Source organism: Strongylocentrotus purpuratus, unplaced genomic scaffold (genome assembly GCF_000002235.5).
Source record: "Strongylocentrotus purpuratus isolate Spur 01 unplaced genomic scaffold, Spur_5.0 spur5_scaffold_4, whole genome shotgun sequence".
Classification (NCBI taxonomy): Eukaryota; Metazoa; Echinodermata; class Echinoidea; order Camarodonta; family Strongylocentrotidae; genus Strongylocentrotus; species Strongylocentrotus purpuratus.
In genome coordinates this window covers 16,975,825-17,114,520 of record NW_022145610.1, presented here as the reverse complement: position 1 = coordinate 17,114,520, position 138,696 = coordinate 16,975,825, and the positions used below count along the sequence as shown (strand labels likewise).

The window sequence follows — 138,696 nt, the reverse complement described above, 5'->3', positions numbered from 1 at the left end:
CATCTTGTTGTACTCTGTGCCCTATTAACTAGTCATGAATGTGGCTTTTACTAGAAACAAATTCTAGTTATTCATCAAATCCTGGACCCCCCCCCCCCTAAAAGAGGTGCTCTTACCCCCCCCCCCCCCCCCCCCCGCTTATTCAACGGCTGGCTGAGTCGTTGGGAAATTTTCGGCGCGATTTTCGATTATAACCCCCCCCCCCTCGAAAAAAATCCTGCGTACGCCCCTGTGTGAATGTATGATGATGAAGAAGGAATGATTTAGTCATCAGGGCCCTTTATATCAATCAACAATTAATCGAAACTGTGTACTAAAGAGATAGGAGTTGTAATTAAATTCAAGTTGCGATTGATTCAAACCAATCCCAACTTTTTATAAAATGGCCAAGATTATTTCAACTTTCATGTGTTTATCTTTTTTCTTCTTCAATGGCAGGAAACCCAGCAAGTTTGAGCTTTATAAGGAGCTAGTGGGCCTCGAGGAACTCTTATCAGACAAGGTATGGATATGTTCTTCTCTTTCCATATTCCTTACTGAAACCGAAAAAAATGAAATATCTTTTTATATACAAGTTTTTAACAAATTCAATGGAATTATAAGATTAAAATATTTGTTTTGTAATTTTCAAATTAGGATCAAGAGACTGATAGTTAAGTGGTGGTGTATTCCAATGATGATTTCGATTCTGCCAAATGAAAGCCACAAGATGGTCTTCATGATACCAACAATCCCGTTTCGCGACTTAACTGAGAAATACCATTATCACTACATGATGTGATCATGTGAATGTATGATGATTAAGGAATGATGTAGTCATACGAGATACAAGATACGAGATATATTATTTGGTCTTTGCAAACAAGATACAAAGAACTTTGGTTTCCACTGGCGTTACAGTAATATTCAAGAAAATACATAATTACGAGAAATAAGTACATCACGTTTATAGAAATAGATGAGATAAGGAATAAATACATACAAAAGGAAATGAAGCGGCAAAAATGGTCATTGGTACTTCAAATCATGAGGGCCCTGTATCATAAAGAGTTGCGATGGATTCATTTCAGCTTTAATTTTGTCTGTGTTTTTTTAATTTTATTGCAGGTAACCATCAAGATTGAGCTTTGGGAGCTCATAGGTCTTGAGGAACTCTAATCAGACAAGGTGTGTACATGTCCTCCTTATTCCAATTCATTATTGAAGCAACATTTTAGTAATACTTTTACGGGAAACGATTTTGTGGTGTAATGTATTCTAGACACATGGTATATGATTAATCATAACTATCATTCTTTGAGATGTATCCAGTAGGTAGTACAACAAAATATGATTTCCAGAGTCTACAACATGCAATAAGTGTATTGAGTAATTGTTATGGAGCTGTTATGAGAACATGATGATTCTAGTTTATCCTCTTGACTCTCTATCTGAAAGCACACCAGTGCATGGATGAGATTCTTCAATCTGATACTTGTAACAACTCCATTAATTTCTGTCTGGAACAAGAAGTTGAGGGGGTGATGTATTAACCTGATCTTTGGAATGTTATAAGGTTTGGAGAAAAACAATGTGTCATGGATACTTAACCATAAGTAATAATAACAGTGCCTTCCTGCCCTTCCGTTTTAATGTGCCTTTTGAAATTCTGATGTACTTTATCACGGTGGAGATGCATTAGACCAAGATATTTTGAGATCTATTAAATCAAGCTGTTTAAAAGAAAAATAACAATCGTAAAGCATGGTTGTAGTTAATGCAGTAAGTCTTATATCATGCTTGCTTGCAGTGGTCACATTGAGAAGAGGGTGGTTTTCTATTCCTGACCAAGGTTTATTAATAGTGAAAATTGATGGTGATTTGATAGTGCGTTTTTGAGAAAATCTGAACACAAAAATCGTACAGAAAGAAAGAAGACAAATTCTAACGAATTCAAAAGGTGATCTGAGGATCAGCTGCAGACCACCTAATTATGTGAACATTGGAAATTGAGTATTTATATTTGTAACTAAAAGAACAAATTTCAGAGAGTGAAGTCTTTCATTTCGTCGTTCTCACCACGAACCGTCCTCTCTAGCAAAATTTGCTATTTTTTCTCCATTTTTCCTCATTTTGTGCATGTACTCATGGTTACCTACATCCTGTAAAAATTTCAGAGTGTGAATACGCTTGGTTACGTAATACCGTAATCATCACAAAGCGTCCGCTCAGCGATTATAGGATTTGTCTGCACCACGAACCGTCCTCTGTTGCGCGCAGTACCAGGGCCTTCCATTCAATTTGTACACTGTCAGGTTGCGCGCAAGTAGAGCGGACGGTTCGTGGTGAAATCGCGTATCGTGATTTTATTTTTCCACGAACTGTCCTCTCTGTTTACAAACATATTGTAGCAAAAATCCTCCAACTCAAGAGAATATAAACACACTGTATACAACTTTAAGACCTAAGCTCTCAAGTAGTCCCATTCATTTTTAATATAATCTATTCTAAAGTCTAACAATTACCGTTTCAAAAAGTCCTATCTTTTAAACGCGTTTTCTTCAAAACTGACTTTCGCTAGGAAATGCGCAGAGAGGACGGGTCGTGATGCGAGCGACAATTTGTGAAGTAATGTTCATTTATTGATTTCATTATGGGCTTGTGGATGTACTGGAAGTCATGAAAGTGGGCTAAAAGATTGAGATTAGAAAGTAGCATGAAAAGTGAGTAAAAGAAAGTGTCTTTTGATTGTATACTTGTCGAGGTTCACAAGGCATCAAGCTTTGGTGATCTTGGAGCCCTGGCCAATCTGTTTAAAATAAGTTTATATTTCTCCATGTATATCTAAAGGTATACTGATTTGATTATGTATTCAGAACTGGAAAATAAAGGAAGTGAAAGAAGAGTGATCAAAATCATCATCACCATATATATATATATATACACTTGCACAACACACTCACCAACTCATACACAAAGATCGTTTGAACAATTTTTCATTTTAAGTTTTACCTTTAGATTTTTTTTTGTTCTTGTTTTTTTTTTAGGCCGCCATCCTTGTCAAGCTTTGTTATGATTGCGGTCTCCTGCACTTTTCCAAAAGAATAGTTCGGATAATACTTTAAATTTATGATAATATGTTATGGAAATAATAAGTTTCGTTATTATATGTACATATATTATGTAAAAAAACATTTTGACATGAAGAAATTATTGTTTGTTTATGTTGTATTATACCTTACATGTATATTATGTTCTTTGTTATTCAGTTATATTTTATTTGGAAAAAATGCAGAAGTAAAATCAAATCAATCAAATCAATCAATCAGAAAACAATTGAATATGAAGAGTGAACAATATTATAAAAAAATAGAAAAGCCGAGACAAGGAACGTGAGAAATAGTAAACAATTAAGAGTGAATGGGAAAGGGTCAAAAATAAGTGAGAAAGAATGACGGGGGAAGAGTCGCCAAAGATATGAAAGTGAGAAAGGAATAGCAAGTGACGATAAAAAAGCATAAGGAAAAGGTGAGAAATTATGCGAAAGGGAATTTCACTGATTGGGAAAAAAAAATCTAAATTTATAAAAAAGAAAATGGGATGAGCACATGACAACCCTTGATGCAAGATTGATCGAATGTATTGAAAGAAACTAAATATGCAGCCAGTTTGACTTGTTAGTGTGTCCATCAACGTTCATCTTCATTCTTGTTCGTTTTCCCTTTCACTGTACCTGTATTAATGTGGTAACATTTTTCTTCTCTCATACTTGGATACTTCTACTCTTCCTTCTCCAGTCTCCACTTCCTATAGTTCTTCATCTCTACTTCCTTTTTTACAAGTATATTGATATTGTATATTTCTCTGATACCAAAATTGTATCTGAATATCTCTTGCTCTCAATTTCTGATTCAATTCTCTCCCCCCCCCCCCCATCTCCCCCTCCCCCCATCTCTCTCTCAAAAGAAAATTAAAAATTAAAAACCAACACGACAGTTCAAGTTGGCTGTTTCTTTATTAAGACATGCGAGCATGTCTGTGTACAAGTAAAATGTTCTTTACATAAAAGATACTAAGTGGAATTTTGATTATTGTGTATTATAACTACTACTACTACTACTAATAATAATAATATGACAAATTTATATAGCGCTTGTGACAAAAGTTTCAAAGCGCTGTACATGTACACACATCAAAATTACTTCAAACAAAAATAAATGTTACTAATTAACATTACTCAAATTACCAAGAAAACAAAATATTTCTAACATAACTTAACGAATTAACATTACTTAAATTACCAAGAAGATCAAACATTACTAACATTACTAACGAAATTAACAAAACATGTAAATTCCTTGGAAATTAAGACATTATATCAGTAAAAGCAATAATTTGAAAAGACATAATGAAGGCATGGTAATATTTATTCGAACTAAGTGCTGCCTAACGTTGGTTCCATTTAGTAAACGTTTCTAGCTCGAGTTGCATTACAATTTATTTTAAAATATACCTGCAAAAAGGATACAAATACATGTACGATGTATTCCGAAGTCAGACTTTGGACCAATTATCTCTTCAATTAGGGGAAAGCATGTACATGACACTACATGTAAATGTAATTTCTCTTCGACTTCTCGACAAAATATGATACCATTTCTGAAACTTATTTATTCAAAAATATTTATAGATGATGACAATGTTGGCCAAAGCTGTTTTTCACATTGGTCACATACAAAATATCAATGAAATGAGGCAACCATAACAGTTTATTACAGGGATATTAAATGGACTTTGGACCAATTATCTCTTCAGTTAGAGGAAAGCATGTACATGACACTACATGTTAATGTATTTTCTCTTCGACTTCTCGACAAAATATTATACCATTTCTCAAACTTATTTGTTTAAAAATATTTATACAGGATGACAATGTTGGTCAAAGCTGTTTTTCATATTGGTCCTGTATATACACGGTAACATACAAAATATCAATGAAATAAGGCAAACATGACAATATATTACTATTAAATAGAATTTGGACCAATTATCTCTTCAGTTAGAGAATAATAATAATTATATTTGCTTATATAGCGCCTAACATTTACTTTATTAGAAGTCTCTAAGCGCTCTACAATAATGCAACATAATTACCTTGGCTTTAGCAGTGCAGCTGTTACGCGCGCTGCATTTCAAGGAATAAATTCCTACCAGATTTTCTCTTCGACTTCTCGACAAAATATTATACCATTTCTCATACTTATTTCTTTAAAAATATTTTTACAGGATGACAACATATTACAGGGATATTAAATAACATTATATGAAATAACCAGCGAATAGAGACATGGATATAAATGTATACATTTACAAAATGAGGTTATCCAACGATTTGAAAAATAGTATTAACAAAATTTAACTTCACCAGAAATGTAATTAATTATTTCACCATTAGAATCAGAATCTCCCCCAGCACACTCGTAGGAAACAAGACACGACATACCATTTCGGTGACGTATTATACTTAGGGCACACAAAAGTAATTTTTTATTTAAATTGGTGGAAATTAAACACAACACATATGCATCCATGGTGTCACTGGTTATTTAGTACATTAATGAAAATGCAATTGTTAAAAAAGGTGTTTAAATGAAAGAAATAGACGTTGATTTCTGCTAAGTACTAGGTAATGAGTTTCATATAACACCTCCTTTAATAGAAGTGGGCCCTGTTTTACCAAACTTGTTATCAATAACAACTGCCACATATCTATGATAAATCTGCTCACAGCCAATCAAATGCAAGTATTTAAGAAGCTTAGTATCACAATGATCGTAACATGTTAATGAACAAAAAAAATTATGAAACAGGGCCCTTGTGTTCGAATTTCTAGATTTACAAACTACGATGACTACATTTCGAATTGATTGTATGCCAGGGTCTCAAACTTGTTTTGCCTCTTGTTGTTTCCTTTCGATCTCACTCTCACTGACATTCTGTCCTTCCATCTTTAGTATTTCCAGTGTCATCTATATAGGCCTACTAGTACTACAGATAAATTGTTGTATTCATGTTGACATTAGTGACTGCATGTTGCTGGACATGTGTTATCTGCAGTTAAAGACAGAAGGGGTGACCTTCGGGGACGTTAGCCATGCATTATCTAAATCTACAGAACAGTATTTGCACGAACGGTGTCATCATCAGTGAATGCTGTGGGCCATGCGTTACCTCCAAAACACTCTTTGCCTGAAAAAAAAAATGAATTAAGAATAAACAAATAAATACCTCCTCCTAGATCAGAAGCAGAACTAGATGGATGTTCGATTGCGCACAGTTAAAAATTATACCCCCGCCATAGAGCGATTTACCAAAACAGAAGCAAAATTAAAATTCAAGTTTGATTGTAATCCATTAACAGGTTCTCAGAATATCTTGATTACAATGCATCGGATATACAATCTGCTAAAATGAGTGCAAAGTTTACTGGCACGATTGTGCGTGCCAGTAAACTTCGCACAGGAGACCATGTGGCCGGCTTTTGTCTCTAAAGAGAGGAACCGACCCTACCCAAATAAGGTGCTAACGAACGAAAGAGAAAGACATTTTCGGTCTAGGATTAAAGTAGATCAAATTCCTTTCTTTTAGATTGAGAACTTGTTCATCTATTGTCTAATTGATATCAAGGCTTCGATCTGACTCGGTTCAGAATCCAAGTCGGAATGTCGGTACAAAACGAACTTGCTAATTATGATATATTGGGATTTTATGTGCCTTTTTTCAGACAAAAATACCTGTATAAAGATTGTTCACGGAATCAGATGAACAGGGTGTAAAAATGGGGTTCGGGAACCTGAAATTATTCTGGATTTTACTGTGTATCCTATGGAGCACCACCATCTACCCCTAACCCCCCCCCCCCCCCCCCACACACACACACACACACACACCCACCATCCTAAAGATGAACCAATTACTGTAATTGCACGATTCTACTCTTTTACTCCACTATCCAAATAAAAGTCGAAAGTTGTCAAAACAACTGAATGAAAAACTCCAAAAGAAAATTTCAGTACCAATGAAAACATCCACCAAAATATTATAGTCTACATTCAAAGACAGTCCAATCAATTAGAAAATATAGTTAGTTACCTCTGTGATATATCTTCTAGCCACTTGAAATCTCTCCAGGTCGAGCAGTAGTTTACCCATTACCAGGAGGTGCATCCCCCAACTGGCACTGTACGGTCCATAGTGATATCTAAATCAAATAACATACAAATTCAGCCATAACACTATGGTTTTGTTAACTGTACAGTGGGTTCTAGGACAATCACCCCCCCCCCCCCCACACCAAGAAAATTACCCCCTTGCACAATTGCCAGTGCATGGCATCCACCCGTATCTTATTCCTTAGTATTCTTGCAAGTGTTTACTCACAAAACGCCAAGCACCATATGTTATCAAGCTATATTAGGGCGAAGATCTGCTGAAATATCACACTTCCGCAGTCTGGTCGGTATTTATAAAAGCTTTATAAAAGGTACCATTTATGGTCTGTTCATTTTTTTGTTTTAACGAAAGAAAAAAGATCATGTATCTGAATAGCACTAATTGTTCTGTGTAATGTGTATAATGAGACTAGTTTCATTACACTCGAGAATAATGAACCTAGTCTTACCTGTAATGCTCTGTGATCAGCTGTCCAATCTCAGCAGCTTTCTCCCATTCTTGTAAGTCCATGTATGCAATAAGTGCTCTATGTCTGACCCTCACCAGGAGATAATGATTGACTGGAATACTGCTAGAGGAGTCCATCGGCTTCAGGTAGGGTCCACAGAGCTGTAACACTTTGGCACAATCTAAATATCACTATTAAGAAAGAATAAACCTATTCAATGAAAACTATTCGAGATGGGGACAAAAAACTTGGAAGAATGTATATATAGAGAAAATGAGAGGACTAACATAGGGTCAGTGAGTTGGGAGTATAGAGGAAAGAGTAGAGGAGAGAGAGAGAGACAGAAACACACAGACAAGGAGAAAAAAGGGAAAAGGAGAGCACTGAAGAGAGAAAAATAGATTACAATGAAAGGTATTTGAGGAATGTAAATTGTGCAAATTAAAAAGCGACTTAATAACTCTATGATAACGACAACTGAAACAAAGTAATGAGAAAACAGTCATTGACTAGATTCCTTCAGGTTTTTCAACGTATTGACATTGACAGGTTATATGGTAATACAGTGTAAATAGTCATTTTCTAGATAAACTTTAAATGGCAAAAAAAAGGATATCTTGTGACTCCATTGCATCCTGTATTTGCTCTGAGGATTTCTTAAGACCTTGGAGCTCTAATTCACCTGAACCATCATCTACTGGACCCGAAGCCTGAAATATACAGAAAACATTTAATCATAATGTAAACAAACATTAGCTTGACAATATAATATTCGATGTGTACTTAATTTCGATATTGGCGTTGAATTTGCTTGTGCCTCTCTTCTCTTTTTTTATTTTTTATTGTTTATCGTTGATTTGGTACTCTCTTTTATTATCCGTATACTATTATTTTTACCAGTCTTCTGAGTGCATCAGTATGACCTTATTGTATAAACCTGACGAAGGAATTTTCAATAAAATAATTTCAATTTCTGATATTTATATATATATATATATATGTGAACAATCTATTTCAAAGTTATTTAATATACATGTAATATCTTGATAGCAATTAATTAGGTAAATGAAAACCCCAGTATAAAGCATGAAACATGTTACCTTATAATTTTACGGATAGACAATGCTATTATGTTATTGAATTTGTGAATTTTCTAATATATTATATAATATGTGTACTTAATTTCCATTTTGGCGTTAATTTGCTCGTTCCTCTCCTTTCTTTATTTTGTTATTGTTTATCCTTGATTTGTTACTCTCTTTATTTGTCCTTATGCTATATTTTTCCAGTCTTCTGAGTGCATCAGGGGGTTGGGCGGAGGGACCTTTACGGGCAGTGATTAAGTTTGCTCTCTTCTTCCCTGGCCGCCATCTTTTGCGCTCAGAAGATTGCTAAAAAATGTGTATTCGTATGACCTGTGTCTTTCTAATTCTGTAATCACCAATGATTATATTGCATTATTGTTATATTTCTTGAAAGTGCCGAATAAATAATAAATATTTTTTTATTTTTTATTATTTCGTCCTGAAATGCATATATTGCAATTTATGTGCAACAATTTATATATGGACTTTCGAAATCACTTATTATCTACTGGTAGTGCATTACTGAGAACAGATCCATGCAGGTATCAACTGTCTTGGCTAATGTATGCATGAGCATAGGGAACTTGAATGTGATATCATTATTTCACTTTTTGTTGTTGATTTGATTTGATTTCTGCATTTTTTCCATATAAAATATAACTGAATAACAAAGAACATATAAATGTAAGGTATAATACAACATAAACAAACAATAATTTCTTCATGTCAAAATGTTTTTTTACATAATATATGTACATAATAATAACGAAACTTAATATTTCCATAACATATAATCATAAATTTAAAGTATTATCCGAACTTTCCTATTGGAAAAGTGCAGGAGACCGCAAATATAAGCAAAGCTTGACAAGGATGGCGGCCTCAAAAAAACAAAAACAAAAAAATCTTAAGGTAAACCTGTGTACATGGTTGTGCTAGTGCTGAAAAAAAAAGTGTTGTAAGAAAACATAAGTAAAGGTAAAAATGGCAACATAATCATAATCACTTGCATGTCTCAAAAGCAAAGTGTTTGTAGCCCATGGGACATTAATACAGCTATTCAAATTAATTATGCGAGTATATCGAGTTATCTCTTTTGGTATTCTCATAACTTTAATAACATGAATTGTGAACATAGAGAATCTAATTTAAAAGAAGAAAAGTATAGAGATTAAACTCAATCTAATGCGCACTTTAAACATGCAATATCATTTATGTTTTTAAATAACCTCATGTAACGTAATATGTAAAACTTTCTTTTAAAAAGAAAAAGAAAAAAAAGTCCTAAACTTAGCCAACGGAAAGGTCTAATTTGCACTCGTGATTAGACTAAACAAATTAAAACAAATTATGGGAGACATTGACAACAGTCAGAGTACGAGCAGCTGTATGTACGAGCCAGAACCTTGTTGGCATATAATTAAAGAACGCACGAAACCGAATCCAATGCACGAAGCCCAGACGAGCGCCCCGCCACAAAACCATCCAACCCACCCGCCACGAATAACTGCATCCCGACAGCCAGAAAGCAAACCGCACACACTTCGTGCCGCCAGGCAGGAAAGGCATTAATGCTTGTCTCACCTAGCAACAAAGAACGTACGCCATTCACCCAACCACCGAAACACAATCACCCATAGCAGGCGAAAGAACAAACCCGTAACGAGGCAGCCAACCAAGATTCGCGTACCAAACCCGAACTAAATCACGAAAAAGGACCATTCAATCAACGACACAAGTCATGTGAAATAGTCCGCACCGTCCAAGAACATTGTGTACGTTATATTTATGCACGACACCCATGAATACCTTAAATTTAGTTATAAATGTATTTATACAAATAAATGAGTGATAATAGAAAGTAAAGCAGTACGTGGATCTTATTGTTGCCCAATTCATTGTTTCACTACTTTGAAAATTGGAAGTTATAATCAGGAAGGTGACAGAAAGGAGTGGAAACTCATGTAATTTACTCAAACGCATTCATGAGTTCTAAAGCGTAACAATGTGATGTGTAACATTCCACTTGGCTTTGAAGTTCCATACTCTGAGCCGCTCTTCCACTGAGGGAAATTTCAGAGGCCAGGCACCAGTTTCACATTTATTACAAAATATTAAATTCCCAGCAAAATTTCAGTGTAAACTATAAACTTGTAAGTTTGTGTTCACTTGTTCTACTCATTACACATTGAACAATCGATGAGAAATCATTGAAAGGGACAGCGAACAGTTGCTGGGATGCCATGTTCTGATGTAGGAATTCTAAATACTGATATTTCATGTGCTCTTTTCGGCGGCTTGGAACATGGGATCAAAGGAAAGAGGCTTGATTCCACTCCTTCTCTTTCACTTCCCTGGTTATAAAGGTACACACTCATTTATGAAACCCAATGTATTATCCCGAGCCATCAATACAGTTCAAGTTCGAAGATTTTAGTTTTAAAAAAACTACCTATACCGCCAACCATACACAACTGGAATGTTATTTGCAGGATCTTTTGCAACATTTGAGAATAGTTAAACAAAGAACGAAACTATAAAGTTTAGACTCACATTGATTTCTTCAACGCATTTCACACACTTGCAGGTGAAGTGATATTCCTCTTCCAGCTTAGCCTGTCTCTCTTTAGCTGGGTTGATGACATCTACATAGCTGATTGTACACTAAACCAATGAAAACAAGATGTTAGGATCTTAAAATATACATGTAATTAAAGCACATGTTATTTTTATAATACATGTACAATCATGTTTTTCAAGGTCATAGATTTGCTCGATTCATTTTCATATGACTAGACTTACCAGCACATTTATGGATGCCGACTATTTTGATCTTCCAAATTTGTGACAAATATCTAAAGAGGAATTACAGCAGTTCTTCATAAAAGTTGAAGTGTCCTTTACTGCAAAATCTAGAACTGATATACATTGTATCTTTGGATTCCCACATATAAACTGAACCATTTGGGTGTGCTGAATAAAATCTTATAAACACTGGTAGACTAATCCTGAAAATGTTATGGTGCAATGAGTTGGTAACAATCCTGACAGAAGCCATATAAAGCAACAGTCAATTACTTTTCTTTATAAATATGTAGGGTATTTTCTCTCTCGTGCATATCCAGAACATTAGTGGGAAAAAAAATGTGGTATTTCAGAATAAAATATGTGGTCTTGCCTCTTCTCCTTCTTTGACATCTTTAATGGTCCTGAGTTGAAGTTTCATTCCATCAAACACCCCTGCACAGTTATAATCACAGGAATGGTTCGCCATGGATGCCCTTAAAACAGGAACAGTTAAAATAGAGACATTATCAATGACACATTTATTAAATAACAATAATAATATTAAGTTTTTATATAGCGCTTATTACAATAACGAAGCGCTTCCAAACTTGGAGATTATTACCCTGGCTTTAGCTGTGCTGCCATTACGGCGCTCTAGCATTTCAAAGAATTAATTACTGCCAGGTACCCATTTACATCACCAGGGTTGAGTGTGGCAAATGTAGATCAATGTCTTGCGAAAGGACATTAGTGCCATGGCGGGTCTCGAACTGCGGACCTTGTGATCGACAGTCCGGCGACCACTCGACCATGGCACCTCTACACAAACAAGAAAATAAATATATGGGAATGGGAGAGAAAAGGTACTAGTATATTATGCTAATATAATCATGCTTAACATACAAGTATAACATACAATCAGTTATTCAAACAACATTTGTATTCCTATAGTTTTAAATTTCAATGAAAAAGCTTGCTGAAAAGTGGAACTTTTATCACATTTGTTTTCCCTTTTGGAAATCTAAAATGAACACATCACTTTTTTCAGATAAATCCTTTAAGGAAGTGCTCCTGATTACTTGTCATACACCAAGAAATAGATCAAAAGAGGCGCAACGGCTCAGTGGTAGAGCAGTGGTATTGTAACCGAGAGGTCACAAGTTCAAAACCAGGTCAATGTGCTTGTGCCTCTTGGTAAGGTATTAAAGGCTTAGTCCGCTCCAAAAATACCTTGCTTTCAATAGATGCAGAAAAACAGTAGAAACAGAGCAACAAAAGTTTGAGGACTGAAAATTGGATCACTAATAAGGAAGTTATGAATTCTTAAAAAAGTATGACAAACTATGGAAAAATGTAAATCACTAGACAAATTGCCGAATTGGTTATGCACTTTGTGACGTCATTGCCTCACTAATTATCAATTACTTGATATATTTTTATCCCATTAATTTCCACTTTTTTTATCCCCAAGAACTGATTTCCCCATGCCTTTGCCCAGGTTATATGAATTGTATCATATTGCATGCATGACATTTCACAATCTTTTACGAATTAAAAAAAAGATACTACTTCGGAATACTGTATATTCATAATTATCAATTTCATATAAATGGTTTATTAAAATTCACATTTTTTACGATTTAACAGAATATTGCATCCACACAGAAACATATTAGGCCTACTATCAATATAATTTGGATGCTGGTGTGAGGAAACAAGATTTTTAGGGGGAAAATTGGAAATTTATATTATCAATATAAAGAAAACAATTTGGGGATATAGTGAGACAATGACGTCACAGACTCATGAGTGAGTTGCCAATGTGTCTTGTGATTTTCAAAGTTTTTCATGTCATTAAAAATTCAAATTTTTTAGTTTCTTATTGGTTATCCGATTTTGCTCAAACTTCTTTTGATTGGTTTGTCTGATTTTTCTGCTTCTATTGAAAGTACATGTAAGTTATTATTGGAGTGGACTTGCCCTTTAATCCTCATTACCAAATATCTTGGAGAGGACTTAAAGCTGTCGGTCCCCTGGTTATTTACTTACAAGCATAAATATTCTTTCTTAGAGTCAGTAAAACAATTATCAATCATAGTAACAGAAATCACCTCAAGTATATCCCAAATGCAATGAATTTCAGATCATTATCATGTATTGAGAATTCATTGCATAGGGTCGCCCCATACATCTTCAACAAGCTGCTTGGCTCAGGTAAGACATCCTCTCCGCAATTCTTCAACAAAAACAACAAGCTCTCAAATTCATCCCTTTTCGTTTTACTCAGCTTCTCATGATGGGATTCCAACTGGTCTACGGTGGTTGGAAAACAATCCTCATCATCCTGAGTGCACGGAGGGGATCGTCTTTGCTTCCGGATGATTTGAGACAGAAGCCGAAGTGAGTATGAATATGGTAAGGGATATATTCTCTTCAGTGTTTTGCAGTCTTGCTTGTGACATCTTGCCCAGTCTCCTTTCTGCACGGGGTACAAACATCAAAATAAGAATGTAAGCCGTACCAAACGACAATCTAATTGAGTCTACCAACAGCCATTAAAGGGACGTGGTAACATTGTTCAGATGAGAGAAAATGGTGCTAAGGTAGTGAATTCAATGCTAGATGTACAATTAAAGATAATCTGAAATGTTTGAGTGTTGCTTGACCGCAATTAAATTTGGAAAAACTGATCTATATCATTATATTTTGAATAAATTTTAGGTGAATGTAAATTGTCACAAACAAATGAATTGGCTTTATATACCATACCAAACATTTAAGTGTTGACAGATTTTTAAGAGCCTGATTTTTGTCTTATTTTCATAGAAAACATTTGGGAAAATATAAAATACAAAAAATACGCATTTTTTTCATCAACCTTCAACAATGTTACCGGTTCACTTTAAAGATACTCAACATCTTAAATACTTTTTAAATCATAATAATGTGTAAAAATCACTTCATTTAACTGTTAGTAGAAGTATAGGCATATCAGGATTGATGGATTATTTCTGATGATTATTTTTGCATAGTTCCTGCAATGACCATTAATTTCAATCAACCATAATGTCGCTACATTGAATTGCCAAGAAGTGTGCATTAAGAATAATCTATAATGTCCACTTTCGTTCCCACACTAACCACTTATCTTTAAAAGACAACATTCTTAAAATTAATGATTCGTATTCTTGGTACCTCGGTTTCTTTATGTTCCAACTAATTAGTTACCTCTCCCGATTTCCTCCATTTCTCAAAAAAGTAACGAAATATTTGCATACCTTACTAGACAGCGAACCACTTCCACACTCCTCGAATGAGAACAGCTTTCGCACACAAAACAATTATTTACACCGGTTCAGTATTTTGGAATAATATAGATCCATCTCTTAAACAAAGTACCGATCTGTACACATTTAAAAAAGACAAGATTTAACTTTTAAACACATATACATGAATCACGGTTTGTTTGACTCTCGACTCGATCTCGTTTTCCATAGACTTAATTCAGGAATCATTCATTTTTGTCTCGCCTGAGTAGCAAAAAGCGAAACATAGGCGCCGCTTTTCCGGTGACGGCGTCAACATTTGAAATGTTAGTATAATTTTGAAAGCATAAGTTCTTATTCAATTAAACTTAAACCAAAGGTTTATCAAGCATCCTCAATCATGTGAGTAGAATTTCAGGTCACAAAATTAAGGTCAAAGGTCATTTCAGGTCAACAGACTTGGACTTTGTTTTAGCTTCATCATCGAAAACTTAACCTCAGGTTAAGTTTTTGAATTTTTAATATTATTTTCGAAGTATGAAAATTCAATGAAAATTTAAAAAAATGGTTATAAAGTATCCCCAATCATGTGTATAGAATATGAGGTCACTAAGTTAAGGTCAAAGGTCATTTCAGGTTGACAAACTTAGACTACGTTGTGGCATCAACATCAAAACTCAACAAAAGGTTACGATTTTAAATATTTATCATAATTTTGACAGTATACATTCATATCTCATGAAACTTAAACATAGGGGTTATCAAGTATCATCAATCATGTAATTAGTCTTTTAGGTGGCAAAGTCAAGGTCAAATGTAATTTAAGGTCTGCAAACTTAGACTTTGTTGTGGTATCAACATCAAGATTTTGACTTTTTAGCATAATTTCAAAAGCGTTTGTTCAAATTCCATGAAACTTGTACGCAAGGGTTATCAAATATCCCAAATCAGATGACGCAAATTCTAGGTCACAAAGTCCAGGTCAAAGGTCAATTTAGGTCAGTAGACTTGGATTATGTTTTCACTACTTAATATGAGAATTAATAAATACATTTTTATTATTTGTTCATATTCCATTAAAGTTATAAATCTTGATACAAATTTTAGTAAATAATTCTTCTGAGGATTCTTAGCCAATATACACTTCAAAATGCTGATTATATTCAGAGGATTTCATTTTTTTTGTGAGGGGGAGGGGGCCTGCTAATGGGCCCCTCTGTCTTACGTCCCAACCTCCATTTTTTATCATATCGAATTGCGTAGTGCAGGCAAGACCGCCGAGAGCGTTTTCCTTGTTCAATATAGGCAATGGGTTTATATAGGAGCGAACCAAAACAAAAGATTTGTTTTTACCTGACATGATTTATTGCAGTAGCTTACACAATGGCAGCTGGAACACTTCTTTAGAGTTGAACTGAAATCAAGATGAATATTGGAGTTGACTTTATTCTAGCGCCTAGAAACTTCGGTGGTAATACGCGCTTTAGCACCGTTGTTATTTTCATTATTATTTTTATCATTATCATTCTTGATATAATCAAAACAGTGTCAAACCTGAACGAATGTCATTAAAATGTAACATAATGCAGTGCTGTACTAGACCCAAACAAATTAATGAAAATACAAGAGGAGGAACTTAATTACTAAAAGTAACAAACTTTAAACAATTCATATTTACCTCTTTTGACTTTTGAGCAAATCGATAAAGTAATGCTTACTTTTATTTCAAAAGTTAGCATAATAAAGATTACTTTAATCATTATAAGATTTCTATATTAGATTTATACTATTATCATGATCACAATTACGATGCAAGAGGAGGAACTTAATTACTAAAAGTAACAAACTTTAAACAATTCATATTTACCTCTTTTGACTTTTGAGCAAATCGATAAAGTAATGCTTACTTTTATTTCAAAAGTTAGCATAATAAAGATTACTTTAATCATTATAAGATTTCTATATTAGATTTATACTATTATCATGATCACAATTACGATGTGTAATGCAATTATAGACATAGCATTTGATAAATTTTTATTAATTCTTATTATCTATCATTCAAGTGAAATTAATATATTCTACACTCAGTGAAATTAACCAAATTGGCCCAAAAAATATATATATCAGAAGAATGCACATGGATTTCAATCTGTAGAGGACCCCTAAATTATGTCATAAAGGCCCTGTCCCGTTTTACTTTCACATTTTAACAAAAATTAAAAATCAATACCATTGTTTGAGGCAAAAATCACAGTTTAGTCCCCTTTTGTCGTCGTACACAGTATATACATATGGCAATTCTTCAAGGATACATTGTCCAGGCGCAAATCCTGAAGTGAAGACCAACTTCCGTCCACAAGTATCTGATTTTACAACACGGACAGATTGCATAGGCACAGCAGAAACCGCCATTATTAGTGTACACTTTAGAAATTGCTTCTCTCAGAGCTCAAAAAGGCACGGGCGACAATCCTGCTGAATATTAACAGTGTATGATAACGTTTCATTCAACTATGCAGTTGTATATGAGTACGTTTTTTGTTATCGAGTGGGAATTCCCACTGACGTTCATAACAAAAAGGAAAATACTATCTGGTACTGGCACTGTTGGTAAGGTCATATTTGCATAATTCACTTGCCATATACTCGGGTTACTCGTGCGTACCTAATTATTATATGTTATTCATTGTGCGATGTGCACATTGAAACTCAACTTGTTGAAATATCAGAAGTACATTGTGAGGAAGTTCATAATGCTGTATTACGCATAATAACTTGCTTCTTTCTTCTCATCCTTTTTTCCTTCCCTCCATCTATTTTTCTTCCATTCTGATCTCTCACACATCCTAACCTTTCTCTTGTAATTACATGCTTCTTTTCTCCTCTCTACCACCTCTCCTTATAGCTTACTCATGTTTCAACCTTTACCTCAACTCTGTTCATTTCTTTCTCCATTCGATTTTTTCTCATTTTTACTACAATAATTTACTCTGTTCTGTTTTCTTCTATCTCCGCTCCTATAATTACCTTTGCTTCTCTTTATTTCTAACTATCTGCTGTTTTCTGGTTTCCCTGTCCATGTAATATACTCTACTACTGGGCTTTGTTTTATCTAAAATATGTGGTATTTTTCTATTTCCTGTTAACTTTGCCATGCATAATTATATATGGATTGTTTTATCTTCAAATCATTCACATTCGTGTCTTATACATGTATGTATTTGTAATTTGTTATCATCCTTTCTGATTCAATGTTAATATTTGCTAAAATGAAACTGGATATTTTGATGGAAACAGCCAGAGAAGGATGTTTATGCCAATTGTACTTTTGTATTGTGTGTGCATGAAAATAAAACTGACATTGAAAGTTGTGATCGAGGAATGTGAATGCATTGTGTTATCGTTTGTTTAGATAACTCCTTCTCTCTGTTAGCTCTGTGTGCACCCAATAGTCTGACAATAGGAACTTTTAGATTTGCACGAATCTTAAAGTCCGTGTTATCGACGGTATCTCCCCCCCCCCCCCCCCAAAAAAAAAAAAAAAAAAAAGGTTCCGGAAAGCTATTTTCATACTTAGGAAGCTTAATTTCATCCTTTATCTCTCGGATATTCGATATACAACACTAGCTTTATGCCTTTACATTATTATCCTTCCTTCTCCTCGGTGTAAAAATGTCAGAGGTAAGAAGTGTCAGAGGAGAAAATGTCAGAGGAAAACTTGTCAGAGGTAAAATTGTCAGAGGTACAAGAGAAATATTCTAAGTTAATATCGTGGAAATAATTGCACTAAAGAGATGGGAGTTTTGATTCATTTCAAGTTTTAATAAGGCGGCCCAGATTATTTTAGTTTTCATATTTTCTGTTTGTTTTTTAATTGCAGGAAACCAAGCAAGTTTGAGGTTTTGGGAGCTCATTGCGGTCTTTAGGAACTCTCGTCATACAAGGTATGGACATGTTTTCCTTTGCCCTTATTCATTACTGAAGCGAGGTGCACAATTAAAACTTTTACTGGAAACAATTTTGAGGTGTAATGTATTAGAGACACATGGCTGATGATTAATCATACATTTATCTGAAATGAAAACAACTCTTTGAGATGTATTTAGTGGGTAGATTTGTTTTCTCTTATCCTCAAGCGAGGTTTTTATTTCCATAATTTCAATACATATTTACATTAATAACTCAAAGATTGAGTGAAATATAACATAGGCTGAAAAATTAAAGTATATTCAACAATTCTTCCAGCTTAGTATTATTTTCTGTGCTAACACATTCATATCATAAAAATAATCTTAGCAACGACTTGAATTAAAAAAAACGAAGTATGTGGGTAGTAAACAGAACCATTAACAATCTTCTTAATGTAACATTTATAAATTGCATATTGCACATAATTTAAAATAATGTTCAGGAGTGAATATTTCCTGTTTCCTGTTACCTACAACTATTATCTTTTGGTCTATTTGTATTTCTTTTTGGAATAGGTTAAATATCAAATTACATAACATTTTCCAAAACAAAGTCACATCCTCGCAATATAACATAAAGTGAAAAGTTGAATCAACTTGTCCACAAGAGTTGCATAAGTTATTATTCACAATCTGCCATTTATATGAGGTTTCTTTTGAGGCAATAAACCTATGAATCATCTTGTGATTAAATTGTTTAACTTTATTATTACGAATTTGCTTTAATTTAAATAAAAATACGTCCTTCCCAACAAAGTCATTATCCAAATCTAAAAAGGAATTCCCAAAGTAAATGACATTTGATTCAATTGACTTTTTACGTATTAAAAAACGATTGTAATCTTTCCCCCTCATAATAAAACCATTCACTTCAAAGATTATTACCTTTTTCTATTTCTATAAGATTCGAAATATCACATTCGAGTTCAAAAATCATTAACATATCTTAATCTATCTAACCCAAATTGCGGAAAATGCTTTTTTAATTTTGTATATTTAAAATCAAATAAGAGCTGCAGTGCTTTCACGTTTGTATTTATTAATGTAGAGTCATTCTAAATACCATTTGTAATCAAATTAAGACTTTTCAATAAACCGGCATCTTGCCATTCTCGATAAAACAATATTGTTTTCTTAAAGGTAATGTTACTTGGTGGGTAGATAGGCTACTTAATAAGTCCATGTACAACAAACTATGATTTTAAGGTTCTACATTTTGTTTGATGATTAATCATAATTTCATCTCTAATAAAAACAACTCAGTCTTTTAGGATATTTTTAGCGGGTAGATACTTAATAAATACAAACAGATATGAATTTCTGGGTCTACATATGTCATAAGTGTATTGAGTGATTGTTATGGAGCTGTTACAAGAACATGATGATTCTAGTTTATCCTCTTGAACTCTCTATCTCAAAGCACATCAGTGCATGGATGAGATGTTTTAATCTGATACTTGTAACAAATCCATTAATTCCTGTTTGGAACATTGTCTCAAGTTGTTTAAGAAGTGGCTCGGTGTAAAAATACCAGAGGTAAAAATGTCAAGCAATTTTTCAAATTTAGTACTCCGCCCTGTATGCCAGAGTTGGTAAAAGAAAAATTAGATCCTGACAGAAACTCAATATTGTAGGATAACAGTCATCCTATTATCCTACAATATTGAGTTTTTGTCAGGATCTAATTTTTTCTTTTACCACATTTCTATCTCATTCTGAGAAATTATTGTACCATAATAGACCGCCGGGTGAACCCTCAAAAGTGCCTTAGTTTTTGTGTTTTGTGACCCATCCTCGGCATCTACTTGAAAATAACCTCTAATGTGTAGAAAAATATACTAAAGATGATGGTGCAACTCGTCAGTAGAAAAAATTGCACACAAATTAATAATGTCCAGATTAATTTGTAATAAATATGACAAACGCCCTCTTGGGTCCATTCTGAGACAGCTGTCTTCATCCCATTCCCATTCCCTCCCTTTCTCTTGTTTCCTTAACCGCTCTCTCTTTCCCACTCCCTCTCCCCTCACTCTTTCCCACCTCTCTATCTCTTTCTATGTCATACCATTCAATATATATTTCAGGGAATGGCACATATGGAAACGTTTGCTTGTATTTGTCTCATAAAAGAAGTATACCACAAACTGACTCCCACACGGTGTTGAGTGCTCAGGGGTCACAGACCACTGGCTTCATCTGGCAGGTAGTTTCATTATGTGAATGGGTAAATTAACTATAACAAAATGAGGGGACACATTACATTGTACAATAGGGACACACATTGTTTTTATTGTGCAGAACATACTCTTTTATTGACTTACTTATTGATTGAAACTATAAAACCAACATGTATTTTGTATTCTAACAATTGGAGTACAAAGAATAATAACAGGTGAATGAAATGCATAAACACCACAAACACCTGGGGAGGAAGCATTCATAAATTTGAATACATATAGTTGATAAACAACTCCGATGAAACTATAAAACCAAAATGAAATTTGCGTTCTGGCAATTGGAGTATAAAGAATAATAGCAGGTGAATGAAATGCTTCAACAACACAAACACCTGGGAAGCTAGGAAGCATCCATACATTTGAATAATTTAGTTGATAAACGACTCCGCATGTGGACGTTTGTTGGAGCAGAAAGCAGTGGATTATTAACAACACGAACCCATTTAACAGAATTTCGGAACGTAAATTAAATTTGGCGCGGTTGGAAAATGCATATTTCTACCCTGCGACTTTAATGGTACGATCCAGTAAATTAAAATAGTAAAATGGCTCTTATTTTAAAATTACTCATTAAATAAAACCCAAAACTTCAGTGATGTCAGAAAAAATATGTTATATCTTACTAATAATTAAAAAAGGTGTATAAACATTGTGAAAGTGTCGCATTTGACGATAAAAGACACCGATTTAGCGAAGATGACGTCATTAGTGCGCTTGCATCAGGGAATTCAAGGTCAAAAGGTCAATTCAGACGCTGATAAGTTATTGGTCGAGCCTTTTTGTTTCCTTTATTCCGACAAAATTATACAATCAATCAAAACAAGTTTAATACCAGAAGAAAGCTAACGATTTGTATTTTCATTAACCGCTTGCCCCAAAGTCGCTTGACCACGGTGAAACGAGTGAGAGCTTGCGAGAGCGGCCAAAGTGTGATTGAAACTCGCTATTTGCTCTTCTCCAACGCAAAAAGAGACGATATTATGCTGGATAAATGTATTTTTCCGACAAAAGTACAGAAAATTTGCATATGGTCTTTTTAAATTATACTTTATGAAATGTTACCCGAGTGACTCCCGGCCGCCCCAATGCTGGAAAGAAACGCACATTTTAGAAAACTTCACTTTTTCATGGAAAAATGCTTATTTGTTCTATGCACGCAAGTCAGATTGAGCGGATGATACAACGTTTCCATATGATCTTTAAATAAATTAAATCACAATTTAAAACAAAGTTTGTTAGGCATGTTTGACCAATTATAATTTGGTTTCACATCAAATATATGACATATTACTATCTCACATTCTCAAAATACATGGTCAATAAAATTGTAAGCCTGCTTGACTACATGGATACTGCTCTTTGGGTTGATGTAGAGAAATGATTCATCATCAGTTATACAACACATTGTCAATTCACATTAAAATATTTTCAATAACAAACATTCTTTCAAGCGATCACATGTATGTATGTTTTTGCAAAAATACACATAAAATATACATTATAGATAAAAAAAAAATTATATATTCATGGATGGCAGGGTCACAGCCTCTGCTATTCTTCTTCAGTTTATCTAAATCATGTTCTTTAACATTTCCAGCAGGTAAATTCATACATTTGTCCAAATACCATTTTATGAAGGGTTTTTTGTGTGTAGAGCATACGGTACTGTAATACATTTTTCATCATGAATAAAAAAGATCACCAGGGCAAGGGCAAGGCTCATTCTCCAACACAAGTGGCGTATTAATTTAAATGTGTCAAATATTGACGGGGACTGTGGGCCTCACCATGCAGAATTTTTCAAACATACAAAAAAAAAAAAAAAACCCACTTTGATTGTGGAAATTTAGGGGGACAGTGGCCCCTCACCCCCCCCCCCCCCCCACCCGGAAAACCCCACCAGTACGCTGTTCTCAGACGATACCGTAATCGATATGTGGACAATAAATACCAACATTAATTATGAAGACCTGATCTGTACTAATGTAGACTAGTAGTATACATGTAGAATCAAGCCTGACCAGTATCCGATTTGACTTGATCAACCACTTTGATCAAGTCAGCTAGGCCTCAATTTCGAGAGCATAGCTTTTTTTTTAGAAAGTAGAAATTACCCGGTAGATATTCTAATCTAGATTCTCTTTTTTCTTGGTTCTAGTTGTAAAGTTTAGGGCCGGGAAATAGTCATATGACATCTAGACAAAGATCCCGGTTTCGACTCCCACCCAGGCGGATGACCGAGGCCTGCGTTGTGCGTTAACATGCCCCTTCCCTTTTGAGACGTAGGTTATGTCAAGTGGAAAACACTCCATCCCTCCGATAGGACATTAAATGGAGGCACGCTAAGAACCCATTGCACTATTGCTATTCGTATAAGACTAAGCGTAGGGGGAAACCTAGACCGAAAACTTCAGTCTCTCTAATCGTCGGTTGTTCCACTGAGACTACGTCTGGCTCCACTAGACCTCCGATTACAGAGACTGAAGTATGGCCTATCGGGACTGTACGGGACTGTACGGAACAAATGGTTCGGTTCGACCGGACCGCGATGAATGAGATATGCAACAAGATTTTCACTCTATACATCCTCATAACTGCTGCAATTATAATAAAAATAAAAAATAACATATATATAACTTATTTGACTTACGATAGCTTGCTCATTTAGATCCTAAATTAATGATTAATCCGAGAAAGTCTCTCCGTCAACATTATCCGTCTTGGTTTTAGTTGATGAATATTCATTTTTTTCTTTTCAAACGTCCAATAGCTACCGTAGCTATGTACGAGTCAGCCATAGAGATATATACTTAAAGTCTTATTAAGTATATATCTCTATGGAGTCAGCCCGGCTTGACCAACGAACTCCCACGAAACGAGTGCTCTGATTGGCCATTTGGCTGTTTTGGTAGGTTGACCCGGAAATATTTTGGCCGCCGGGTCATATAAGCCCTATGTTCGAGTGCATGAACGTACTGTTTCACAGTTCTGAGATACAAATTGGATAATTCATATAAGTATTTCCGTAAATTATACATTTAATATTAAGTTATCAAATTTTGATAACTGTAATTAGGACAAATGACATACCGACCTAATTTACATCTGATTTAGAAATCAGAAAATTAGATCTAAATAAAGAAAATCGGGGAGAAAATGTTTTGAACGAAAAGATGTACATTGTTGGCTCTAGCTACCCCCACGGTACGAGATCTCTGGGTTACCATCTGTATTGGGGAATGTCAACAAATGTCAGTTTTATTAAAGAAATGACCCAAATCAGATGGTTATTTCTGTCTAGGGGAAACCCCGGTGTAATAAGGGCAAGAATCTTCACCTCAGTATTATTTGAAGGAGGCAGATTATCTCGCAGAAGAAGAAGAAGAAGAAGAAGAAGAAGAAGAATAGGATCAGAGTTATTCTGAACATGCTGAAATAATTGATACAATCATTTCTTCGGAATGACATAGATCTAGGCCTACCTCTTTTTTGTTGAACTTGTTGCAGTTCGAACACCTCCCTGGTACACTCCTCTGCGGCCGCCCGAGGCGCCGGGCGAGTACTGCTCTGTCTGCAGCTCGAACGAGTCGAAGTCGAAGTTGACCGCAATCGCAGCAATTTTGTTTTATAGTTCAAACCCAAAACTGACGTCCTTCCAAAGAACTGCACACCACCTTGAATTTTCTGTAACTCTTCCCACTGAAAGATATCACCTTCCTGTGAGTTGAAATTGTATGCATACAGCAAAAACCTGTGTTTTCCTCTGAAACATTCAGTTGTTGACGACAGATTACTACACCTTAAGCTCGAAATAGCGCGCGCCAGTGGTACGTGCACAACACTGCCTGTGATTGGCTAAAAAGCTTGAAGCGTTGTAACTTTTACTTGATACATGCACAGTGATTGGACAACCTCCGTGAAAAAAAAAAGATTTTAGGCATCTTTTTTCCATTTTTTGAGCTTATATGCATTTTTTTCGATTGACGAGTTGTGACTATAATATCAAAATATATTCTTTAATAATATTCACTATTAAGAAAGTAGATGCCGAGCCGAGGTCACGAAACTGACGAATTTTGGGGCTCACCCGGCGGTCTATATTGGGCAATAATAAGATCCACGCACTGCTTTACTTTCTATTATTACTTATATTTGAAATAATGATATCCCTCTCAAGTACCTGATGTTTACGCATACATTAGCCGAGACAGTTGATACCTGCATGGATCTATTCTCAGTAATTCACTAGATTTATAAAAAAAAAGAAAGAAGTAATTTCCAAAGTCCATATATAAAATATAATTTCACATAACTTCCAATATATGCATTTCAGTGCAAAATAAAAACGTTCTCATTGTCAAGCTAATCTGTTTTACATTATTATAATTAAAATAATTTTTTCTGCATTTTTCAGGCATTGGGGCCAGTTGATGGTTTAGATGAAGAGCTCCAACGTCTGAAGAGATCCTTGGAGCAAATACAAGATGCAGAGAAGTCACAAGATATCCTTTTTTGCCATTTAAGTTTATTTAGAAAGTGAATATAGTTATATTACCAGATAACCTGCCAATAAGTCGAAATACCAGGAATGAAGTCAATGACAAGTACTATCCAGTACTATCGAATTGTAGTCCTCTCCCTTATATGTGTGCTCTCATTTCCTCTGTATACATTCTTCCAAGCTTTTTGTCCCCGTCTCGATCAGTTTTCACTGCATTGGTTTATTCTTTCTTAATGGTGATATTTACGTTGGGCTAAATTGTTAGAGCTGTGTAAACCCTACCTAAAGCCGATGGACTCCTCTAGCAGTATTCCAGCCAATCATCATCTTCTGTTGAAGGTCAGATATAAAGCATTTCATGCATACGTGTACTTTGAAGAATGGGAGAAAGCTGCTGAGATTGGAAAGCTGAACATAGAGCATTACAGGTAACACTAGGTTCATTATATACATTATACACATTACAAAGAACAATAGTGCTATTCAGATAGATGATATATATATATTTTTAAATTATGAACAGACCGTAAATTGTACATTAGTTAAAGGGCAAGTCCAATCCAAAATAACTTACTTTCAGTAGAAGCAGAAAAATCAGACAAACCAATCAAAAATCGGATAACTAATAAGAAAGTTATGACTTTTTAATGACACGAAAATCCTTACAAATCACAAGAAAAATTGGCAACTCACTCATGAGTCTGTGACGTCATGTTCTCACTATCCACTAATTAGTTGCTATATATTGATAACATAAATGTCCTATTCCCCCAAAGAATCTTATTTCTTCACACCAGCATCCAAGTTAGATTGATAGTAATATGTTTTTGTGTGGATGCACTAATATAGAGTAATTTTTGTCCAGTTAAATCATGAACAATTAGAAGTTTGATAAACTATTTATATACAAGTCAATAACTATGAATACACAATATTCAGAAAATAGTATCAATTCTTCAAAGTTCATAAAAGATTTTGTCAAATGTCATGCACGCAATATGAAACAAATCATATAACGTGGGCATAGGCATGGGGTAATCAAGTTTTGGGGGATAAAAAGGGAAATTAATGGGATTAAACTATATACTTTCTTATTAGTTATTCGAATTTGTTTGTCTGATTTTTCTGCTTCTATTAAAAGTAAGTTATTTTGGAGTGGACTTGTACTTTAAGCTTTTATAAATACTGATCAGACAGAGTAAGTGTGATATTTACAGCAGATCTTCTCCTTAATATGGCTTGTTAGCACATGGCGTTTGGCCTTTGGGGTAATGTTGCAAGAATCCTAAGGAATAAGATAAGGATGGTGGATGCCATGCAATTGTTATTGTGCAAGGGAGTAATTTTTCGGGGGGGGGGTAATTGTCCTTCAGGGGAGATTGTCAAGGGGATGATTATCCTAGAACCCACCGTACATTTAGCAAAACCTGTTTTATGACTGAATTTGTATGTTATTTGATTTAGATATCACTATGGACCATATAGTCCGGGTCTAGGGCTTTACCTCCTGAGGGTAGGTAAACTACTGCTTAGCCTAAAGAGAATTCCGGAGGCTAGAAAATATCTCACAGAGGTAACTAAGTATACAGTATTTCCTAATTGATTGGATTCTATTTGAATGTAGACTACAATAGTGGCCTTTTTCATTTCATTCAGCCGTTTTGACAACTTTTGACTTTTAGAAGAGTAGAATAGTGCATTTTTTAATGTTTGCTATTATTAAAGTAATTGCTGGAATTGGTTAATCTTTAGGATGGCGGGGGTGGGGAATATGATGGTGCTCTATAGAATACACAGTGAAATCCAGGATAATTTCAGGTTCCCGAACCCCATTTATCCACACTGTTGGTCTAATTCCATGAACAATCTTTATACAGGTAGTTTTGTCTGACTGAAAAAAGGCACATCAAATCACAGTACATGTTAAAAACAAGTTTGTTGCTTGCTGGACATTCTTATTGAGGAATCTAAACTGTGTCAGTTGCCTTGATATGAGTTAGCTAGGATGATAGATGAACAAGCGCTCAATCAATAAGAAAGTATTTCGATCTACTGTAATCCATGCTCTTACAGACACAGAAAGTGACCTTGCTAGCATGTTTGGACCATGTATGATGATGTAGATCAATATTTTCTCTTTCTCTCGTTAAACTGTCCTCCAACTTTTCCTTACTTTTCTGCTTCTGAATTAGATGAAGATTAATTTGTGCCGAAGGTGTCTCTGTTATTTATTTGTTTATTTTTAATTCATTACTTTGTTTTTTCAGGCATTGAGTGTTTTGGAGGTAACGCATGGCCCACATCATTCGCTGATGAAGACAGAGTCAATGCAAGAACTGCTCCTTAGATGTAGGTTTCCCGAAGGTCACCCCATATGGCTGATTAATACAAAAATTTCTCTGTAGCAGTAGTATAGATGTCACTGGAAATAGTAAAGATGGGAGGACAGAGTGACAGTGAGAGTGAGATCGAAAGGAAACAACTAGAAACATAAAAGTTTGAGAAGCTGGTGTGCAATCAATTCTAAATGTAGTATTTGTAGTTTGTACGTCCAATCTAGAAATTTGAACACCAGGGCCCTGTTTCATAATACATAAAACATGTTCCGATCATTGTTATACCAGGGACATGATAGAGAAGGACTGGAATCAAGCCGCTTTCCTTTGACCCCATGCTCCAAGCCACCGAAAAGTTATGCGCTAATATGCAACTGCTGACCAGGTGGTGAGATAAACGAGCGCATGAATTTCAGGATTAAGAATTCCTACATCAGAAAACGGTATCCCAGCAACTGTTTGCTGGCCCTTTCAATGATTTCTCATCCATTGTTGAATGTGTAAAGAGTAGAACAAGCGAACTCAAACTTGTGTAATTTCATCCTTTTTTTTAACTTCAAAAATACAAAAAACACGCATTAGCAAACTTAATGTTATTGAAGATTGTAAATCATGGATCAAACAACGGGACATTAAAACATGCACTAACTAGCGCATTATCCTAAACTATTGAGTCTTTGTCAGGATGTAATTTTTATTTTATCAACTCTGGCACACAAAATATAGGAAGGACGGAGTTCTAAATTTGGAAATGTGTTGATGCACTATTCCCAATACAATCACCATTTAAAGTTTTTTATTTACACTGAAATTTTGCCGGTAATTTAATATTTTGTAATAAATGTAAAACTGGTGCCTAGCTTCCGAAAGTCCCCGCAGTGGAAGGGCGGTTCGGAGCATGGAACTTCAAAGCCAAGTGGAATGTTACACATCCCATTGTTACGCTTTAGAACTCACGAATGCGTTGAATGAATTACAAGAGTTTCGCCGGCTTGATTCCGGTCCTTCTCTATCAAGTCCCGGGTTATACCCTACGGAAATCCTTGCATTTGATTTCGTGTGAGCAGATTTATCATAGATTTGTGGCATTTTTTGTTTAATTGATATCAAGTTTGATGAAACAGGGCCAATGTAGTTCTATTCAAAGAGGTGTTTTATGAAACTTATTACTTAGTAATAATCCAATCTTTATTTAAACACCTTTATTATTAATTGTATTTTCATTAATGTACTAAATAACCAGTGACGCCATGGATATATCATGGAACCTACAACAGATGGACTAATCATGAGAGTCTTAATTTATTTGATCACATCATGAACACCGCCACCTGATAATGTGTATGTTGATGAGGACATTCATTTGACGCGACAATGCTGATTATGTAATCCCGCATCATCACAGACAAAAGAACATTTTACATTTCTTCAGATTCTTCATTCGCTGGGCCAGGGCCAAGAGTGTAGTTTCAGGAAAAGTATCGTGATTTAAGACTAGTAAGAGGAGCAATGAACCCCAAATTAGGAAAATTTGTGTGATATTAGATTGATTATTAAAGAAGTGGACACTGGTGAAAATACATTTGGACTTGCCAAACTTTGAAAAATACCTATACTATACTGTCCTATTATACCTTCTATTTCTTGGAAATGGATAGGATAAGTTTTTTAATGAAGTTTAACATCATTGAATTACAGCCATATTTACAGGTATCTCTTGTAAACTATTTCTAATTCCCTATAGAAAATATCATACACGTCAATATTCATATGTACGCCACATCTGCACATGCATTTCCGTGATTTTAAGCGATTCAGTTTCATTTTGTTGATTCTTCAAGGCACAGTTTTTTGTTTATGGCCGACTGGGGGCGGTCGTGATGAGATCAAAGCTTGGAAGCATGTTTGGAATGTCATTATGATACTTTTGACAGAGTCAGGTGCATGGATGTATTATGGTATCGATCAGTGTCCATTTGTAGTAGGTCCATGGATATATATACATGAGTTGTTTATATATTTTTTTGTTTACCATTTGAATAACAATTACTTTTGTATCGCATAATACGTCCCACTGTTGTTGGAGATGTTTGTGAGTGTTTCGGTGACTAGTAGTTCAGGTGTGTTGACGAGTTATGGGTGTGTCGTGTCTTGTTTCTTACGAGTTTGCTGGGTGAGATGAAGTTTAATTTCTTTTTGCCGTTTTTCAAATCGTTGGTTAATCTCATTTTGCGTTTCTGGGTAAATCTATGCATTGTCTCTAGTCGCTGGTTATTTCATATAATGTACACTAGTATAATATCCCTGTAATATATATGTATGTTTTGCCTCATTTCATTGTTATTGTGTATGTTACCATGTTTATAAAGGACTAATGTGAAAAACAGCTTTGGCAAACATTGTCATCCTGTGTAAATAATTCAATAAATAAGTTTGAGAAGTGGTATAATGGCTACTGTTGCTAGAGCATTTTAAATCGAGGGGGGGGGTGATGCTAGGTCAGAAATATTTGTCGACAAGTCGAAGAGAAAATACATGTACATGTACATGTAGGGTCATGTACAAACTGAAGAGATGATTGGTCCTAATTCTGACGTCATTCGAAGGAAATCGAAATACATTGGACATGTATTTGTACTCAGTTTACAGGTGTATCTTTAAATAAATTGTTATGCGGCTCGAGTTGGAAACCTATGGAAAACAGGAAATTATTATACAGTGCGTCCCAGAAAAAAGGAAACCGAGAAGTATCGATGTTTTATCATAACTTAATCACAACCATAATTAATGAATGATACATATTTGGAGAGCTTAGAGTCTCCTCTTTCAGTTAATGCTACTCACGTGATGCATTCACTCGTGACGCATGAGTGAATAAAAGCAATTTGAAGGAAGGAAACCAAAAAGTAATTTGGCGGGCGGTATCTGAATTTCAAAGAAAAATTCATATTTCTAGAAAGTTCATTTTCTTCTCTTTCATAATGATACCTCAATCAAGAAAAATGAACCAAGAATAACAAAGTTCTTACATTTTCATAAGTTTAACAAAAGAATTCGTTTTCACTGGGTGCGTGCCGTAGCAAAAAGCAGATTTGACAAAAGACTTAACTCCGTTTCGTTGACAATCAGCCATGCATGAAGACTCTCGTCTACGGCTGATTGTCAACGAAACGGAGTTAAGTCTTTTGTTAATTTCGTTTATTGATACGGCAGGCAGCCAGTGAAAACGAATTCGTTTAATAAAATTATGGAAATGCAAGCACTTCTTTAAACAAACAGAACTTTTTCATTCCTCGCTCATTTTTCCTGATTGAGGTGTCATATGAAAATTCAGATACCGCCCGCCAAATGTCTTTTTGGTTTCCTTCCTTCAAATTGCTTTTAATCACTCATGCGTGAAATATGCATTATCTGAGTAGCATCACATGAAAGGGTAGACTCTAAGCTTTCCAAATATGTATCATTCATTAATTATAGTTGTGATTAAGTTTTGATAGAACATCGATACTTCTCGGTTTCGTTTTTTTCAGGGACGCACTGTATAGCACTTAGTTATAATTATACAATAAGCAAGATTCCACTTAATGTCTTTTATGTGAAGAACAATTTACTTGTACACAGAAATGCTGTTTTCTCATGCTTTAATAAAGAAACAGCCAACTTGAACTTTGATATGTTCTTTCTTTTCATGGTACGTTTATAATCCCGGAATGAGAAATAGAAAAAGGAAAAGAAAGAGAGGGGAAGGGAGATAGAAAGAGGGGTGTATTGAAGACAAAAATATGTATTAACAGATCAGAACAAGAGATAATCAGATGCAATTTCGCTATCAGAGAATTACACAATGTCAGACAAGAAAGGAAGTACAGATGGAGAATTATAGTGAGTGGAGACTGGCAAAGGAAGAGTAAAGACTGTCATGTACAGTGAAAGGGAAATGAAAGAAACAGAGTGACGATGAAAGTTGATAGACACACCAGTAATTTAAACCAGGGAGGTGATAGGGAAGGAGTGGAAACTATTGTAATTTACTCATTGAAACGCATGCGTGAGTTCTAAAGCATAACAATGGGATGCGTAACATTCCACTTGGCTTTGAAATTCCATGCTCTGAGCCGCTCTTCAAATGCGGGGAATTTCAGAGGCCACGCACCAGATTCACATTTGTTAAATTACCGGCAAAATTTCAGTGTTAATTATAAACTTTATTAGGGGATTGATTTGGGACAAGTACATCACACAATTTTTCAAATGTAGTACTCCACCCTTCCCATTACTTGTGTACCAGTGTTTGTTAAAGAAAAATTAGATCCTGACAAAAACTCAATATTGTAGGATAATAGTAGGACTGTTATCCTACACTATTGAGTTTTTGTCAGGATCTAATTTTTCTTTTACCAACTCTGGCATACAAATTAATGGAAGGGCGGAGTACTAAATTTGAAAAATTGCTTGACATTTTTACCTCTGACATTTTTACACCGAGCCACTTCTTAAACAAATGGAGACAATGTTCCAGACAGGAATTAATGGATTTGTTACAAGTATCAGATTACAGAATCTCATCCATGCACTGTTGTGCTTTCAGATAGAGAGTTCAAGAGGATAAACTAGAATCATCATGTTCTTGTAACAGCTCCATAACAATCACTCAATACACTTATGACATAATGTAAACCCAGAAAATCATATTTTGTTGTATTTATTAAGTATCTACCCGCTAAAACATCCTAAAAGACTTTTTTTTTTTTTTTTTTATTGAAGATGAAATTATGATTAATCATCAAACATAATGTAGACCCTTAAAATCATAGTTTTTTGTACATGGACTTATTAGGTAGCCTATCTACCCACCAAGTAACATTACCTTTCAGAAAAAAAATATTGTTTTATCGAGAATGGCAAGATGCCCGTTTATTGAAAATTCTTAATTTGATTACAAATGGTATTTGGAATGCTTCTACATTAATAAATACAAAAGTGAAAGCACAACAGCTCTTATTTGATTTTAAATATACAAAATTAAAGAAAGCATTTTCCGCAATTTTGGTTAGACAGATTAAGATATGTTAATGATTTTGAACTCGAATGTGATATTTCGAATTTTATAGTAACAGGAACAGGTAATAATCTTTCACTTTCAAAGTAAATGTTTTTATTATGAAAGTGAAAAATTACTATCGTTTGTTAATACGTAAAAAGTCAATTGAATCAAATTTCATTTACTTTTTGAATTCCTTTTTAGATTTGGATAATGACTTTGTTTGGAAGGACGTATTTTTATTTAAATTAAAGTAAATTCGTAATAATAAAAAAATGCCTTATTACCTCGATAGCTGCACAAATAATAAAAATGCAATCAAAATGTATTAAGCTTGGCAACATTTTATATTTACCTATACTTGCTAAACCTATTGAAAACTCATGGAGCCCTAGCTTTTCATGATTTAGTCACTTAAGTGATCATGTTTTTAAATTAATTTCATGCAGTATATTTATAATGTACCAATCACCAAAACATGTGTTGCTCTAGATGTTAGGGGTTCCATGTGGCTAAAAAGATACTGTATTTAAAATAACTTGTCTATACATCAATGGCCCACTTCTTGTAATGGCCTAAATCAAACTGATTGAACCTTTGCGCAGAACAAAACATACGACCATTCGATACAAGGGTCTGATCACTTTCGTCGATTAGACAATTAGTGGTCGTTAATTTCCCACATTTTTTTTTTCAAGCCCTTTTTTATTCCAATTTTTGAGATTTGTTTTGCTAGGGGGGGGCTGTTCCGTCGCCCAATTAGCATTCTTTAGGACCCACAAGCTCTTTAAGCTCAACCTTGCTTGGTTACCTGCAATAATTGTAATACAAAAACACAGGGGAAAAACATGAACGTTTATATAATCTGGGCCGCCTTATCAAATCTAGAAATTAATCACGACCCCTATATCTCTTTAGTGCACGATTTGTAAACTGTATTCTAAGTTTGTATTGATTTGAATCAATCGAAACTCTTTATAACACAGAGCCATAATGACTGCATCGTTCCATCATCTCCATACACGTCACATCATCACATCATGTAGTGGTAAATTACCACTACATGATGTGCTGAGGTACATGTAGTTCCGAAACGGGTATATGTTGGAATCACAAAGGCCTTCTTGTGGCTTTCATTTGGCAGAATCAGAATCAGCATTAGATACCACACCACATCCCTTTAAAATCAGTCCCCTGATATCTATATTTAATATTTACAAAAAAATATATCTTATTCTCATAATTGCATTACATTTAAACACTTGTTTGCCTCAAAACAATATAGCAAGACTAGTTTTGCTGATTACATGAAATGTGCGTGTTTGTGGTTTACATGAAAATATTGCATCATTCCCCAATTTTGAATGTGCTTGTGGAACAGATTCTAGAATGTATGAAAATTGTGGGCAGATCCACGGTATACAGGACCCCTTGAAGAAATCTAATCCATCAAAATAAATGTTTTAAAAGCAATACATAGACGTATGACCCTGATGATTAATGACCCTCTTTTCGTATTATGAAAAACGACCCATAATCCACAAATAGCAACCCTCTTCTAGTATTCTGAATAGCGACCCTCATTTCGTATTACGAATATAATAATAATATTCTGCTTTTATATAGCGCATAATACATCAACGATGTGTCTATAAGTGCTTTACAGATATATTATCACCCCGGTCATCGGATTCACGCGGGCTTCATACTCGCACACAAGCATGTTCTCCACTCCCTGTGCATGGAGCATTCCGTAGCCAGTCGCCATTTTACAAGTGCACACTTGCTCATCCAACCATACTAACTGTCGCATCCCCATTTAACACCTGGATGGAGTGTGGCAATTAAGTCTTGCCAAATTAAGTTAAAGGACATTAGTGCCACGGCGGGACTCGAACCCCGTACATTGTGATCTGCAGTCGGGTTACTTAATCATATCAACTAGACCACAACACCTCTATGTTAGCGACCCTTGTCTGGTATTTTGAATATATAGGGACCCTTCTGAATAACAAACCCAATTGTGGGTGACATGAGGGAGCCATATAAAGACTGGTGAGGCCGAGAAACAAGCATAGCGTTCGTACCATTGGAGAAATATTAGGATGTGAGAAATCGGAATGGAAGAAAAAGAGATGGAGGGAGAGGTGGTAGAGAGGAGAAACAAGCGTGTACGTACAAGAGAAAGATTAGGATGTGAGAGATCAGAATGGAAGAAAAAGAGATGGAGTAAAGGACAAAAAGGATGAGATGAAAGTAGCAAGGTATATGCGTAATACAGCAGTATGACCTTCCTTACAATGTACTTAAATATTTCACCAAGTTGAGTTCCAATGTGCACATCATATCCCGGCCACAATGAATTACATATATCAGGTACGCATATTAAGTCGAGTATTTTATGGCACAAGCCATAAGTGAATTTTATAAATACATAATTTTGGCCGTACCAAACAGTGCCAGTACCAGGCAGTATCAGTGTTATGTTATCCAAGAAATATTTATGAGTGGGAATTCCCCCCTTAAGAGGGAAATTATACCGTCATTTAACTTGTTATTTCGAGAGGGATTGCTGTGCGTGGGTGAACAGTTCGGTTAAACATAATAGTATTTTCCCTTTTGTTATGAACGTCAGTGGGAATTCCCACTCGATAAAAAAAACGTACTCATAATACTGCATAGCTGAATGAAACATTATCATACACCTCTTATTCAGCAGGATTGTCGCCCGTGGTTGTTTGAGCTGAGAGGAGCAGTTTCATAAGTACACACTTAAAATGGCGGATTCTGCTGTGCCTGTGCAATATGTGCGTGTTGTGAAATCAGCTACTTATGGGCGAAGCTTGGTCGCCACTTCAAAATTTACGAGGGGACAATGTATCCTTGAAGAATTGCCATAATATATACACTGCTCGACTTCAAAAGGGGACTCTTTTGTGATTTTTGCCTCAAAGAATGGTATTGACTTTTAATTTTTTGTTAACATGTGATAGTTTGGCCTTTTACATAATCAAATCCATGCTTTGCTTTCTTTTTAGATCTAGACCTATATATATATATATATATATATACATTATTGCCTTGTTGGTCATAAAGGTGGAATAATTATTTTCACCCCAATTTATGGAATGATTTATTCCTAATAGATCTAAATAATAGTATACATTTTCAGATTTTGTTGAATAATAGTTTGCGAGTGTTTGTTTTGCGAGACTGTTAAAGCATGTATGTGCTTCTATGCTAATCAACTAGTCATAACTGACAGTAATGAGGATTAATGCCTCACAAAAGGGCAGTAATATAGCTAATCGACACGGTTTTTATCCTGTCGCCTCACAGTATCGAGGACATTGCTTTGCCATTAAATCATGACTGTACGCAGCAAGGGCTAGAGTACGGTACCGCCCCCACAAATACAAAAAAACAGAGAAATTAAAATAGATATCAATAATTCATTGCATTTTCCCCGGTCCCCAACAGGAAAAATTCCTCCGTAGGGCCATGCATTATGGTTTAAGGCATGGCCACACAGAGCATAGTAGCACACATACGCACAACAAACACTCACAAATTATTATTCAATACAATCTGAGAATGTATACTTCCTAGATCTATTAGGAATAATTCTTTGTCAAAATCATTCCATAAATTGGGGGAAAATAATTATTCCACCATTATGACCAACCGTGTAGATTTATATACTTGTTGGGCATATTAGGTAAATTCCACTAAGAGTAGAATATGCATTCATTGATTCACTTGAATGATAATATTAATAAGAATAAATTATATTTATTAAATGCTATGTCTATAATCGAATTAAACATCGTAGTTATTAACATGATAATAATAGCTTAGTAAATCTAGATCTAGAAGTCTAAGTAATAATGATTGAAATTAATCATAAAATATGCTAGCTTTTGAAATAAAAGTAAGCATTAATACGACTTCATCAATTTGCACAAAACTCAAAAGGGCCTGGTCAACATGAATTGGTTGAAGTTTTTAACTTTTAATAAAGTTTCTACTCGTTTATTTTCATAATGTATTTTTTAATCTAGTACATTACTGGATATTTGTATACATTTTAATGTCATTCATTTAGGTTTGACACTGTTTTTAATATATTTTAAGAATCAATTCAACTCCAATTTTCATCTTACTTTCAGTTCAACTCTTAAGAAGTGTACCGGATGCAAATATGTATGGTACTGCAATAAATCATGTCAGGTAAAAACAAATCCTTTGTTTTGGTTCCCTCCAACATAAACCCACTGCCTATATTGGAAATGAATGATTTCCTGAATTAATTAAGTCTATAGAAATAAGAAAATGCAAGCAGTCAGTGTCCCAGTAAGTAAAAATAACTATTAAAATTCTTTAAAAAATCCGGCTTAATATTTTCCCTGACATGAAGATATTTGAGTAAAATATCTCCATCTCAGGGAAAATATTAAGAAATTGTTGTTCAGTTTCAAGCATTATGACAAAGTTCATGGAGTTTGGGGCTCTGTTCAATAAATTAAAGTTGGCCATTAGTGACAGAATAGTTTTTGAAATTAGTGGTCATTGCATGAACTATGCAGAAATAATCAACATAAATAATCAGTCAATCCTGATGTACCTAAATTAAACAGTTAAATGAAGTTTGATTTTTTACACATAATCATGATTTAAAAGGTATTAAAGATGTCGAGTGTCTTTAATGGCTGTTGGTAGATCCACATAGATTGTCGAATTGTTTGGTATTGCTTATTTTGATGTTTGTACCCCGTGCAGAAAGGAGACTGGGCAAGATGTCACAAGCAAGACTGCAAAACACTGAAGAAATATCCAGTCTCAGACATTCATCTTCTGTCTCAATTCATCCGAAAGCAAGGCACTCAGGATGATGAGGATTGTTTTCCAACCACCATAGACCAGTTGGAATCCCATCATGAGAAGCTGAGCAATGACATAAGGGAGAAGCTTGAGACCGCGAAGTCTTGCATTGAAGGGGATGCCCGGACTAAGCCAATAAGCAACGCGCGCTTGTTGAAGATGTTTGGGGCGCATATCTGCAACAGTTTCTTCATGTTGAATAATGATATGCATTGCATTGCAGTTGGGATATACTTGAGGTGATTCTTGTTACTATGATTGATCATTGTTTTACCCTACTCTTAGAAAGAATGTATATTCTTGTAAATAAACAACCAGGGAACCGACAGCTTTTAGTCCTCTCCCAGAGACTAAGTAATGAGGATTAATGTCTTACCAAATTGCACAAGCACATTGACTTGGTTTGAAGGTGGGACCTCCTGGTTACGAGACCCATGCTCTACTACTAAACGGTTATGCCTCTTTTGATTAATTTATTGGTGCATGACAAGTAATGAGAAGCCCATGCTGAATGGATTGGTTTTAGGTGTTGAAAGAGTAATCTTGACAAGATTTAGAATCCAAAAGAAAAGAAATGTGAATACCAATTATATTTCCACTTTTCAGCAAGCTCTTTCATTAAAATTAAGAAGTGTAGGAATACAAAATGTTGTTTGACTTACTGATTGTATGTTGTACTTGTATGTTAAGCATGATTCCATTCTCATTACCACATTAAAATTTAGAACTGTAGGCATGTTTCCATAATTTCCATTAGCATATTGTATACTAGTACCTTTTCTCTTCCTAATCCCATATTTTTATTTTCTTGTTTGTGTAAATACATGTGTCATTATTATGTATATTTTGTAACTGTTCCTATTTGTAAGAGCATCTATGGTGAACCATTCCTGTGATCCCAACTGTGTAGTGATGTTTGATGGGATGAAACTTTATCTCAGGACCATTAAAGATGTCAAAGAAGGAGAAGAGGTAAGACCACGTATTTTATTCTTAAATATCACATTTATTTTATTTCTTATGTTCTGGATATGCACGTGAGAGAAAATACCTCAAATATTTTTAAAGAAATGTAATTGACTGTTACGGTAAATGATTTCAATTGTAATGATTTTGAATTTTTGTGGCTGGAGATCCGTCGTCCTCACAAACCTTCTAACTTGGTAGGTTCAATTTATAGACCACCGAATTCGATATCAGACTATTTTAAGAAGCTTGATATGTGCCTTGCAAAAGTATTAACTGAAACAATCAGCTGTGCTATTTTTGGAGTAATAAAAGAGATGCAATTAATACAGAAAAATTACAGTTTTCTATTTGATGTAAGCAATTGGTTAGCCTACCTACTCGTATCACTCAAGATATATGATCAATTATTATTGACTTGGATTTTGTCACTGATCCAGACTTATCATGAGACTGCAGGCGTCTTGAATACTATAGCATTGGTGTCCATTACCTAGTTTATATTGTGAGAGGTTTCAATAAAAATAAAACAAATCCGCTACGGGGAAATTTACTACTTTTCGTTCATTAAAAGTTGTGAATGACTTCTTATTCGATCTACAAGAATTCCATGGACATCATGCATTCATTTCAATGATATTAAGAGAGCATGGGAGACGTGGCTTAGATTATAAGATAAACATATGCCGCTCTGTGAGAAAAGAATACAAAATAATGCGTGTCCTTAGGTTAATGAGGAGCAAGCGCGTAGCCAGGATTTCATTTTAGGGGGGCGGTAGTGAGCACGCGAAGCGTGCGAATTATTTCAAGAGCGCGCGTAGCGCGCTCCCTAGGGGGTGGGTGCAGGGAGGGGAAGTTTCCCCCCTCCCACGCGAAGCGCGGAAGCTTTGAAAGAAGACGATTCGTTGTACCTTTCTCGACTCATAATCCTTGTCTGAATTCAGTCCGTCCCTCCTGTGCATAGCGCGGAAGCTTTGACGTATTATTAGACAAAGAAGACGATTCGTTGTACCTTTCTCCACTCTTAATCCTTATCTGTATTCGAAGCGCGGAAACTTTGAAGTTTCATTAAATTATTAGAGAAAGAAGACGACTCGAAGTACCGTTCTTGACTCTTAATCCTTGTCTGAATTCAGTCCCCCCCCCCCCTCCTGCGCGAAGCGCGGGAGCTTTGACGTATTATTAGACAAAGAAGACAATTCGTTGTACATTTCCGACCCTTGATCCTTATCTGTATTCAGTCTCCCTCTTTCGTAGCGCGGAAGCTTTGACGTTTCATCAAAGTTTTAGAGAAAGAAGACGATTCGTTGTACTGTTCTCGACTCCTTTTCCCTTTTTCTTCCTACGTCCTCTTACTTTTTTTCTTCTCTTTCTCTCCCTTTTTTTTCGGCCGGCGTTTTTTTTTTTTTTTTTTTTTTTTTTTGGGGGGGGGGGGCGACCGCCCCCTCCGCCCCCCTGGCTACGCGCCTGATAAGGAGATTATTGAAACGATGTGGCGTTGAAGAGAGTTGACGACGCATTATAGAAAAGGTACAAAGAACTTAAGAACAAGGAAAATTATTTTCTGAGAAAGGAAAAAGGTGGAGTGCGGCAAATGTAGATCAATGTCTTGCCAAAGGACATTAGTGTCGCGGCGGGACTCGAACCGCGAACTTTAATGATCCACAGTCCGGCGACGTATTCACTCGATCATGACACCTCTACGACCCTGCGGCATAGTAGTAAGAGTGCAACAGAATGGCAGAAAATAGAGTGAAATGGAGTAATGTTGCAATCAATCTCCGAACCTGGAGAAGATACTTAGATAGATAGATAGAAAAGTATTGCTCAAAGTTCTAATGAATATTGTGTTACATGTGCTAAAAAAAAAATAACAAGTGGTATCCCAAAACATTATTAAATAATTTTAGATGACACTGAGATTATAAATACAGAAGGCAAATTTGAGCTACAGCAAGTCACGAGCACATTTGTTTTAAAAGAAATTGAAAACAATAATTATGAGTGGTGATAAAGCAACCGGAGATGACGGAATAAGTTGCCGTCTTTTAAAACTGTCAAAGTGTATCACTGTGGACTCCCTAATGGACAAGTCCACTCGAAAAATAACTTACTTTCAGTAAAAGCAGAAAAATCAGACAAACCAATAAAACAAAATTTTGAGAAAAATCGGATAACTACACTGTCTCTCATAAAGTTGGAATATATTTGTTTTTACCCTAATTTATGAAATTATGTTAAAAATAATTTAAATATAATAGATCTAGATAATAGTATACATTCTCTGATTTTATTGAATAATAATTTGACAATGTGTGTTTTGCGTGACTGCTAAAGCATGTGTATGCTACTATGCTTATCAACTAGGGGACCTACACCCTTAAGTCATAAATGACAGTAATGAGGATTAATGCCCCACAAAAGGGCACTAATATAGCACATCGACACGGTTTTGATCCTGGGGCCTCACCGTTACGAGGCCATTGCTTTGTCACTGAACCATGACTGTACGCAGCGGAGGTTAGGGTAGGGGGCAGTTTCCATAAATAAAAAAACCCAAGAAAATGCAATAAATTTTAAAATAATTTATTTCATTTTACCCCGGTTCCCAACATAAAATAATGCATGGCCGTCCAGAGGATTTTTTTATGTTGGGGACCGGGGTAAAATGCAATAAATTATTGAAAATTTATTGCATTTTCTGTTTTTTTTTTAATGGATGGAATCTGTCCACTACCCTAGCCCCCGCTGCGCACAGTCATGGTTCATAATTATTGATTTTTATATAAATAGTTTATCAAAATTCAAATTTGTCATGATTTAACATTTTGACTCGAAAAAATTACTCTATATTAGTGCATCCACACAAAAACAAATTACTATTTATCTAATTTGGATGCTGATGTGAAGAAGTTAGATTCTTAAGGAGAAAATAGGAAATTTATATCATCAATATAAAGAAATAATCAGTGGATAGTGATGACATGGCTTCACAGACTCATGAGTGAGTTACCAATTTGTCAAGTGATTTTCAAAGTTTTTTATGTCATTAAAAAATCAAAACTTTCTTATTAGTTATCCGATTTTTAGATTGGTTAGTCTGATGTTTCTGCTTCTATTGAAAGTAAGTTATTTTTGGAGTGGACTTGGGCTTTAACATGTCTTATCAATAAGTCAACTACAACAGGACAGGTATCATAAGTCTCGAAAAAAGCAAGGGTGATTCCAATTTATGGAACTGGTGATATGTCCACTCCCGGTAATTACAGACCAATGTCGGTATTTTCCATTGTGAGCAAGATTCTTGAAAAAGCGTGTGCATTTTTAACTATGTGGTTTCTAGACAAAAAAGACTGTGTAATTATAAGCGAGCCAAAAGTTATGTTCCAACAAGATCTCTGAAACTGCTATTAAATGCCATCGCACCTTCTCGTTTTAATTATTGTTCCTCGGTTTGGTCTGAGCGATTTCAAAGACAAACGATTAAATTATACAAAAGGCTGAAAACGAGTTGCACGCAGGCGCGTACGCAGGGGGGGGGGGTTTGGGGGGTTAAAACCCCCCCCCCTTTGGAAATTTTTGTGTGTGTAAACCCCCCTAAAAAAAACCTAAAACCCCCCCCTTTTGGATTTTTTTTTTTTTTTTTTTTTTTTTTTTTTTAATTATTAAAAAAAAAAAAAAAAAAAAAAAAAAAATTATTCCCATGGCCGACCTAAAAAAGGTGACCTTACCCCCCCCCCAACGGAGCAAAATGTCAAATTTCCAATTTCGAGACCAAAAAAAAAAAAAAAAGTGTCCTCTTACCCCCCCCCCCCCGCTTATTCAGCGGTCGGCTGAGTCGTTGCGATTTTTTTGGGACCAAAAAAAAAAAAAATGTGTCCTCTTACCCACCCTCAATCTCCGAACCTGGAGAAGATACTTAGATAGATAGATAGAAAAGTATTGCTCAAAGTTCTAATGAATATTGTGTTACATGTGCTAAAAAAAAAATAACAAGTGGTATCCCAAAACATTATTAAATAATTTTAGATGACACTGAGATTATAAATACAGAAGGCAAATTTGAGCTACAGCAAGTCACGAGCACATTTGTTTTAAAAGAAATTGAAAACAATAATTATGAGTGGTGATAAAGCAACCGGAGATGACGGAATAAGTTGCCGTCTTTTAAAACTGTCAAAGTGTATCACTGTGGACTCCCTAATGGACAAGTCCACTCGAAAAATAACTTACTTTCAGCAAAAGCAGAAAAATCAGACAAACCAATAAAAAAAAATTTTGAGAAAAATCGGATAACTACACTGTCTCTCATAAAGTTGGAATATATTTGTTTTACCCTAATTTATGAAATTATGTTAAAAATAATTTAAATATAATAGATCTAGATAATAGTATACATTCTCTGATTTTATTGAATAATAATTTGACAATGTGTGTTTTGCGTGACTGCTAAAGCATGTGTATGCTACTATGCTTATCAACTAGGGGACCTACACCCTTAAGTCATAAATGACAGTAATGAGGATTAATGCCCCACAAAAGGGCACTAATATAGCACATCGACACGGTTTTAATCCTGGGGCCTCACCGTTACGAGGCCATTGCTTTGTCACTGAACCATGACTGTACGCAGCGGAGGTTAGGGTAGGGGGCAGTTTCCATAAATAAAAAAACCCAAGAAAATGCAATAAATTTTAAAATAATTTATTTCATTTTACCCCGGTTCCCAACATAAAATAATGCATGGCCGTCCGGAGGATTTTTTTATGTTGGGGACCGGGGTAAAATGCAATAAATTATTGAAAATTTATTGCATTTTCTGTTTTTTTTTTAATGGATGGAATCTGTCCACTACCCTAGCCCCCGCTGCGCACAGTCATGGTTCATAATTATTGATTTTTATATAAATAGTTTATCAAAATTCAAATTTGTCATGATTTAACATTTTGACTCGAAAAATTACTCTATATTAGTGCATCCACACAAAAACAAATTACTATTTATCTAATTTGGATGCTGATGTGAAGAAGTTAGATTCTTAAGGAGAAAATAGGAAATTTATATCATCAATATAAAGAAATAATCAGTGGATAGTGAGGACATGGCTTCACAGACTCATGAGTGAGTTACCAATTTGTCAAGTGATTTTCAAAGTTTTTTATGTCATTAAAAAATCAAAACTTTCTTATTAGTTATCCGATTTTTAGATTGGTTAGTCTGATGTTTCTGCTTCTATTGAAAGTAAGTTATTTTTGGAGTGGACTTGGGCTTTAACATGTCTTATCAATAAGTCAACTACAACAGGACAGGTATCATAAGTCTCGAAAAAAGCAAGGGTGATTCCAATTTATGGAACTGGTGATATGTCCACTCCCGGTAATTACAGACCAATGTCGGTATTTTCCATTGTGAGCAAGATTCTTGAAAAAGCGTGTGCATTTTTAACTATGTGGTTTCTAGACAAAAAAGACTGTGTAATTATAAGCGAGCCAAAAGTTATGTTCCAACAAGATCTCTGAAACTGCTATTAAATGCCATCGCACCTTCTCGTTTTAATTATTGTTCCTCGGTTTGGTCTGAGCGATTTCAAAGACAAACGATTAAATTATACAAAAGGCTGAAAACGAGTTGCACGCAGGCGCGTACGCAGGGGGGGGGGGGGGGGGTTTGGGGGGTTAAACCCCCCCCCCCCCCTTTGGAAATTTTTGTGTGTGTAAACCCCCCTAAAAAAAACCTAAAACCCCCCCCTTTTGGATTTTTTTTTTTTTTTTTTTTTTTTTTTTTTTTTAATTATTAAAAAAAAAAAAAAAAAAAAAAAAAAATTATTCCCATGGCCGACCTAAAAAAGGTGACCTTACCCCCCCCCCAACGGAGCAAAATGTCAAATTTCCAAATTTCGAGACCAAAAAAAAAAAAAAAAGTGTCCTCTTACCTCCCCCCCCCCCCCCCCCCCCCCCCCCCCCCCCCCCCCCCCCCCCCCCCCCCCCCCCCCCGCTTATTCAGCGGTCGGCTGAGTCGTTGCGATTTTTTTGGGACCAAAAAAAAAAAAAAATGTGTCCTCTTACCCACCCCCCCCCCCCCCCCCCCCCCCCCCCCCCCCCCCCTCTGGATTGAAGTCATTGACTGTTTCTCCTTTTGTGTTTGTTCCATTTTCGTTATCATAGAGTAATGATGTCGCTGTTTCATTTGCACAATTTACATTCTACGAATAACTTTCATTGTAGTCTATTTTTCTCTTTTGCTCTCATTTTTTTTCTTCTGCTGGTCTGTGTCCGTCTGTCTGTCTCTCTCTCTCTCTCTCTCTCTCTTTCTCTTTTTTTACTCTTTCCTCTATACTCCCAACTCACTGACCCCATGTTAGTCCTCCCATTTTCTCTATTTACTTTGCTAATTTCCAGTAATATCATATTTTGTATTTATCTCCCCTATTATGTGTGCTCTCGTTTTCTCTATATACATTCTTGCAAGCTTTGTGTCCCCATATCAATCGCTTTTCATTGCCTGGGTTTATTCTTTCTTAATGGTGAGATTTACATCTGGACAAAGTGTTACAGCTCTGTGAACCCTACCTGAAGCCGATGGACTCCTCTAGCAGTCTTCCAGCCAATCACCATCTCATGGTGAATGTCAGAGATAAAGCATTTCAAGAATATAAGGACTTACACGAATGGGAGAAAGCTGCTGAGATTGGAAAGCTGAACACAGAGCCTTTCAGGTAAGAGGTTCAACAAATGAGTTTAAGAGATCGTCTTCTTTCTCTAATGATTTAATGAATTGTAAAAGCTTCCGCGCTTCGCGCGGGAGGGGGAAACCTGAATTCAGACGAGGATTAAGAGTCGGGAACTGTACAACGAATCGTCTTCTTTCTCTAATAGCTTCCGCGTTTCGCGGAGGAGGGAGGGGGAAACTCGCCCCTCCCTGCACCCATCCCACCCCCCGTATTACGTCACTGCTGGTCACCATTACGTACACATTTTTTGCTCGCATAATTTCAAATTTGGGCCCCCCCCTAAGAAATCCTGGATCCGCGCCTGACTACCATCATGTCATCATCATCATCATTGTCATCATCTTAATCTTCCTCCTCATCATCATCATCATCATCATCATTATCATGAAGCACAACGTCCGCTAATACGCACCAAGAGGACAGCGGCTACTCAACTTTTCGTACGATAAGAAGAATTCCCGACAAAAAGTAACAGTTTAGGTGGGCCTTGTCGGGAATAGAATGCTCATTTGTGCGCGTGTGCCTGTGTGTGTGTAGGTGTGTGTGTGTGTGTGTGTGCGCGCGCGTGCGTGCGTATGCGTGTGTTTGTGTGTTTTTGTCTGTCTGGCTAATGGATAATTGAAAAAAAACTGGGTGTCTTTGTTCAAAACATTATATTATTCCTCACCTAGCAACTTGGCGCAAGTAAGATCTGGCAGTCTTGTAAAGATTGTCTGATGTTCAGTCATGCATGCAGAGATTCAAATGAAAATGGTACCTTCATGTACTGGGAGGATAACTCTATCAAGACATATCATGAAACTCATGATTAAATATTCATACTTCAAACAATACAACTTTTAAAAAGTGGGACATTTTTTATGACTCACTCTGTATGTGTCCTCTGGTATCCGCACCTCCTGTGTTTAAAACTGCGTTGTACATTACAAGATGCCGCCGTGAGGGACCCGCACAGGCAATATTCATTTTAAATCGCCCCCGGACGGCAGACGCCTGTTGTTGTGCATATAACCCGGGGCTCTTGAGGGGCCGATGAGGGCGCCGTAGGGTACACGTATGGAACCCTTGAGCACCGCAAGGCGCCCGTTAAGATTTTTCATGAGAATTGACCCCAAAATCGTGAGGGGCCCGTCCGTGCACCGTCCGGAGCCCGCATGGGACCCGTAAGGTGCCCTATGGGCCCTTTACGGGCTTTCTACGGCCTAACGAATAGATAAAAACGCCGGGAGAATTGGGAGCAGCCAACTCAGCACCACGGCACCCGTGCGGCTTAAAAAAACGTCCCGGCGCCCGTAGGAACTTTACGGCACACTGGCCGAAAATTCCCAAAATGTCTGTTTCTACTCGCCGTACGGGCCCCGGAGTGTATATGTGAAAGCCCTGCGGTGCTCAAGGGTGCCGTACGTTTACCCTATGGCTCCCTAACGGGCCTCTCAAGAGCCCCGGTGATATGTACAACACCGGGCGTCTGACGTCCGGGGCCATTTGAAATGAATATTGCCCGTGCAGGCCCCCCTCGGCGGCATCGCAAAATGTAAAACGCAGCTTTAAATACAGGAGGTGCGGATGTCAGAGGACACATAGTTCAGTGCACCGCACAGCACCCACCCGGGCACCTTGAGGACCCCGCCTGGGCCCCGGCAGGGCACCTTCTGGGAGCCATGGGTGCACCTGCTCATCGGACGGAGCCTGTAAGCTTACCGGAAGGCCCCCTTCCGGCACCCTTACGGGCGCCTTGCATTTCACTCGACCAATTTTCACCGGGCACCTCCCGGGCACCGCAGAATATGCGACCACACATGCCGTAGAAATGAAAATCGGAAGGTTTCCGTACGGTCTCTAAATCCACGGCAAGCCGCCGGGTAGGGAAAATCGTACAGGGCCCGGTTTATATGTGAACTAGGCATAACGAATAAGATACGGATGCATGGATGCCATGCATTTGTAATTGTGCAATTTTCTGGTGTGATTATTCTCCATGAGGATAAATGTCCAGGGGCTTATTGTACTAGAACCCACCGTACATTTAGCAAAACCATAGTTTTATGATTGAATCTGTACGTTATTTGATTTAGATATCACTATGGAACATACAGTCCCATTTTGGGGATTCACCTCCTGAACATGGGTAGACTACTATTTCGCCTGGAGAGACTTCAAGAGGCTAGAAAGTATCTGACAGAGGTAACCAACGATTATTCTTCCTATAAATTGGCTGGACTGTAATAGTGGATGTTTTTAATTTTGTACTCACTGAAGTTTTATATATTTATTTTCATTCAGCTCTTTTGATAACATTTGACTTTGTAGTCGAGTAGAAGTCTAGAGTAGAATTGTGCATTTACTAACGTTTACTATTAAGTAAGTGCAGGAATTAATTCATCTTTAATGATGGTGTGTGTATGTTGGTGTTGGCCGGATGGACACGGTGAAATCCAGAATCATCTGAGGTACCCCCATTTGACCACCCTGTTTAATAGGGAACAAGTGAACAAGCTTTATTGTAGTTGTTTGGGCTGAAAAAAGGCTAATAAACCCCCAGTAAATCATAAGCAAGTTTGTTGTTTACTAGACATTCTTATTCAGATTCGTGTCAGAAGCCTTGATATAAATTAGCTTGGATAATAGATGAACAATTACATGTAGTTCTCAATCAATAAGGAAGTAATTTGATCTACGTTAATCCGTGCTCTTACATAAAGAAAGAGGAAGTAACCTTGATAAGGAAGATGTATGATGATGTAGATCAATATCTTCTTTTCATCACATCGAACCAATTAATGTATCCCTTTATGTCATCCATTTGTATGAAAAATTGTTTGTCTCTTATAATGTGAAAAACTTGCTGATGATCTCTCTTTCTCTCTCGATCTTTTTAAACTCTCCTTGAACTTTTCCTGACTTTTTCTGCTTCTGATTTAGGGGGAGGTTAATTAAGGCCGGCTCCCAGTATGACGAATAGGGGGATACCGCAAGCTACGTTAAGCTGCGAATTGTAATATTGAATTTCCCGCCAATCATCGTGTGTTGTGAGCACTAATTGTATTTGTTTTGGCCCTCGAAAATTTGAAAAAATAGCAACCCTCCCTCCCCTTGAGCGCCAGGGGAGGTGGCCCATCTCCAAAAAAAGGTAAAATTAACGTGTTTGTACACGTTTTTTCCAAAGGAGAGCGGCCCGCCCCCCCCCCCCCCCCCTCGGCACCCCTGGCTCCACCCCTGCCACAACCCACCGTCAGCCGCCGTTCCCTGCCGCCAGCCAATCCGCTCCCAGCCATCTGACCTCGTTCCTTGTTGCCGGGCTTCGTCGAGATATCGTTGCTCCCCCACCCCAGACACGTCCGATTTTGGTCGCTAGAATCCGTTCCCTGCCGCAGCCATCCGTCCCTTGCCGTCGTGTTGTCGCCAAAGGTCGTTCCGACCCGTCAGCGAATCTTTGTTTTCCCCTTTTGCCGTCGCTTTACCGCCAAAATGTTGTGATTTACACGTCCGTCGCGTTTCGCGGGGTCTTTGCCGCTACTATGTGAGCCGGCCTTTAATTTGATACCAAAGGTGTCTGTTATTTATTTCTTTATTTTGTTAATTCGTTATTTTGTTTTTTTCAGGCAAAGAGTGTTTTGGAGGTAACGCATGGCCCTCAGCATTCACTAATGATGACACCGTCAGTGCAAAAACTGCTCGATCTGTAGATGTAGATAATGCATGGCTAACAACTTTCCCGAATGTCACCCCGTCTGGCTGTAGCTGCAGATAACACATGTCCAGCATCAGTTACTGATGTATGATGAGTTTCAGGGTCTAGGTTATAATATAGAGTCGATAGACTGGTTTGTTATGGTAGACATGTTATTTATTCAACTACGACGGATACCGGATATTCGGATATCGCATATCGTAACATCCCCCTTCCTCTGGAAAGATTGGGAATCAGTGAACAACATACTGCTTTGAAAACAATAGTATATGTAAGTTTCGGTTATTTGCTTCCTAATTAATTTTTTCCAATCAGGTTATATAACATAAAATCTTGTTTTCTTTTCAATACGTTTCTTTTGTATCATAATAACGAACGGGTATAACTGTTTACATAATTCGTTCCACTAATTTCAACTTCACAGTTTATCTGCGAATTAAATTGATCATAGTTTTTATATAACTTGATTCCTTTATAAAAAAATTAAAAAAATCAATTTCCAAACGAAACATGTTTTGGCTAGCATCTGTTTCTAGACTTGTAAGCATAATGCCTATACGTGCATATCAGGCGCGCCGGAAACAGTTTGGGATGGGGGGGGGGCAAAATTTTCAGGGGGCTCACCTTCCAGGGGCAATAACGTAATGAGAAAAATCTGCATCACCACCACTCTTACATGTTACATGCAGGCCCCGCGAAACGTTTTTCAAAGTGGAGTATTAACGATCAGGAAGAGCGTAGCGAGCGTAGCGAGCGAAGCGAGTGGAGCGTTCTGTAAGCCCTGACATGAAGGCTGCCAAATAAGCATTTTTGTTTTCTTCACCCGACTGTACATTTGGGATTTTTTTAATTTTTCAAACAAACGCATAAAAAGGTATGATTTACAAAAAGATTGAGAAAAAATACCGGAAAATCATGTTATTTCAGCAACATTTGTAAATCACTGGTATCTTATCAGAAATATGCCCCCCCCCCCCCCCATCAGTACGCCAGTGTTCAGGGGTTCATGTCTTTTCGCCCCTATAATACAAAAAAAACACGCGCTTTCTCATCCTCTCAAAATATTTCCACGATATGCGCGTATCGCTATTATAAAAACGTCCATTGATATATATATAGGGGCATGCGGAATGTGCGGAATGTATAGAAAATGTAATTCCTGTTAACTTTCCTTTTCTTTGAATGGAATATAATTCATATGTGATTCACTTCAGGTTTTTTTTTAAATTTTGTTATGTTCTTTTTTGTTAAAAAATAGAAACCATCTTTACATCCTTACTTACCTGTTTAAGGGAGGGCGTTTTTTAATAATAAGTGGTGGTAGATTCTCTTGAAAGATAGTGACTTGGGAGTCTTGTTCTGATGGGTCTTCCAAACAACATCTCTGCAGGTGATTTCCTATGACTGTCAACAGGTGTCGCTCTTAGGTGTGACATAGCCAGTTGACTGGCCAGTCTGTGAAAACCTTTTCAACGGATTCTTCACGGTACGAACCATTCTCTCAGCTAGTCCGTTAGTCCAGAATCTGCCCGGACAAAGAAAAGATTACCAGGCGGCATCTCATGTGCGGTCGAAAATTGGTGGTTAAAATGTTATGGTGATTGCAGGCGCGGATCCAGGATTTCTTAAGGGGGGGGGCCAAATTTGAAATCAATTTGAAATTTAGTGTGCTGAAGTTTGAAAATCGTGCCGGCCGATATTTTGCTCAGGGGGGGGGGGGGGGGGGGGGTGGGGGAATAGTGAATGTTGGGGACACTGTGACGATAAATAATCAAGCAGGACACAGAGTTCTAAATCCAGTATGAGACCACGCTGACAAGATACTTCAGCACGTATCAGCACGGTTCAATCTGTAATTGAACAAAACAAATAAAGGAAACATCCAATCAATACTGGAATACATGTACACATGCTTATCAATGACAATATTTGTTACAATAATTATCCATCTTGTCTGGTCTCAATCAATAAATGCATAACTGAATATGAATTAACTTGTTTGTGTCAATTATTTATGTCTCATATCCAAAAACCTCTCCTGAAACAATATCTGATCTTAAATACAATTATTTGATACAAAAGGCTTGCTTGCTTCTATCCTAGCACTGACTTTCAAATATGTAAACAATAACCGGTCAAAGCAATGCTCTCAAAACCCTAATTTCACAACACAAGGCCCAAGTTTAGCTTAGCAAAATACTTATAAACAATGTATTCAAAGCCTAACTTTTATCTCCCTAAATGAGACATTTATTTATTATTCATCACTAATAACCAGCTTGAACATTTATATCAACCTCGTAAGAAATAATATGCTTCAGCTATCATACAGCCTTATTTATCATGGCTCACTTCATAATCTGTCAACTAACAAAAGAGGCGTGACTACTTCCGGTCACTAAACGTGTACAGTGCATGCATGCATTACTTGCACGTATTATGTATACCACTGCTACATTACGTACTTCAATACAAATCTTTCGCAACAAATTTACATCACTAACCATCAACATAATTAATAGAAATTATCACTGATTATCATTCAACAACTCTTTAAAGGAATAGCAATGTAATTGTCTACTTACAACGTTGGGCTCATCAAAAAGAATCAATTTATCATCACAACCTCACGGTCGTCCGACCGTTCCAAACAAGGAAAATCAGTGGCATGCGAAGAAACGCCCTCAATAGTCAAATACATGTCAATTCCCCCAAAAGCCTCGTCTATGACGTCAGCATTTCCCGACTTATCGTTACATGATTTTATCAAACACAGGAGAAAACTTCCTGTCAGTAACAGTGAACATAGGTATTCTGCAGATCACCTAATCATATGAAAATTGGAAAATGACAAAGACAAAATGATCAAAATGAATTTCAAAAAGTGAAGTCTTTCAGTTGTGAATTTATGTTCATTTATTGATTTCATTTTAAGCTTCTGGATGTACTAAAAGTCATGAAAGTGGGGAAGTAGCACAAAGAGAAGGTGAAAGAAGAGTGTCATAAGGAACATTATGAAAAGTGAACAATATAGTAAAAATCTAATCAATTGAGAGGATGAGAAATCTGGTTTTCGGCCACCGCACTCAACGGCCACTGCATTGCTGACTTCGACAGATGAATGTCTGAAAAGCTTTGAACAAGGCAAAGTGGTGTGCTCTGTAATGGTAGATTTGAAGAAAGCCTTCGACACAGTTAGTACTAAAAAATTGCAAAATAAATATGTTTGCTGATAGAACTATTTTATATTATGCTAGTAATGAATTTTCTGAACTGGAAAACAAAGTAAAATAAGATTTAGTAAATGTGAAAAAATGGCTTGATGTCATTAGTTTAAGTTTAAATATAAATAAAACAGAATACATTGTACTAGGAATAAAAAATCGTCTAAAAGTAGCACGTAATACAAATTTGGATATTAACATAGATGGAACCCCTCTAAAAAGAGTAACTACATGCAAGCATTTAGGAGTGATTGTGGATAAAACTTTATCATGGACAAACCATATCAAATCTGTACAAAAGAAATATAGTAGTGGATTGTTAAAGTCAATACGTAATATTGTTGGTAAAGATACATTGAAATTAGTATATAATGCATTGATTTTATCCCACCTCTCCTATTGTGATGTAATATGGGGAAACTGTGGAAAGTGCCTTCAAAATGATCTCCAGAAAATTCAAATTCGGGCAGCTCGAATAATAAATGATACCCCTTGGGATTCATCGGGAAGCTACAACCTTAATAAACCTGGATGGGATACGCTTGAACAGAAAGGGAAAGAAAATATCGCTTTAATGAATTTCAATATACTTAATAAAAAATCCCCTTCTTATTTAATTGATACATTTTCGTAGAGAAAGACCATATAATACGAAAAGTGGCAATCTATGTGTTAAGACAATCCAGCCTAAAACGGATAGTACCAAATGCACATTTGTGTACAGAGGCGTTTGCCTATGGAATTCACTACCACACGAAGTGCAAGCAGCACAAACCAAGTACAGTTTCACAACAGGACTTAAAAGAATAACCAATTATAATCACATACAATATACTATGCTCAAATATGTCTATGAACTTTCGAATGTTTCCTTCTTATTGATCTGTCCATTTTTGTGTTGTTTGAATTTATATTGTTGTGTATGCATCTGCTCGGTTTTTTTTTTGAATTTCCATATGATGTAATATAGTTTCATTTCATTTTATCCAAAAATGATTAAATAATAGAGTTTTATCTACAGTGCTTGTTATTTTAATTCACTTTCAAGTGTTCTTTTACTGACTTTAATTTAAAAATAAATTGTAATCATATCCTTAATTGTAATAATGCAGTAACTTGACCAGCCACATTTGATTAAAAAAAAAAAAAAAAACTCATTTATGGCAGTTTATATGCATTTATAGTAACAATTTGTATTACCTATTTTAATTTGAAGTATATTTACAGTACTCTTGTTTGGACACTCATGATTATTGTTATTGATATAAATATACTTTTTTGGCAGTACTATTCTATCGTTATTTTTTTTTTAGATATTTATCTTGATTATTTCTTGTTTGTTTTAAATATGTCATTTGATGTATCATTGTCATTTTTATGTTAATTCGATGTATTTACATTTTTTCACATGGCCCCAACGGAAGTCAGTCTTGTAACTGTTTGGGCTTTTTTAACCGTGTTTATAAATGAAGATATCAATTCAAATTAAATTCAATTCAATATGAGAAAATGTAGAAAAGTTGAGACAATGTTCCGGTAGATGAGAATCGGTAAAAATTAAAAGAATAAAATAGTGAAAGATGAAGGGTCAAAATAATTGAGAATAAATGAAGAGAGGAACTCATCAAAGTGAAGAAAATAAAAGTGAGAAAGGAATATTGAAAATGAAAAAAGAGCATGAGTAAAATGGTCAAAAGGTGAGAAATTATGCGAAAGAGAATTTCAATAATTGGAAAAAGCTCAATTTATAAAAAGATAATAAGATGAGCACATTACAACCCTTGATGCAAGACTGATTGGTTAAATTGGCATGATTGAATATGTTGTAGGGAACTACATCTGCAGTCAGTTTGACTTGTTAATGTGTCTATCAACTTTCAATTCACTCGTTTCTTCCCTTTTCACTTTTTCTATACATAATTATTATGTGTCTTTAAGTGGTAAGCTTGTCCTTGTACAATAATTTTATCCATCTCTTTCTGATTCTCTAATTTTTTACTCTTCCTTCTCCAGTCTCCGCTTCCTATAATTCTTCATCTCTAATTCCTTTCTTACAAGTATGATTGACATTGTGTATTTGTCTGATACCTAAATTGCATCTGAATATCTCTTGCTCTCAATTTCTGATACAATTGTCCTCTCACCCCCTCTCTCTCCCTAAATACAAATGAAAACACAGCAGTTCAAGTTTGCTGTTTCTTTATTAAAGCATGAGAATACAGCATGTCTGTGTACAAGTCAAATGTTCTTTACATAAAAGACAATAAGTGGAATCTTGATTATTGTGCATTATAACTAAGTGATATTAAACAGAATTTGGACCAATTATCTCTACAGTTAGAGGAAAGCATGTAAATGACACTCATGTAAATGTATTTTCCTCTTCGACTTCTCGACAAAATATACCATTTCTCAAACTTATTTATTTAAAAATATTTATACAGGATGACAATGTTGGCCAAAGCTGTTTTCACATTGGTCCTGTATATACATGGTAACATACAAATATCAATGAAATGAGGCAAACATAGCAATTTATTACAGAGATACTAAATAGACTTTGGACCAATTATCTCTTCAGTTAGAGGAAGCATGTACATGACACTACATGTAAATGTATTTTCTTATCGACTTGTCGACAAAATATTATACCATTTCTCAAACTTATTTATTTAAAAATTATTTATACAGGATGACAATGTTCGCCAAAGCTGTTTTTCACATTGGTCCTGTATATACATGGTAACATCAAATATCAATGAAATGAGGCAAACATAGCAATTTATTACAGAGATATTAAATAGACTTTGGACCAATTATCTCTACAGTTAGAGGAAAGCATGTAGATGACACTATATGTAAATGTATTTCTCTCTTCGACTTCTCGACAAAATATTATACCATTTCTCAAACTTATTTATTTAAAAATATTAATACATGATGACAATGTTGGCCAAAGCTGTTTTTCACATTGGTCACATACAAACAAATCAATTAAATGAGGTAAACATAACAATTTATTACAGGGATATTAAATAGACTTTAGACCAATTATCTCTTTAGTTAGAGTAAAGCATGTACATGACATGTAATTATTTTTTTTTTTTCGACTTCTCTACAAAATATTATACCATTTCTCAAACTTATTTGTTTAGAAATATTTATACAGGATGACAATGTTGGCCAAAGCTTTTATTCACATTGGTCCTGTATATACATGGTAACATACAAAATATCAATGAAATGAGGCAAACATAACAATATATTACATGGATATCAAATAGACTTTGGACCAATTATCTCTACAGTGAGAGGAAAGCATGTACATGACACTACATGTAAATGTATTTTTCTCTTCGACTTCTCGACGAAATATTCTACCATTTCTCAAACTTATTTATTTAAAAATATTTACACAGGATGACAACATATTACAGGGATATTTAATAACATTATATGAAATAACCAGCGAATAGAGACATGGATATAAATTTTTAGATTTACAAAATGAGGTTATCCAACGATTTGAAAAATAGTATTAAAAATAAGATAAACTTCACCGGAAATGTAATTAATTATTTCACCAATAGAATCAGAATCTCATCCAGCACACTCATAGGAAACACAACACACCATTCCGGTGACGTATTATACTAAGGGCACACAAAAGTAAATTTTTATTCAAATGGGTAGAAAAAAAACACAACACATATACATCCATTGCGTCACTGGTTATTTAGTACATTAAAGAACATTAAAGTACATTATTGAAGAAATAGACATTGAATTCTGCAAAGTACTCGGTAATTAGTTCCATTAAACACCTCCTTTAATAGAGGTTGGCCCTGTTTCAGCAAACGTGTTATCAATAACTGCCATATATCTATGATACATCTGCTCACAGTCAATCAAATGCAAGGATATCAGTAGCTTATCACAATGATCGGAACATGTTAATAAACAAAAAGTATTATCAAATAGGCCGCCCTTGTGTTAAAATGTCTAGATTTACAAACTACGATGACTACATTTCGAACTGATTGTATGCCAGCTTCTCAAACCTATGTCTCTTGTTGTTTCCTTTCGACCTTTCTCTCTGTTGCTCTGTCCTTATTTATTTAGTATTTCCAGGAACGAGAACAGTTGTTGTACTTCTAACATCAGTGAATGCTTTGGGCCATGCGTAACATCCAAAACATTCTTTGTCTGAAAAACAAAAGAATTAATTTAAAAAAAGAAAGAAAAAGACACATTTGGCACCAAATTAACCTCCTCCTAAACCAGAAGCAGACAAAGTTAGGAAAAGTTCAGCGAGAGAGAGAGAGAGAGAGAGCATGAACAAGTTAATCAAAAATATAAGAGACAAACAATTTGTCATTCAAATGGATGACATAAAGGGATACGTTTATTGGTTCGATGCGATGAAAAGAAAATACACCTGTATTGATCTACTTCATCATACATGCTCCTAGCATACTAGCAAGGTCACTTCCTCTGTCTTTATGGATAAAAGTAGATCAAATTCATTCCTTATTGATTGATAAATTGTTCATCTTTTGTCCTTGCTAATTTATATCAAGACGAATGACTCGGTTCAGAATCTGAATACGAATGTCCAGTAAGCAACAAACTTGCTTTTGATGTATATACTGGGGGTTATAATACTTTTTTAGCCCAAACAACTACATGTATAGGTATAAAGCTTTTTCACTAATTAAACAGGATGGTCAAAGGGGATTGGGTGAGGTTACGTACCTCAGATGATTCTGGATTTCACTGTGTATCGTACAGTCGCATTTAATTACCATCGACTGCCCCCCCCCCCCCCACCCCAACCCACCATCATTGAAGATGGAATAATGCCCGCACTTATTAACAATAAACTTTAATAAGTGCACAATTCTTCAGTTCTACTCAGATACTAATGTCAAATGTTGTCCAAAGAGCAGAATAAAAAATAAATATATAAAAGTTCAGTAATTTTTTAAAAAACACCCACTATTGTAGTCTTCATTGAAATAACGTCCCATCAATTCATAAAAAAAGAATAGTAAGGTACCTCTGTGAGATATTTTCGAGCTTCTTCAAATCTCCCCAGCTCAAGTAGTAGTCTAGTCATTCTCAGGAAGTAAATCCCTATAGAGGCATGGTATGGTCCTTTGTAGAGATATCTAAATCAAATAACAGTCAAATTCAGGCATAAAAGTACGGTTTTGCTAAATGTACAGTAGGTCCAAGGACAATTAGCCCCTGGACAATTACCCCTCAAGAACAACAACCCCCTTGCACATGCAATTATTAATTTATGCATGGCATCCACCCATATCTTAATCCTTAGTATTCTTGCAAGATTACCCCAAAACGCCAAGCGCCATAGGGGGAAAGATCTGCTGAAATATCACACTACCTCAGTATGATCAGTATTTATAAAGGCTTAATTAATATACCATTAAGGTCTGTTCATTATCTTAAACAAGAAAACAAAATTCATGTATCTGAATCTGAATATCACTTATTGTTCTATAAATGTGATGGTTATTTCACCTGACTGCTGCTTGTAATGCCTAGGTCACATATAAACCGGGCCCCGTACGATTTTCCCTACCCGGCGGCTTGTCGTGGATTTAGATACCGTACGGGAACCTTTCGATTTTAATTTCTACGGCATGTGTGGTCACATATTCTGCGGCGCCCGGGAGGTGCCCGGTGAAAATCGGTCGAGTGAATGCAAGGCGCCCGTAAGGGTGCCGGTAGGGTGCCGGTCAGGTGCCGGCCGGTAAGCTTACGGGCTCCGTCCGATGAGCAGGTGCACCCATGGCCCCCGGAAGGTTCCCATGACGGGGTCCTGAAGGCGCCCAGCCGGGTGCCATGCGGTACACTAAACTATGTGTCCTCTGGCATCCGTACTTCCTGTATTTAAAGCTGCGTTGTACATTTTGAGATGCCGCTGCGAGGGGCCCGCACGGGCAATATTCGTTTGAAATGCCCCCCGGACGGCAGACGCCTGCTGTTGTGCATATCAACCGTAGCTCTTGAGGAGCCCGTGGGGGAGCCGTAGGGTACACGTACGGAACCCTTGAGCACCGCAAGGCGCCCGTAAAGATTTTTCATGAGAATTCATCCCCCCAAATCGTGAGGGGCCCGTCCGGACACCGTCCGGAGCCCGCACGGGACACGTAAGGTGCCCTACGGGCCCTTTACGGGCTTTCTACGTTCCTACGGTCAGACAAAAACGCCAGGATAATTGGGAGCAGCCAACTAAGGCAACCGGCCGGACACCGGCCGAAAATTCCCAAAATATCTGTTTTTACTCGCCGTACGGGCCCCGGAGTGTATATGTGAAAAGCCCCATAAGTAAGCAACCAGACGGCCGACGGCTTTAGGTCCTCTCCGAGGGGGCCTAGTAGTGAGAATTAATGGTTTCGAACGCGGGTCACCGGATTACCACTGCTCTATCGACTGAGCTATCGCGCCTCCTATTCTGTGTTATGTGTATAGTGAGTATAATGAACCTAATCTTACTTGTTAGGCTCTATGTTCAGCTGTCCAGTCTCAACAGCTTTCTGCCATGCGTGTGAGTCGATGCATGCTAGAAATGCCGCCTGTCTGACCTTGTACAGGAGATGATGATTGGCTGGAATATTGCTAGTGGAGTCCATCGGATTCAGGTAGGGTATACACAGCTGATACACTTTTTCCCAATGTAAATATCACCATTAAGAAAGAATAAACCCATACAATGAAAACTGATCGAGATGGGGACAAAAAGCTTGGAAGAATGTATATAGAGAAACTGAGAGGACTAACATGGGGTCAGTGAGTTTGGAGCATAGAGGAAAGGGTAAAGGAGAGAGAGACAGAGAGACAGAGAGACAGATAGACAGACAGAGACAAGTAGAAAAGGAGGGAAAAGGAGAGCAATAGAGAAAAAATAGATTACAATGCAAGGTATTTGTAGAATGTGAATTGTGCAAATAAAAAGGGTCCCAATAACTCTATGATAACGACAAATGAAACAAACTCTAAAGGAGAAAACATTCATTGACTTCATTCCTAGTATTTCAAATTATTGACAGGTATAGTCATTGTATACTACAATAAACTTTAAATGACAACGAAGGATATCTTGTGAATTCTCTGCATCCCTTATTTGCTCCAAGGATTTCTTCAAATCTCGGAACTCTTCACCTAAACCATCATCTGGCCCCAATGCCTAAAATATACAGAAAACATTTAATCAGAATGTAAACAAGATTAGCTTGACATTTATTGCAAGTTATGTGAAACAATTTCTACATGGACTTTGGAAATCACTTATTATCTAGTGCATTACTGAGAATAGATCCATGCAGGTATCGACTGCCTTGGCTAATGCATGCATGCATGAACATAGGTTACTTGAGAGTTATATCATTATTTCATATTTGAGTATAAAAAAGAAAGTAAAGCAGCGCGTAGATCGTATTATTGCCCAATATATTGTTCACTACTTTGAACATTGGAAGTTATTATGGTGCTCAATCATATATGAAACCGCAGACCTTATCTTGAGATCATCAATATAATTAAAGTTCAAAGATATCTAGTACATGTAGTTTAAAAGAAAACTACCTACCGGTATACAACTTGAATTTTATTTTTTAGGATATTTTGCAGCATTTGAGAAGAGTAAAACAAAGAATGAAACTGTAAAGTAAAGACTTACATTGATTTCTTCGATGCATTTCACACACTTACAGGTGAAATGATATCTCTCTTTCAGATCAGCCTGTCTCACTTTAGCTGGGTCCATGACATCTACATAGGTGATTGTACACTGAAACCAAACGAAAACCGGTTGTAAGGATCTTAAATTATAAGCACATGTTATTTTTATAGTGCATGTACAAATAAAGACCAATCATGTTTTCAAGGTCAAAGATTAGCTTGATTCTTTTTTATATGACCAGACTTACCAGCAAATTGATGAATGTTGACCATTGTGATACTTTCCAATTGTGACAAATATCTAAATAATCTAAAGAATACACATCAGTTCTTCATACAAGTTGAAGCGTCCTTCACTGCAAAATATAGAACTGATATACATTGTATCTTAGGATACCCCCATATAAACTGAACCATTTGGGTGTGTTGATTCAAATCTTCTTAACACTGGTATAGACTAATCCTGAAAATTTGTATGGTGAAATGAGTTGTTGATGATCCTGGCAGAATCCATATAAAGCAACATTCAATGATTTAAAGGTGAAATTCAAAGAAAATCACAAATATGTCAACTAATGTATCACTATAATCTGGTAAGCTAACAGATGGCCATCGTACAAGTTTAAAGGTCAGCTACATATTGGGTGATTTATAAAAAAACCAAATACAACCACCTCCATAGCAGCTGGGGTATACGAGAGATTCGCCGGAAAAATAACAATGTTTTAATGACGTCACTAAATGGACCAATACTGCCCAAGCAGACGACATCCCATAAAGAATGAACATAATTGCAAAGCTATTATTTGTCAAATTATAATGAGTTTAGTATATAAATGTAATGGCATGTCAAACCATTCAAAAGGGGATATGACCCGATTCTGATAACTGAAATATTTTGCTTGTAAATACATAGGATAGGGGTTAATTAACAATCAAAGAAATCAGACTTTCAAACTGAAAACCCCTCCGGAATGATATTAAGGACGGCATTTGTTCCCTCTTGAAACGCCGAACATACCGCGGTGTGCAGCTGAATATACAATGGCGTCTGATTTTGTTTACAAGCGACAGATTCCTTTAGTTTTATATCGCTGCATTTGTCATCAAAATAAAACCATGCGAGGGGTTTAGATGAGGCAATAGATTATACATTAAGCCTAACGGTAGTGAAGTAAGAGAAAGAACTCAAGAGAAGATGAAAACACAGACACTGAAAATGTGTGAGATGTCATGGGACATCGTCTGCTTTTGCAAATCATGTCAATACTGTGATCTCACACATCTCAGCAGCGTTTGGAGAGCTATTCAGGTGCTATGCCGGGGCCTTTTTTAAGCGTTTTATAATTTATAATAATCTTTACTTCGAATGTTTCCAAGCATTGAATTTTGATAACTTTGTCGAATGAAAGTTTCAACTTTGCAATAATGAAAATAAAGTTAGTTTTTTTTAAATCAATGAATGTCTACTTTTAGAAAATACATAATCCTTATTTATCTGGTAGTGAAGCTGAAGAATGTGAGGGATTAATTTCAATTAAAAATGCAACAAATGCTCTAAAAGGGATGAATATCAATGAAGCTCCTGGCATAGATGGCCTAACGGTTGAGTTTTTTAAGGAATTCTGGGTTGAAATACAAGATCTTGTTTTAGACAGTTTTAATGAAAGTTATACAAAGGGTAAGCTTAGCTATTTGCAAAGGAAAGGAGTCATTACTCTGCTATTCAAAGGTGGTGATGCGATGGAATTAGGAAATTGTCGGCCCATTACATTACTTAATACCGATTATAAAATACTTGCAACTGTATTGGCAAACAGGCTCCAAAATTTGTTAACACACTTAATCAGTGAAGACCAAGTAGGGTATCTTAAAGGCAGGAGTGGTATTTATAATGCCAGATTAATTCAAGATATGGTAGATTATAGTGCATTTAATACGAATGATGGTGCAATGATATTTGCCGATTTTAAAAAGGCTTTTGATACTATGGAATGGAAATTTGTTGATTCATGTATGAAGAGCTATGGTTTTAATGATAACTACAGGAAGTGGGTCTCGGTGATGTATTGTGATCCTCATCTTAATATCATAATGAACGGTTGATAACAAAAGATATAAAACCATCTAGAGATATAAGACAGGGGTGTCCCCTATCTGCATTATTATTTATCCTTAGCATTGAAGCTCTTGAAAATGAGATTAGACAAAATAACAATAGCATAGGCTTGAGTGTTGGTTGTAATGAGAAAACATTAAAAATATTACAGTTAGCAGATGACATGACATTATAATGTTCGTACAGTTATGTCAAAAGTAGTCTGGAATCCAATTTAATGAAATCAAGACAAAAGCCCTCTGGTTGGGAACCAACAATCCAACAAATACTATTGGAAATATGTTATGGGAAGATGTTTATGTTCAGTCACTTGGTATTTATTTTTGTAAAAATAAAGATATAGGCTTTGAAATGAACTGGTCTGAAGAGAGGATATTAAAAATAAAACAACTGTTAAATCTTTGGAAACGGAGAAATCTCACGCTTAAATGGAAAATAATGATATTAAAATAATTGATAATGTCGAAAATCATTTATACATCACAAGTCTTGTCTTGTCCTAAAAATATAATTAAGGAACTCGATAAGTTTTTTTTATATTTCCTATGGAAAGGGGGACTTGCAAAAGTTAAAAGGTCAAATGTATTAAATAGTATTCAAGAATGTTCAAACAAAGGTTGCATCGTTAAATATAACTTGGTTTTGTAAATATCTAAGCGATGAATTAAATGCAGGTTGCAAATGTATGTTTGACTATTGGTTTAAGCAAATTGGTGGTATAAAGGTTATAATAAATTGTAAATCTAATACAAAAAACGCAAGTTTTCTGGAAAACAAGATGCCTCATTGCTACTATAATTTAATTATGACCTTTTTCTTGTATAAAAGCGGTTACTACCTAAGAAAGGTTCGATCATGTACTTTTGACAGCTATCGTAGAAAAATGATTCGGATGAATAAAAATGTAACGTATAAAAGGAAAATGCTTTTTTTATAGGAATTGGATACATTCTGACATTTTGTTTTTTGGGGTTTTAATGGATGGGAAAGGTTTTCTACTAGTCAATGAGTTAAGTGCAAAAATATTATTTAAGGATGGAAGGTGGTATCGTCAATATGCACGTATTAGAAGAGCGATTCAATCACTTGGGAATATGTTAGTACTTGCAAATATGAATGTAGAACATGGAGAGTATATGAAATTTAGATCAGCAGCGTTTGTATATGATGATATAATATTGATTGAGGATATGATTTCAGTTAGACAGTTGAGAGTTAAAAAAATATATCATGAGTTAATTAAAACAAAAATCGAAGAATCTAGAGCGGAGGAATTTTGACGTAATACTTTGGAAATTGAATATACACCTGTATGGTCAGATGTTTGGTTATTTGAGGTAATAAGTATACAAGACAGCTTACTAATTTATTTCAATTTCAAATTCATGTATAATATTTTAGCAATACCATATAATTTGTTTAAATGGAAAGTTAGTGCCAATGATCAATGTTATTATTGTAATAAAACAGGTGATTGTATGCACATGTTCTTTTTTGTAACGAAGTCAGTATGTTTAAAATGAAGTTGACAGGAATATCAAGAAATATTTCATGTCTAATTTTAATTTCAAACCATGTCATCTATTGTTTGGTATTGATTTTAATTCAAAGAAGGAAAAAGATGTTGATATTATTTTGAATTATTCACTTTTTAATGCTTAGAAAAACTTTGTTGGAAAAGAATTTTTAAAGAAAACAACAAAAAGGAGCCTTCTTCATATTTCGATTTACCTATTAAATAATCGTTTACAAATAGAAGAAAATATTAGAAAACCATGTATATCTCTCCCGAAATGGAGGTAAATGCTAAAAATGTGAATATGTTTATATTATTATGAAAAATTAAAGAAGACCTGAATTGGTTATTTAACACAACAACAAAAAACAGTCAATGACATTTCTTTAAAAATATTCAGGGTATTTCCTCTCATGTGCATATCAAGAACATAGGGAATAAAATAAATGAGGTATTTGAGAATAAAATATGTGGTCTCACCTCTTCTCCTTCTTTGACATCTTTAACGGTCATGATTTGAATTTTTCTCCCATCACTCACCCATGCACAGTTAGGATCACAGGAATGGTTCAACATGGATGCTCTTAAAAACAGGAACAGTTAAAACAGAGACATAATAATGACATATTTATTTACACACACAAAATAAATAATGTATGGGATTGGGAAGAGAAAAGATACTAGTATATTATGCTAATGGAATCATGCTTAACCTACAAGTACAACATACAATCAAAATGATGAAAATTATGATTGTTTAGAATTGGATGACATTACCGATAGTGCTTTAAAGGTATTTGTCCTATTTGTAGGCCAACAAAGAAAATTAGAAAAGGTAAAATTCTAACGGCATGTGAAAGATAATACTAATTTAGAACTTTCCTAAAAAAATGGGGGCTTGAAAATGTCTTTAAGTTGGAAAATAACGACTACGACTTAAGTGCTAACAAGTCAAAAAGAAAGAGTCTAATTTTCAGACCATTGTACCGAATGGTACTGCGCAAAGATTCAATCAGTTTAATTTTGGCCATAACAAATAGTGGGTTATTGATATAGAGAAATGCTCATGTACCCTTTACAGCTCATTTTATGTATGTTATTACCAAAGAAGAAAAAGCCAGTCAGTCACTCAATAGTTTCTGACAGTGAAGTCTAGCAAGTAAACGGGTTTCCTTGCATAATTTGAATATTAGGACACCGTTAACGTTTAAATTTTACAGATAGGACATACATGGCATTTTCATATTTCCTGCAAAGTTCTATAGAATTTGATGTTGGCTGCAGAAGGGTTATAGTATCTTTAACCACTAGACCATAATATTTCTGATAGACTTTAAATGCAAAAACGGCCTTGGCATGGTCGCAATTACAACTTTTAATTGAACATTTTAAAATGATCCCAACATCTGTTTTAAAAACAAAAGTCACTGTTTCTATAGCCCATAGTCTTAGCTATAACATACCTAAATTTGGGAGAACATAGAGCACAAATATGCTAGATAGTGCTCAAAGATTAATGTCATGTAGATCCATGATTTGAACGAAATTCCTAAATACCAAATTCACAGACTACAAAAGGTTCAAAACGCAGCTGCCCGCCTTGTCACTAAATCTAAACGTTCGACCCATACTACTCAAATACTCAAGAACCTTCACTGGCTTCCAATAGAACAGCGTATCAAATATAAAATTCTACTACTCACCTACCGTTCACTAAATGGATCAGTTCCTGAATATATTTCCTCTCTTCTTAATATCTCTTTAAGTTCTCGTGCAGGTCTTCGTTCCTCTAATTCAACAAATTTAACACAATTAAGAACAAAGAGGAGTTGGGGAGACAGAGCTTTTACAGCTGCTGCACCCCGGTTATGGAACTCCCTACCCCATTCAATCAAAATGTCAGCGAATCAAAATGTGTTCCAAAAACAATTGAAAACCTATCTAATGTCTGAATTCCTTATTTAAGACGTAGTGTATTTCACAATCTGATGAAATTAACGTTGTTGAATTATATTTAATTATGTCATATTATTTTCGTTCAATGTACTTACCTTGTTAGGCGCCTTGAGCATCTCTTGGGGTGGATATGTGCGCATTATAAATGTTGTTATTATTATTATTATTATTAACACGCAAATTAAGACAATTCTGTCATGTTACTTTTAATCGCAATTTTCACTATGATGACGTCATCAAAATGGAAAATGACGTGTACTGATCTTGGAGAAGATTGTCCTAGCAACAAGATATCAACATTAAGAAGAAAATAGATCAATATTTACATAGATACAATCAATTTTCCATAAATATGCTGACGTCATAATATGCAAATTCGTATTTTGAGTTCCAAGGTCAATATGATTATGTCATGATTTACTTAATGGCCAAATGAGACATGAAATCATATCTCCGACTCATATTCTATCCAAATATGAGAACGAATTGAGGGTTCTATTGCATCCAAAAGAGCTATAATATATTTTGTATAGGCATGCTTTTGCCCATATATGTTATGTATTACAAGAGCTCGCGCGCACGGACATTTAACTTGAATGGACGCTCATTCCCTTTATAATGGTCATAAAGAGATAAACATGGTATAAAATTGTTCGGAAAAAAAGTGAGAAATATCGTGTAAAAACAAATATAGGATAAATTATTTTGTGTTCGGCTGTGACGAACGAAAACGCGCGCGCATGCCCGGGCGCGCGATTGAAACAAATAAAATTCCAATGCTGATAATGGCGTACGAGCGCGTTTTTTGACCTGGAATTGACCGGACGGATATTAAACTTGATCGTGATAAATATGATTGAGAAAGAACTTTCCGTTATGAAGATATGATCATGAGTTGATTTTCAGAAGAAAAGACAAAATCACAAAATGGCGCCTAGACGTCATCACTCATGGTCAAGGTTGAAAATCTTATTTTGCTTTGTCCATATGTCTATACATAATGTGTGCTAAATTTCAAGGCATTTGATCGAGCCATTTTCAAGTTATCTTGCTAACAAAAAAATGGTTAGAAATAAGAAAAATAATCTAACGAAAATATTAGGTGGTCTGTATTCTATACAGCCCATCTGAAAATTACATTGATAAAGCGCTTAATACAATGTTTCTAAGCGCTTAAAAAAACAAGGTACAACGGAAAATAAACATACATCAATAATAATAAAAAATTACAGATAATTAGAGACTTACTTTAAACAAAACTGCCCTATAGATAGGGATTGGCGGATACTAATTGGTAAACTATTCCACAATTTAGGGACTGCAACAGCAAAAGTACGATCGCCGTAACAAGTATTGGTTCGGGGAAGAGGGGCGTATCGGGAATTAGCATGTTTAGTTGACCGTAATGAACGTCATGGAACAATAGGTTTGAGAAGGTCGTTTAAATATGATGGAGCATACCCATGTTTAATTTTGAATACTAACAAAAGAATCTTAAACTGAAAGCGAGTTAAAATAGGTAGCCAATGAACAGATCTAAGAATAGGAGTTATGTTTGTGTTCGTATTTTCTGGTTTGGGTAATGAGACGGGCTGTCATGTTTTGAATACGTTGCAGTGGAGAAATGGTGGAATATGGTGAGCCAAAGTACAAGCCGTTACAATAATCTAAATGAGAAATAACAAAAGCGTGGATCAATCGTTGTGTAGACTGTCTGTCCAAATATTTTCGAAGTTTACTAATTCTGGAGATACCAAAAGCAGCCGTCCGACAAGTATTCCTGATATGTTGTTTCATGTTCAGTACATTATCAACAGTGACGCCGAGGTTACGAACCACTTTTGAAGATACGATTCCAACGCCAGCAGCATCTGAGCGCGGCAGACTGCAAGAACTTCTAAACTGCGAGGTGATGTGTAGTACCTCCGTCTTGGATTGATTTAAATTAAGTTTAATCAAAGAAAACCAGGACATGACATCGGAGATGAATTCGCTAAGTTTCTGAAAGTTATTCCCAAGAACTGATTTCCCCATGTTTTTACCCAGGTTACATAATTTGTTTGTTATATTGCATCAATGACATTTCACAATCCTTTACGAATTTTGAAAAATTGAGACTAATTTCGGAATACTGTTTAATACAAACAATTACTCTACATTAGTGCATCCACACGAAAACATATTAGGCCTAGTATCAATATAACTTGGATGCTGGTGTGAGGAAATAAGATTTTTAGGGGGAAATCGGAGATTTATATTATCAATATAAAGAAAACAATAGTGGATAGTGAGGCAATGACGTCACAGACTCATGAGTGAGTTACCAATGTGTCTTGTGATTTTCAAAGTTTTCGAGTCATTAAAAATTCATAAACTTTTTATTTTCTTATTAGTTTTCCGATTTTGCTCAAACTTGTTTTGATTGGTTTGTCTGATTTTTCTGCTTCTATTGAAAGTATGTAATTATTGGAGTGGATTTGCCCTTTAATCCCCATTAGTTATTACCGAGTCTCTTGGAGAGGACTTAAAGCTGTCGATCCCCTGGTTGTTTACTTACAAGCATATACATTCTTTCTTAGAGTCAGGTAAAACAATTATCAATCATTATAGTAACATAAATTACCTCAAGTACATCCCAACTGCAATGACATTCAGATCATTATTCATTATTGATAAGGAATTGCAGATAGTCGCCCCAAACATCTTCAACAGGGTGCTTGGCTCGGGTAAGACATCATCTTCGTAATACTTCAACGAAAACAACAATGTCTCAAAGTCCTTCCTTCTTGTATCGCTCAGCTTCTCATGATGGGATTCCAGCTGGTCTACGGTGGTTGGAAAACAATCCTCATCATCCTGAATGCATGGAGGGGATCGTTTTTGCTTGTGGATAATATGAGATAGAAGCTGAACTACGTGTGAATATGGCAAGGGGTGTATTCTCTTCAGTGTTTTGCAGTCTTGCTTGTGACATCTTGCCCAATCTCCTCGCTGCACGGGGTACAAACATCAAAATAAGAATATAAGCCGTACCAAACGACAATCTACGTAAATCTACCAACATCCATTAAAGGGACTTGGTAACATTGTTCAAATGAGAGGAAATGGTGCTTAGTAGTGACTTGAATGCTAAATGTACAAATAAAGATAATCTGAAAGTTTGTGTGTAAACAGACCATTATTAATGATCAAAATTGCGAAGAAGTGATCAATATTTTATAATATAATAACATTTTAGGTGAATGTAAATCGTCACAAAGCAATGAATTGGCTTGATATTCCATTCCAAACATTGAAGTGTTGAAAGATTTTAAAAAGCCTGTTTTATGTCTTATTTTCATGAAAAAACGGTTGGGAAAATTAACTGTTAGAGAGGATGTTGCACAGTGACGCCTTCAAACAAAACCATAAATGTCTTTGTGGTTTGAGAATATTTTGAGTGTTAGTACAGTAGAAGGAATATATATAATAAGTAACATTTCATACAAAAATTTCGCAGTTTGTTCACCAACCTTCAACAATGTTACCGGTTCATTTTAAAGATACTCGACATCTTTAATACATTTTACATCATAATTATGTGTAAAAATTACTTCATTTAACTGTTCATAGAAGTTTAGGCATTTCAGGATTGATTGATTATTTCTGCTTATTATTTTTGCATACTAGTTCCTGCAATGACAACTAATTTCAAACAACCATTCTGTTTCTAATGGCTAACTTTACTAAATATAACATAGCCCCAAACTCCGTAAACTTTATCATAATTAATGCTGAGCAACTTAACAAAAAAAATCTTAATACTTTCCCAGAGATGGACATATTTTACTACAATATATCCTATGATTTTTTTTTGGAGTTATTTCAACTCACTGGGACATTGACTGCTTAGATTCTAATATTTCCATAGACTTAATTCAGGAATCATTCATTTCTGATATGGGTAATGGGTTTATGTGTTGGAGGGAACCAAAACAAACAAAATTGTTTTTACCTGACATGATTTATTGCAGTAGCTTGCATAATGGCAGCTGGAACACTTCTTTAGAGTTGAACTGAAAGTAAGATGAATATTGGAGTTGATTTTATTTTAGCGCTTAGAGACTTCGGTGGTAAGCGCCTTATAAGCACCGTTTTTATTATCATTATTATTATTATTATCATTCTTGAAATATTCAAAACAGTTTCAAACATAAACGAAAGTCAATAGAAGGTAACATAAGGCAGTATTGTACTAGGTCCAAACAAATACCTCAAATGAAAAAACAAGAGTAGAAACTTTACTAAAAGTTAAAAACTTTAAACAATTCATGTTGACTTCTTTTGAGTTTTGTGCAAATTGATAAAGTAATGCTTAGTTTTATTTCAAAAGTTAGCATAATGATGATCAATTCAATCATTATCAGACTTCTATATTAGATCTATATTATTATCATGATAATAATTACGATGTTTAATTCAATCATGGACATAGCATTTAATAAATATTATTTATTCTTAATATCATATTGTCGTTAAAGTAAAATTAATGATATTCTACACTCAGTGGATTTAATCCGTGCTAATTGGCCAAGAAAGAAAAAAAAATATATAAAAAGAAAGCACATGGATTTCGATATTATAAAGAACCCCTAAAATAAGCCTTAAAGACCCTATCCCTTCTTATTATCACGTTAAAACAAAGAATTAAAAATCAACACCATTTTTTGAGGCAAAATTCACAATAGCGTCCCCTTTTGTCGTCTTGCAGTGTATATGCATATGGCAATTCTTCAAGGATACATTGTCCCCTCGCAAATTTTGAAGTGAAGACCAAACCTCGCCCACAAGTAGCTGATTTTACAACACGCACAGATTCCATAGCAGACTCCGCCATTATTAGTGTAAACTTATGAAATTGCTCCTCTCAGCTCAAACAGGCACAGGGCTACACTCGCTTCCAATAAGAGGCGAATGATAACGTTTCATTCAGCTATGCAGTTGTAGGAGTGTGTATTATCTTTTTATCGAGTGGGAATCCCACCGGGGAATCCCCACTGACATTCATAACAGGAAGTATTATGTTTGACCTTTGCACTTGCGTTCCTTAGGCTTAACAGAACCGTTCACCCACGCACATCTCAGCAATCCCATTCGTTATATAAGTTAAATGTTTATGATCCACCCCCTCCCCCTCCTTAGGGGTGGGAATTCCCACTCATAAACATTTCTTGGATAACATAACACTGGTACTGGTACTGTTTGGTACGGTCATATTTGTATAATTCACCTGCCAAATACTGGGCTCACTATAGTGTTTACCTAATGATGCACATTGGAACTCAACTTGGTGAAATATTAGAAGTACATTAAAGAAGGTCATTATGCTGTTTCTTTTCTTTCATTCTGATCCCTTACTCTTTGTTATTCGTGTTTCTCCTCTCCCTTTATAGCTCCCTCATGACAGGAAACATTGGGGGGGGGTCGTTATTCAGAAGGGTCCCTTTTCATAATACCAGAGAAGGGTTGCTGCAATAGATCGTGGTGTTGTGGTCTAGTGGATAAGTCACCCGACTGCATATTACAAGGTACGTGTTTCGAGTCCCGCCATGGCACTAATATCCTTTAATTGACAATCATTAAAGGTCAAGTCCACTCCAAAAAAAAATTACTCTCAATTGTAATAGAAGCAGAATAATCGGACAAACCAATCCAAAAAATGTTTGAACAAAATCGAATATCTAATAAGAAAGTTATGATTTTTTGAAAAAGTCTGTAAAAATATGAAACAGTGAAAATCACAAGACAAATTTGAAATTCACTCATGAGTCTGTGACGCCATGTCTTCACTATCTACTAATTGTTTTCTTTATATTGATAATATAAATTTCCTATTTCCCCCCTAAGAATCTTATTTCTTCACACCAGCATCCAAGTTAGATTAAAGGCACACTGTCCTACTTGTAGCTACTTGCTCCCCCCTATATAGAAAACTTCGACAATCGGTGCCTGTTGGTCCCTCATGATCCTCTTTTTCTTATGTTAAATGAGAGCTGAGTTAATGAGATAGCCACCTGTCACCAGGCGCGCCGGAAGCAGTTTGGGATTGGGGGGGGCAAACATTCCAGGGGGCTCACCTTCCGAGGGCAGTGACGTAATGAGAAAAAACGTTCGGAAGGGGGGGGGGGCAGACGAAAAATCTGCATCACCACCAGTCTTACACGTTACATGCAGGTCCCGCGGAACGTTTTTCAAAGTGAAGTATTAACGATCAGGTAGAGCGTAAATTGGCGTGGGGTCCAGCCTCGGCAGGGTGTCAAGGGGCTGAGCCCCCGGAAGCTCAGGGATTTTAGGTATTTAATTACGGTTAGATGAGCATCCAGGGGCCTCTTTAAGGCCATTGACGTGTTCCAGAGGGGGGGGGGGGGAGCCCCCAGAAGCTCAGAGGTTTTAATATTTAACTACGGTCAGATGAGCAACCAGGGGCCGCCCTAGGGCACTTGGTGGGGTCCAGGGGGCAGGGCCCCCGGAAGCTCAGGGGTTTTAGGTATTGAATAATGGTCAGATGAGCATCCAGGGGCCCGCCTTATAGGGCCCTTGGTGGGGTCCAGGGGGCAGAGCCCCCGGAAGCTCAGGGGTTTTAGGTATTTAATAATGGTCAGATGAGCATCCAGGGGCCCGCCTTATAGGGCCCTTGGTGGGGTCCAGGGGGCAGAGCCCCCGGAAGCTCAGGGGTTTTAGGTATTTAACTACGGTCAGATGAGCAACCAGGGGCCGCCCTAGGGCACTTGGTGGGGTCCAGGGGGCAGGGCCCCCGGAAGCTCAGGGGTTTTAGGTATTGAATAATGGTCAGATGAGCATCCAGGGGCCCGCCTTATAGGGCCCTTGGTGGGGTCCAGGGGGCAGAGCCCCCGGAAGCTCAGGGGTTTTAGGTATTTAATAATGGTCAGATGAGCATCCAGGGGCCCGCCTTATAGGGCCCTTGGTGGGGTCCAGGGGGCAGAGCCCCCGGAAGCTCAGGGGTTTTAGGTATTTAATTACGGTCAGATGAGCATCCAGGGGCCCGCCTTAGAGCCCTTGGTGGGGTCCAGGGGGCAGAGCCCCCGGAAGCTCAGGGGTTTTAGGTATTTAATTACGGTCAGATGAGCATCCAGGGGCCCGCCTTAGGGCCCTTGGTGGGGTCCGGGGGCGGAGCACCCGTAAGCTCTGGGGTTTTAGGCATTTAATTACGGTCAGATGAGCATTTTTTATGCCTTATTTGTGACATTGGCAGGTCACTTATTTTTTCTCTCCGTCTTCTTTCTTTTTCTCTTTAACATACTTTTTCAAAAAGTGAGGGGGGAGGGGCTCGAGCCCAGCCACTTTGCAGACCATGTCATAAAGGCTTCTAAATAAGCGTATTTTTCGCCCGACTGTAATTTGGGAATTTCTTATTTTCCAACAAACGCATAAAAAGGTATGACTTAAAAAAAAATGGAGAAAAAATACCGGAAAATCATGTCATAACAGCAACATGTGTAAATCACTGGTATCGTATAGATATACCCCCCCCCCCCCATCAGTACGCCAGCGTTCAGGGGCTCATGTCTTCTCACCCCTATAACAAAACCAAAAAAACAGACACGTTTTCCCATTCTCGCACAATATGTCCACGATATGCGCGTATCGCTATTATAAACCGTATAGGTAGCATGCGCAATGTTTATAAAAATTTAATTCCTGTGAACTTTCCTTTTCTTTGAATGGAATGGTATATGTGCTTTAATTCAGGTTTTTATTATTGTTATGTTCTTTTGGGTTAAAAATACAAACCATGTTTATTCCTTTACTGCTTTTTTTTTTTTTTTTTTGGAGGGGGGGGGGCGTTTTGGGGGGGCAAAAATGCGTTTTGCCCCCCCACTTTTTTGACTGGGGGGGCAACTGCCCCCCCTGCCCCCCCACTTCCGGCGCCTATGCCTGTCACAGTGACCTGGCTGGCTCGCTGGGTGGTCTAATCCCTTCTAGCTGAAGTAGTATAGCCTGCCTTTAATAATAATATGTTTTTGTGTGGATGCACATAGAGTAAAACAAATTCAATTGAATCATGAAAAATGTGACTTTTGATAAACTATTTGGATAACAATCAATAATTGTGAATATACAATATTCAGAAAAAATATCAATTATTCAAAGTTTTCAACAGATTTTGTGCGTGGTCATGAACGCAGTATGACACAGATCATAATAACCTGGGCAAAGGCATGGGGAAATCAAGTTTCGGGGATAAAAAGAGAATTTAATGGGACTAAACTAAATAATGCAGTTGATAAATAGTGAGGAAAAGACGTCACAAACTGATAACCAAATTGGCAATTTGCGTAGTGATTTCCATTGTTCTATAGTTTTACTTACTTTAAAAGAAAACTTCAAAACTTTCTTATTAATTATTTTGCTCAAACTTTTTTTGATTGGTTTGTCTGATTTTTCTGCTTCTATTGAAAGTAGGTTTTTTTTAGAGTGTACTTGTACTTTAATTGCCACATTCCACCCAGGTGTTTAAATGGGGATGCGAAGGTTGATATGGTTGGATGAGCGCTTGTAAAATAACGCCTGGCTGCGGATTGCTCCACATGGAGTGGAGAATGTGCTTACGTTGTGTGCGAGTAAGCCTGTATGATTCCGATGACCGGGGTGATAATAATGAATCTGTAAAGCGCTTATATAGACACATCGTTGATGTATTAGCTAGCGCTATATGCATGGGTCGTATCGCTATTCATAATACTAAAATAGGGTTACTATTCATATTGTTGATTACGGGTCGCTTTCATAATACGAAAAGAGGGTCATTTTAGTTTTTCATAAGGGTCATACATCTATGTATTGCTTTTTAAACATTTATTTTTATAGATTAGATTTTTAAGACAACTGCTCTTCCAAGGGGCCCTGTATATAACGTTGACCTACCTACAATTTGTTCAAACATCCTAGCATCTGTTCCACAAGCGCATTGAACATTGGGGCATGATGCAATATGTTCATGTTAACCACAAACACATACTTTTCATATTATCAGCAAAAATCATAACTTTCATTTATGTTAAAATAAAATAACTCTTTGAGATGTATTTACTATTTAGTGGGTAGAACTTATAAAGTCCAACAAAATATGATTTCCAGAGTCTACAACATGTTATAAGTGTATTGAGTAGTTGTTATGGAGCTGTTACAAGAACATGATGATTCTAGTTTATCCTCTTGACTCTCTATCTGAAAGCACACCAGTGCATGGATGAGATTCTTCAATCTGATACTTGTAACAACTCCATTAATCCTGTCTGGAACATTGTCTTCAGGTACTTGAGAAGTTGAGGGGTGTATTATCCTAATATTTGGAATGTTATTAGGCTTGCAGAAAGACAATTTGGTTTGGATACTTAATAAGTTTATACCATAAGTAATAGTAATAGTGCCTTATTGCTCTGCAGTTTAATGTGCCTTTTTGGAATTCAGATAAACTTTAAGACTCCTTCATCAAAGTGGTGATGCATTAGACCAAAGATATTTTGAGATGTATTAAATCAAGCTTTTTAAAAGAAAATAATAATCATAAATATGCTTGTAGTAAATGCAGTACATGTAGGTCATTTATCATGCTTGCTTGCAAGCTGTGATTAGAAGATGGGAATGGCCAGCTTCAAGAAAAGGTTTTTTTGTCTCACTGTTTCCAGTATTCTTTGTATCTCATTTCCGGATAATATGAATGAATGTACCATAAAAATAAAAACAAACCATCAGAGTTGAAGTTAGCTGTTTCTTTATTAAAGCAAAAGAATACAAACATATCTTTATGCTGCTCTTCAAAAGACATTAAGCGCTAACTTGATCACTGAGTACCATAACTGAGTGCTGAACAATTTTGATTTCCTGTTTCCCATAAGTCTCCAACTTGAGTGACAGCCCTCATTAACATAAATAAACAGTAAAATGAATATGAAAATTTGTTTTCCTTTCTTTAATAGAAGACCTACCGTAGTACCCTTTATCTCTCAGAGGTTTCTTTCGGTTAGTTACATGTAGATGGAAACATTTACCTTCCCTTTGAATTTGGGGCAAATGTGGTCTGACACCCCCCCCCCCCCCCCCCCATTCAAAATGGTCTAGTGATGCCCCTTTTGAGTAGTACAAGAAGCCTTTACTTTGTACATATCTTAAAGGGATAGTTGAGTTATGTTGCAGAGGGGGCTACACAAAATAATTTTGTGTGCGATAATGAAAAACTGAGTGTCAAATTTGAAAGAACATACACTTCAAATGACAAAATCATCTTTGTTTGATCAAAATTGCTTCAGAGACGGCTGAAATATCCATAAATATAACCATTTCTAATATTTGTGTACCACCACAAGTATTAGATAATTTGAACCAGCTGTTGAAAAAATTTAAATAGCTCCTTATATGTTGTATTCCAGCCGATGCCAATGTTGGCGTATTGTTGGTTTTTTTTGTGTGTGTTGGTTATGATACGCACAACCAGCCGGCCCATGTATTGTTAATATTGATTAAATAATCAATGAACGGTGACCATATTTTTTTAAAAGTAGAACTGAATTGGTATGATCATATTGGCTACATTTCACACAATTTGGGGTCTAAAATTACCTTCATAGCAATTTTAGGTCGTAAAAGGGCACTAGAAATGTCATAAATAAGAATAAGTGCAATAACCATGCACTTTGAAGGCATTTGCGGTCTGAAACCAGAACTCAACTATCCCTTTTACTTTGTACATATCTTATCTTATACAAGAATACAAAAATGTCTCTATGATGCTCTTTAAAAGACATTAAGTGCTAGCTTGATCACTGAGTATCACAACTGAGTGCTGTACAATTTTTATTTCCTGTTTCCAATAAGTTTCCAACTCGAGTCACAACCCTCATTAATTTAAATAACCCTGTAAAATGAATATGAACATTTATTTTATTTTCTTTTGAAGACCTACTTTCGTAGAACCCATCATCTCTCCAAGTTTTCTTTCTGTTGGTTACATGTAGATGGAAACATTTATCCTCCCTTCTAACTTGAGGCAAATGTGGTCTGACACTGCCTCCAACCCCCAATTAAAAAAAAGTCTAGTGATGCCCCTTTAGAGTGGTAGAAGAAGCCTTTACTTTGTACATATCTTATACTTAAGCTGAAGATGAGAGCTTGTATTACATTTTCTAGATGCAAAAACAGCTGAGTGTCCGATTGTCTGTAGCTTGCATCTCAATCCTGCTACGTCTCGTCTTGTTTCCACTCCATTTTATTCTTGATCACTCTGTCCTTCCATTTTCAGTATTTCAAGTGTCATCCACAACTATAGAGAAATTCTCACAAGTTCTATTGTAGGCATTACTGTATGTTGCTGGACATCGTTTATTAGCAGTTGCAGATGGAAGAGGTGCTCGTCGGGACAATTGTTAGCCATAGGTAACCTACAGCTAGAGAGTTCTTGTACTAATGTTAACATCAATGAATGTTTGTGGGCCATGAGTACTACTGTAGGCATTACTGTAGACCTATGTCGCTGGACATCGGTTATTTGCATTTGAAGACAGAAGAGGTGCTCGTCGGGACAATTGTTAGCCATAGGTTACCTACAGCTAGAGAGCAGTTCTTGTACTAATGTTAACATCAATGAATGTTGTGGGCCATGAGTACTACTGTAGGCATTACTGTAGGCCTATGTCGCTGGACATCGGTTATTTGCATTTGAAGACAGAAGGGGTGCCCTTCAGGGAACTTGTTAGCCATAGGTTACCTACAGCTACTGAGAAGTTCTTGCACTAGTGTTAACATCAATGAATGTTTGTGGGCCGTGAGTACTACTGTAGGCATTACTGTAGACCTTTGTTGCTGGACATCGGTTATTTGCATTTGCAGATAGAAGGGGTGCCCTTCAGGGAACTTGTTAGCCATAGGTTACCTACAGCTACTGAGGAGTTCTTTCACTAGTGTTAACATCAATGAATGTTTGTGGGCCATGAGTACTACTGTAGGCATTACTGTAGGCCTATGTCGCTGGACATCGGTTATTTGCATTTGCAGACAGAAGGGGTGACTTCTTGAAATTGTAAGCCATAGGTTACCTACAGCTACAGAGCAATTCTTGCACTAATGTTAACATCAATGAATGTTTGTGGGCCATGAGTACTACTGTAGGCATTACTGTATGTTGCTGGACATCAGCTATTTGCAGTTACAGACGGAAGGATCTTCGGGGAAATTGTTAGCCATAGGTTACCTACAGCTACTGATGAGTTCTTGCACTAATGTTAACATCAGGGAATGTTGTGGGCCATGCGTTACCTCCAAAACACTCTCTGCCTGAGAAACAACAAAAATGAAATAAAAAATAAATGACATAACGCCTTTGGCATCAAACCCTCCTTGGAAATCAGAAGCAGAAAGGTAAGGAAAAGTTCAAGGAGAGAGAGAGAGAGAGAGAGCATCAAGTTGACCACAACAAATATAAGAGACAAACAAATCTTGATACAAATGGATGACATAAAGGGATACATTAATTGGTTCGATGTGATGAAAAGAAGATATTGATCTAAATCATTATACATGCTCCAAACATGCTAGCAAGGTCACTTCCACTGTCTTTATGTAAGAGAATGGATTAAAGTAGATCAAATTCATTCCATATTGATTGAGCACTTGTTCATCTATTGTCCTAGCTAATTTATATCAAGGCCATGCACTGACACTGTTTGGATTCTGAATCACAATGTCCAGTAAACAACAAACTTGGTTATGATGTACTGGGGGTTCATGTGCTTTTTTCAGACAAAACAACTACAGGTATAACGCTAATTCAAGGAATCAGACTAAACAGGGTGTTCAAAATGGGGCAGGGTACCATAATTGATTTTGGATTTCACTTAGTATTGTATAGAGCATTTAATCACCATCATCCATCCTACACACACACACACACACACCATTCTTAAAGATGCCTGTGCTTTACGTAACAGCAAATTTTAATAAAATGCATTCTACTCAAGTTCAAAGTCTAAAAGTCAAAACAGCTGAATAAAAGAAAAGTTCAGTTCAAATGAAAACATCCACTCTTGTAGTCTACATGAAAAAAAAGTCCCATCCATTTGAAAGAATAGTTAGTTATCCCGACAACTTCATTTTGTTGGGCATATCATGAGAAGAGAAGGCACAGAAAACAGAATACTGACAGGAAAATTGAGGGAAAGAGAAGCAGAAGAAGACAGCTAGTCAAATACATGGATAAGTTCATTGGGCTGACTGGTAACAGAAGTAACATCAAATTACAAAAAAACCAGAGATAGAAGTAGATGGCAAGCCTTGATCCCCAATATTTGGAATGGACAAGGCACCTAGCCAGCAAGCAAGCAGCAGGGTTGATGACCTAGCAAGCAAGCAGCAGGGTTGATGGTGAGCACTAAAAAAAAAAAGTTTTTTTTTTTTCCTCAACCACGTCCCCTCGAGTAAAAAAAAGAAAGAAGAGGATTCGGGGGTGGGGGGGGGGGGGGGGGGGGAAATGGCATCTAACAACATTCCCCCCCCCCCTTTTGAACTTAGAAAATTGGGAAAAAATAGGGAAGAATAGAGAAAATAAGGGTGAAAATCCGGAAAATCCGGATAAAATCGGGAAGAAAAAAAAAATCAGGAAGAAAAAGAAATCGGGGAAAAAAAAAATCAAAAAATCAGGAAACCGATTTAAATTGGGTATTTATCAGGCCTGAAGCAGTTAGTTACCTCTGTGAGATATTCTCTAGCATCTTGGAGTCTCTCCAGGTAAAGCAATAGTTTACCCATCTTCAGAAGGTGAATCCCAAGACTGGGATGGTATGGTCCATAGTGATACCTAAATCAAATAACATACAGATACACAGTTATGAGAACAACTGGTTTTGTAAGATTTACACTTTATACCAAGCATTTTTAGCAAGCTTATTGTTCATACATGGCAGTTCAATTGATGAAATGTAATAATAATAATAATAGGCATTTCTATGGGGCCGTCTATCTAGATAATTCTATTCCGAGGCGCATTTATTATTACCCCGGCTTTAGACTAGCAGCCATTTATACAGCGCTCCAGCATTTCAAGGAATTAATTCTTGCCAGGTACCCATTTACAGTACCTCACCTGGGTGGAGTGTGGCAAATGTAGATCAATGTCTTGCCGAAGGACATTAGTGCCGCGATGGGGCTCGAACCGCGGACCTTGTGATCAACAGTCCGGCGACGTATCCACTCGACCACAACACCTCTATAATATGTAAAGGTTCTGCTCTAAGGGGAAGATCTGCATAAAATATCACTCATTTTTTCAGTCTGATTAGTGTTTAGAAAATTTAAACTAAATGCAAGATTGTTCCTGTAAATGATCAGATATTTAGTTTGTTAATTAGTCTGTTCGTGATTTAAAATCTTGTATTTTTAAACAAACTGATTGCTCTGTATGTCAATGACCTATGTGTACTCTCACCTGTAGGGGTCTGTGTTAAGTTGTCCCATCTGAGCAGCTTTCTCCCATGATTGAGTGTCAACGCATATGTCGAATGCTCTATCTCTGAGCTTCACCAGGAGATGATGATCGGCTTGAAGACTGCTAGAGGGGTCCATCGGCTTCAGGTAGGGCTTACACAGCTCTAACACTTTGGTCCAATGTGAAAAGTATATCATTAAGGAAATATAAAAAATTAAGATTGTTTTGAAAAATAGCATGAACGCAAAGAGAAAAGGTGAGAGAACAAAGAAAATGGGGATATGTGATATAGTAATGGAAATTTAAAAGTTACAAGAGAAAATGGACTGACTGGCATAAAGTCAGTGAGTTGGGAATATAGAGGAGTGAGCAAAAACAAGAGAGAGAGAGAGAGAGAGAGAGGCAGGCACACAAAAAACAGATAATAATAATAATAATAATAATAATAATAATAATAATAATAATAATAATAATGTGTCTTGTTTACCCAGGGTAGCCTCATCAGTATTCATACTGTTCTCCCTGAGGGCCCTGCAATCATATTATTACCCCAGTCATCAGATTCAGGCTTACCCGCACACAATGTATGCACATTCTCCACTCCCTGGGGAGCATTTCAGCCAGGCGTCATTTTTACTAGCGCACACTTGCTAATCTAAGCACATTAGCTTTCGCATCAGACGTACTCTGATTGCAAACAAAGGATATCTTGTGACTTCTCTGCATCCTGTATTTGCTCCAAGGATTTCTTCAGGCCTCGGAACTCTTCACCTAAACCATCATCTGGCTCCAATTCCTGAAGTGAGAAAAAAAAGGGTTAAATTGGAATATACCCCAAAATTGCTTGACAATAAAAAAAAATTGATTTTGCAATGAAATGCATAAATTGTAAGTTACATGAAACAACGGTCCATATATGAAGAGCTTGATTCCAAAAGGAGCTAAAACCCCTTTTGAAGAAAATTGAGTTATTGATATCAAAACATTGTTCACTTAAGTACCTGTTTTTCAACAAAATTTATCAACAAAATTTTGGGAGCCATTATTGAAAAATACACTTTCTAATATCAATTTTCCTTAGAAACCTGTAAAAAATCGGGTAAACAATTTCTTTTTTCTCTGAATTTAAATAAATGAATTTAAATAAATGGATTTAGCTCCTTAGTTTTGGAATTATACTCTTCATATATACTCTGTAAATTGCTTAATACCTAGTGCATAGCTCAGTGTTAGAGCAGTGGTCTCATAACTGGGTTCAAAACCAAGTCAACGCGCTAGTGCTCTTTGGTAAGCCATTACTCCTCGTTACCAAGTCCCTCGGAGAGGACTTAAAGCCGTAGGTCCCCTGATTACTCACTTACAAGCGTGTGCTTTCTTAGCAGTCAGGTAAAAAAAAATGAACAAACTACTAAGAAGATCCATGAAGGTATAAACTGCCCAGGCTAATATATGCATGAGCATAGGGTACTTGAGAGTGATTTCATTATTTCAAATTTGAGTAATACATGTAATAGAAAGGGAAGCAGCTAGGGCATGGATCTACTGTATGTACATAATATATTGTTACAATACCTTGAACATTGGAAGTAATAATGGTGCACACTCATTTATGAAACCACAGACCTTATCCCGATCTAGACCAGCAATACAATTCAAGTTCAAAGATATACTGTAGAGTAATTTATAATAAAAATTCCTATACAGCTAGAAGACATTTTTTTTTTTTTTTGTTGGGGGGGGGGAAGGGTCTTCTGCTACCTTTGAGTAAACTTAAACACAGAATGAAACTGTTACGTCAAAACTCACATTAATTTCATCTATGCATTTGACACAATTGCAGGAGAAGTGATATCTCTCTTCCAGCTCCGTCTGTCTCTCTTTAGCTGGGTTGATGACATCCACATAGCTGATTGTACACTAAAAAAATAAATAATTAAAAAACAGGCTGTAAATGTAAAGGATCTTAAATTTGGAGCCAATGTTATTTCTATTATATATGTAAACTGTCATGTTTTTCAAGGTTTTGCCAGATTTGCTAGATTCTTTTTATATGACCAGACTTATCCCAAAATTTTTTTAACACTGACCATTATGATCTTCCAAAATTATGACAAATATCTAAAGAGGATCAGCAAATAAACCACTTCTTCATAAATTTAAGTGTCCTTCATTGCAAAATCTATAACTGATGTATCTTTGGATTCCCAAATATATTGAACCACTTAGGTGTGCTGATTCAAATCTTTATTAAACACTGGTAGACTAATCCTGAAATGTCTATGGTGAAATGAGAAGTCATATCAAGCATATTTAGGGTATTTTCTCTCATGTGCATATCCAGAATATAAGGAACAAATAAATGTGATATTTGAGAATATAAAATGTGGTCTTACTACATCTCCTTCTTTGACATCTCTAACGGTCCTGAGTTGAAGTTTCCTCTCATCAAACACCACTACACAGTTAGGATAACAGGAATGGTTCAACATAGATGCTCTAAAAACAGATAACAGTTATAATAGAGGCATAATAACAACACCTTTTTTCACAAACAAGGAAAATAAAGGAAATTCAAACTATATATCGGACTGGGGGGAGAAAGGTACAATATATCATGATAATGGAATTATACTTGATACACTCCTACAACATACAATCAGTACCGGTAAGTCAAACAACATTTGTATTCCTACAGTTCTAAATTTTAATGAAGAGCTTGCTAAAAAGTAGAACTTTATTAACACTTTTTTTTCTTCTATTGCAATTTTAAAATGGGCACATTATGTCTTTTCTAGATAACTCTTTCAGCACCTAAAACCAATCCTTTCAGCATGCTCCTGATTTATTTGTATACATCCAATAAATAAATCGATGTATAAACAGAAATCACCTCAAGTATATCCCAACTGCAATTCCATTCAGATCATTATCACATATTGAGAAGCTGTTGCAGATAGTTGCTCCAAACATCTTCACCAAGCTGCTCGGCTGAGGTAAAACGTCCTCTTCAATGCACTGCTGCAACACAAACCACAAGCTCTCAAAATGATCCTTTCTAGCATCGCTCAGCTTCTCATGATGGGATTCCAACTGGTCTACGGTGGTTGGAAAGCAATCCTCATCATCCTGAGTGCACGGAGGGGATTGTCTTTGCTTCCGGATGATTTGAGCAAGGAGTTGAGCCAAGTCTGGAGGAACCCTGGGATGTATTCTCTTCAGGGTTTTGCAGTCTTGTTTGTGACATCTTTTCCAGTCCCCTTTCTGCATTGATACAAACATAAGAATAAAAATGTGTGTGTGTAATTAGGTTTTTACAGACGTGTATCAATCAGATATGATTATTTACGTCTGGTGACCGACCTTTAACGTCACCATCTAAAAGACGCGACTCAGTTTCGAACCTACGTCCTCTGCTGAATCAGTATGTAACTTCCATTGTTAGCTGGAATATAGGTGCACGCCACAACGTCCCGTACCAATTACACAATTCTAAATGAGTCTACCCAGTTACAACATCCATTAAAGACACTCGGCATCTTTAACACTTTTAAATCAAAATTATGTGTCAAAATCTCTTTATCTTTTTGTAGTAGTTTAAACTAAAGTGCATCAGGATCTTTCACAGCAATGTCAATTATTTCTGCATACCAATTAACAGTATGACCACTAGTTTCACACAACTATTTTGTCACTTATTGCCAATTATACTTGTTATAAAATAGCCCCAGAACTCCATAAACTCTATTATATTGGTTAACAACTTAACAATGAAAAAACTATTTTCCCGTAGATGAAGATAATTAAGAGTTATTTTAACTCACTGACTGCTTGAATTCTCTTTAATTCATTCAGTTTACGTTGGAGGTAACCAAAAAGAAAGATTAGTTTTACCTGACAAGGTCTACTGCAGTACCTTACATATTTACAACTGGAACATCTCAGAAGAGTTGAACTGAAAGCAAGATTAAAATTAGATTCTTGAAATGTTTAAAACAGCGTCAAACATACATAAAATGTCATTCAAATGTAACATTTGCAGTGCTGTAGTATATTCAAACAAATATTTTAATTAAAATAGGAAAAGGAGTAGGAATTTTAATAAAAATAACAAATTAACAGATTCAAATTGAATATGGCCTCTTTGCGTTTTAGGCAAATTCATCTTTTAAAAAAAAATTAAGAAGTGATGCTTATCTAGTCTATTTAGTTTTATTTCAAAGTTGTCATTAATTATTTATAATAAGACTTCTTCTTCTACTACTAGTATAGTATCACCATGATCATCATTACAATGTTTAATTCAATCACAGACATATGATTACAAATTTTATCCTTTATTTTTATCATCATATTGTCATTCAAGTGAAATGAATGATATTCTTCTCTCACTCAGTCTCATCAGTGGAATACAGATAGCACATGGCATGGATTTCAATATGTAGGACCACTGACACATTTCAACAAAATACAATTAATAACTAAATACCATTGTTTGAGACAAAAATCACAGAAGAGTCCCCTTTTCTTGTTGCATAATACATATGCATATGGTAGTTCTTCAAGGAGACATTTTCCAGCGGCAAATTTTGAAGTGAAGACCAAACTTCGCCCACATGTAGCTGATTTAACAACACGCACAGATTCCATAGCAGACTCCGCCATTATCATTTATGAAACTAAAGAGGGCGTGTCTAAATTACCAAGAAGCCGCGAGATTTGACCAAAATATACAAATTATTTTGTATTATTATTCCAATATTTCGACATTTTCGCTCAAAACCAAAAAGCGAAGATGGAACCTCCCGATCTAAACGTAGAAAATCATGAAAGTGAAACAGAAAAAACGGTGAAACGTCGTCGATTAGGACGTTCGTTCGGTGGCCGCAATTCCAGCTGGGTTCCACCGTTTGCTACTCCACCATCTGGCCAGAAGTCTCGGGGTGGGAGTACTGGAGATGTCGCTACAGGAATTGACCACTCCCCAACAACGGCTTCATTCAGTAAATCCAGCCCAAATAGTAATGGTGAAAAGCTGATGTCTACGCCTTTGAGCAGTACACCAAGGTAAGATAATATATATTTTCATTGGTGCATTTTGTTTAACTTTGTTTGCTCGATCGTTTCTTTCTTTGAGTTTGAGTCATCATGGTCACGTCACGTCACCGATCACGTCACGTCACGTCACGTCACGTCACGTCATTTGACTTTTTTTTTAGTTTGTTTTGTTTTTGCATGTCAAAATAGACTTCTAAGTTTTTATTTTTATTTTTGTTAAATTTCTTGTAGTAACTTGGAGTAGACTAGTATTGCTTGATTTTTAACAGAAGGTCAAACGGCAATAGCTATATATATTAACACACCTCAGTGACCCTTGTTTTTCTTTCTATGATTTCTAAATATGAAATTACTTCAAACCGAGGAAGTTATGATATGTTGCTTTCACTTTCAGATAAAGAAAAAGTTTCTTTGTTTTTTTAATCAGGTCAAGTCATCCGAGGTCATTGGGTTCACTGTCTTCACGTAAAAGGAGTCGAGGAGACTTCAAGTCACCAGTAAGTATGGAGATGAATTCTGTGTGTGTAATTAGATTTTTACATACAGATGTGTATCAATCAGATATAGTCTACAGTATGTTCATTTACATCTGGGAACCGACCTTTAACGTCACCTTCCAAACGACGTGGCTCGGTTTTGAACAGGGATCGCCTGAGCCAGTTTGTAGGCGAGGAAAGAGAGCTGACCAAGTGAACGTGCCACGGCACTAGACCAACTCCCATTTCCCTAAATGCTACATTGTTCAGGAACTTTTCAAAATGACTGCAGTAACTTGTTGTGAATTTGAAAAATCTAGCTGTTCCAAAACCGATTTCTAACCAAAGATCTAGAACCTATTCCCAATACAAGATTCTATTTTCATGACCATTACCCCCCCCCCCCCTGCCCCGCCCCATCCCCGCCCCATTCCCGACCCAGCTTTCCTACACTCAACTACCCAGGAAGAGGACATTTGTTTTTCTTTACTTTCTATTTCGTGTCAAGTCAAGTGAAAAATGAGGGGGATCAGATGTGTAGAAGCGCCCCTTGTTTCTTCTCGCTATTTTTTCACTGAATTTAGCTGTCGAGGATAGTATTAACTTATGTCTCATGTCTTATACACAATATTTTGCAGATGAGAAATCAAGGTGAAAAGAAGCAAGAAGAAACCCCTGAGTCCATCGAGAGAGAGAACGACAAACTGAGAGCAAGACTATCAGAGTTAGACAAAGAAATTTCAGAGCTGAAGGATGAGTAAGTAAAAAAAATGTAGTAATTGTAATACTTTTAAGAGACAGAGTGAGGCTTTCTTCTTCTTCGTTTGTGTTTTGGAAGATTGGTTGGAGAAAGGATGAGCATTTATTTATTTCTGTTTATATAAATTTGAGTGTACCAAGCATATTTTGAACAATTTATTTAAAGCCTTGCACAAATGCTTATCCAAGGTATATGCATTTACCTGAGAGCAAGCAGATGAATGATCTGTTAGCTGTTGAGCTTTCCTTTGAGATTTTTAACTATAGGGCATACTTCTTCTTTCCATTGATTTCATAGAGCAATAAGAACTATGACTGCCAATCCAAAAAATTATATTCAAAACAACTACAAAGCTAATTAAAGCACCATCAGGAAAATGCTACTTTGCTTCATAACATCTGTAAATAGTTATAGCGTAGTATATTATTCTCTTCTGGCTAGTATGGTATTATGCTAATAAAAATTCCTTCACTTATTAAATTGCAGAGGTCTGAGCGAGGATGAGCTCCAGCTTCACATCCAGAAGATGCATGAGTACAATGAACTTAAGGACATGACTCAGATGCTGCTAGGAAGAATAGGTAAGGTGGGTAGTGCATAGCACCCTCATGGTTTGAAAACCGATAAAGGCTATTGATATTAATTGACAATAATAATGATATTCGGTTCTTGTATAGCGATATCACATTATAACGTCTCTATGCACTCTCAGAGAGTTTTGGAAATTATTAACCCGAATTTAGAATGGCTGCCATTACAGAACTCTAGCAATTCAAAGAATTAATTCCTGTCAGGTACCCATTTACCTCAACCGGGTGGAGTGTGGCAAATGTAGATTATTGTGTTGCCAAAACGAATCTACTAAAGGTCGCGTCCTTAACGTGCATCTTCACACCATCTTCCATTCTCCTTTTTACGAAAGGTTGTATAACCTGACCACCTGATGGACGCAATGACCCAATGATTTGAAGTAAGTCGGTTAAATGTATCTTTCTACATGACCTCTTTCCCATTCTCTTCATGTCTAATATATTGTCGACCACTTTACTGTGTCCCCCCCCCCCCCCCCCCCCCCCCCCCCCCCCCCCCCCCCCCCAGGGCGCGACAAACCCGCTTGCCCGACGTCCCGGGGCAACCAAATTGAGCCGTCGGGCAAGTAAATCAAATTATCACTTGCCCGATTCGGGCAAGTGATACTTTTACAGTAATTTCCTAGTGTCCAAGAACTCTACCATTCACCCGTCAACTTCTTACCCGTCGTCAAAATCCAGAAGCAAAAAAGCGATCGTTCCGATTTCGAAAAAACTTCACAGACAGCTAGCCAGCTCAGCTAGCTCAGCGCGCATGCAACAGTGACACTTCAAGCCATGAATGCCGCTCCGCCTCCACGCACGGCCGGCCGTGAGCTAGCTAGAGACAGCTAGCGCGATCGTACCAGCTGCGAGCTTATTCGCGCTCTCTCTCTCTTGCTCTGCAGGCCGCACCGACAGGCCTTTGCTATTCTCTGATTGCCGATTGGTTGAATCACGCCAAATATGACGTCATTATTCTAGAGAAATGAACACGTGCGAATCGGAATGGAATAAACAACAGGGATTTTCTAGTAAGTACAAAAAGTCAAATGTTTGATATTTATTCATAATGACTGTTAATGATTGTGAACATATTATTTAAAACTCGCTGCTCATATAAATCAGATGAATGTTTTTTGTCTCGTTTTCAATTTATTACTGCGGTCTCAAGATCCGACCGAGCGAGTCATTTTGATAATAGTATCGAGACCCCCAGAATATAAGCCGTTGTTGTTTTGTTTTCATGGTTTTAGCGACGTTGTTTAGTCTAGTTTTCGCATACTTATCCGAGATTTATCGTAAAATATCTTCAATATTATTATTTAGTAAGAATTTACAAATTTTGGCATGATATTTATAGCAGTGAATGATGAAATAAAAATGTCCGTACTTTATTTAAAATAGTTGATTACCCATTATTTACATGACGTTTCTTGATGGAAGAGTTGACCCAAATTATTAACAGCTGAAAATTAGCCTACGTTTCCAAATGACAGCGGCTTGCACAGACACACATGTGATGTTGCACCATGGTACATGTGGCTACCATTAATGACATGTTTGTATCATATTTTTTACAACAGGGTCATTATGCTTTTTTACATGACTGAATATTAAAAACTTAAACCTGCTTGAACCATTCTACCTTGCCGAGATTCATGTGAATCTGATTATTTATGGAGAATCAATAAAATGCGTTTTTTAAACCTTCAACCATCCTTTGTTGACCATTTTCTTTGACATATTAGGTTATTATTCAGTACAGTTACACTGTACATGTATGTGCATTAATTTGCTATCTAAAACACTAACTTATCATTACGAGATAATAAATGCTTTAACCTCGAGTCCTTTTTCGCTTTAAAGTTTTGGGCAAGTGGAAATATTGTTTGGGCAAGTAAATTGAAAACCCACTTGCCCGACAGGGCAAGTGGTGAAAAAAATTCTTGTAGCACCCTGCCCCCTCCCCCCACCTTGTAAGTTATGATTCCATTAATTCTGTCTTCCCAACAGCCATGTTTGAGGGAGTAACGACGAGACAACTCCATGAAGAAATGGGACTAGGGGAAGACTGACAAACGCTGAAAACCTGAAAAGGTAAGATTGGAAAGACAGGAGCCACAAGCAAAAATAAAGCTGATAAGAAACATATACAGCCTTTTATTCGGAGATATATATATGTTAAGCTACACCGAGAGTCTGAGATAAACCAATCTATTGCAATAAGCAGTACTGCTGCCCAAGTAACACACGTACATGTTAAAGAGAGAGCTTGTCTTCTTCCTGAAATACAGAATGGAAGTTTATCCTACCCATCTCTGCATGATGATTACTATTTTGAATGAAAACATATTCAAAACTTATCTAAGTAGTATCTAATTTGTGTTTAGTCTTCATTCATGATGCAGGTTTATGAACTGGATGGTACACAAAGAGCAATAATATAAATTTCTTCCATAATTTGGGATTGGTCACTTTTTCAGGCATCGAGTTGGTCTTATTCCCCCTTTCTAAAGAACACAGAAATTTTATTTTCTGGTACAAATAATCTGCACTTTTGCAACAAGTATTTTTTTTATTATTTTTTTTTTTATTAATAATTATGTGAACTGTTTCTTCATTCCTGTATCTCAATTTATATAGACATAAGAGAAGATAGTTACACAATTTTTTTAAGCAGGTAATAGTTAAAATAATATAAAGGACACATGAAGAAGACTTTTTTTCTTGGAAGAAGTATATTTGTGCATGAATACAAATAGCAAGCACTCAGTGCTTTGAGCAGGAAAAACAAGAAGGTATTTACTAAGTATTTACAAATATATATAAAAGTAAAACATAAGAATATACTACAAAATAATCACATAACATTGTCGGCCTTTAGCAACCTAATTCCAAGCATAAAGAGGATCTAATGACTTCATTGTTCCATTACATCTACTGAACACTGCAAACACTGTTCAGTAATCAAGTTCTGCAACAAGAAGGATTTGGATAGTGAAGATCAAAATCCCCTTTTAGCTTGTAGTAAGGTATCAGCCATGTATGAGATTTCAAGGTGATGTAGTGATGACTCCAATGCCACACAGTATGCAGCATATAGATAAAAACAAAAATATATAACATACAAAATAAAACGATAATCATTTGATATGTACAACACACACATCGCTCCTGCGACTATTGCGCCAAATTTCCACATCAAGAACATGAAATTTCCTTGATGACAGAAAATATGAGTGGTTTGAATCAACATTTTATGCCTTTAAAAAAAAACTTTTACAAAATATTTTCAAAGATACTAACGGCTTTCCATAATTGTTAAGTCCAACTTGAACTAAGAGATAAGTTTAACTTGAAATCTTTGTGAAACACTCCCCCCCCCCCCCACCCCCAGGTGAATTTCCTGTACTTAGCAATGCTTTTTATTCAGCCCTAGACTCAACACTATACCTCACTCTCATCCTAACCCTTAACCAAAACCTCATTTTAACCCTAACCATAACACTATTTCTTCAAATTTAAAGCCTAGAGCAAATGTCAGTTCACCCACACATCTTTAGCCTCATTCCGACATGTTGAAGTAAACTGTCATGGTAAATTGTTGTTCACATTTTTTTTTTCCATCTCCACGTTTTTTATTTCCTGGATTAAATGGCTTTTCTTTTCCCTGACCTGTTGTATTTTTAAATATTTTGTTTGTATGTCTGAAGTTATCTTTGTCATGTCCAAATGGAGCCTTAAGAAAAGATTCACAAACCATAAGCATTCATACATTGTAAAATATTGAATACAATATATGATATTTTTGTTAACAGAAAAAAACAAAAGATTAAATATTTCAGAAAAAAAGAACACACTCAAAAATAAAAACCTTTGGATCAACCAAAGACGAAAAGGATACAAATTGTAAGAAGGATAGGTCTGGAGGTCACAGCTTTTCAATACACAGTGCGACCTCAATGCACATTTGATATGTTTTTTTTCTCTCACAGAATTGGTCTCCTTCACCATAAATCATGATAATTCTCCTGGAATAATCTGTTAAAAGTCACGACAACCCACCCATGTTTTATCGGGCATCAGCAATCAACTGTAAATATCTTGTAAATAACTGCAATTGTCTTATGGACCAAATATGTGTACCAAGAGAATTAGTGATGCCAGTGACATCTTGAAATATATACACGCAAATAACAAGCGTGAACACACATTACAAATAATATCTGAAATACCTAATGTTTGATCGCTTATTGCCCATTATGTAGAAAAAATTAACAATAGCATAGTTCTTTTAAAGTAAATGTACAGATGTATTACACAAAATTGCTATTCTAAAGGACTTGTGTAAAGCCTACTTAAATGAAACCAGTAAGTATTTTAATATGCTTATAAATGCAATAACTAGATTGTCTGGAATTTGATATTTACTGGTTACACAAAAATAATTACGAACTTTATATTGAAACATCGAGATACAGCATGAGTGGGCCCTTTTCTGGGCCAACTAACCCTGTCGAAAGACAACATGGTGTAACCGCAAACCTCGCTCAAAAAAATAATTACATCAGGTAGATATAAATGATCTAATTAGTAGTAATGTATTATCACTTAACAATTTATATTGGTAAATTGCATTAAAAAAATTCTAATATAAATAGTTCAAAAAGTTCCCATCAAAGGTTTGCTAAAAGATTGAGATGTTTACGCTGACACAAAGTGACAAGAAGGTCGAAGGTCGAAGGTTTAAAGAGATGATCGATCTACTCCCATTCAGGGTGTATGGTGAAGTGGCGTTGAGTGGGTTTGTGGGGTCGGGTGAAGAGACCGATGGTGTTCGAGACCGGTCCCCGGTGGCGGGAGGCCGGTAGGTGGTGCCACGACTGCATCTCCTCCTTGTGTCGCCGCGTGAACGGAGACAGGAGGCGGAGGCGGCGCCGGTTGGATTCACCGGACCTGAGATCTTTAGGGTCGCTGCTGGCAATGGGTCCTCCAGTTCTGTATAGGATTACATAAAGAGAGTTAAAGCCTGTCTGCACTAGTTTGGCCAGGGGAGATTAAACCTCCCTGCAAGGTCAATGACAGGTGATTACATGTATGTCATAAATCAGCTCTCAATTAACATAAGAAAAAGAGGATCATGGGGGACCAACAGGCACCGATTAGGCATTGTTTGCTATATAGAGGACGCAAGTAGCTCTAAGTAGTAAAGTGGGGCTTTAAGGTATAAATGCATGGTACTGCCTATAGTAGAATATCTACCAACACTTGAAAGTGAAATTTTCTAAACTTTCTAGGAAATTCAATGGTAATTCAATTATTTCAAAACTTTTTTGTATATATATTTGAGAACAAAGTGTTGAAATAGCTACCCATTACATAGAGCAAATTATTTATCGAATCAGGGGAAGGTTTCAATTACAAGTATGCCACCTCCCTTTTTAAGGGGGGAGGTAATAGAGGAGAAGGATTCAGCGTTTAATAAAGGACAAGAAAATTTTTGCTCATTAACTATAATGAAGGCCTGAATAGAATAATACACAAAGCTATATATTCTTCTGACCTATTGAATAAAATTGGATTATTTAACGGATTAGTTTTTAATGCAAAAAAAGACAAGAAACAGAAACTCACGTTTTCAGGGCACCCAGGACGTCCTTGAGTCTTGTTGCATCACAGACGTTGCAGGCTCCGCCTTGCTTGGTTTTTGCTTCTTTAGCTGCCTGGTCACCACCCATTAGCTTCTTGCCAGCAAGAGAGCCAAAAAACTGGAAAGCCAAATCCCGCTCTGAATCGTGAGAGAAAGAGAGAGCCAGAAAATAATAATGCGATGAGAGAGAGGAAAATGTAGAACCTGTAGATCGATTATAGCAGTAGTAGAAGTAGTAGACTTTATTAGATAACTTTTTTAGCACAGGGCTAATCAGCCACAAGGTCCATAGCAGCAATAGAGAGAGAACAATTAAAAAAAATTAACTTTAATGAAAACTTGAGAGCCAACTCTCAACCTGGAACGTCATCCAAGAAATGACAAAATATAACAGATGATGGCAATTTCTTGAGCATCCACAAGTGTGTTTATAGTCGTTGGCAATTGAACTTGTAATGTAGTATACAATAGAATCTAAGAACAAAATATGGGCAACAGTAAGAGATCTAATGGCATAATAAAGAGAGAGAAATCCATACTGAAAGAAGAACATATTATATTGATAAATTTAGGTGTGAGGTACAAATATCTTGTAAATAATATCAAATAGGTACTTTGAATCTCAGAAAAAAATTAAAAATTTAATTCAGTAAAAAAACGAATTTTGATGATTTCATGTATCAGACCAACAAAATTTCTTTATGTTACCATTTTTTCTTCTGAATGCTTTTTCAGAAAGCCAGGGCTAAGATCAAGATCTAAACCTAGATTACCTTCTCTATCCCGAAAATGTTCTGTCATGTAAATACCAGAGTATGTAGGAATATTATATTCACTATCAGTAAGTTAGCACTTATAGGATCTTATGTCATATATAATGCTAAGACAGAACTGCAGTGGACTGATATATCAAGTCCCACACCTACCTTTGTCACTAGCCGACTCTATCCACTTGTTAACCACCTTTGCAGTCTCAGTGTGACTTGGTCCTTTCTGGTAGTTTGCGATGTAATTCTTATCCTCCTGCGTGATCTCACTTCTGATCCTACCGGACATGGTCACGGCATTGTTGGGCACGGGCATCACACCAGCATCACGTGGCCGCTACGAACAAAACAGAATTATTTGTTTTCATTTTATTTGTATCATTCGCCTTTAAAAACATTAAACATACAAACATGATATACAGATGAAAGATTGATTACAAGAAAAATACAAAGGGAAGGAGCAAACAAAATGTTAATGGTAGAAATGTTGTGTAAAGACTCAATTTGCAAGAGTTAGCCAGAGAGCACTGGCTGGAAAACTAAGAAAAGTGCTCTGGTAAAAAAAACAAAAAAAACTAAAAATCGTCACAAAAGAATCTCACTTTTGCTTTGGCAAATCCAAAAGAAGCTTTTGTCACCAAAGAAAAAGTAGCTCATATTAACCGTAGTAGTCCCAATTGATTGCTGACTCTTTGCAATGAAATTTACCATAAAAGCTTCTTTTTTTCCAGGCTCTAGTAATTACAGATCTAGAGTGAACTCTTAAAATCAGAATCAAACCCTGATGAGAGATCTTCCCATAATTAATCCTATATATGCCATTACAAAGATTTGATGATATTGACATGGGGTGAGTCCATTGACCATTAGTGGTCTGCACTTTGTAAATACAAAATTCATGACTTTTATATTCTACTTTTATTCATAGTCAGTGTTTTTTTATTGCAATATTTTCACCAAATTTAACACGTTTCTCAGATAGTGTTGCCACCACTGAGAAGAATAGATATGTATAATATCAATACTTACATCCCTTGTCTGTGTCACATTCAACTTAGCTGATAAGCCTGGCATTGCAGGGAAACGTGTGACTATTGAGACAAAAAGAGAGAGAGAGAGAGAGAAAAAAAGAGAGGCGTTACCCAATGAAACAAAAATTTATGATATCAATGACAAACAGAACCCATCAGCAAGTCCTGATTATGTACCATAGGCTTTACATCAAATATAATGCAAGAAAAGACAAAAATGTGTATCAATCACATGTGACTAAAATTTATGACAAGCAGAAACAATCAGCAAGTTCTGGGGAGTGTTTCATAAAAACTAAGACCGATTTAATAAGTTGGACTTAACTATGATCAGATCAGTTTTTCCCAATTTGTATCATTAATAATGGTCTTCTTTTACTCAACTTTCAGATTTTCTTTTGTTGTACATCTAGCATTAAAGTCACTACCTTAGCACCATTTTCTCTCATAAGAACAATGTTACCAAGTCCCTTTAAGTAAACAATTTTTTCCCCCTTTCTTTCCTCACACCTCCAGATCTTGGTTTCTCTAATAGTGCCTGCTTCTCCCTGGCATACTAAACCCAAATGCTTAGTCACTGAAAAAACTAACAATTTCCTACATGTAAATGCTTTCTTAAAATCATATATTTGTTTCATAAGGCCTAAAAAAAAGATGTTGTTTTGCCCTTTTAGGTGCCAAAATATTGGTCGGCTGGTCAGAATTTTTTTTCTCTCCCTCTTTTGGCTGATATTTCTCAGTTTTGAATGCTTTGATACATTTTGTTTTCTAAAAAACTGTAAAAATAAAACTTTCTCAAAAGCTGACCATAGATTTCAAGATTTTGGGGTTGGTTGCAAAGAGCAATACATCTTTTTCTGTAACGCCTAATCTTCAATGAATCTATTTTCTTTCTTACTTCCAGATGATGGGTTCTTCATTGTCTGTTTCTCTGCGGCGTACTTCTCCCTCATGATCTGCTCGTCGATCTCCTTCTCTCTCCTCTGACGAAGCAGCCCTTGCTTAGGGGTGACGTGGGTGGTCATTGTGGGCGCAGTGATCTTTCGTGTCAGCAACGACGGTGGCATGTGACCAGCAAGTTTGGACACTTTTTTATGGTTTGCGACTGAGGCAGGAATGGAAAAGAAATACTCTATATAATTCTGGTAATACAGTTAGAGAATAAGAATTTTTGATACTTTCCAATAGTTTGTGACTGAGGAAGGAATGGAAAAGAAATACTGTATTTATGTGGAGCAAATTATTGTATTACAAATGGAGACAAAAAGCAACTTTGACACTTTTTGGTGTTCTGAAACTGAGGAAGGAATGGAAAAGACATATTTAACCCTTTACCTACAGAATCAGATTGCCCCTGTGTTAAAGCTAGGGATATGAGGGAATTCAATAGTCAAAGTGTTAAACACTGTATCCATACAGTAGAGCAGTGATTGTAAAACGACTAGAGAAAAAAAAGCTATGTGGGGAGTATTCTGTGGTTAATGACTGATGAAGTAGTGGAAGAGAGGTATTTAAATCTCTATATGGAATGGAGAAGTGGTTGTACATGTAATACAATTGGAGTATTAAAAGAAGCAACTTTGATACTTTTCTGTGGTATTTTGAGCAAAAGAGCAACACTCTGTGACTTGATGATCAGATAATATTCCATATCCCAAACCATGTGGAAAATTCCTGTAATGCAATGATTATGAGAGTAAAGCAGCAATTTGCACATTTTTTTCTGTGGTTAGCAAGTTTAGCAACTAAGAGCTTCAAAGAGTTACTTGAGGACTGGAAATGGAGATCATTAATACAAAGTCATTTCATTTGGAGGACTGCTAACAATACAATGAGAGTCAAGAGAAACTGTTCTAAAGTATGTAATATATTTTGTGTCATCTGTCAAGACTTAATTTAGAGTTCAAGAGAAGTCCGAGTATATTTCAGGAAAATGCTTCTGAGCAACCATTCACTTGAAGTTGATTCATTTTGTATTTGGGAACTAAGTAGTTCAGCTAGCATTGGGTATCTAGTCAAAAGGTACTACACAATGCAAAAAGCATAGGTTTAAACCTCCATAAAGCATACAGTATGTATGTCCTAATGTCAAATGGGGGGGGGGGGGAGGGCAGTATTCAATTCAATACTTATGAGTATTTTACTTAGTGTTTTACTGAGTTAAAGTACTTAGCTAACTTTGGTATTCAGTTGAAGATTTTAGCTAAGTGTTTTACCCTCAATTTAAGACAGCGAGCAGGCTTAAGCCATTGATTTTGGAGGCCTGTATTGGCAGGCATATGGTTTTTATAGACATACCCATCATCATAAGCTGCGCACAATTATATTAGCGCTCATTTATCGCAACCTGTTAATTGTGCATCATTTTGATCTTAGCCAAGGAAAAACTAACTTAATCCAAGTATTGAATTGAATAATGACCCTGGTATTAGAACGTTTACACACCCTCCTCGCTCTTTTTAGTCCTCTGTGGAAGTTTAAACCCTGCTTTAGACCTTGGGATATCAAATGAATTTGGGCCAGAGTGTTCTCATCTTTCTTATGATCACCATGATATTAAAGGGAAAGACCTTAAAGCCTGTCTGTACTAGTTTGGCCAGGGGGATTAAACCTCCCTGCACGGTCACTGACAGGTGGGTATCTCATTGAATCAGCTCTCCATTAACTAAAGAAAAATGGGATCATGGGGGACCAACAGGCACCGATCAGGCATTGTTTGCTATATAGAGGGCGCAAGTAGCTATAAGAAGTGCAGTGGGGTTTAAACTTACATTTACTGTAGCCCGTCTTTTCTGGTGGTGCACCAGCGAATGCAGTGGTGGTCGGATCCTGGTTGTAGAGACGACTAGGAACCTTCCAGTTCATAAACATCTGTAAACAGACAAGAAGAAGAGTTACTGTTTTAATTTCAGATAAATTTCTTCATGTTTTTTCCCAAACAATATTTCTCAGAAATGTATGTACACAATATTAATTTCATAAACATGTGAAACTTTCCAGTTATTACTCATTTGTAGAGGTGAAAGAATGATTACCTTTCAGGCAAATTACCTGAATTTTTTCCCCCTATAATATTTCTTTACAAACATATGTACCGTACATGGAAGTCTGAATCTTCATAAACAACTCTAGTGAGGAAATCTTCCAGTGGTGAGAAAAATATTTAAGGTTACATTCCATGCTAATTTGTGACTGTTGTTTTCCACAGAAACTTGCTTTTAAAACATAGGTAAATCTTATTTTTCATAAACATGTGCAGTGGTGGAAACCTTTCAATTCATTAACATCTGGGGAAGAAAAAATATATACTGTATGGTTTTACATTTTATGTTAATTTTTCCCCCGCATTGCTATCATTGAGATTTGTAACATTGATTAGCAGCAAACCAGTACTATTTTGTTTAGCCTTTACGAGACTGTCGTTGTGGGACTGCTGCTACGACCAGCTGCCAATAACTAAATATTTGTCGATACTTGAAGTGGCTATTGTTCACAATTTAATGATATATACACACATCTTCTTCTTCGCTATAATTTGGGCCACCGTCTGGTGTATTCTCGTACTGATGTAGGTGCTGTGCAGGTGTATGTACAGTGCCTCAATAAAAGGCCTACAAAGAACTATATGCAGCTAAAAAGACTTAAAAACATGTATTTATAATTTATATTAGAAGAATCTATAACATATGTAATAAATATTTCTTTTTGTGTTAAAATGTGTATTCTTGGAGTATATGTGTTCTGTCTTTCTCTCTTTAGGTAACCTGTGTTACCAGATCTGTTGATGTGTTAATACTCAATTATGTTTAAAAATCTTTTAAAAATCTTTTAAAAATCTTTTAAAGATAATAATACACTGTATTAGTTTGGTGACATGATATGAAATGATTTTGTGTGGAAAACTAATTTCAAAACCTTTGCTTTGTAGTATTAGTACATACATATGTAAATCAAAGATGAATGTTAGTTATGAACGAGATCAACAATTGAATTATGTAAATGTATTTTGTTTATATTAATCAACATTTGATTAATAATCTGTTGATTGGCACTTCCGATATTGACTTATTAATATATTACAAGACTCCAATCTTTTACAAATTTGCCCTTGACCATTTCGAGACACTGAAAACAAAATTAGAGTCATACTTAAATAAATGATAATATAGAGTTTTAAATATGTACATATTTAAATCTCATATCTCACTCTCTTTCTCTTTAAGGTCTGTGCCTCTCATAACATACCTTTGAGAGGAGAAATATAGATGTTTAGTGTATACGCTTACATATGTAATATTTGCACGAGAGGGAATGTCCATAACAACGTCTGAAATATACCCTTATCTATACTCACAATGTACCGGTATAAACATACAAAATAGTTGATAACAAAACATATGTCCTATATTCCAAAAATCCAAATAGTTTTACAAACCGTTGCCGTTGTCGCCATGATGACCCCTACTTCATGCCTGGTCCTGAAAGTGTCCAAAAACCTGTCCTAAATCTAGGATTTACTTCAGACCCGGAAAAGATTCTCCATGGTTTAGAATGGGTGAGCACAAATCTGGTTCCAGCACACATTTACAAGGACTCACTACATGCAGCACCCCGTGTGGTATAAAGCGGGACATTGTACCAGCAGCAGTGGTGCGTGTCATATCACTTTGGGTTACTAAGCAACGTCAAGCCGCGAGGCGGTCCGCTTTCTCTACTGTATATCGTCTGCTCAAAGAGCGTGGGGTGGCGAATATTAGCGGCGGACTCTCTATTGACAATGGGAGTGCGTTGTGTGGGACAACACACATTGTCATTCAACGGAATGCCACCAGCAATGAACTACATGTATAGAAAATGAAATGATCTAATACATGTCCACGTTAGAATATTTCTACTTGAGCAGGTCGCTCACAATTATATACACAGTAAACAACGTGAACACTTTACACCTTGGGTACCTGCATGGACCCCGTCTAATAGTGAGTTGATATATTAGTCGCAAGTTTTTAGATTAGTTTTTAGATAAAGGCCTGCAAACTTACGATTGATAAGATGACTTGCGATTGATGTGGATCAATCGCAACTCGTTATAAGACGGGACCCTGGACGATTATATGATTGTCCTCCACCCCCCCCCCCCCCCCCCCTCTACTATGGTTTATCAAACATATCCCCTCATATTAAATATTTTCCTGGATAAAAGCACATCATAATAATAATAATAATAATACAAAACATTTGTATAATGCCTTTTCAGACAGCTGATAAAATGTGCTTACGAAAACATAAACATTACAAATTACAAGAGATGGATATTTAAGCGTCCAGGGACTCGGCCCCATCTCCGTAAGTGACCCGACGGACAGGGGTGTCGATTTGTATCCGTGGTTGGGGGGGGGGGGGGGGGGGTGGGTGATAGGTGCCAAATATTTTCGGCAATGGATTAAAGCAACCAAGAGGTAGAATCGTGTAGCAGGTTGCACCCCTCCCTTCTAAGTTATTTCAAGTCAACCTCAAGAAAGATAGCAATTCAGAGAATATGGGACCCATGTGGGTCCCACATGGACTTGCTACCTGGGTTATTATCCTCTAAAGCGCGTAGCCAGGATTTTATTTTAGAGGGGCGGTATAGTGAGCACGCAAAGCGCACTCTCTAGGAGTGGGGAGTGAGGGGAGTTTTCATTAAATTATGAAAGAAAGAAGACGATTCGTTGTACCATTCTCGACTCTTAATCCTTGTCTGAATTCAGTCCCTCCCCCCCCCCCCCACCCCCCCTCCCGCGCTAAGGGCGGAAGCTTTGAGGTTTCATTAAATTATTATTAGAGAATGAAGAGGATTCGTTGTACCATTCTCGACTCTTAATCCTTGTCTGAATTCAGTTCCACCCCCCCCCCCCCCCCCCTGCCGCGCGAAGCGCGAAGCTTTGACGTTTCATTAAATTATTAGAGAAAGAAGAGGATTCGTTGTACTGTACTCGACTCTTATTCTTGTTTGAATCAAGTTCTCCCCCCCCCCCCCCCCCCTCCTCCGCGCGTAGCGCGGAAGCTCTTACGTTTCATTAAATTATTAAAGAAAGAAGACGATTCGTTGTACAATTCTCGACTCTTAATCCTTGTCTGAATTCAGTTCTGACCGCGCGAAGCGCGGAAGCTTTGACGTTTCATTAAAATATTAGAGAAACAAGACGATTCGTTGTACCGTTCTCGACTCTTAATCCTTTTTCTTCCTACGTCCTCTTCCTTTCTTCATTGTCTCTCTCTCTCTCTCTCTCTCTCTCTCTTTTGGCGGGGGGAGACCGCCCCCACCCCCTGGCTACGCGCCTGTACCCTCTCTGTCTCTCATTATCTCCCTCTCCCATTCTCTACTTCTTTTTTGCACATTTGCGCTTCGCGCTTAACAGCGGCTTTGCATTTAGCGCACTGCATCTTTATGATGCTGTTGATTGAATAAATTAAATCCATCAATTCCTGATGAAACCGTGTGAGAGAGATTCAATTTATTCATGTCTTATATACGGTTGTATCATTTACTTCGTTTTCTATTTATATATGTAAACTATGTATTATGAAAATGAGAGAGCAAAATGTGTATATTGATGGTCATCTTGCGAGTAATACCATTAACTACTCTCATCGGGCTCTCATCATTAATTTTTCTCTTAATTTGTTTGTTGTGATGGTGAATTATTGGGGGGGGGGGATGATTGTACAGGCCATCCCCCACCCCTGAAATATTTGGGGGGGATATATCCCCCCATCCCCCCTCCCCCCCCCCCCCCCCGGGGATCGACACCCATGCCGACGGATATATAGTATGCTTCATGTTGCAACTATTCATCTATATCGAAACTTTCGATGAGGGGTGCGTGCCTCAAGCCTCTCTTAAACTCTTATAGAGCTCTTAAGATATACTTTCCCACAATGTTCAGCCTTAATGTGACCCCCCCCCCATACACATACGTTATCAATCCCTCTACTGTCACTGGTTGTACAAAATTACCTTCTAGCCTTTTATTGTTGACGCAATCAATCACAAAGTGGCAGCTCTGTGAAGTAATTAGGGAGCTCCCCTCCTATTTGCCTTTTACTAAAATGAAACTTAAATAATTATATTTGAACATGTAAAAACTGGAAGACTTCAGTCTCTGGACATATCATATCGACTTTGACATGAACCAGTACATAGGTGGATTTAAGGTTGATCGAAGGGGCCACCCCATTGTTGTAAAAAAAGAGGGAATCCCACTAGGGGCGGATCCAGCCGGCGGCAGGGGAGGGGCCCAATTCGTGAGAAAATATTTAGCGGCGAAACAGCCAGCCGATGATTAAGCGGAGGGGGGGGGGGGGGTGAAGGAGCACTTTCAAATTTGAAAATCGCACCCCCCCCCCCCTCCATCCTTGAGCACCAGGGGAGGGGGCCATCTCCAAATAAGGTAAAATACACGTGTTTTTTACCTCTTTTTCCCAGGGGAGGGGGCCCCCGGCCCCCTCCCTGGATCCGCCACTGAATCCCTCTCCTACGCCCCCCCCCCCTATGCTGAGCGAGTGTGCAGATGTCTGGATGTATCAATTGATTTTGTTTCTTTACTATTCAGAGGCTTATGGAAGAATTCTGATTAAATAAACACACTTCAATACCCACTTTCTAATAATCCTTGATCCGGCCCCTTAGCGCCAGACCCGTAGCCAGAGGTTGATGTTTGGAGGGCACATACATGCACATGTAATTGATCGACGTCCTGGGGAGGGGTCTAAAAAGTTTCAACTGATCTTGAAAAATTGGGGGGGGGCACGTGCCTCCCCCCCCCCCCCCCCCCCCCCCCCCCCCCCGTGGCTACGTGCCTGCCCTTAGCAAAGAATGGGTACAGGACCGTTCAGTTTCGTTTAGAACACGGCCAGAATAGACATCATTTTGCCCATAACCTGGGCATTTTAAAGGAGGTAAAACTTGTGAACACCTTTGCAAATTATATACAGTCATGTAGATATCTATCCATCTGACTTGTTTCTTTTTTCTTTTTTTGTTGTTGGTGGGGGTCCCGTGGGGGTGTCACCTAAAGGTGTTTGCATGCTCGACATAAATGCTCTACATTAGGAAATGCATACATTTACTCTCAATCTTGGCTCGGCTCCCAATATTATTTTCTGTCGATATCTATATTCTGTTCATGATGTTGGGAGACTTTGATGATCTCCAAGCGATAATTCCTTTCAGTTCAGAGCGTGTCAGCTACGTGTTTCAGAAAATGTAACTAAGGCAATGACATTGATCCCTCATACATGCTAGACAAACAAACTACCGCAACCCTTTTTTGCTAATCGACAGAAAACGATTGTGGTCGCTTGTGTTGTTTCTGTCTTTCATGTCACGAAGTCACTCTTCTTTGTCCTCCGAATGGTTATGTATGATCAAATCAATATCACAGCCTTGTCACGTTCATCATCATTAGGGCTTCAAATGATTTGTCGATATTTTCGCGTCACCTAGTTTGGGAGACTTTATTCATGTTCCAAATTAACCTGGGGCATAAATCTAGCCCTTAACTTGTTTTCTTTCAGGCATTTAATTTTTGTTCTCACTTATTTGTATTTTCCGAGATATTTGAGCCAGTAAGACTCCGACTCCCGGAGCCTGGGACAAATCCTATGACCTTAAAAAGATGTCTGCACTCATCATGAAGACTAAATTTCGAGCACTTTTTGATAATTTCTTCGAGAGAGCGTCATATTTAGTTATGCGGCCAGACAAAAATGCACTACATTGAACGATTAAACAATTAAACGATTAAACAACAGTAAAAATTTGAACGATAAAGATATCCAGAAATGAAGGAAACAAAATATGGTGTTGTTCTTTTTCTTACAGGAAAAGAAATCTTCTCACGATACAAATTTATTGACATCTACGCCCCCCCCCCCCCCCAAAAAAAAAAAGAAAGAAAGAAAGAGAAGAAAAATAAAATTAAAAATAAAATGACAGGTTAACGAGATGAAGGATGCCCATCCCAAAATAAAGATGCATTGTGCTAAAAAATAAAAAGTTGTAGAATCTAGTATAAATTGAGGGGATTAAAGATTAAAAATGATATAGACTCCAGAGTCTAACTATAAAAACTCTTTTGTGGAGCCGTTTCCCAGGGAAACACACAAAATGCGTTGATGAACATGAACTTTAGTGATCTAATTCTCATTAGCCTAAAAGCACTGAATGGGTCAGGTTAAAGATCACTTACCACTGATGGGTGTGGGTTGTTTCTAGGAGGCGAGATGTGGCCATGGTAACCCTGCCACACCCTCCAAACCGTGGATGGGACATTGGCTGCTTTTCCGTTCTTAGGCTTGATGGAGTCCAGGCTGTAGTCCTGAGCGTACAAACTCCCGTAGCGGTCAGCACCTAGCTTGTCTTCGGGAAAAATCTCCCAACTATCTTGATGCTGGTTTTTAATCTCCACTGCTTCACATTTTGCTCCCGGTGTGGGTAGCATATGAATACATGCTGTTGCCATTTTTAGGTTTCTTTCTCTTAATCAAAATATTGAATTAAGAGTGAAGATGTCATTAATTTTTCTTAACCTTACAACCTCTTGCCCTAGTAATGTATTGTTATGTATGTCCACTTCATGCACTTGACTCGATTGTTATGCCCATTCATATAAACGTGTGACGTCACAAAAAGAAAGTTTTGCGCGCACGCGCGTATGATTAGAGGCTCATTATTGGTTCATTACCCTCATCACCTGACAACAGTAATTTGTCACGAGGTATTGATTTGTCGTCTGCTATATAATTATTGTGGTTTTGATAATGATCGTGCCACCAGTTGTATCAGTTTCAATAACATTATCATTAATGATTGCATTCTTCATTCATCGTGTCTTGGGATAGCGTCCGAAGTTCGATCCCTATTTTGCATTATCAGGCCAATAACTCATTAAACTCAAGTCATCGAATTTACATGTGGTCAATTCTCACACTACATTAGCCCAGAAATCAATCAGACATAGGGGCCCAGATGTATGAAGTTCTCGAAATATCAAATCACCAAACTCCTTTAAAAGAGCACTCAAATGTATTATCATTTCACAGATGTAAGATTATTACTTACATATACAGGGCGTATCATAATAAAGGATATTGAAGTTTAATGACGATTTATATGAAAACTACTGATTTCATAATCAAGCATTTTATGTCTGTTGTAAAGGACAGAATGTCCTCTTGTTAATGACACCCCGATCATACTACTACTGTCACAGTTGACTGAATAACAAAGCATTGCTGTCCACCATGTGAAAGGTGCACTGTGACAAGTTAGCAATTACAGATAAATTCTAAAGATTAGTGCTTGTGTCAGCCCAGACATATTGAAATGCTGAACAATGAGTGGATTATGTGTCTAAGAAGGAAATGTTATCAAACTTGGCACAGTGCACCTTTCACATGGTGGACAGCAATGCTTTGTTATTCAGTCAACTGTGACAGTAGTAGTATGATCGGGGTGTCATTAACAAGAGGAAATTCTGTCCTTTACAACAGACATAAAATGCTTGATTATGAAATCAGTAGTTTTCATATAAATCGTCATTAAACTTCAATATCCTTTATTATGATACGCCCTGTATATATAAATCTATATATCAGTTCTCACTATATCGAACATGAATTTTTACTAGACTTATTATACTTCTGTTTTTCCTCCCCCCCCCCTTTTTTTTTTCCTGTTCTTTGTAAATATTGTGAATAGGCTAGTTCACAACCCTGAGCACATTTTTTTTTTGGCCCTCGTAAATTTGAAAATTTGCACCCCCCCCCCCCTTGAGCGCCCCTAAAAAGCTTTAAAAAAATCACGTGTTTTTACATGTTTTTCCCCAGGGGGCCGCCCCCCCCCCCCCCCACCCTGGATCCGCCACTGCATGCATTAGTAAATACATAAATAACTTGTGTTTAAAGTAGAGAAAAGTTAGCATATCTGCATATTATCCATCGAAACTTAATTTTTATCATCCGTTATCAATGTCTTCTAAGATTTGCATGAATGGTTATGACCTAGCTTACCATGTAACAATTTTGTTCTTCAACTAGGACAGATCAAGAGACCAAAAATCGGACCTTGTCTGCTTTGAACACTTGCTCCACAGTTCATATCTTTAGCGAGTAATTAATCATTTTTTTTTAAATTTAGGCCTACTATAGGACCAAATTTCCGATACTAGTTAGGTTTCCTATCAAAACAAATTTGCAAACGAGCGTACAAACTGGTCCGTTGTAACTTGAAATAATCCACATGAGCTTCCAAACCAGCAAAACATCTTTTTCTTCTTCCTAATACCCCGTCATTCAGAATATTGGACCGGGCTCAAAATTGTTATACGGTGGCGGATCCAGGGGGGGGGCACAGTGGGCACGTGCCCCCCCCCCCCCGGCCAATAAAAAAATGTTGAAATCAGCCCCAAATTCGCCAAAAATGTACTGGCAAACAGGGACGTGCACCCCCCCCCCCCCCCAAAAAAAAAAAAAAAATATATATATATATATATAACAAAAATGTGCTCTTACCCCCCCCCCCTATATATATATATATATATATGTCCTCTTACCCGGCCCCCTGGATCCGCCCCTGTTATAAGATATCAATAATTGTGGCATTTGGGTTTGGAATTTTTGAATAATATTACTGTTTTAAACATTGCTAGCCCATATGGTAGCTAACAAAAAAAAATAACGTAGTCAGTATCGGGTGGGGGTGTACTGGTGGCAAAATAAATACAGGTTAAAGGTAAAGACCAGTAATGGTCATGCGATTGCATTGTGAAAGAAACGTTGTGTAATCGATCAGAAAAGGTTGATCATCTAGCATCTAGCATCTGCAAGGTTCTGGAATCATCAAAATGATAGGAAATTTGGCCCATTCTTCGTAAAGTTACAAGCACTATACACAGAAAGATGTATATGGGACTACCCTATCTCTCTCACCAGACCATGAGAGAAATAAGTTTACCAAATATATGAATTAGTAGGCGGTTTCCCGGCAAATTTTTTATCATCATGTATTAGTCAAAACATATTCTTTCACATGATTGGTAATGAGAGCTTCCATTTCATTTTTTGAAATTGGGGCGTTGCCAATACTGGTCTTTACCTTTAAAAGAGAGATTTTGTATTTGTTTTACTTTGCTTTTCAGAAAATATGTTAGCCAAAATTAATGGCACACAAAGCATATTAGGATGATATTTTTTCCGTCTCATTTATTGGACTTATGTCGGGACTTATATCGGGTGGGGTGTACTGGTGGCAAAAGAAATACAGGTGAAAAGGGAGATTTTTTATATTTTTTTTTACTTTGCTTGTCAGAAAATATATTAGCCAAAACTAATGGCACACAAAGAATATTAGGATGATATTTTTTCCGTCTCATTTATTGGACTTAACCCCCCCCCCCCCCCCCCCCCCCTCCCTTTGCCAAGCCTGGATCCACCTCTGTTTGTAAATCCATTTTCAATTCGTGTTCGTATATCCGAAGGTCCATGGTATATCGTAGGGAGAGAGCGGCTTTGCGCGCCTTCTAGTCGCAGCTGGCGCTATCAGCTCTATGGTCAGTTGCTACGGGAAACGTGCGACAAAACAGCCTCCGCGAAATGCGATCTCGCTGCGCTAGTGAATGCATATGCACGGCATACTATGTGCGTATACGGTACGCAGATATGATTTACGTACGTGTAAACAACAATCACACTGAACTGGATGTTGACAACTAGAATCTAGACGAGAGATCGTTCATGATATTGACAGTTTATTTTGATATTTTACACATTCTAACTAGAGAAGAGGGACAGGAAAAGGCCTGAAAATGCCAGGTGTTGGCAAAACAAACAGCAACACTCCAATTACGGAACAAATATCAGAGTTACAGCGGAAAATATCCTTGTTGGGTGAGTGAAACTGTCTTTCTTTTTTTCCTGCCTTGCCACGGCCACGCACGGCTAATAATGTAGACCTCTAGTTTGTAAGACTTGAACTTGAAGTTAAGTTTAACAATTAGGTCTAGTCGTTTTAATATAGGCCTACCATGATTTATTTCTATGTGTTCAACAGGCAAAGACATTCTGAAAATGTGAACAAATCAGGTTGGCTGTTGAGTGTAATTGAGCTGCGTGAGTACGTGACTGTGACAGTGTGTATTTTCTGATTTTTTTTTCTCAAGGATGCAGTGTGATTTCTCTTAATTAGGCCTAGATTCTAAGCCTACACTGGATTCTTTACTCTGTGTAAAACCATAAACATTTGTGTGTGCATGGTCAATCAATATTCTACTTCTAGAAAGTTTCTTGGCTCTTGCTGTGGAAATAAATGAATCCACAAAAAGGCACAATCTTAGTGTAGGCCTAGGCTAATGCCAACAATTATGCTTACAACAATTAGCCTAGGCCTACAACATTAGTACAAGAGTGTCTGGTTTCACTTTTTGTTTAATTTTTACAGTTACACTTACAGTTAAATACAGGTCTAAAATGATAAACGTTCAATCTAGAATCCCCTAGATCTAGACCTAGTATAATATTGGTCTTGATTCTGAAATAGGGTCTAGATCAAGCTAATATTTTTAAATTGTTTCATGGGCCTAATTCAGCAATTTCTTTATATTTTCTCTTTAGATGGTGACCGCAAGGCATACTATGAGAGCTCACAATGGACCATCAAGCAGAATCTTGATGTGATCCGTAAGGTCCGTCAGGAGAACAAGACGCTACACAAGCGGCTAGCAGCAAGCAAGGCGGGAGATGACCGTGTACTTGATATCGCCTTCAAGAGTCGAGAGGTGGAGCGTGCCTCTCTCAGAGGCAAATCTGGAAAGGTGGGTAACCTACCTCTATCTTCTTCTTCCTGTGTTTCTTCCTCAAATAATTCTGAAGAGCAGTAGTCTTGCATATAATTGTGTAGTATTATTAGAGGGTAAAAAACTTAACAATTGTATTAAACGATGTTTGTTTTCAAGGAATCAGCCCCCCACCCATCAACTCCTATGTACTGCAACACAGAGTCAACGCCTCTGTGACAGACAATATTTTCATACATTTAAAGCCCCACTGCACTACTTGTAGCTACTTGCCCCCTCTAGAAAACAATGCCTAAGTGGTGCCCGTTGGTCCCTTATGATCCTCTTTGTCTTATGTAAATTGAGAACTGAGTTGATGAGATAACCACCTGTCAGTGATGCTGGGTGCAGACGGGCTTTGATTGGGAACAAATAAATAAAATGAAATTATCCTTTGTTATCACAGGAAGCAATCCGCATCATAGACCAGAAGCTTTGCGAGGCCAAGAAGCGTCTCAACGCTGAGAAGTCTCAGACCCTGAAGCGAGAGAAGACCTACTCGGAGCTTGAGGTACAGCATGATCAGATGCTCAAGGATGCATCGGATGCAGAAGCTACTACGGCCGGTACATCGGACGATGCAATGGTAAGTCAATGGGTGGTATTCTCGAAAGCGAACTAACTTAAGTCTGTGGTTTAACTTTAATCCACTGACTAAGTATGGAATGCCAAGTGTACATATGAATATATTTTTGAATAATTTTATATGTCGTCTAATATTTTGGTATTAACTTACATCTTGCAATCAGTGAAATTCTGTTTCCAAGCTATCCACAATCACAACATGATTGAATTTAATGTTGTTTGTCTATGCAGGCCCTACGATCGTTGGAGAATCGTCTAGATTCGTCTAATACGAATTAATTTACATCTTAATTGCAATCAATGAAATCCTGTTTCCAATTTACAGTCAAACCTGCTTTAGTTACCACCTGTCTACAACAAGCACATTTTTTGTTTCCCTTGAAAATGGTTTCTCATTGAAACATGTACTAAAGGAACCTGTCTACAAAGACCACTTTTTGTGTTTCCCTTGGGCGGTCGCTGTAGACAGGTTTGACTGTATTAACAATCTCAACTTGATTGAATTAATGTTGTTTATCTACGCAGGCCCTACGATCGTTGGAGAATCGTCTAGACAAGGCCAACCTCAAGCTCCACGAGGCCGAGCACATCAACCGCACATACCTGGCTATCAAGGAGCAGATGATCAGGGACAGTTTGACCTTTGGCAATGACCTTGACGGTGAGGAGAACGAGATAGACCATCTGAAGGAAGAGCTGAAGGAACTCCAGGCCATGAACAAGGACGCCCAGATCGCTAGAGATGCTGCCAAGGTATATTTTCATTTTTATTTCATTTAATTTAATTAATTTTGTTTTTCTAAGTTCTGAATATGTAATAAAATCAGTATGCATTAAAACATACATGGAGAAATATAAGCTTATTTTAAAGAGAACTGGCCAGGGACCCGTCTTACAAAGAGTTGCTATTGATCCAAATCAATCGTAAGTCCTCCAATCAATCGCAAGTTTGCAGTCTCCTATCTCTTATGTACATAGTTGCGATTGATATCAATCGAAAATAAGTTACGATTGATATCAAGTTATCAACTCTTTGTAATACCCTGGGCCCTGGGCTCCAACATAAGCAGAGCTTGATGCCTAGTTAGCCCTGACAATTATATGTGCATAGAAAGATCAGTAAAGAAAGTTTTTGAGGGTCTTTAATTAGACAACAGCTTTTACCAGATCCTAGATTATCTGAAATTGTTAGGGTGTTGAGGAGTTTAACAAAAATCTTGAAACTTTCATTAATCCAAGACATTTGAAACATTGGTAAACTTTATGTCATGCACGCAAAAGATCCTGGTTTACACTTACCATCCAAGACTGGCAATCATAGAAATATATGATAGGAAAAAAGCACAACAGTCGGGCAATTTTAGAAAATGCATGACTTTGATAATTTACTTACAAGTATCACATGAAACACTGTTATTCACCACTATCTCTAGTTATGGACTTCGATCTATTATTTAAATCTTGTTTATCATTCAATAGGCTGAGCTGAGCAAGCACGAAGAGACGGTTTACCGAGAGAGAAGAGAACGTGAAGAAGCCCTAGCCGTACTCAAGAAACAGGCTGAGGAGAAGAAGGCCCATGCAGAGCGGGTGGAGAGAAGGGTGAGTTTTCTCTTCTCATTTCTTGTAGTATTATAAATCAAGAGTGATATTCACCCATGAAGTGCAAATTAGCTGATTAAATCTTACAAAGTTTGTCAGTTGGTCTCGTCGAGTAGATAATAACTCTAATAACTGAATAATTTAACTTTGTAAAGTGATTACTTTGTGTAGGATTGAATGTATTTGAAGTAGATATTTGGTTTGTTTTACCTGACTGCTAAGAAAGCTTGTGTAGGACTGTAAGTAAGCAACTAGGGGACCAACGGCTGTAAGCCCTCTCCGAGTTACTTGGTAATGAGGATTAATGCCTTACCAAAGGGCACTACTGCATCAAATTGGTTTTGAACCTGGAACCTCTCGGTTAAAAGACCTGCTCTACCACTGAGCCACTGCGCCTTACTTCATGGTCAAGAACAAAGTGTCACCAGACTTTTATCAACCCTACAGAAGAAGAAAAAACAAGTTCGTCAAGGCTTTATTGTCTTGCATGGCAGCTTGGAATGATAACAAATGTTGTCTAGAAGTATTAAGGAACCTTTGGGACAGTCATTAAAAATGAATAAATATCAACTTTTCAGAGCTAGAAGGGTGTTAATTAATTAAAATATTCCCTCCTTGAGGCCCTTAAAAAAAGATGTTGTATTGCCCTTTAGGTGCCAAAACATTGGTTGGTCAGTCAGAAATCTATTTTTGTTTAAATATTTTACTCCCTCTTTGGGCTGATATTGAATGCTTTAATACATTTTTTTTCTAAAAAAGGTTTAGAAAAAAAACTTTTTAAAAAAGCTAACCGTACATTTCAAGATTTTTGGGGTCGGTCACAAAGGGCAATACAACAATATCTTTTTTTTTTAGGCCTGATGTTTCAACTTATGAATGAGTGAATGACTAAATGTTTCTGTATAAATTCATCTTCACAGCTCCAGAGAGCATCGATCCAGCACGATGACCTGACCCCAGAGCAGAAGCAGTTCGTGACCGGGGAGGAGGAAGAGAAGAAGATCGGTACCTTCGAGGAAGCTTTCCAGGCTATGAAGGAAGCTACAGGGGTCTCAGATCTTGCTGTAAGTAAAGTGTACCAAAGCTGTGACATCATAACATTTTTTGGGGGGTATTTCTCAATTTTGTTCTTCATTTTCCGAAAGAGCATACAAAATAATGTCCAAATGTCGAAAACGTTTGAACCAGAGCAATATAACGCTGAGTTCCTATAGGAAATCTATTTATTCAGATGGTCATATCTCAGCTAGTACTTAAAATTTTCAATTGGTTTTCAATATTTGGACATTATTTTTGATGCTCTTTCGGAACATGAGGAAAAAATTGAGAAATTCCAAAAATAATTTTTGATGACGTCACACTTCACCACTCTACATCGTAATCTTACTCCTGTGTTTCGGATTGAAACTTCAGTTTTAGAAATTTAAAAAAAATGTGATTGTAATGTAAACACTATTGCTGCAGTTGACGCAAAGTTGCAATGAGCATTACTATACAGTATGTTCTATATAGACCTATGCTGGCAGATGTTTAAAAGCTTATTCTGCGTCAGTTTTCTCGTGCTCTACACTCCGAATTACATCTTACCAAATAGAATTTGACTTTCAAAGACATTCTTTTTATTTTATTTCATTTTGAAAAAGAAAATATTTCTCTTGGTGTTTGCTTTTATCTCGACGACCCCAATGATTGGATGGATTTGTTTTGAGAAGGAGAAATGGACCTACCATTTGAAAGTAAGGTAGAGCTCACTATCTTTGGTACTAAACCATCTTCTAAAAAGTTGGAAGAGAGTACTTTGCCTTGAGAACCTGAACTCCATCTATTCTATTCTGTTAGATTATGGCAAGCCTCATTATAATGGCTTATGATTGGTTTGTGTTTCACAGGAGGTTGTAAACCGATTTGAGAACCAGAACTTCACCTACCAGCATCTGATGGAGCTGAAGGAAACCAACGAGAAGCAGGTCGTACGTCTCAAGGAAGAGAAATCCAGACTCAACACAGACTTTGAGGAGATGAAGTACTCAGGAGAAGCCAAACTATCAAGGTAATCAACGTTTTGTACTGCATACCTATCCTATTTAGCTGAGACATGCATTGCTATCTGCGTTACCAGAAGCACTTGATGTATGCTCTTCTCAACCAAGGATGGTTGATACCCAATAGCTCACAACTAAAGTTATGAGAATTTATTTTTTTGCCTCCATAACGATGTAGATGGAGGCATAATATTTTTATTTTGCCCGTCTGTCTGTCCGACCGTACGTACCGTTCTAGTGATCGCGTTATCTCAAGAACTGATTGATAGATTCCCGCCGAACTTGGTTCATATATGTATGTTGCGTGCAGTCGAAGATCCATCTAGTTTGTTTCTGTGTATTTTCTAAAACAGGATTTCAAACTTTCCATTGATGTATTACACTTTATCTTTGCAGTTTATACTTTGACTTATTCTTTAATCTTAATGAAAATTTGAATGAAATTGTTTGAGACCACAGAAGGAATTAACTTTTGCAATGGTCTTTAGGATGAGAGAAGACACGTAAAGCCCTACTGCAATACTTATAGCTACTTGCGCCCTCTATATAGCAAACAATGCCTAATCGGTGCCTGTTCGTCCCCCATGATCTCCTTTTTCTAATGTTAATTGAGAGCTGATTTGATGAGATAACCACCTGTCAGTGACCTTACAGGGAGGTGTAATCCCTTCTGGCCAAACTAGTGCAGATAGGTTTTAAATGTCTTATGTTTTGTGTTTTTTCAGTGGTCAGAGAATGTTGGAGGAGTTCCAGGCCCATCTCAAGACCGAGGTGGAACGTTGCGGAGAGTCCTCAGAGAAGCTTGATAAGTGCAGTAAGATCCTGGTCCAAGTCAAGGCCGGTGTCTCTCATCTGGCCGATAAGCTTCAACACATCAAAGCAGTAAGTAGTGCTGGACTTTTCTCTTACCCATTATGAAGAGTTCTCTATGGATTGGGAGTTTCCCCACTCGTCCTCATATCCAAAATTACTTGGATAATTGTGATGGAAGATAAATGTAGGGGAGCGATTTTCATTGTCATTGGGAGATGCTGTTAATACACTGTTAGTCATAAAGGTAGAATAGTTTTTTTCCCCAATTTATGGAATGACTTGTTTTGCGTGACTGCTAAAGCATGTGTGTGCTACTATGCTTATAAACTAGGGGACCTACCTCCTAAAGTCATAACTGACATTAATGAGGATTAATGCCTCACAAAAGGGAACTAGTATAGCATATTGACACTGGGGTGTCACAGTTAGGAGGCCATTGCTTTGCCACTGAATCATGACTGTACGCAGCAAGAGGTAGAATAGTAGGCAACCACATAAATTTTTAAAAAAACAAAGAAAATGCAATATATTATCAAGAATTCATTGCATTTTCCCCAGATCCCCAACAGAAAAAAATCCTCTGTGTGGCCATGCCTTGAACCATAACGCATGGCAGTATAGAGGAATTTTTCCTGTTGGGGACCGGGGGAAATGCAATAGATTATTGATAATTCATTACATTTTTTTTTTTTTTAAAATTACATGCATGTATTCAAATCATCTGTATTTTCCTGTTTGTGCAGAACAAGGGTCACGTACCTCAGGCACAGCTGTCTGCCGAGGCAGATGAATTCGTCTTAGATCTCCTGGCAACCTGCGAAGAGAAGCTTCTCAAACTCATGGAGGAACTCGATGGCCACGATGTCGATGAGACACTCAGGCAGATGGAGGAAGAAGAGGTAGGTTAAAGCCACACTGCACTACTTATAGCTACTTGCGCCCTCTATATAGCAAACCATGCCTAATCGGTGCCTGTTGGTTCCCAATGATCCCCTTTTCTTATGTTAATTGAGAGCTGATTTGATGAGATAACCACTGACATTGCAAGGAGGTATTATCTCCCTGGCCAAACTAGTGCAAACAGGCTTTGACTTTGTGAAAAAGGTTTCAGGGGCTGAGATTAGTCCAATCCAATCCAATCCAGGTATTTATAAAGCGCCAATATCTAGTTGCCTAATCAAAGGCGCTGATGAGACTGAAAAACTACAAAAAATGTCTGTTCATGATTCTTACTGGGAAAAACAAAATAGCAGTGACTAATTGTAAGCAATCTGAAATAGGTTTGTCTTTAGTTGAGTTCTGAAAGTGGATAACTGGTGACAAGAACGAAAGATTTGGTGAAGACCATTCCACAATCTCGATGCACAGGCAGTAAATGATTGATCCCCTAGAAGAGAGCGTGTTCGAGGACTCTCAAGCCGGTATTTACCTGCATATCGCAAATTAGTTTGATTAGTGTACTGTTTGGATCAACAAGAGTAGCCATTGGTTGTGTGAAATGACAGTTTGTAGATACGTGGGTTGATGTTTACGATGAGTTGATCCGATAGCTGTTGAAAGGAAGATTGATCATTTGTTGACATTCCTGTCATGAAATAAACGCTTCATGTTGTTTTTATGAAACAGCAAGTAATCATGGCTTGGCAATGAAATATAACAAATGGAGACTATGTTAAAGATGAACTTAGTTCTGGTAAATATAGAAATAAATTCTCACAGATTTCAATACAACTTACACTGATTGTTCAATATTACAAATGAATGACATTTGCCACACAATTTCGGAAAAAAAATGTATATTAGCTGAGTAAAGAGCATCTAAAGAAAGATTAGGATATTTGGGTAAGTCGGTCCGACACCACGTGACTAACACTGGGCAAATGGGAGTTGGTTTTTATTTCACTGGTTCAAACAACCAGTCTACTGCAGGATAAACAATCCAGAATAAATCGTAGCAACTTTCTCTCAAAATACGTTTCCAATTACATACCAGAGCTCAAGATTAGCTGTAATGAATGTCTGTAGGATAACGATGAAATGATCGTACCTTGCCCTGCAAATGTGGGTGTGTGTCGACACTGATGACAAAGAGAGAAGGGCACCCAGCAACTGCACAATCACATGATTGAAAAGTCAGAGATATAAAAGAAATATTTCCTTACCTTCCTCTCTCTAATCACTATATTTTTGATAATTTTCTCACAGTTCCAAGTTGGAATTGAAGGGGCGCTACCATCGCAAAACACTCGCATCAAGCTACCTACTACTCAGAGGGATACCACTTATGATGGTAAGTATTCAACTTGTGTCAAATGATAAGGTCTTTCTGTCTCTCAAGAGACGATATCACACTGCTCCAATAAGCCATTTTTGTAATGTAACCAAATTGAATGTATACGTCTTTGTGAAGTGCCCCAAAACGAATTTTGTCAGTCACCTGTCACAAATAATTGTATTTCAGTAGTCAAAATTCAAATTGCATACATTGAGTGTTGTTAGGTAGGGCAAGCTATAATGTTTGACCGACCTACCTAGCAACAACTAAGGTATGCAATTCGCATTCTGACTGTTGAGAACCAATTATTCGTAACAGATGAATGAAACAATTTGTATTGAGGCACTTCACAAAGAACTACGCATTAAATTTGGATATATTACTAAAATGGCCTATTAAATCGAAATCCAATTTACAGAGTATAGCGGTTTATAGTTCGAGGTAGAAGAAATATGACCGATATTAATAGTCTTTCTACTTTGTCATCACAACATTGGACTGATTGGACTTTGGCAGCCTTTGCTTTCTTCCTCACATGCAGACGCAGCATGGTCCGAGAAGAAGCATATAGTTTCTGTATCATAGCAATCGACCAGTTTACTAACATATTCAAATTTATGGATTTTTCTTTTCCGGGGAACCTGTTATTGATGAATGAACTAGAATACTTGGAATCCAGTCTACATATATTACTTGCTGCCATGTCACGAAAGCCTTTGGGCAAGATTTTAGGTCGTCAAGAAAAACCTTTGCTTAGAAAGTATGCATAAAATTTGATTATGTTAGTAAACTGGTCTATTTATCCATCATCTTGGACCTGTTACACACAGCCTTTTTTCAATGACATATGACAAAAATCAGTGACAAATCTGCTGATAACCAATAAGAAGCAAGTATTTCAGTAGCTTACCGGTATAACAAAAACTGTCATTTGTCACTGATGACAAGTTTTGTGAAACGCCCCCCTCATGCCTTCCCTCCTAACCATACTCTGTCTGTGTTTCTCCTAGATGAGGACAGCGGTGATGACGAAGACATCGTTACCAGGAATGCTCTCAAGAAGCAGGCCCAGAGTCTGGTCGACTCCAAGACCAAGAAGCACAAGGTCCGGGCCCGCAAGAAGAAGGGCGTCAAGTAAGACCAGGACCAGAATCCAGATCCTAGTCCAGCATCGGTGGAAACCTGGTGGTGATCCACACCGGAGTGTATACATAGATTGTGTATAATGTGATATAATACTACTACTATCATCTTGAGAAATTATTCCATCCAATCTTCTTCAAAGATTATTGTATGTAAAGCAGTATGTGCTTTAGTAATCTTAGTTGTCAGGGAAAAAATGGGGGGGGGGGGGGCCTAGGCCCTGTTTCTTCAAAATTGTTATCAATACCAAGTTACAATAACTGTTACAAGCTACTGAAATAGTGGCATTTGATTGGCTAAGAGCAGCATTTATTGTTGATAACGAGGTTTATGAAACAGAGTCCTGGATTTTGATTAAAATGCTAAATCATTTTCTGTGGATGATCCCTTGTAGCAAAACAGTGAGAGCACTGTTTAGTAGGAGTAGGAAGAGGACTCCGACTACCGAGACATTGGTGATATGACCGTATCTCATCTTACCGACTTAAATGAAACATTGACATTGATGTTACATCCGAGGTAATATCCATCCATGTAGTAATGCTGCAAATACTGCAGGTGTAGAAGACATTTCTGATTTTAATCATCACCCTCTGTTATCACTTTATCTTTTTACCCTTGTTTTTTGGAACAATATATAAAGAAAACAAAGAGCCCAGTCAAATACAGGCCAGAGTGCTGGCTGTACAATTGTGTAGCCTTATCTACTGAAAATATCCTGGAGTAAATGGAAACTCTGATTTAATACTTGTAAATACGACTTTTTAAATGTCTGAAAGCAGAGTATACACTTTGATTGATAGGTTTTTTGTTTTCCCTTGAGAAGTTAATCGATAATACAGTAAAACCTGTTGTAGTGGCCATACATTTTGTCTTCCTCAAGAGGGAAATGTGTGTTGTAGAACCTGTCTCAAAAGGCCATCTGTCTACACCTTCCCTGTTTCCCTTAAGGGTGGCCTTAATAGACAGGTTTAACTGTACATGGCTTGGAGAAAACACCCAGGAAATCCTATTGATTGCATTCTCATCAAATACATTCCTTAAACACCAACTATTGTCCAGCTTCAAAATGTAATGGTTAATGGTCTGCAGAAAGACGACACTTCATTTAATAAATTTCAGGATATATTTATTATTCATCTGTATCACAGCACTGGCCTTATCCAAATTATTTCAAAACTTCAGGTGTAAATTATTAAAGTGATAATATATTACACAATATGTAATACTTTAATACTTTATATATCGAGAGAATATAAACAATTTAATTGATGGAATGTGTTATTGGAGTTGATGTAGATAAAGGTAGTATCTTGCTCAATATTTCAGTTTCTCAAGTCAAAATCTTGTTTTTATCATGCAAAGATCACAGTTATATAAATTATTCATATTTTATGTTAGTACAATTTGATTATCCTCCCCAAAATCTCTTTAATTTCTAATCATAGAGTATCATGATCTGGAATTTATTTTTCCTTTTTTATTCCTCCTGAATGTTCTTTTTGAATAATTTTTTTGTGTTAATCTTGTGTAGACAAAATTGCTTTGTAAACTATTAAATGAATGTACAAACTTCACGAATGCCTATGATTAACTGAATGGATTTTTTGCTTTTTGCAGAAAACAGAGAATGCTTTTGTACAGCTGTTCATATTTTATATTGTTATCTGTTACCCATGTGAATGAATGATCTCTACAGAGAGGAATAAAATATTGCACAAATATTAGTCATTTGTGGCCATTTGTTACTTTCTTAAAGTGTAAGAATAAAGGTTTGGAATTGAGATAATAGAAGAATTTGATGTAGGTTTAGAAGTTGTTTAAGGGGGGCATAAAGATCAATATACATGTAGATACGATGTTTATTCATCTTTATTCATGATAATACATACATTTAGTTGTATAACAATAATAAATATGTGACATAAAACCCAGGACAACGATTTAAATTGCATCGGATGGAGCTCATGCAGGGTTACCATGACAATACACAATACCAATAACGGAAAAGAAAACATTAAAACATCAGTTTTAAAAATGAAAGAATTGATACTCCTAACAAATAACAATATCATACTCATTACAAACTCTAGAATAAACCCTATTCAAATTCCACGTATTTATAAATGAGAGAAAGAAAGAGAGGAACAGAGTAGTAGTCAAGAGAGAGGGAAAGTGAGAATGAGAGAGCAAGAAATGCAAAGATGGAGAGAGAGAAAGGGAGATGAGAAAAATAGAGAGAGAGACGAAGGTCATGTAAGAAGATTAGTAATAACAAATGAATATAGTAGACGGTGAAAAACAGAGTCATTTGATATCAAATGACATTTCGAAGGAAGTTTAAAAGGGTTAAAAAGATGGGAGCAAGATGTATTGTTGATGATTTAAAAATATATAACTAAATGAGGCCATGAGCGGAAGGAGAGAAAAAGAGATGGAGAGATCGCTACAGAGAGAGAGAGAGAGAGAGAGCGAGAGAAGGGAGGGGGAGCTCTAGAGAGAGGATTTGTTTGCATGTTATTTGCACCGTGATCTACGTACGGGTATTAAAATAATTTCAAGATTAAACATATTCAGAAGTTAGAATTTGAATTTATGTTTATTGTATATTTCCACCCTGCAGATTACATTAAATGCAACAGAAGCTCAGCAATACACTTATCTCTTTTATATTATGTTTTTTACCTCATCTCATTTTCTGTCAGTACTCCTAAACGGTAATATGAAAACAAAAACAATTCAAATCTACCCGTGCTTGAAATTAAATCATGTTTCCTTGAGTTCCCCAAATTACTTTTCCCCCAAAATCAGCTGGCAAAACTACTGGAAACTGTTACTCTAAATGGGGCGCAAAATAGGAGAAACATAGGAAAAGTGGCGAGAACAGTGTCGCAGAGGTCGATGGAACTGTTTATCGCGATAGCAATTTGCGCGCGAAGTGTCGGGTTAAATCGCGCGAAAATGTTCACCTGCTCCGAGTTGACTGCTTGATTACAAACGATAATGTGCATGCTTAATAATCGAAGGTTGCTTCCAAGATTATAAAAGAAGAGAGTTACTAAACGCCTTGAAGACATGCACAGAAGAAGTACGTTTACACTAAGTCAGGTATGAGTTAGGAGCCTGTTAGACTTGCTGATCCATTTTCTCTACAGTCTTACAGCTTTTTGTTGTTGCTTTGTTTGCCTTCTTTGTCTTGTTCTCAACTATTCTCTCTTCCTCTTACTCTCCCTCTTATTCTCTCTCCCACCCATCTCTCTCTCTCTCTCTCTCTCTCTCTCTCTCTCTCTCTCTCTCTCGATCTCCATCTCCATCTCCATCTCACTTTCCCTACTTTTGCCCCCCCCCCTCTCTCTCTCTCTCTCTCTCTCTCTCTCTCTCTCCATCTTACTTTCCCTACTTCTGCCCCTCTCTCTCTCTCTCTCTCTCTCTCCCTTTATCTTTCTCTTTCTTCATCTCTGCTGACTGTACCCTTCCCTGATGATAATGACCTTGGTCTCCAAATAATTCCACAAATCCCTTTCTATCATTCGGTCAAAGGCCTATCATTTAGAATAACCCTCAACATTCCCTTCATGTTCGTCTCACACTGGCAATTCACACATAGCGCACAGGTGTACATCACATCGTCAATATCCACCTTCACATACCTCGCCCTCTATTTTTTTTTCTCCCAATGTAATTACATGGTCTCCCCCCTCATTCCACTTTCCCGCGCAGCCTCAACAACTCATTAAAGCTAAATGGAATCCTGACGGGGGTGAGAATTACCTCACACATAATATAATCATTTTGATTTGTGTTTGCGGGGTTGGTGTTTGACTCTTTTCCTTTCAGATCGCAACAGGGATGGATTCAATGCATTAGCAACAGCAGCGTCAGCTGCTCGTGTTGGTGGAGGGCGGAAAGGCTCGGCAGACCTAAGGTTCTATAAAGAGAGAGTTGAATTCACCAATTATAGGACTTCACACCCTGTTCCAAGCCGGGCTTGGCCGCCGACCGAGACATCACTAGTATGTTCACCTTAAAGCACCAATGACTTTCCAGACGAGTTATCGAAAAGCTGAATGATCTGTTTATTAAACTTATACAAAGTCATATTGGTTATTAGGAAAATGTGAGAAAATGAAATCATAATTTATTCATAAACAAATTTAAAAGTAATAATATTCTGATATTCAAAAGCTTGGTTGCCAGGTGTGGAGAGAGCTTAAACTTCCTGCCAATGAGCTAAAGGCCAAAATTTGGCTATTTGTGTATAGTCGCCCCTCCCCTCACCCTCCTCACCCCCTAACCTTCATACTTCCAATGTTTGTAAATATAGAAAGTAGATATAAGGCTCACCCTGGCGAAATCATGCTCAGGAGCCTCTTGATAGGCTGACAATTTTTTGTTTTGTTGACATTTTGGGGTGCATTCATGAGAATTGGCTTAGTAGCGTTGCTGATGAGAGGGTTATATCGTCATGAACTGACAGAGCAGGTATGTATATTATGATCCGTTACCCACCACGCCTTTAATATTTCATCTGATTTTACATGTTTTCTTCACACGTAACATAATTTTGTTTATGTCCTGGACGGGAAAATACAATTTATCTCGTGCTCTTCCTCACTGTTCTAATCATCTACCCCTCCACCCGATGATCAACATCACGATGGGAGCTCGGTAATAGGCTTCAATTGTTTCTCTTCCTCCTCATCCAAAAAACTTCCGACTGCTCTCGTGGTCGAAACGCTATTTCCTTCCACGATCTCAATTGCTCTGTTTTGACGCTTCACGCTGGCTACGTGGTGGGAAAACAAATTGGAATATTAATGACTTAGGGAAGTATTTTGACTCTCTTGTATAGGGTTTAACTTTTAAATCGAGTCATGTAGGCCCAGCATTGATTCTCTCTCCCTCCCACATTCCCTCCCTTTGTGTTTCTCCATCTATCCAGGCATTGCAATGTCTCTCCTTATGATTGTGTAGTATCTCTCTCTCTCTCTCTCTCTCTCTCTCTCTCTCTCTCTTTCACCATAGACGTAATACACACACTTTGTCCCCCTCTCCTTCTCTCTATGTTTGTCTCCTCTGAGTCCCTCCCTCGCCCCCTCCCTCGCCCCTCCCTCGCCCCTCACCCGCTCTCCCCCTCGCCCCTCCCTCGCCTCCTCCCGCTCCCCCTCCCGAGCCTTTCTCCCTCATTTCACTCTCTTTCTCTCTTTTATTCTCTCTCTCTCTTTCTCTCTCTCTCCATCTCTCTCTCTCTCTCTCTCTCTCTCTCTCTCTCACTCTTTATATCTCCTCTCACTCTATCTTTCCTTTCTCCTCCCTCTATCTATCCGTCCGTTTCTCTCTTTCTCTGTATGATTGTACATGTTGCCACCACGCTGCCGCTTCACTCCCTCTCTCAGCCCGTTCGGGGCCGGTAATTGGGCAGATGATGTTTCGAGAGGTCCAAGTGGAGTTGACGCAAATTGTTCACCTGCCCAATTTTCGTCCTGTGCAAACCCATTCCATGAAATTAAACTTGAGCTAAAGACTTTCTTCCCCCCTGGCAACGCTTCTTCCTCATTATACTCCGTTCGTCATCATCACTCAACCTTTGTTTCACACGCGTCGCTTCATGTCTTGAAAAAAGAAGGTCTTCTACCTTTATCATCATAGGAAAAAAAGTACAGGAGTTATCAGCATCCATTGCTCTTAAGTTGCATACAGTTTAAAAAGATAAAAGTAACTCTTATCATTAAAAGGATTGGGTATCTTTGTCTCAGATTCTGATTTTTTTTTTTTTTTGGGGGGGGGGATTTAGCTCCTGCTGCAATCATAATTAGGTCAGTCAGGAATCCCATGAGTTTTACAAGCCGATCGCCTGACTGATTGTCTTCCCAACGGTTTTTGATAACACTACATTCTATTGGGGGAAAATTAATAAGTAAAACCGGTCACTCAAAGATTTTTTGCTTTTTTGAGGCACTTCATGATCATTTTGAAGCGCAATTTGTTTAGGGCTTCAATATTACACCATATCGCAGACACTGATCACACGTAGGGTCACGCGTCTCAGATTTAACATTGTTAAAAGGGAAAGTCCACCCCCAAAATAAGTTTGTTTCGATAGAGGCGGAATAATAAGAAAATCAGGTGAGTGAAAGTTTGAGCAAATTCTGAATGAAAATAAGAAAGTTATGAATTATTGAAGTTGTGATCAATCAAATACAAATTGGCAACTCTGTGACTTATTATACGAGCTCTCCTTCATTTGCTTTGTGCATAATATTCCATAAAATCATGTTTTCTTCGTTATTGATGACGGAATATATATTTGTTCCTTGCAGGGGGAGTATAGAAACATATTTGCAATTATTATATTTAGGGTGCATGTATGGTTGAAATTTTTCTTGAGGGAAAATGAAAATTTTAGATTTTTTTAGTACTGAGCAAATGGAAGTTGAGCTCGCATGATACGTCATAGAGTTGCCAATTTGTGTTTGATTGATCACAACTTAAAAAAATCCTAACTTCCTTATTTTTAATCGGAATTTGCTCAAACTTTCACTGACTTGTTTCTCTCATTTTTCTACTCCTATTAAAACTAATTTAATTTCAGGGTGGACTTTCCCTTTAAACGATGATAAAAGATGACGTTGAATGAAGCACTAAAATGAACATCATTACAATGTTACGTCGGCTACCCACCAAAAACTTACATGACATATACTGCCTTCTTCCAGGTGACTGAGATTTTTCTTTTCTTTCTATCACGATGATGGGTGAGGCTCAGTAGCAACATAACACTCAGACAAGGGGCGTCTCCAGAAAATTCGAACGAACGCAGCAGGAGAGGGGGCTGCCAAAGTAAGACAAAAGTGTCCGTCATAAAAAAAAGGGGCCTCAGATTTTCAAATTTGCCGAACACGGTAAACAAAACAAAGTGTAGTTGGGTGTAAGTTTGCCGACATTTTCGACCAGAAAGTTATCTTTAAAAATATTCCATTATGGGCCTTTTACTCTGCTCTGCAGACAAAGCCCGAAAAGGTAAAACAAAAAATGACCTCACTTTTTTAAGCGGGAATGTCGTGCGCCCATCCCATCTAGACTCTGCTTGACATTATTGTAGAGTACTTCTTATTAGTTTGCAAGGAACCATGAACAAATTAGTACACACACTTATCTAAGATACGTCACTTGCGAAATGTTTGTTAAAAATAACTACGTGGGCATTTACATCACGATTATCGTTTGTTTCTGATCATTATATTATGTGGCGTGAACAGAAATTCCAAGAAATTCTAGAACAATGAGAGAGAAAACAACTGAAGGGGGGGGGGGACGAGAGAGAAATCGAATGATGTAAAGATATAATGATATAAAGAGAATATGACATTATGACATTAATTTCAGGACTTCTAATTAGTTTTCACGGAACCATGAACAAATTAGTACACACACTTATCTAAGATACGTCACTTGCGAAATGTTTGTTAAAAATAACTACACGGGCTTTTACATCAGTACCACGATTACAGTTTTCTTTCCGATTATTATATTCTGTAACATGAACAGAAATTCCAAGAAATTCCAGAACAATAAAATGAAAAGCAACTGAGGAGGGGGGGGGGGGCGGACGACGAGAGAGGAATAAGAGGATGTAAAGAGAATATGAGAAGAGAATGCGACGACCCCCCCCCCCCTTTCGATCTGTGATTTCTCCTTAGCTTCGCTCGCAAACCTATTTCTTTGATGTTTTTAGACTAGTGCGCCCCTATACTTATCTGATCATACATGTCACTGGCAAGTCTACATGATTCTCGATAGTCACAATAATTTCCAATAGTAGTCATAGCATTATTCCATCGACAGAGTTATATTTACTATAATAATAATATATTGATAGTGATGATGATGATGATGATGATGATGATGATAATAATAATAGTAATAGGCCTAATAATAATAATAATAATAATAATGATAATGTTAACAATAATAATGAATAATAATAATGATAATGTTAACAATAATAATGAATAATAATAATGATAGGGATGATGATGATGATTATAATAACAATAATAATAATAACAATATCGTATATTTTCATAGCGTACATATTCACTCCAATATTACCCCATCTCTGCTAGACTACCGATTTCGATTCTCACAACATTCAATGAATTCCTTCCCACCGGTACTCATTGAACATGCCGTTTAATACATTACTGCCACGGCGGGACTCGAACCGCAAACCATGTGATCCACAGCCCGAAGACCTCTGTGTATAGCTAAGTACTATCGTTAATTATTCCTCAATAGGAAAATACAATCATCTTCTCAATCGCAATCAATTCATTTTTTTTTCTAGGGTGGGTTGGGCCAGGAGTCAGGAAAATCGTGGCAAAGCGTCAACTTGGTAATTGCTTATTAAAAATAGGGACTAAATTAATCACATTCTGACAGAAAGAACCTGAAGATTGACACACGGGCATAAACAACTTCAAAGTGAAGATGCGTAGCAGATGGCGATCTTTGATGAGATTCAAAACGGCAACACATCAGGTACCGCTAGGCCGCGCCACGCAGCACGCTGTGAAATAACGTTAGGATAATGTAGTTGAACTTTCTGTTTGGGTTAATCGAAAAAATTCAGAGAATAATTTTGCAGACCACATTTTTATATAATTCTTTCTTTGTAGAAAAGAAAGGAAGAGAGAGAAAGAAAGAGAGAGAGAGAGAGAGAGAGAGAGCGAGAGATAGAGAGAGAGAGATGCAACATTTTCCTTTGTAATCTTTTCGATTAATGATTTGCAAAATGCATTGTTATTGTACATTGATTTCTGGTATTGAGTTTTGGCATAATTGCTTATATTGATCGTTCTGTTGGAGATGAAATATAAAACTTGAACTGAAACAGTGGTTCAAACATATCGCTGTTTTCTTTTTTTACTTCTCTTTATTAGGAACCCAATGATATGAATTTTTATTTAAAAATATTGAACCCACCACCTTATTTACCACTTATTCTTCACAGTGAAGACGACATTGAAATTGAAATCCAAAGACCAATATTGTCTGAGCCCATTTATAAATTCAAAATCCTGAACCCTCTACTGCTTTATTCTAAATCTACAAAATATAATTATTTATGAAAGCAATCACACTATAAATCAATAACTAATATCAAGGTGTTTTTGTTCTTCAAAAATATCAAAGTGATTCAATGATTCACGCCTTATTCTGAATAGTATTATTCGTATTTTCAAATTTTAACAAAAGACTTGTGAGAAATAATATTATAAGAAGTTCATTAAAACAAAGAAATAATTATGATCATTATGATCATTATGGTTGCAACATGCCATCATACTTCTTTGCAAAGGAGTTTTTTTTTTTTTTTAGAAAGATAAAAGACAAAAGAAGAGGTAAATGGAGAGAGAGAGAGAGAGAGAGAGAGAGAGAGAGAGAGAGAGGGGGGAGGGGAGAGAGAGAGAGAGAGAGAGAGAGAGAGAGGGAGGGGGAGAGAATGCAAAATCTTCAATGAAGTAAATAGAAGAAAAGGAAAGGGAAAATTAAAAAATATTATGGGAGATCTTATTATTATTTTAAGAGACTAAGCAGCAAAAATATAAAAGACATCATTAAACGAAGAACAAACATAGAAGAGTATTTAAGGAAGAAGGATGAGAGAATTCATAATCAAACATGCGTCCTTGAATGAGATAATGCTAGTTACTAGCCACATACACCCCCTCCCCCCCCCCCACACACACACACATACTCTCTCTCTCTCTCTCTCTTGCTCTCTAAATCCCTTTTCCTTCTCTTTCAACCCATTTCTATACTTTCTTCACTCTCTCCTTCTTGCTTTCTCTCTCTTTCTTTCTTTCTTTCGTATTTTTCTCTCCCTCTGTCTCTTTCTCAACCCCTCTTTCTGTTTCTTTCTTACCTTCATTCTCTCTCTCTCTCTCTCTCTCTCTCTCTCCTTCTCTCTCTCTCTCTCTCTCTCCACCCAAGAGAGTTCATTTCCCGATCATTACCGTGCCGCTCGATCAAAATAATCTCGGCAGGCAGACGATCGACACACTCGCCATAAACTGCAATGAAAACCCAGACCAGATCAAAGAAGGAAAAAAAGAAAGAAGCTGAGATGCTTTTAGGGGCTCGTCGGATCGAGAGAAACCTTCAGCGCGTAATTATTAAATCTTCGTAACAACTCTATACTCAATCAATCATATAATGTTTCTGGAAATAAAGAGGAGGGAAAAGAAGAAAGCGCTGCGCCTCAATCGAGATTGGATAGAGCACCTGTCAGTGCGTATAGGTGTAATTGCTACCGTAATTAACTCTCCCGGCAAAATTTCTCACTCACTCACGGGCCGTCTTGTTTTCATCCTCAATCGATTTCTCTCTCTGTGATGCTCTCTTTCTCCATCTATTATAGTTACATCTCTCCAGTTCACATCTCCCACTACCCCCCCCCTCTCTTTCTCTCTCTCTCTGTATCTCTTTCTTTCTCTCTCTCTCTCTCTCTCTCTCTCTCTCTCTCTCTCTCTCTCACTCTCTCTGAGTGTAAAGTGTAAAGAGAACTCACCTATATATATTTTTTGTTGTTGATTTTCCTTTTTCCCTTTCTCTCCTTTTCTTTGTCTAGTTTCTCTCTTTTCTCTCCCCTCTCTCTCCCGTCTCTCTCCCATCCTTTTGACTGTTTCTCCCTCTCCCCTTCTCACTCACACCCCACATCTTTCTCCCTCCTCTTCCCTTCTTTCAATGGCCCACCCATCTCCCTCTTTCTTTCTCCTCCTCTCTCTCCCTCCTCTCCACACTATACATCTCGCTCTCTCTCTCTCTCTCTCTCTCTCTCTCTCTCTCTCTCTGTTTCTCTCTCTCTCTCTCTCTCTCTCTCTCTCTCTCTCTCTCTCTCTCAGCTTTACATTTTTTTTAAATATCAAATGGACAAATATATTGGTAAAATCAATCTAACAGAAAAAAAAATCAATAAAAAGTGTTATTATTTTTGTCTTTTAAAAGATAACTTTTCATCTCAAGGAATATTGGTGAAAAAATTCCCCCCAAAAATATTGTAAATAAATTGCTCTATTTCTGCAATTTAGAGTCTAAAATGATGGATTTAAAATTTAATTAGATTATTTGGGTGCGGCATTAAAAATCCTTAAAATAAGACTGAGATAGAAAAACCGTGTAAATACATTTTCTTTATTAACTTTTGAGAGACTAAGAGGGATTCCTTTCATTCCATTTGCTAAGCTTTTCACAAATTGCTTTGTTAAGGGGCTTGAGAGGACACCTGCGTTATAACATGTCAATAAACTGATACAAAATTGTGTTTGTATATAGAGTAAAATATAAGCGTATTGTACTACATGAGTTGAAATAGTTTGTTGGGATTAATCATTTCAATGTTTTTACATCGTAGGCCCTTTTTGATGAGATAGACCCCAAAATTGGATCAAAATGTATGCAGTATTGGGTAAAGTGTACCCAACTGTTTTTAAAATGCCAGAGGTGACAATAGTTAGCGAGAAAAATATTTCACCTCTCATTTGTAATGTTCTTATACAATCAATGTAAGTCCAATAAACGTAACTGCATTTTAGGAAAAATTTAAATTGTACTGTACCCATATTAATTTCGTTCATAATTGGAATGGAAATGGATAAGATAAACCATTAGAGTCAAGGTTATACTATGGTTACGACACTCTTTTGTAGTTTTTTAACTCACTTTGTAATTTACTATGTATCATTAATATTGAAAAAGACAGTTAAAGCAAAAGAAAGAGTTCTGTTCAAGAGAATCATAATTATGATATCAATTTAATGCCATGGAACGAAGAATAAATTAATCGTTCAAGGTTTTAACCATGATTTCGACACAGTATTAGCCTCTAACTGCGTACATTACGAAGGTTCAACACCACTGTTTTGCCAACTAGGATATATTTGTATGTTAATCATTGTATCTCACATTTTCATATTTCACGTGCTTTGCCCATATACCTGCACTGTCACGGAGTGGAAACGGTCCAAAATCACACTTCATATCACGATGTCAGCATTCGAGCTAAATCTAGATCTGAAACGGAGAGTAACGAAATTAAGCCAACATTATTATAAATGGCCCCATTTAGATCAATGTCAAGTATTCTTCACCATTAACTATCGCCTCGTGACTAGCATTGCAAGGGACACAAATAAAATGGATGACTGAGTAGAGAGAAGAGAGGCTAATTGAAAGGCCCTATTACGCGCGCTTGTTTTTTCTTTTCATTTGTACATTGGTTTCCCCCGCCAGAGATGGAAAATTGATATTGATTAATAAGACGTCCCAATTGCGTCTGCTCAATGAATTATTATTTGCAATATAGTAGAAGAGAATATGGAGAGAGTATTGAGGGTTGGATGGTAGATAGAGGAAGAGAGGGGTTGGGAGAGTTGGGTATATAATAGGGGAAGAATTGTGAACGTTGAGAGGAAAGGAGACAGGAGAGACGAAAGAAGAGAGAATGTTAAAGAGAAGAGGAATTGGGGGATAGTGTGTATGAAAATACGGATATAGAAGGAGAAAGATTAAGAGTAGTAGGAGGAGGAGTAGGAGGAGGAGGAGGAGGAGGAGGGGGAGGGGGAAGAGGAGGAGGAAGAGCAGGAGGAGGAGGAGGAAGAAGAAGATGAGGAGGAAGAAGAGGAAGAGGAAGCGGAAGAAGAAGAAGAAGAAGAAGAAGAAGAAGAAGAAGAAGAAGAAGAAGGAGAAGGAGAAGGAGAAGTAGAAGAAGTAGAAGTGAAAAAGAAAGAAAAAGAAACGAAGAAGAGAGGGAGAGGAATTTTGAGAGAAGGAGAAAGGAAAAAGGAAGGATGGAGACAAACATACTAGAATGCACGGAAGAAGAGGGAGAGAGAGAGAGGGAGAGAGAGAGAGAGAGAGAGAGAGAGAGAGAGAGAGAGCCACTCTCAATCAATCCCGTGGTAAATGCACGTAATTCAATTTAGAATTGAAAAATAAAATGCAATTACTTTATACAGGCAATTTCATCTAGTTAATAGCGCGCACAATATTGGGCGGTATAATCGAATTACAATGAATGGTCGCAAATTGTCCATTTGAATAAATGGATGCGATGCTGTGCATGTTACTCAGTCTTCCTCATCCGCAATCATTCAATATTTCTTAATTAAGATGACAACCATAGAATCTTATACCGTGCATCACCCGTGTTCTCCCCGTATGTCTCCCATCCTCCTTCAAAAGCTACTGCTGGATGCGGAAGTTCTCGGCTACCTTCACGGGTTGGGATCGGGGAGATCTTAGGCTTGTTTTCGCTCCCTTCCCCCGATGGATCCACATAATGCTGTTAATTCACTTATTTTCCGCCGTTTCTTATCTTTTTCCCATTAAAATAGTCCTCCTATCCAATAACCCCTTCATTTTATTTCTTCAAATCTTGTCTTTTCATTTCTGTTTTGCCGTTGTTGCCTTTTTGTTACGTTGATTCCCGTGTTTTTAAAAGGCTATCGCTTTTTGGGTTATACTCTCATTAATACTCTGCGCTCAGGTTTGTTATTTAATATTTTTTTCAATTTTTGTAATTGCTATCACCTTTTCATTTCGTAAATTATGGTTTCTCGTATTTTTGAAAGGCTTCAGACTAATTGCTTCTCTCGATGCGCTTCATTGTTTATCCATATTTTAATTGTTATCATGGCTATGTTGTACCTTATTGTTTTTCAAAGGCTTCATACTAATTGCTTCTTTCGGAGCGCTTGAACTTGTTATCCATTGTCATTATGGTTATGTTGTAACTTATTGTTTCTTTTTAAATTTCCTCATCATTTTCAGTTCTCTCTGCCCAACATTCTCTCTATCCTCACCTCTCGATCCTCAAGTTTACCACCCCTCTCTCTCCCTCCATCCCCATCTCCCTCCCCCCCCCCCCCCCCCTCTCTCTCTCTCTCTCTCTCTCTCTCTCTCTCTCTTTCTCTCTCTCTCTCTCTCTCTCTCCCTCTCTCTCCACCCCTCTCTGTCTTTCTGTCCTATTTTTTCTGCTCATTGCTTCCGGGTCCCTCTCCTACTCTTGAAAATCGATATCATATGGCCATGCAGGCATAGATTATTTAAGTATTCTTTTGATAAAACAGTCTCTACGAAAAATATATAATCATTAGAAAGACTGGGTGCAATGTCATTAGAACTGTGGGTAATATAAGACGCTTTCTCGCTCTGATTGGGGTAGGTAATATAAATTGGATACGGGACAAAGTTTCTAGGTCATGGCGAAGAAGGTCAGGAGGGAGAGAGAGAGAGAGAGAGAGGGGGGGGGGGGGGGGGGGGAGAGAGAGAGAGAGAGAGAGAGAGGGGAGAGAGAGAGAGAGAGAAATAGGGGGTGAGAGAGAAGATTTAGAGGGAGAGAGAGAGAGACACACACACACACACACACACAGGGGGAGAGAGGGGGATACATGATTTTATCTCTTATAGAGAGAAAAAAAATTATTGCCAAAATAAAAGGCAAGATAGAGAATATGAGATAAATTACTTCATAATCTCTAATCCAAACGGACGTTCAACAAGGATAAGTCTCTCAATTACCTGATTTTATATTATTTAACACCCACAAAAAAGAAGGGGGAGGGCAATTCAAAATCTATCTCCTAATTCAATGCAATTCCTGGATTCTATACCTTTTCGTAATTTTGAGAAAGGACATAAATTTTCATGCCTGGAAATTCATGCCTGATTTTCAATGTTTTGGTGGGATAGGGCATCTTTTCAACATTTTCTAGGCTGTTTGATTGGTAAATTAATTACACTACGTCATAACCAATTAATTCAATGAGCCATTTACCTCTCTCTCTCTCTCTCTCTCTCTCTCTCTCTCTCTAGTGTAGTCTAGGAATATCCCCTCCCATCCTCAACGAAATGAAAAGTATTACAATGTGATTTTTTTTTCTCTCTCTCTCTCTCTCTCTCTCTCTCTCTCTCTCTCTCTCGAGTTTTTCACCCTCTCCACAACGGCCCTATACTACTATTATTCCTAATATAAAGCTATCACGATTAATGACATAATTATGATATAACAACCTGCATCGTTTACTTATCAAAATAATCATCCTATACGATACTCAATTATCTCGTTATCACATCAGTTAATATCAAAAAAGGTAGAACAGCTGTGCTGTGACGGCACATCTGAGCAGGGCTATTCATCCGTATTATATCAATCATCATGGTTGTCAATTAACACAATCGCATAGACTTTCGGAAAAAAAGGGTAACCTCGACACCCGAATCATCTTTAGATATGAAGTTCGGATTACGTAATACGTCATTGCAATGTTCGCACATTAAATTCTCAAAACGTCGTGGACATGGCTATTTAAAGCCCATCTGCACTAGTTGGCTAGGAGGGATTAGACCACCCAGGAAGGTCACTGACAAGTGGCTATCTCATCAACTCAACTCTCAATTAATATAAGAAAAAGAGGATCATGGGGGACTAATGGTCACCGATTAGGCAATGTTTTCTATATAGAGGGCGCAAGTAGCTAACAGTAGTACAGTGGGGCTTTAAGGTGATTTTTTTTTCTTCATAGGTTTTTGCGATCGTGTTTATATTATAACTTTAATTATGCTATTTTGAAAACGGAGAATGTATCAAAATAACATACTCAGTTCAAATCTTTATTTCCCCTTCTATCTTGTATCTATATCTTATTATGTCCCCCTCCCCCTCGTTCATGCTCTGGTTCATATTTTCCATCCTTTAGTTGATCGTGATAGATGAGACGAAGAAATAAAAAAAATATAAGTCGAAGATAGTCTAAATGATTCAGACTTCAAAATTCCATACTTTGATTATCAATGAAATGATTCTTCTATATGCCAACAAAAACAAGAGAAAATATAAAGTAACCCAGTTCTGTCTTAACACACCTCTTTCTCCATCAGTCTCTCCCCCTTCCTCTAACCCTCTCCCCCTTTCATATCCCCTTCTACCTCTTTTTTCTACTTCTCTTTCTCCATGCCTCACTCCCCATCTCTCTGTCTCTTCTATTTATCTATCTTTCTACCTACCTACCTACCTACCTACATATCTACCTACTATACCTACCTACCTACCTATCTATCTATCTTACCAACCCTCTCTCTGTCTCTCTCTCTCTCTCTCTCTGTCTCTCTCTCTCTCTCTCTCTCTCTCTCTCTCTCTCTCTCTCTCTCTTTCTCTCTCTCTGCCCTCTCTCTTCTTCCCGTCTGTATAGCTCTGTCTCCCGATTTTAAGGTTAAGAGCGACCTCTTGCGATGCTCTCAAAGTTTACGAAATGCATTCATAGATCCCTGCATGCATAGCACAGTCCATTTCCACGCACGTCTCCGGAGTGTATTGAAAGGACCACGATGACGATTGAATACGTTCTATTCACACTGTCATAATTTGATTGAGCTCATTGAAGTTTCATCATCACCATCTTCATCATCATCATCACCACCACCACCTCCACCATCATCATTACGTCGTCAATGATGACGATGTTGTTCTTTTTGTTCTTAATTTTGTTGTTATTGCCATTGTAGAGAATAATGAACAACAAAATACATATGATAACAATAATAATGATAATATTGATAATACTAATGATAATAATAACAAGGAGAAGAATACGAAAAACAGAAAGAAGAAGAAGATAAGATTGAACCCTTTTCCATTAACAAAGGAAAACAAAAATGTCGAGGCCATGGTAGTGTACCTTGTACAACTGTTATTTTGCCAATTAGCGACCCTCCTCATTACTAACCCATAGAATGAATAAGCGTATTATGAATCATAGCAAGTTATTAATCCTTTAATTGGAGCATGGTGACTTTATTATAATAGTACTGTAACAATTCAACCATCAACTATGAAAACGAAAAGAATATAAGCTGCATCAAGGATGTTCACATGCTTAAAAATCCTTTATTGTATTACGTCAAGTGCTAATTGATTCTCTTGTGAAATTAAGGCATAATTAGTTCCTTGCGGCATTCCTAGATTATAATTGATCTTAAGAATTGTTTTTTCGATCATAAATATTATATTCATGTTACAGTCGACACAGTTCTATGAAGCCTTCATAAAGACGTTTTTTGAAGTAGATCACAAAATGCTGAATCCAGTGTCACTGTGTTTAGTAATAACCTTTGAAGGGACTGGGTGTATATGGTTATGGAAATTTGGTGAGTGTTGAAGAAAATTAAATATATACTGTATATCATAATCATTTAAATTCTTAGTAATGGAATCATAAAACCTAGTAAGAGTCAAAGAAAAAAGAAGTTAATTCTTCTTCTTCTCCTTCTTCTTCTTCTTTTCTTCTTCTTCCTCTCTCTCTCTCTTCTTCCTTCCCTCTCTCCTCCTCTCTCCCCCTATATCACTCTCCCCTCTATGTGTGTCTGTCTCTCTTTCTCTCTTTTTACCCCTCCCCCTCTCCCCCTCTCTCTCTCCCCCTCCCTCTCTTCCCCCCCTCTCTCTCTCTCTTGAGAGTATTGATTGTATTAATACAAAATCAAATGGGGGTGAATAATGATAAAAAAAAGATTAGTTGACCTCTCTGTACAAAATTCGACTTATCAAGTTAGAATTCCAAAATCAAAATCAATATTTCCCGTTTTGACAGGTCATCCATTTTCTGAAGCGAATGAGATAATAAAAACTATAACATCCAGTTATGCCAATGAGTATGATACTCGCTGAGTCTAGTTTAAAGATTTTGTGAGCGGGTTTTAAAGCTCACCTCGTTTTTTGTCGTATCCCATTTGTGCCGCCAGCACACCAGCTTCTAATGGAGCGGTGAAATCAAATATTTAAGTCGATAATTGAAGATGCTTTTCTTTACTTTCATTTCTTCCAGACCAAGCGACAGGTGCTCGGTGCTGAATGCTGGCTTTTAATGAAGAAACATTATTATGAAAAGGAGAGGGGTCTGACTACCTCTTATTTATTGGACAGTTTAGTTTTATCAAACAGACATTTTGTGGGTAGATATTGATATCATGCATAACAAGTTTGTAATAGTTAGTTGACAGGGACATTTTAACGCATCCCAACAACACAAATTAAGAACTTCTTGTTGTTGTTGTTGGTTGTATTTTTGACAATTTACGCCTAGTCTGGTTTTTGAATGTGTTTTTTTCTTTCTTTTTTCCCTTCTTTTTGGACGCCTCTTTCTATTTCATAGTATTTCATGTATTTCATTCATAATTCGTACCATTCAACTCAGTGGAAGAAATATGATAAATGAGGTAGACAGGTGTATTATAGTGCAACATAAATAATACAAGGATTACATTAAAATAGACAATAGCTCAATATATAATAAAAAATTGTGTCAAAAGGGAGTTCGTTTTGTTAACGATATTTTAGACACAAACGGTGATTTTTTCTCTCTGGAACACTTTCAAGAAAAGTATAATATTCAAATAAATTTTCTTTTTTATCGTGGATTATGCGATGCAATTAGACAAGGGTTTAACAATTGTACTATTTTTAACAAGGTGCCACAACCTCTTTTCCCAGATACAATGGCATTTGTTATGAAACGTATTAAAGGATGTTCACATATCTATGCAATTTTATTAAAAAGAAGAAAAGGACAATGTAAAAGTTTTCTTAAATGGAAATGCATTTTTGACCTGAATGATAAGAGTTGGGAAACATATTGTTCTATTGGATTTAATTGTACTATTGATGTGGGCTTACGATGGTTTCAGTTAAAGTCTTGCAACGCATATTATATACGAACGATCTACTGTTTAAAATGAATTTAGTCCCAAGAAAAGAATGTACATTTTGTAATGAACAGATTGAAACAGTTATACATCTGCTATGTGACTGTACGCATGTTAAAAATATTTGGGGTAAGTTAGAACACTGGATTAATACTGGAACCGGAAATAAATTAACATTTTCATTACAAGATAAATTATTTGGTTTAAAAGGTTCAAATAATTATGCATTGAATTGTATACTGATTGTGGTGCGACAGATGGTGTATACTTGCAAAATAAAGAAACAATTGCCCGACTTTGATAATATTAGAGTTTCGATTATAAATTACTTCAAGAACGAAAAGTATATTGCAAATTCGAATTGTAGAAATAATAAATTCACAAGAAAATGGTTTCAATTCAGGAATTTGTTTACTTAAAATGATATTTTTCTGTATTTGTTTTTCTTTCCATGAGTGTTAGAAATGAATTATTGATTTGTTATTTTGTGTTAACTCAACAGTTCATCAATACTTGTATCTTGAAAAGCCAATTTTATTTTATTTATGTTATTATGTAAATTACCTTGAATATATATTTTTGTATGTGTTTCAAATAAAAATCAATAAAATCCCTGTGGAGGGAAAAATATGAAGAAAAAAAAAAGAAAAAAAAATAATACAAGGAGCCATTTTTGGCTGACCTTTAATTGCAGTAAAAGAACAAATATACAATTACAGACCCCAACTTGAGATTAATTTTGTTAAGAGATTAATCTGTAAAAAAAAATTGCGAACAAATTGCTGTTTAGTGGCCAATATCGCAGAAATTTATATTGTGCGATGTTTTCTCCACGGTAGCGTCTGTTCACTTAGACTAAACACGACGAAGTCCTTTCACCTAAAATTACGAGCTATTACTTTGTTAATCATTAATGAGGTTTCTACCGAGCCACAATCAGGGCAGGTGTCTGGAGTCAAAGCTGGATATTTTGTGGTCTTTTGCGATGTGATTGATTGGTGCAATCGTAATTATCTTGATTATAGAGGGCAGGTGAAAAGTTTTTCCGATGGATTTAGAGGACTAGAGTGCCCGGATGTTACTGTTATTATCATTCCTGACTTATTCATAAGCGTTGCCATGCGTTAGTATTAGGGTATCACTATCTGCTAGAGAAGAGAAATATTGGACTTGATACAGAGTTGAATGTAGGTCTAGCCACCTAGAGGGCACTGATGTAATGGGGGGGGGGGGGGTTCCTACCCCCACTCTCTCTTTCTCTCTCTTTTTCTCTCTCTATCCCTCTTACACTGTATCTCCCCCTCTGTATCTACCCCTCTCTCTCTTTCCATTTTTTTTGCCTTCGATGAGGTAGGGGGAGGGGAGGGAGGGGGGGGGGGTCATCTATCCTGCCTGCCCCGTAGCTACGATTGCTCAAAGTCTTGTTTTGCAAGAGATTTTTTTTTTTTTTTTTTTTTTTTTTTGGATGAATTTAATTATTGATTCATTTTATGCCCTCAAACTACAATTCCTTTTCATAAAGAATAACCAAAAATCCCAATTCATATGACTCATACACACAAAATTATTTGAAACATATTTTATATACGTATTTTATGATCAACCAACACAGATCACAATTTCTTAATTTACACAATAATACCACGTGAAAAATTATTATTTTCCATAATTAAACATTGTATGAACAAGAACTCTATTTTCTTTATTCAAGTTTTACAAGTTGACGTCAATGTTTAAACCAACATTTGAATCAATCATACTCTTTATACGGTAATGTGGAATCTACAAAGTTTGTAGAGTTTATATAACGTTTTATGCTTGCATTATTACTTAATGCAAACATACTACGATGTATATCATAACATTCACCTGTAGGGACTATCGATAGCCCGCCTGAGAGGGGAAAATATATGCAACGTTTGCAGAATAATGATTTTTTTTGGGGGGGGGGGGGATTTTTTATGAAGAGGGTAACAAATTTTGTTTCTTGTTATTATCTGCCCAAAGTGAAGGTTTGTACGTGTATAATAGTACAAATATAGAATCTATTTTCTCGCTCTAGGTTTCTGTTTTTCACATGACGTTTTGAGGGGGTTATCACGCTCACATATGACAATGATCAAGTATAAAAACTGAGGGCTAAATTGATAAATAATCCTCCTTGATGAAAAAATCACAGACTCTGATTGGTTGTGCCAGTCCCACGTGACTCCGATAATGCAAGGTCAACACTCATTGTTTTTACCTCGGATGTGTGCAGAACCCTAGAGTATCGAGTATGAAATAATACAATTTAGGCATAATTTCATATCGGCTTGGGGAACTAAGAGTAGAGACACATAATAATTCATATACGGTGTGACTATAAAGGATGCACGCAAGATCACGAGCACAGCTTTATATCGCAAAGTGATTCTTTCATGACATGAATTTTTATGTGTGATTTTGTGGGGAAAAAAGGGGTTTTGACCATCGATCTATCGAGATAGAGAGGGGGGGGGGCGGGGTTCATTTTTAAAAAGTGAATCAAATATAGCTTGTTAAAGCAATAAATACTGTATTGCATCTATAGATTATTTAGTTATAATCATGTAGATGATATGATATGCTCCATCGATGATAAGAGAGAGAGAGAGAGAGAGGATTATTTTGGAATTTTTAACAAAGTAAAAATCAAATATGGCTAGTTAAAGCAATAACAACTTTATTGCATGTATAGATTATGTGGTGTTTTATTTGTTATAATCATGTAGAGTATATAATATCCTCCATCGATAATAACTCCGAGGCAATTCAGTTAAATTCAAGAAGTATATAATTTAGCGTCTTTTCCTTGCAGTTACAAAGTGCTGTATTTGTTTAGCCCAATCAGATCACCTTAAAAAAACAGTTTGACCAGTACCATTCATGTTCTGTCACATTACAAATACGTCTTTAGTATCTTTTTGAATTGGTCCGCAAATCTCAAAGAATTTTGGAGAAAAAAACATACAACAACAACAACAAAACACCCAACAACAAAACAAAACAAAACAAATCAAATCAAATCAAAACAACAAACAAATGTTTCTATAAGTGTACCACTGCGGGTGGGGACGGACTCCCCTTTGCCTCTGTGCCCCTATATATCCGCCTCTGTAAT

General features: G+C 36.8%; 6 protein-coding genes across 7 annotated transcripts; 2 read left to right on the top strand and 4 right to left on the bottom strand.

The window, feature by feature from the left end:
• Nucleotides 1–7,656: 7,656 nt before the first annotated feature.
• LOC105441018 (histone-lysine N-methyltransferase SMYD3-like) lies at nt 7,657–12,019 on the bottom strand. The gene is made up of 4 exons (XM_030997183.1): nt 11,924–12,019; nt 11,299–11,409; nt 8,325–8,370; nt 7,657–7,841 (listed from the first exon to the last, which is right to left on the bottom strand). Exons 1-4 carry the CDS (start codon nt 12,017–12,019, stop codon nt 7,657–7,659), a joined length of 438 nt encoding a protein of 145 aa, XP_030853043.1.
• Nucleotides 12,020–54,558: 42,539 nt separating this feature from the next.
• On the bottom strand, nt 54,559–70,629 carry LOC105441505 (histone-lysine N-methyltransferase SMYD3-like). Its single transcript, XM_030998159.1, has 8 exons — nt 70,375–70,629; nt 69,669–69,729; nt 68,298–68,665; nt 64,199–64,301; nt 60,082–60,192; nt 58,899–59,589; nt 57,436–57,547; nt 54,559–56,582 (listed from the first exon to the last, which is right to left on the bottom strand). The coding sequence occupies exons 1-6, from the start codon at nt 70,548–70,550 to the stop codon at nt 59,443–59,445; spliced, it is 966 nt and encodes a 321-aa protein (XP_030854019.1). The 5' UTR covers nt 70,551–70,629; the 3' UTR covers nt 54,559–56,582; nt 57,436–57,547; nt 58,899–59,442.
• A 5,600-nt stretch (nt 70,630–76,229) lies between these two features.
• On the bottom strand, nt 76,230–84,836 carry LOC576115 (histone-lysine N-methyltransferase SMYD3). Its single transcript, XM_794785.4, has 9 exons — nt 84,637–84,836; nt 84,042–84,102; nt 83,041–83,411; nt 82,544–82,646; nt 81,957–82,067; nt 80,859–80,946; nt 80,151–80,331; nt 79,415–79,523; nt 76,230–78,004 (listed from the first exon to the last, which is right to left on the bottom strand). The coding sequence occupies exons 1-9, from the start codon at nt 84,816–84,818 to the stop codon at nt 77,918–77,920; spliced, it is 1,293 nt and encodes a 430-aa protein (XP_799878.4). The 5' UTR covers nt 84,819–84,836; the 3' UTR covers nt 76,230–77,917.
• An 81-nt stretch (nt 84,837–84,917) lies between these two features.
• Nucleotides 84,918–95,470, top strand: LOC100892049 (DNA repair protein SWI5 homolog). Its single transcript, XM_003729835.3, has 6 exons — nt 84,918–85,214; nt 85,633–85,702; nt 86,320–86,438; nt 86,928–87,022; nt 89,027–89,110; nt 95,366–95,470. The coding sequence occupies exons 1-5, from the start codon at nt 84,943–84,945 to the stop codon at nt 89,086–89,088; spliced, it is 618 nt and encodes a 205-aa protein (XP_003729883.2). The 5' UTR covers nt 84,918–84,942; the 3' UTR covers nt 89,089–89,110; nt 95,366–95,470.
• Nucleotides 91,647–104,038, bottom strand: LOC576253. 2 transcript variants are annotated; one of them, XM_011667512.2, is made up of 7 exons: nt 103,695–104,038; nt 97,233–97,332; nt 95,360–95,566; nt 94,460–94,521; nt 93,590–93,767; nt 92,648–92,801; nt 91,647–92,011 (listed from the first exon to the last, which is right to left on the bottom strand). In XM_011667512.2, exons 1-7 carry the CDS (start codon nt 103,965–103,967, stop codon nt 91,777–91,779), a joined length of 1,209 nt encoding a protein of 402 aa, XP_011665814.1. In that variant the 5' UTR covers nt 103,968–104,038; the 3' UTR covers nt 91,647–91,776. The 2 variants fall into 2 exon arrangements, with proteins under 2 accessions (XP_011665814.1, XP_011665816.1); XM_011667514.2 differs by lacking the exon at nt 103,695–104,038 and adding an exon at nt 98,897–99,103.
• A 3,104-nt stretch (nt 104,039–107,142) lies between these two features.
• LOC583764 (coiled-coil domain-containing protein 151) lies at nt 107,143–118,522 on the top strand. Its single transcript, XM_783658.5, has 11 exons — nt 107,143–107,391; nt 108,115–108,314; nt 108,742–108,921; nt 109,446–109,673; nt 110,400–110,522; nt 111,443–111,586; nt 112,412–112,572; nt 113,290–113,446; nt 114,121–114,276; nt 115,583–115,667; nt 116,663–118,522. Exons 1-11 carry the CDS (start codon nt 107,310–107,312, stop codon nt 116,788–116,790), a joined length of 1,644 nt encoding a protein of 547 aa, XP_788751.1. The 5' UTR covers nt 107,143–107,309; the 3' UTR covers nt 116,791–118,522.
• The last annotated feature ends 20,174 nt before the right edge of the window (nt 118,523–138,696 follow it).

Bases quoted from the DNA above. Each gene is read 5' to 3' on its own strand.
- LOC576115 (XM_794785.4), bottom strand. From the start codon at position 84,818: ATGATAATGGCGGAGTCTGCTATGGAATCTGTGCGTGTTGTTAAATCA. The intron at 80,332-80,858 runs ATATCCTTTGTT...TATACTTTTCAC, and splicing joins GGATGCAGAGAAGTCACAAG to ATTGGACCAAAGTGTTAGAG. The intron at 79,524-80,150 runs GTGAGAGTACAC...TATTTGATTTAG, and splicing joins CTTAACACAGACCCCTACAG to GTATCACTATGGACCATACC.
- LOC583764 (XM_783658.5), top strand. From the start codon at position 107,310: ATGCCAGGTGTTGGCAAAACAAACAGCAACACTCCAATTACGGAACAA. The intron at 110,523-111,442 runs GTGAGTTTTCTC...TCATCTTCACAG, and splicing joins CAGAGCGGGTGGAGAGAAGG to CTCCAGAGAGCATCGATCCA. The intron at 111,587-112,411 runs GTAAGTAAAGTG...TGTGTTTCACAG, and splicing joins CAGGGGTCTCAGATCTTGCT to GAGGTTGTAAACCGATTTGA.
- LOC100892049 (XM_003729835.3), top strand. From the start codon at position 84,943: ATGGAACCTCCCGATCTAAACGTAGAAAATCATGAAAGTGAAACAGAA. The intron at 85,703-86,319 runs GTAAGTATGGAG...AATATTTTGCAG, and splicing joins GAGGAGACTTCAAGTCACCA to ATGAGAAATCAAGGTGAAAA. The intron at 87,023-89,026 runs GTAAGGTGGGTA...TCTTCCCAACAG, and splicing joins GATGCTGCTAGGAAGAATAG to CCATGTTTGAGGGAGTAACG.
- LOC576253 (XM_011667512.2), bottom strand. From the start codon at position 103,967: ATGGCAACAGCATGTATTCATATGCTACCCACACCGGGAGCAAAATGT. The intron at 94,522-95,359 runs GTAAGAAAGAAA...TTGTCTCAATAG, and splicing joins GAAGAACCCATCATCTGGAA to TCACACGTTTCCCTGCAATG. The intron at 92,012-92,647 runs GTGAGTTTCTGT...AATCCTATACAG, and splicing joins GTCCTGGGTGCCCTGAAAAC to AACTGGAGGACCCATTGCCA.
- LOC105441505 (XM_030998159.1), bottom strand. From the start codon at position 70,550: ATGGCGGAGTCTGCTATGGAATCTGTGCGTGTTGTAAAATCAGCTACT. The intron at 69,730-70,374 runs GTGTTGATTTTT...TCTTACTTTCAG, and splicing joins GAATTTTGCCTCAAAAAATG to TTCAACTCTAAAGAAGTGTT. The intron at 64,302-68,297 runs GTAATTTATGTT...CCTGTTTTTAAG, and splicing joins GCAGTTGGGATGTACTTGAG to AGCATCCATGTTGAACCATT.
- LOC105441018 (XM_030997183.1), bottom strand. From the start codon at position 12,019: ATGGCGAACCATTCCTGTGATTATAACTGTGCAGGGGTGTTTGATGGA. The intron at 8,371-11,298 runs GTGAGTCTAAAC...TGTATATTTCAG, and splicing joins AATGCGTTGAAGAAATCAAT to GCTTCGGGTCCAGTAGATGA. The intron at 7,842-8,324 runs GTCTTAAGAAAT...AGTGATATTTAG, and splicing joins AGGTGAATTAGAGCTCCAAG to ATTGTGCCAAAGTGTTACAG.